The sequence below is a fragment of the Pithys albifrons genome, chromosome 3 (assembly GCF_047495875.1).
Source record: "Pithys albifrons albifrons isolate INPA30051 chromosome 3, PitAlb_v1, whole genome shotgun sequence".
NCBI classification, from domain to species: Eukaryota; Metazoa; Chordata; class Aves; order Passeriformes; family Thamnophilidae; genus Pithys; species Pithys albifrons.
Genome location: NC_092460.1, coordinates 57,904,608 through 58,048,786, shown reverse-complemented (window position 1 = coordinate 58,048,786; position 144,179 = coordinate 57,904,608). Strand labels below are relative to the sequence as shown.

The window sequence follows — 144,179 nt, the reverse complement described above, 5'->3', positions numbered from 1 at the left end:
CAGCTAATCAGGTACTGTAGTCTCAAAAGATGACATTTTACTGTATACTGTAAGCATTTTATTATTTTGGGTAGCTTTTGTAAAGATTGTTGACATAACTGCTACTTTCCATTATAACCAATCTTTCTCAACAGGACATCAGCACATCTGATAGTTGTATTATGTATTGCTCTGGATATGACCTGACAAACTCAAGCTGTCATTATTCATAAGATTATTTGCATATCTGGTCTATTGGAGAATAAAACATTATATGATATTTTAATGACTCAGCTGCTCTATATATTGAAGCAAAGTAGATGATTTTTTCTCTAATACATTTTGGAAAAGAACATACTTTAATGGTGTTTCAGAAGATTAGCCATGTTCATTTGGAGCTAAGCTTATTACTAAGTCAATCTTTTAAATCCTGGCTTCTATTCATCTAATAAAACCATAGACATTGCCCTTCAGTGTAAACAGTGCTATTGTTAAAACTTACTGATGCACTGAAAGACATGAAGGTCTTTCAGCTTCTTTTCACAATGTCTCACCCTATTAAAAGTATATGAACTGACCTAATCTATAACTGATTTACTTAATCATCAAATTAAAACTACACAGTCATCCTTTTTACCTCCCTTGACTTCAACACTTAGACATAAAGCACTGGATTGCATACAGAAACTATATGCAGCTTGTTGTAATGTATTATTCAAGAAGTCTGCCATTTAGCTACAGTATATATTGCAGTACCAGCTGCTGTTGCAATATAAATAGGGAACTGCCACTTCACTCTGTGATCAGGAGTATATGCTGGATCAGTTTATGTAATGAAGGAAGGATCTGACAAGCTTTGTTCAGGTTTCTTCTAGTAGAGCTCTTATAAACTCAGAAATTAATTGTGTGATAGGCTCCTCAGCTGAAGTGCAAGACCTTGATTTCTCCTGTATCACAGACCTTCAGATCAAACTGTCTGGCTCATGTAAATGACAGAGTAGCTGGAAATGAGAGAGAGAGATATGTTCTACCAGACTGAGACTGGTGCCACAGCATAAAGGCTGTCAGATTAATAAGTAGCACAAGTGGGAAGGCAGCAGACTTCTAAACTCTTGATATTAGCAACATATTTATATATTCCATTTTAAAAAACCAGTCAGACACAAGTGGCTTGTGCCATGCTCATTTGTACAGTGGCAGCATGGTCATGCTAAACTCCTTCGAAATTCCCACTTCATAGCTCTTAGAATGCATTCCATAATAGGCTGAGGGCTTAAACTTCACTAAGGGTAAAATATTAGGACCTGTACCTATTGTGCCTTCTACCCTATTTTTAGAAACAGTCTGGGAGATGGATATGCAGTTCTGAATGACCCTTCTTAAATTTAACAGCACTCATCTCAAATGGACACATTGATTGTTCTGAATCTTCAAGAAGGCACATTTGTTCCTTTCCATGGAAGAGGAAGTGCATAAATGGCTGAAAGGCTCTTTACAGCTCTTTATATCTCTGATCAGATGGTGAGCTGTATTACATGAGGGTAGGACATCAGCAGTGAATGAAGGTGAAAGCACTTTTGCAACAAGATCAAAGATAGGGAACAATTGCTTAGAGGTAAGAGAGAGCACAGAGAGAGGAAGAACAGAGAAGAAATTCTTCTATCCTAAACAGGACAAGGTCAAGTAGACCTGTAACAGGAGTCCTAAGGGTTAAAGTATAGAAGGGAGTTTGTGGCAATGCATTTATGCTCCTCAGAAATTTGGGAAGATAAAAGGAAGTCCATTCCAATGCAAAGAAGAAGAGAGGAGACAAGACGAGAACATAGAAGTTCTGATGCTGATGTGGAAAAGAGCAATATTCACAGGCCTCATAATTTTGTGACACCAAAACAACTGGAACATCTACTAGCCTGAGTAGGACCAGGATCTGATAACAGCAAGATGCCTCTTTCTAAAGGCATATAACTTGGCATTTTCCCAGTAGCATTTCTTATGATCAGGTCAAGACAAAAAACATGTCACAGACTTGGTGAAAGAGTGACAATCTTGTCACACATTGTCAAAAGGCACTGAGGCTGGAATTTAGAATGCTTTAGGACTACATAGGTTCCAAATATTTGACAATCCAGCCAGATCAGGGAAGTTTTTCTCCCTACTCATAACAAAGAGGAGGCATTCTTACAGATCCACTAAATGGGTAACTCCTGAGATGCACATGCTCATGTGGTGTCCAGTCACAATAGCAGTCATGCTGCCAGAGGTTTCCTGACTTAAAGAAATGCCTTTTGTGACAGACAGGAAGAGACGAGGCAGTGTTTGGGAACTGCCTGGCAGGGTGCATCCACAGGACAGTAAATGCCCAACAGGTTTTTCTGTCCTCTTCCACGGACAACTTTTCTTGATGTCTGTCATAGACACTCCAATTCCAAAAGAAGAGAAACAACCCTTACTTTTATTAACTGCCCTTTGACCACATCTTACTGCTGTAGTGAGACTTTATTCCTTAACTGTCTTGAAAGGCCAATCAGTAGCATTGCCTCTATGTGTGTTCCACAGCTTCCTCTGGGCAACCTCCCCACACCACAACCCAAAAAGGGCCTCTGGGAACATAAATCTCAAAGGTTTTGAGAGGGTCCAGATGGCCCCAGGAGGAAAGGGTGGTTTTCAGTGATGTATTCTCATTGCATTGTGACTAATGTGTGCTGGACAGTAGGAAGGCCTGGCAAAGATGTGAATATTCTCTCTGTTGTTTCCTATAAGTTTTCCAAGAGGGCAGTCAGTCCTTAAAGTCTAGTATGGACTAGTTTTCAAGGCCAACACAGTTTGTACTTGTCAAAAGAAAAATATTTTGTATTTGACAATAAGAAAATATTTATGCACTTTAAAACAGTATGTCTGTTCTCTTGACTTCAGAGAACTTCTAACTGGCTGCCTTCCACCTCCCTTTCCCCACTCTCGGTGGACTTGCACCTTGATCCAGGCAAGGAGGATCTCTGCTCTGGTTGGGAAGCATTTCATATGATCCTCAAGTCATGTAAGTAGGAGAACAAGGACAGTGCAGAGATACGTGAGTCTAGGCAGTTAGCACCAAGGGACAGAAGGCAAGCCAGACCCCACAAGCCTTCAGTACCATGGCAACCAGATAGTAAAAATTTTAGAGGAAAGTAGGTGGGATGCTATATTTTAGTTAATTACTTACAATCAAGAGATTTTTATTTTAATAGAAGAGAACAGGGAAAACCTATGTGGGCTTAGCACCCTTAAAAAGTTGTGACGGCAACAGAGGGAAAGCCTCCATATGCAAATGCGGCTGAGATGGGAAAGGAAAAGCCATTTCAGATTGACACATCAGAGTTGTTTGAGAGGAGTGTGGAGGATTATGGAGTGTGCATGATGCCTATGCAAGCAGGAGGCTCTGGGATGAGCACCAGATGCTGCCATATTCATGGAAGCCTCAAGAAGAGCATGGTGTGAGCAAATTCATCAAGGGCTGGAGGGTTTGCTGAATTGTAAGGACGGAGCAGCAGTAGGTGGTAGGGGGTCTAACAGAGTAGCTTAATGTGGACATGTTTGGGGAAGGACACACCTAACTGTGTTGTAGGTTAACTGCAAAACCTTATTTCAAATTCCTTTTCCTTGGTATATTTTTAGGTGATCTAGAGAAAGTAACTTAAATGCCTCCCTGACATCCGATCCCATCAGATCTCGGAAGCTAAGCAGGGTCAGCTCCGGATTAGTACTTCGATGGGAGACCTCTTGGGAAATGCTGGGTGCTGTAGGTTCTAGTCCTGAGGACTTCACTGTCACCGTCCAAGCTCGCTCGGCCATGGCAGATGAACCTCAGGACTTAAAAGGTGGGGCCAGTTCTGTGCATGCTGTGCCTCACCTAAAATCCACTGCGCAGGCTGGAAGGGCACACCCACGTGGGGAGAGCTGTTCCCAAATCTTCATTCGTGAAGCCGAGCCACACACACACACACACACAGAGAAAGTAACTAAATATGTCTCATGAACTATGTTATGTCATGATTACAAACACTGTCTCATGTTAGCATTGAAAGCACTTTAAAGTGAAGGAGGGTGAATACTTGCTTCAGAGCTACCTAGTTATCAGTATCTAGCATGTTTTTGCATTGCCTGGGATTAATAGCAAGGATAATATAAAAAATTTAATTTAACTTTTAAACTAAGTTTTAAATTGGAAGATGCTATTTTTACAAATATTTATTTAAATTTAGTTATTCCATTGACTCTAAAAATAAGTATTTCAGGTTTGTGACACTGGTGGCATTTTTCAGGCACAATAGTTTGTAGGTCTTTTTAAAAAACTTATATTTCAGATGAACTTCTTCAAATTGGATATGGAGGTCTTTGGGGTTGGATTATTTCATCTCTGCACAGCTGTTCTGTGCCAGTCTCTGCTTGTCTTTCCTTTTTGATTGAAACCAAATTTAAAAAAAAAAACAAAACCAAACTCCTATAGGCAAGCATCATGTATGTCCTATTTATACAAATTTAAACAAATTTCTAAAGCACTGTATTTAACTCAAAATCAAAGTGCATTATGTTTATTGGGCAACAGGGATGAGAAACTAGGACTGTTGTCATTGAAGAGCATTCCCAGAGTGGTTCAGAAAGCAACTTCCTATATATTATCTTGTCCATATACCTACAAAATGAGAAGTAATATGTTATTTATGATTATGATGATTTCTGTAATACCAACTGGAGCTTTCTTTGGCCATGTATAATGGAAGTAAAATGTATGAATATTTTTATTAATTCTATTTAAGCAATAAAAATATGGGATAGTAAAAGTATGGAATTGCTAAAGGGAAATTGAAATTAAATATAATGTGAGTATCATTAATGGCATCTTTATTACATTACACTGACTAACTTGCATTGGTAGACTAACACTGCACTCAATTATATTTTTGTTCATCACAATAAAGCTGAGATGTAATTCATGCAAGAAATTGTCTTTTGTTAGAAATAAGATTATATTAGCACTTCACCAGAAAAGTCTCTTTTGATCTCAAGTATCTGCATTAACACCCTTAAAATCAGCTTGTTCAGTTTTCGTGGAAGTATGCTCTTACTACTACTCTCCAATCCTTTAATAAAAGGCACTGGGCAACAATGTTGTCAGCCTGGGCCAGGACCTGCTTTTAAGCTCTCTGTTTCAATAAGAATGGAATGTTGTGGGGTCAGGCAACACACTTAAATCAGCTTTTATCTCAAACTGACCTATGTAAGAGCAAACAAAAGAAGTCTTTATTTACCAAATATAAATACATGACACTGTTTCGCAAACTGTATAAAAGGAAGTAGTATATATCTGCACAGCATTGTAGCTTTCAAGGTTCATCCACCCTGCAGGGGTCAGCTAGGAAGCTGAAAGATGCTTTACAGCCTTCCTGTCTGAAGTCTGTTTTGTAAACAATCCAACTTTGTGGCTACATTGATGGAGAAAAATCCTGGATTTGCTGTTCCTTCTTAAAAAATACCATAATTCTCTTGATGAGTTTTAACAGAATTAAAGTTCCCTTTGCAAGACACAGGAATTCTGGGCAAAGTTTTAACATTCCTGTCACCAAATATCTGTCTGCCTTATCTAACCTGGAAAAGTTAATGTCCCTTGGGTATAATCCAGGGCTAACCTTATTTTTTCGTACAGCAAATGACAGATTATTTTCAAGGTGAGCTAAGCAAGTAACAGTCATGCACTGTACTTTCCTGCTTCCTGTCAATGACTGGTATCCCTTCACATCGATACTGCTATTTTGTAGAAATAGCATTTTCACAACATTGTTGCAAATAAACTATGTCGATTACAGCCCTGGATTTTCATAGTAAACAGCATTAACCTAGTTTAGACTTATGCCCACGTGAAAAAGAAAGGATTATATCATGTAAGCAGGTAATATTTGTAAACATTTTGGTTATGCAAAAAAAAGATAACATAATTTGTTTAACTTCAAAGTATCAGCTTGGGTTAGAACCCTTTCTGCCTTCACAAACAATTGATCTCCACATCTCTCACAGTATATCTGAATGCTTGGCTACAACCCTGATTTTAGCAGCTTATGAATAAATATGTTCCAAAGAAATGAGAAGTGGCAACCTGTGTAAAATTTGCATCTACTTTTCCATCTGCTTTTCTTCTATTTTGTGTTTTTTTCCTTCCTTACAAGGCCTAGCAGATTCTGCAGAAATTCAGGCAGAAAGCAATTTGCATATGCAAGTGCAAACAGAATGACACTGGAGAGCAAGATAGCTCAATTCGATTATCTCTCCTAGTTAAAAGCTGAGAAAATCAGTGATCTGAGGGGATTACTCAGAACATCTTAGGAGTCTGTAAAAACCTTACTCTGACAAAAGTGATAAAAGTCACTTTGAATACATCATCTAACCTTACTGTGTGAAAAAAGGTTTTTCTCTCCTGTTGTCCTGCTAAATTCTGGAAAGCTCTTTATAGTATCTAAAGCCACTAGCATTTCTGCAGCTTCAGGAGACAATCCACAGAATCCCAAGGAATCTACATTAGCATCTCTGGGGTTTGGCTGGGTTTTATGTTCCTTGCAGACTGCTCTGTGGATTGTATACACTTACTGCCAGTGTGTTGATGGATGTTTCATGATGCTACATAAATATTTTCTTACTTTTTGTATTATTTTAAACACTACAGGTGGAGAGTAGGTATTTCATGTCTCGGCTAGGTTGACCATGACAGATCTTATCAGAAAGGCCAAGTTAAAATGATTACTTGCATTTTAAAAATTCCCTTCTATTGAAGACACTAAAAAATGCTGAGAATGCCACATCTACTTATTCTTTGTTTATACACTTTGCGGCTGTGGCACTTTCCCTAAATATTCCCATATGAAAGTACATGGATGTACTCAGAGGAATAAATATCAAGCTACAGGACACAGTTTTGTTCTAACTCATTTGGTGTAGAGGGCCTGGTGTAGTAATTATCAAGCTAAAAAAGGCATTACATTCTATTTCTGTAGGGCCACAAGAATGGGATTTTATAGACAGCTATTCCCAAGGGCAGGCCTGTGGGAAAAGTTGTAGTAAACTGCCTCCCACCATTGTATTGTCCAGTACACCCAAAAAAGTAAACAAATACATATCTTCCTTTCTTTTTAAAGAAATATGTATCATTGTAATTCTGTTGTTTGACCTCTGCACAGTATGAGTAATGTACATGAATAAAATACATCTAAATTTTATTCCAGGCAGTTGCAGGACAACACTGTCCCAATTCATTCTGAAGACGTCAACAATCTTAGCCCCTTGTCTTGGGTTGAGCTGGCAAAATGCCAACTGTCCAACACAGAGTCAGAACCTCTCTTCCCACCCCACCAAGAAAAGGGAGAAAGGGAAAAAAAAACCCCTAGAACCTCAGAACAGGCTTACCCCAAACTAATTATATATATTTATACATAAAAGAGAAAATTAAGAGAAACTACAATATAACACACACTTACATAAATTAGAAATAACAAGAAATAACTCCCTACTTCCCATCAAAAACAGATTCTATCACTCTAGATCCATAAGCACTCTAAAAGACACCCAGCAAGAAACAGAAAGTATACCAACAAAATGTTTCTACTTCCCTGAACTCAAACATAATGCAAGTAGCGGCAGCAGCAGCAGGGCCCAAGACAGCAGGGCAGCAGCTGCATGTCTTGCCTCTGCTTTGACCATGATGGAACTGAGTGAATGCTCCTACTCTTGTATTCATATCTCAGGTTTCATCATCTGGTATGAAATATTTCTTTGATTGCTTAAGTCAGGTGATACTTTTCTCTCCTAATCTACGTAGATTCTCTGAGCCTGCTACTTTGAGGCCTAGCTAAAGCTAATAAACCCTTTAAAAATCTTCTTGAATGCCCTTCTAGTACTTCTTTTAGTATCAGCCTTCTTCAGTAAAGCAGTTCTGCTTCAAGATGCCCACTTAATAGCTTTCAAAGCTAATGACATATTGTCCTATTTACTAGAAAATCATGCAGAAGAAATAGATAAAATTCTGCATATTTTTTCCACAGAACACATTCTTTATCTTTTTTATTTATATTTTAAAATTAATGCATACAAATACCACAATGTGCTAGTTTAAAGGTAAACTGGGAGGAGAAATGAACCCAGCTCAAGAGAGACTATAAGTCAGAGTTACAATTTAATAAAAATATTACAATAAATGCAATGACACAAAGGGAAATTGATTTTAACCCACAAAACCCAGAAGTATAACCCAGCATCCTGAGGCACAAACACAAAGCAGTTTGTTAGCCCTTGTGCCGAGACCCACGTGGTTCCTCTGAGTCCAAAGTAAGAGGAAGGGAAAAACCTGTTGGTGCAGATGATGGTCACAGTCTGGTCAGGAGTGGTGGTTGCAGTCCTGTTGAGGTTCTGGTCCTCCTCTGGATCCAACGAGTGGTCCTTGAGGTCTTCAAAGCCCAAGATTATATACTTTCACGTCTAGGTGGGAATGCCCAGTACCTCCTCCAAGGCGGGGAGTTCCACAATGGATGATCTGACTCTGTGAGTCATGGGGTATTTTTGGAATTGTTGCTGGCCCATTAGCAGACACGTCCCCCCTCAGGATGGGTGTAAAGGTGCTAATGTCTTCCTGGGGGGGAGTTATCACAGCTCCTATCTCACAGGCTTCATTAACACTCAGCTTACATCCCGAGAGGTCAGATGTGTCCTGGGCAGCTGCTGCAAATGGTCCATTGTTAACAGTTCATGAGAAATGAATAGAGGGTGTAGAATACACAGCTTTGGTCAACCCCACACAGTGATAAATTGGTCCCACCTGCTGAACTAGGACACACAACCAGAGCCTATATAGGTATGAAACCTAGAATCATTTAAAGCTGGTTTTTGAGAAGGATTGCCTGCCTGAGGAGAAAAGTCAGTTTATCAAAAAGGGATCAAACCCATATTATGTGCTGAACAAGACAACATCAGAAAACATGGCCTAAAGAGAGGAAGAATGATCCCCTGAGCCCAAATGCCATTTCATTCTCTTGGAGAAGGCACTTAACAGGGTATTTAGGAAATTTCAAGGGCCTGGCCACAGTATTACTCCTGCTTTATGCAAGAATTGAAATAAGAAATCTAGGCCAGGAACAAGATGTAAGGATTCAAGTTATAAACATTGCCAATGTTCTGAAAACCATCTGGCTTGGAAGCATTTGACTCACCCACAGAAGCCTTCTAGAGGTACTGAGCCAGGCTGTGGTATCGTGCCCTTTTTGACCAAATTGTCTTGTATATTTTACTTTGTTACTAGGGAATCTAATCATGGCTAAATAAGACAAAACTTAGTTAAAAAGCCCCCACATTTTTCATTAACCAAGTCTGCCCAATAATTATTCATTAAAAAGACTTTTTCTATATAACTCTCTTTCATATTCTCTTTGGGCAATCTCAAAAGACTATTCCTTATTAAAAGTTCCCTCAAGAATAGCAAAGCAGTAGATAGCAGAAGCCTTTCTGCAAAACTTCGGTTTTGGTATATAAATATAATGCTAAAAGTAGAAAGATGAACAGGAATTGTGACAGATGTTGCAGACTGTGTGTTATGGGTTTAGCTAAGCAGGCTTAAAATTTTAAAGTTTTAAAGTTCAGACTAGGCCTGGAATTGTCAGCTGACTTGAGCTGGGCTGGGCTAGCTAACAGCTGACTTCTTCTAGCCAGTAGTGTTGTATTCCATACCATATTACGACCTCATCTCAGAAGAAGTAAGAGCTGATGTGTGGGAGGCGTTAAGGCAGTTCCACCATGGCTGAGGTACAAGCCGGACGTGGTGCAGCTCCTGTCTTGTTGGAGTAGGCCCTGCTGCTCTTGCTGCCACTACTTGCATTTTGTTTGAATTCAGGGAAGTAGAAACATTTTGTTGTTATACTTTGCTTCTTGCTGGGTATCTTTTGGGGTGCTTATAGATCAAGAGTAATAGAATCTGGTTTTTGTGGGAGGTAAAAATTGTTGTTATACATAACTTGTGTAAGTGTGTGTTATACTGTAATTTTCTCTTAATTTTCTCTTTTCTGTATAAATACATATAGTTAGTTTAAGCATAAACTTAGTTTGAAGGGTTTTCCCCCCCTTCTCCCTTTTCTCAGCCAGAGGCTAACTCTGTTCTTTGGGCAGTTGTCATTTTGCCAGCTAAACCCAAGACACTGTGTTACACAATGCCATGTTTTGGTACGTGAGAAATAGGTTCACAAATCCTCTTTGGAATCTGGAAGTATGCCTTCAGCTCAGAGCAAGCAGACAGCTATCAGGGAAGATAAGCAAACAGTGACTTCACTCTGGTTTCTCCTTAGGTCCCATCTTCCTTAGCACATAAGAAACACATTAATTCATTCCCAAGTTCTTGTTTGGAACACACTTGTCAGTTCGCCCTCTGTGACGGAACTCAGGAAGCGCTTTGATTCAGTAATGATTTCCCAAAGTTTCTCTGGACAAGATTTGAGTCTCTCTACTCTGTCCTGCCTTTAGAACTGCCCCAGCAGGTTTAGAGTCCTCAGCTAACTCTTCTAACCTTTACTCTATACCTCAATATATGGAATGTCAACCATGACCATCCTGTTGGGCTCTGCAGCAATCTCAGTGTAGGTGATTTCAAAAGAAAAATTGCAATGAAATTATAAATCTTTCTGTTGGATATCACATAAGATTCAGAGGACAATCAGAGGAGCGCTTTGGCCTGAGTATTACTCAGCATGCATACAACTTGTGTGCCTCAAAGAGCGTTACTATCTGCAGTGAGAATGTGACCCATGCTGGGCAACTTGGCCTGGATGTCAGGGAATACTGGAAGGGGACATTGTCACTGGCATCATAAACAAAGTTACAACTCAGTAATGTGTGCTTTCAGTGAAATCTATTGCTTAAAAAGATAGGTGCTGTTTCCTGGGCGGCATCAGAGTTCCAGCTGCTACAGGTTGGGGTATGTCAACGCTGTAGCACAGCTCACAATGAGAACAAGCCTTATGCCTTGCACAAAAATGCAAACTGTCAAAGACTGAACGTAAAATTACTAGTTTTTATGACCACCTAACCTCCAGTAAGTATAAACCCTGTATTAAGCATTTCTGGATTAACTGACATAAAGCAGAAAATTCTGCAAAAAATCCCATGTTTTTTTCTACAAACTTTATTCATCTCTGGCTCTCACATGAAGGAGAGACAAACATACAGACAGATAGAAAGAAGTTGGTTCTGATTGAAGTAAATAAACACATGAGAGGCAATTTTTTTGCAGTTAAAAAACATCATGTAAACTTAAGGTGAATAGCTGCATTTAATGCTTCCTTCCCCAGGCATTAATGAAATGGATTTGGGCCAGAGTGTTCTCTCTCTTTCTCTTTCATTTTCAGTACCTCTGATGTGACATTTAATCTTATAAAACTTCTATTTCTTAGATTTAGCTCGATGTGTATGTGAATACTTGATGAGAGTTCTGAGTTTTCACAAGATTATGAGGGAATTATTTCCATCTGGTGTCCTCAAAATAATAGCCAACATACTTTAACAGGAAGTACATTTTGCATTTCAAATACAGAATTATTCAAGCATTGACTGAAACACTGCTAACTTCATAGGCCAAGTTCATATCAAATGGTGCTTCTGTACATTTCAAGGCTGTTTCATGTAGTGAAAGATGATGTCTTTTTTTATTAGTGTGATGTGGTGATTTTTTTTTTTTGTAATCAGGTAAGACCCTGAAAAAATTAAGAGCTTCAACACAATCTTATACTCTCTCTGATGAAAATTATCTGATCCAGCTCGTTAGCAAGTAATGTTTGCGTAAAAAAATAGCTACTTCTATTTGAGATCTAGTTATTTTTAGTCTGCCTTCACTAAGTTTATACAGCTTCATTCACTCAAGAGAAGTTCTTTAGGTTTTTCTGAAGGGGGATGGGAGGGTGAGAACAATGTAGTAGTAACTCCGAAGTTATTAGCAGACTTCCTTTCTGACTAAGATATTTATACTCTCTGTCTGTAGTGGTCAGTTGAACACATTATGGATTCACATGAAAATTTTGTTCATTTAAAAAGGATCCAATTATGAAAATGGTAAAATTGTAGTTTTACAAATCAAAATACTTTTATTGTGTTGACATATCCAGTCCTTGAGTTGAGCAAGGGAAAAAAGAATTAACAATCTAAACATAGCTGAAGTGGCTACTGTCAGCTGTTCTTCACAGTATTTCAGAAATGTTCCATATGGAAGGAAGCAGATTTGATAAGTTTCTTCAAGAGAGAACCAAAAAATAAGAGGATGAAAAAAGACAGAATCTTCTATCACAACTGAAAGCATTTGGTCCCTCAGGTTTGACAAGTTTGCCATGGGAAAAGGTAAGTTTCCTAAGAAGGGTTGCTTGGGAGGAAAGATACTGTCAGTCTCACGTATAAGAATCAGAAAAATAAAAAATGTGAAATCAGTCTTCGACATTAAGATTTTTGAAGAATAAATACCATTGTCTGGGTTTGAGGTCTTTTTGCCTTTGCCATGTTTCTGGTTGTACTTTAAAATTACTTTGTATTATTTCTCCAATGAGATGACATAGATTTAACATTTATATATGGAGTTTGTAAATAATAGAATTATTATGTATGTAAACAGCTTCCTACAGACAATTTGCATTACTGTATTAACACCATACCTTAATTAAACTTAAATTCCACTGTAAATCAGTTTGTTTTGATTTGAAACAGAATGCTATGTATCACAGTTTCAGTTAATGCTCTGGGCATTCCCCTTCTACCCAGCCTATCATGATTCTTTATTTTGTTCCACGCTGGCCTGTTTACATCACATACCTCTTGCAGTCTGCAGAAATTCTTGTCAAATCCTACACTCAGACCTTATATTTGCATACCCCTAGGCTGAAGCTGTATGCCTACAAGCAGGTGAGTTGATCTTGCAGCCTGCCAGAGCAGATGGAAGTTGGCTTCTGTCTCACCCAGCCCTCCTCCTCATTCCCACCTCCTCACATCCAGTCTTGTCTGGCAAGGGCCCTTGTGCTGGATCCTCCTTGCACCCTTCCACTTACTGACCCAGCTGCTCCTCCACAAGAGAAGGAAAAGTTTTCTAGTATCTAGAAAGAGTTAAGTGGAAGGAAGGACATAACAGAGATATGCTGTGTTGAACAGTTTGGTAGGAATGAGCAAAGGAGAGGAGGGAAGGGGGAGAAACGGGTGGAATGTGTGCTTAGGGGCAATAGGAGGATAGGGGTGAGAGCTGGGCACACCACTATCGAGGACAGGATAGATGGTCACAGAAAGCCTGTCAGAAACTCTGAGACTCTTTAGGAATTGCTTGTGAAAGGAGCAATTCTGAGAGCCTGGAACACACTGTCATGCTGCACGGTGCCCCCACCAGCCAAAAACTGTGCTGGCTTTCTTCTACCCATCCGTATAACCTGCTTGCTGTGCAAGAGTTTAATTTTCTCCCAGCTTTCAGTGAGATTAATGAGACCCTGCATATAAGCTGAATGGGTATTTCTGTCTGAAGTCTGCTAACTGTTAAGCTGCCCTGAAATGTACTTTCGAGCCTGTAAGCTTAGAAAAGGCAGAAGATAGGACAGGATTATAGAAAGATCACGATTTTCTCTTCATACTTGGGTGTTACCTCACTAAGCAGATTGCCAATTTGTGTATTCCCTGGTCTAAACCTATCTCACACATAAATATACTGCTCTTTCAGGGTTTGCCCTACCTCAGTGATTGTTGTAACTTCCAGCAGTAGGTGATCTGTACACATTTTTTATTTCAATCAAAATACAACTTCTTGCCCAAGAAGTTTCAAAATTTAAACGACAAATTTCTTGCATGCTAATAAATACATTAAAATGTGAACAGAATGAGTTAAGGTACAGAGCTCTGAATCTCTAACCTGGGCATTATGTCAGGGTCTGCTTTTCAAAAGTTACAGAGAATGCTACCTATGGTCTTCAATGGTTGTTTTTGATAGTAGCTAAGTGAGGTTCCAAGAATGAGTCTCGTCATCAAATTTGGCAATTAGGACATGGCAAACACCTTTTAACCCAGACATTATAATTTCTTGTGTATCTGTAGATAAATTGTACCTATACATGTGCTTCTAATTCACTTCCATACAAAATAAAACAGGTCAATTTAATCTTTTGTGAAATAATATTGCACCTGAAAATTTTGCTTAAACTTTGAGACAAGTTATGTTTTTAAAATGTGTTTACATTATTAAAGTCCCAAATAGACTCCTGCTATTTTTTCTTTTTTAAATTAGGAGAAAAAGCTTGTTATATGAAACAGCTATGTTTTTAGTAAAATTTTTATTCACAATATAATCACAGTGTTCTGCCTACATAACTAAAGAAATAAAAATACCAAGCCAGTATTTTCTTGCTCAGAAATACTCAGGTGTGACACCTGCATAACCTTGTTTATTTCCTTCTTCCTAGTATGATGTTTTAACTCCATCTGCCTTTGCTCTCTCAGAAACCCACAGCTGGTGTTGATACTGTCAACCCTATACTGGATCCTAGATTAGATTTGGAAAAGGCTCATGATTAAATGCTTGAACAATAGCACTTTTCATCTAGAGCTTATTTTAATATGGGCTTGTTGTGCAGACATGATGGAATACCAAACTAAATGGAGACTTCTGAAAATCCTCATTGAGTGTTAGTGTCTAAGATCTAAGTACTTTGGAATTTCCTTCCAAATTAGTTGTTTTAATATTCAAAAGACATTAATTGTTCTTTTGTTGAGCCTGATGATGTGTGGCTGGGAAAGTCACTGGCTGTATGAGCTGTTCCCTTTGGTTCAATACTAGTGTCATATTGAAGCTGTTTGCCCCCTTCTGCAAAACAAGATGTTGTAAATAAACATAAACTTAGAAATACTACCCTGAATCTTGTGTAAGGTAGTAAAATTGACCAGAACATAAACTTTGGTAAGAGCTTTTCCATGGTGGTTGTCCTAGAGTATCTTTCTATAGACACCCTCTTTGAATATTGGAAATACCGATAGTTTCCAGTGGAGAGGCAAGGCATACACTTGTGCATGAAATATATGGAATTGCTGGTTCAGAAAAGATAATTTCACAGTGATTGTTCTAGAAAGATTTCACATCTTATATGCTACACATTTTCTCATCTTTATTTCTTTAAGGATTGCTCAGTTCAGATAATTTTAGTGTTTCTTACTACTTGAAATCAGTAAATAATTTCACTTAGCTCTCTCTTTTTCTTCCATATCATCTGTCATAGTGTTTGTTCACAATTGCCATGTGGGTTTATGATTTGTAGCTTTTTTTCACTTTCCAGTAACTAATAAGGAATGAAGATGGAGTTCCACAGAGATTAAATTCGTACATTGAAGGCACAGTATATGAGTAGTTTTGAAGTAAGGCAGAACACATATTTTTGTTGCAAGAATACAGAGTTAAACTTTCTATGTTTTCCGCACTGTGATGGCCAGAAAGGAATACTTTCTCCTTGGGAAAATTGAGGCAATATCTGGAAAATATTCAGAGTTTCCAGGCTCGGGTTTCTGATTCATTGCAAGTCCATTCACTTGTCATACGCACAGCATAACACTTTGTCACAATGCCATGTTAACTCATTCCTTTAAAAGGTTGAAAGCCCTTTCTCTTCTCAGTCTTCCTAGTAAATTACAGAAAATTATTTTATGTCTTGGTGCCTATGCAAAATAAAAGGAACAACTCTCACAGAAAAATTACTTGAGGGTAAAGTAGATTGTGCATTTCGTCTAACAGCTATTCTTCTAAAGGGTGAAGTGAGAGTATTTAAGTAGTGTTTCATATTCCAATAATTTTCCTATTAAACTGGAGGAATGTAATCACTGTATTTTATTACCTGACATTTAATGAATGGGACAGGGACACACAGTATGAAGCAGAGAGAAATAGGTCCTAAAGAAAACACACAGTGTGGGTATAGTACCCTTCTGAAAGTAGGAGTATTGTTTGGCATTTTTTCCTACATCTCATTCCATTTCCAACTTCCTTTCTCCACTCTATTTTTCATTTGTTTTTCTTCACATAATTTAGGTGTCTTCCCCTTGTAGTTATTCTGTACATATAATTCAGATGCTACACTTAAAACTCCCACTTCCCACATGAAAAACTATTCTAACCTTATCTGAAATATTAGAATACCCTCTATTACATTGGTTATAGAGCTATTAAATGTTGGCAAGTGTTGGATACTTGCCTATCCTGAGGTTTTGGTTGGATACTGTGGTTTAAACATGGACAAAAGAGCATGTACCAGTCAAGCCTCTCACTTTGGGAACTGAGCTGCACCTTTCATGGCTTGATTACTGGCTCTGAGGTTTCTTATGTGTGATAACACATGACTTGAAAAGCAGATATTCACTTGCTTCTCTGCTAATCTTTCAGCTTTCCTATGCTATGGGAAAAAAATAGAAAGCAAAACAATCCACATTCCCAAGCACTCTGTGTGTGTCTGCAGACAATGGAGAACTTGTCCTTTCATCCTCCCCTAAAAACTTTCACACAAAACATTAGCTCTTCCTTTGCTCACCTTCAGTGGAGACCAATCTGCTGTGTCCAGCCATTGGAAGCTGGCATCTGCACAAGAATGTTTCATGGGCTGTGCGTGTTCAAATGAAACATGCTCCAGTGTGTTCTGCAGTGCTCAAGAGTCTGTCCTGCTCAGGCAGGAGGAGATGAGGAGCTTCCCAAATAATCTCTGCTGCAACAGGAGAAAGCCCTACTATCTACAGATTTGTATTCCTGGAAAAATAGTGAAAAATAAGGATTCAGAAAAGCATGTTCTAAATCAGACCACAACCCTAAGCAATAGTCTCATTAATGGTGCTTACTGCCAAATGCTGTTCACTTGCTTTCAGTACTGTCTGTGTTAATAACAACTTCCACTTGCAAGTTATTTACATAAAGTATTGTTCTCATGTCACTGTTAGCAGCTAGATAGCAGCTTCTCACTAGGAGAGATGAAAAAGAAACAGGTGGAGTGGGTTGCAAATTAATTCAGAGAAAGGGGTTTAATATGGTGGTAGAAAGGATGAAATACTTCTCCTATAATGTCCCCACCATGCACAAGAACAAATGCCTCACCTCTGGGGATGCCCTTATATGAGACCCTCACAGATAGCTCTCCACAGTGAAGGTGATGATCTGTGCTGAGGTAGTCTGTGCTTCACTAGATCTCTCATCATTTGGTGTCTTTACTTGTTTCCCAACCTTTCCTGGCAAAAGTGAATGGGTCTATGGGGGAAAAAAAAAAAAGAGGACATCAAGATTCTTGAGGATAAGTCATAGAAAGAAGATATTGCTGACTTGTTCAGTGTCTAGGCTGGGTAGCATTTCCCCATAATCTCTGATGGAAAAGGCAGTCTAACCCCTATGACTGGCAGTGAAGATCTTAATACAGCTATAGAGGTCACTATCCTGTCTACCAAGTCCAGTGTTGCCACATTGCTCCCACTTATGTCTTCAATCTGCTTCACGTGCCTGATGGTGGATAAGCAAATACAAATCATGCTGAAATATTATGTCCCTCTCTTGAACTTAAGTGGTTTCCCAGAGAACAGGAGACAACTCAAATACATAAAGATACTTCAGTGTGACTTAAATTCTGCTCCAAAGGAGCCTTTTTTGAGCTTTTGGTCTGTAACAGAGAATTGGCTACAAAGATACAGAGATTTTTTTCTGAAAAGCAAATCTTATCATATGCATGTCCATTGGTAATACAAGTCAGTGTTTTACAGACAGTTCTTATATACCTTGAATAAGTTAGAGCTCCAAAGGGTGCTAGGATGCTATCATGCAATCATTTGACAGTAGAGTGACTCTTCATCTAACAGAGAGAAACTGAGTGTAAAAGTCATTTCTAAAAACATAAGGGTTTCACTACAGTTTGCTGCTGAAACACCAGCACCTACTGATCTCATTCCAAAATGACTTAGGCAGCTCTTTATTTTTTTACTTATTTGCCTGAAAATGTTGATGACATAGGATGGCTGTAATGATAGAGGCCCAAATGTTCATAGCATTTTTACTTAATTGAACAGATATTTAGAAACATAATTACTACATAACTTACATAATGTGCACTTATTAAAGTCAGTGAAATAATATATATTAGTATTTTGAAAAAAAATCCTGTAATAATCAAATATATTAAAAAGTTGGGTGAATAATTATTTTCCAGGTAATGTATGTTTTGCAGCTTCATACAACCCATTGGTCAAAAGGGTTTTGACACTTTTCCATTGCTGGCATGTATAAATCCACCAGAAATGTGGTTGAAATGATAGCATAGCAGCAAAATTAATTTCTATCAAAGTAGAGTTTAAAATAAAGTTTTCCTCTTTATTCGCATTATGCAACTAATTTGTACACGATGTTGGACATCTTGACCAAAAATTAGACTGTTTGTACCAAATAAACTTAATCCCTTTTCAAAATAAGGTTACTTATTTGGAAGCAGACAGCATTAACTCAGTTTCAGAAGTCCCATTCCTGCATTTAATCAGAAATAGCTATTCTGGAATACCTTTCATGTAGGAAAACTTTTATCTTCCTTCAGAGACAGAGCTGAAATTTCATTCTTTAGGGAAATGCTGTGAAAAATGCTTATGTTTTAAAGCCATGTACAATTACCATTTTTCAGAATGTCTGTGGAAAACTTCTGAACATTTCTGTTTAATATGTATGATGGGTTCTTAACAGAAAACTTCTATCAACAGAATCAGCTATTCAATGTTTGGAGAAGTTGCAGTATGGCTGCTGAGGCTCATAGTGACTTCCTTGCTAAAAAAACAAATCTGAAATGGTTATGTCTAGTTTCATCATAAACACTTAAAAAAGAAAGCCTCTCAATACACAGCATTATTTTGTTGATTGAGGCATCATATGGCTGATCTCACTGTTGACTTTGATTTTTTTTTGTATTTTTCCCTTTGCAAAGATCCCAACTTGTTTTTTTCTGGACTACTGCTAGTTTTAAGAAAAAAGAATTCCATTGTCCTGGAAAATAGAACTTTAAATAATAAAAAATTGAAACATTTAATTCTGTGTTTTTCAGAAGGTGATAGAATTCACAGAAAGCACTCTGACAGATAATATACATAAGGAGCAGAAGCTAACTCACATCTATGTTTTAACCGAGAAAATCTTTGCAGACTTCTGTTCTAGTGTTTTAGCATCTAGTAATCAAGTTCAGAGAATAAATATTTTCATCCTATTTCAAACAGCAACCACTTTGAGAATGTACCTCTTATTTATAGACAATACCTTCTGGATGTATTTTAGTAAGTTGGAGAGCACAGCAGCAGGTGGAGCTTGCTGGACACATGGCCTGTGAAGAAGATCTGAAGTCAGCAGGTTTGTTTAATCTAGAAAAAGCTGAAAACACCTAAAGTATAGAAAACTGTATAGAAAAGTTCTAAAGAGAGAATGACAATAGTCTGTTCTTAATTCTTTAGGAAAATAAGTAACATGGTTCAGCAAGAGAACTGTAAGTGAGACACTAGAGGAAACTGTTTTAAGAATAAAGACTGATGTTACTTGAATAAACACAAAGAGACAATGGGCTCCTTAGTACTGGCAGGTAAATACTTACTTCAGAACTGACAAAGATAACGCTGACTTTGTACTGGAAAGAGGATGGATTATTCTTCCAGCCTATTTTCCTAAAATAGCAAGCTAAGAAACTGATCAATTTTAAAGCTTTGCAACATAGTAGGAACTTTTGATAAAACATTTAATTTCACATGTCTAGACACTTGGGAGAGGAGAGTTTCTAGGTCATTACAAGAAGAAGAAAACAGGTATATATCTCAAAACCTGAAATATTCCTTTTATTATTGTGAGACTTATTAATATTTTTTTGCCTTTGCTATGTTACCTATTTAATATAATGAGGTTTATCTAGACCATTTTATCATGCAAAACCTGAGTTACATTCATATAAGATTAAATACTAGGTCTTCCAAAAAATTGGTTTAGATTTTTTAATGAAAAGGCTTTAGGTTGTTTTTTTTTTAATGCTTCCATTTGATGAAATGCTCTAGTTTTTATTCCTAGAAATAGGCAGAAAAGGTCAAAAGAGAATTGAAGATAAAAACAACCAGAAGTGGGTTAAGTTTAAGAGAAAAAGATTGGAAACAATTGTGAAGAAGAGAAAAAATAAAGAAAAAATTGAAGTAAAATACTCCTTGGAATAAATAATGCAGATACTATGCTTGGCTGAATTCTAAATGGACATTTTTTGTAGACATTAATCAGTTTTGTACATGGCAAAGTAAATATACCCAATAGATGGATAAAATGTTACTGGTGTTATTTTCTAGGGCAAAAACTGAGTCTGTCCTCAAGGTTACAGCAGGAAATAAATGCTGCGTGTCTGTGCTTGCAGCAAACAAACTGGGTGACTCAGAAGTTTTTTTTAAACCCAGAGATGTAATCTTTTAGCAAAAGCACTTAAAAAATCATTTCCCTTCTATATATCTTTCCAGCTGCAACAGCCAGTGGATTTGGTTATTTTTCCCCACTGATGCTCTGAGGTCCTGGTTGTCATTGAGAAACTAGAATGAACATATATAATGGGAAATCAGGCAAGAAGGGAGTTGTTAATGTACTTGATTTTTGTAAATCCAGTTTCTAGGGAATAACTTCAAAACTGGAGATTGTGCTTTGATATTTCTGAAGACCTTATAGTATGATCAAGTTATCAGCTTTTGTGCTGCTATACTCAGTTTGATCTCAGGATGGGTGATTTGCCAGCCCACTCTGTCAGCATGTTTGTGTATTTATTTTTAGTAGCAGACTGCAAACAGATGATTGCCACTAGCTGTGATGTGATTTTTCAAAATTTTCTGGTGTCCATTAGCTGCAGTCTTTGCTGGACATTGCCTCTCCCTCCAGAACTGGCAGAAAGTATGATGAGAGAGGTCCTCAACTCTTGTAGTGCTCTATCACCTACTTCACATTTGTTTATTACATAACAGAAGTTTTAAAAAGTGCTTCAAGTTTTCCTGGTTGATTTGGTATTGAAACAGGTGAGGAAATCTTACCTGAGCTGTTCTGCCAGCTTTGCTCTGAAAGCATTAACCTCAGGCAGAGGAGCTGTGATAAATGGTGGGAAACTGTAATACACACAACCTCTAGAGACTTCTCTGCAGATAAGCTTTCACTAGAGCTGTAGCTTTGGTCGATTTCCAGAAGTGTGAAGATCCAAAACATGTTGAAACAGAAAGAATCTTGTAATGAGACTGGAAACAATTAATGAAAAATCCCGTGAATGGAGCTCAGTTCAAAAATATTTTCATTGGCTTTGACAACAAGTTGCTTACCTTACTGACAGACCAGAGACGTATTTAAGGTCACAAAAATGGTTGTGAACAGAAAGGATATCCTTCACTTTTGAAAGAAAAATACAGATGTATTTTCTTGATTTGCTGCTTCTTCCTCAAACAGATTTTTACATTTCCATGAAAAGTTGCATCTTATCAAGTAGATGGCATGTTCTGATATTTCAGATGCTTTATTTAATTGCCAAAATCATATGACGCTTCCCTCTGTGTCCTGCAGTTGAACTTTGCCCTTACTAGAGCACTGTTATCACTTTATAGAACCATAGAGAAAAGTTTGAAGTGGAAATTAAATTATTTTTTTACATAATGACAGTTAATAGTTTTCCGCATACTAACTTCACTTTCATATCTCTTTAAATTTCAGATTAAATGGTTATTTGCAAAGTAAAATGTCCATTATAAACTGACAGATTAAATTCAGGAATCCCTGTGTGAAATTTCATGGTTTATATGCAATAGTTTCATTTAATTATCTGGTTCATGTGAATTAATAATTTGCTATTATCTCTTCTTTTTTTTTAATGTTTATTCTGCTGTCAGAAGACATAGAATTCCAGAATCTGGAAATAAGTTTTTTCTAAAAAGTAAATTACCTGAAAACCTCCCTGATCTCTTGAGTGCAGAGCTGTTGTACATGAGCTTGTTTATCGAATTCTGTTTTCTTGTTTTTGAGTCGCTTGCTGCCACTTTATACAGAGCTGGCAGACTTAATAGAATTTAAAAATTACCTTTTTTGTGAAGGCAATTTATCTTTTTTTGCTAATGTACAGTTTCTTGGAGCTATTACATTTTTCTGATCTGAAATACATAGAAAAGTCTAGGTTTCCAGTTTATTTTTAAGCCACTGTCATGATATTTAGACAGGATATTTGCAAAACCATCAGGGTACTTGACAACAATCTTGGACTGCATGCAGTCATTCTGACTTCCTGCATTGCTGCTTACCTTTAAATTTTCCTTATAGATGATACTTTTATTTTGCTGCTTTTATTTTTAATATTCGGGATCACGCACCTGCCACTCCTACCAATGCACATAAGGAGAACAATATATATTCCTCCTGTTACTCAACAGTTTAATCCTTGAAGTGTTTGCCTGTGAAGGAAGGAAAACAAAATAAAGGGCTTCTCAATACCCTGCTCACCAGGCTGGGTGCAAGGCCATGCTTCGCTCTTCCTTTGAATCTGGGTTGCTGTGCAAAGTATAATGCAGTACTCCTGGGATCAGGACAGATGGAAACTAAAGGCTGGCACTTCATGACTGTCACCGCATGGATTCCCACAGACTGTGAAGCAGCACTGGAGCAGAACGGCTGTTGTGGGGTGAAGAGGCAGTGGACACTGCTTCCAAGGACATATGCCTTGGTGTCTGACTGGTCAGAACATGCCTGGCCTGGATGACCATAAGAAGGTGAAGGAGGTGCTGGGATGGGTGTGTTGCGTGTCTCAGGTCTGGAAACACATGCTGCTCCTCAGCGTTGGTCCATACAGCGAGGTTTGGTAATGGACCCAGCATTAGGGGTGGGACGAGCATGGGCTTGAGTTGGCTCATGGTTGGATAGGCAAGATCCACAAAGATGGTGGGGGTGTAGTGAGATGAAACAGCAAAATGGGCTCAGGCTGCAATCAGTCTGAGCAAGATCAACCAAAGGGAAAGCTTAGACTTCAGGCAATCAGTTCAGGAAGTTTTATGTACAGGAACACTATGAGAGAGGATTGCACAAAGACGCATCTGATTCATTTCACCCATTCTTGCTATCTTAAATCTGATGGGCAAATATTTTTAGGGCAAAACAGGGTTAATGTATTTATGCAGCATAAACTTTGTTTGTTCCTCTGAGGAAAAGCTCTGTGGGAATTTCTGTGCTTGCAGTCGGCATATATACTGCTGTGCACTGCAGTTTGCAGTCAGAATAGCTGTGTCCCTGTTATAGCTGACCCCAGAAGTCTAATCTTTTGCTAAACAATTTAAAGTGTTTTCTTCCTAAATGCTAACTCAGATGTTTACTGTCCACATAAAAACTGCTAATGGTAGGGCTTCTAAGTGCAAGTGGGATACATGAGGCTTTAATTTCAGAGTATGACTCAACAGGAGAGCACAGGGAGTCTGGTTGGGGGTTGAAGGAGGGATTGGATAATGACAGGACACAAAGGTGTGTATATGCAAGAGAAAAAACCTGAGGCTTTGTCGAGTTTCCAGTGATGGTCCAGGTTGAAATGCAGAAGACCTGTTTGAGTCATGCAGTGAAATAACGTTGGTGGCCTATATGGAAATACAGATGGATTCATTATAGGAACCCCCAGGGACATGGTAGGTGCATGTGGTTCCGGCATATAGTCACTGAGCAGGAAGGGCGATGGTGCTGAGCTGCCAGTGGCTGGGGAGCACAGTGCAGTGTGGGATGCCCAGTGAACCTTTTGATCAGTGCATGGGACTTGGCAATCCTGAAGCTCACTCTTGCCAAGGGTTGGATTTTTGAAGAGATTCTGTAACGTGCAGCCATTCCTTAAGGGTATATGACTGAAGTTCACAGTAGTTACCTGTAAAATTTGTTAAATGCAACCACTGCCTCCTTCTCCACCCCCACCCCCACCCTCCATCCCACACACATGCACACACTACATTACATTAGTATGCCCACTTAAAACTTTGCAGTGATTTTATTTGAAATGAGGTGAGCACCCAATTGTAGCATATAAGAGTATCCTTCATTCGCACCACTATTTGATCCAAAGGTTAGAACATGTAAAATAAAGTCAAGGAAACACGGTGCTTACTGACTGAGGTAACTGAATTTCTCTGGAACAATATGAAGCAAGACTTAACAACAAACTGCTGAGTGGTACCACCATGTCAATGGGTTACTTTCTTCTCAGCTTCTGGCAAAGGAGTAATTGTCACAAAGAACTCATTGCTTTATTCTCAGGGATGAGATTCAAAAGATTTAGATGCTATGTCTCTGCCTTCACTGATGCTATTAATTGGTTTTGAGACACATCCTCCTTTTTTTTGTCATTTCTAAAGGTGAAGGCTGTTCTGTGTTTTGTTAATGATGACAGCACTGCTGAGAAAAAGGAAGGTCTAAAATATTTAACTTTAAGAACATGACAGATTAAATAACCTGGGGGGTCCTAATAATCATCATTCACTATGTAGGAGATGACAAGGTGAAATTTCTAAGATGACATTTTGTCACTTGTGGTAGTCACTTAAACTGACAATAGCTATACATTCTGCTCTGCAGTTTCTTTACTCTAATTGGGCCAATTTTACTATCATGCTATTATCCTGCAGAGCAGAACTGGTGACAAACAAAGAAGCTTTTGTGATCTCAGTTGAACATTTTTCCATGAGCTCAAGAAAATATCTTGCTAAAAAAGAATGCAAATTGTCACTGCATTTTGTGACTGGCCAGAAGCCCAAGGCTCATGCCTGCCTGAAAAAAGTCTCATCTGTATTTTTAGTTTCTGCTTGCTTTTCGTGGGATCTTGTAGAAGAGGTCACAAGTCAGAGGAACTATAATCACATTTGGGATTTTTCATTAGGTGTTGCAATAACTTACCTTGGGATATGGAGGAGGAAAAAGAGGGCTAAACTTACATTTCCTCACTCTTTGCACTTTTGGCAGTCTGCTTTAATTTTCTACCTTATTTTCTACTACACATCTGCACACAGGAATTCCCTTTAAGTATGTAATAACATAAGACTAGATTGTGTTGGCACATGCTTTTTTGTAGCTATTGGGAAACTTAATCCATTTTTGAAATGTTTAAACTTTGTGAGAAAATTTATCAACAGCTACATGACGAGTAGTAAGGAAGTGATTCTATAAGCTGTTAACATAGTGTGAAATCCTGAAACAACCCATCTTATTGAGATTAAAAACATCTTATTTATTACCACTCAGAAACTTTGCACAAAAAATATGTTCAGTACCACACATTTGTCAATATGGAATAAAATTACACTAGAGTGTAATAACATGGAGTGTATATAGAGCGGGCATATATCCAGCTCATCTAAAATTCAGTCATTTCATGGAAGTGTTAAGCTGTTAAAATGTATTGCTATAAAGACGTTGTTTATTATACTAAGCATTGTTTTTCTGCATAACAGAAGTAGGAAAATGCCGTTATTAATGCTGTCCATGCCTTGGACAAAGATAACCTTTGTTTTCATCCACTGAATGAGATGTTTATATTCATTGTTTTGGAGAAACTAAAATTGGAAAACTGAAGGTAAAAATTTCTCTCAATCTTTCAGCACATTTAAGTCTGCAGGTTTCAGATTAAATGGTGGTGGTGGTGTGCAGTTAGTCTGCATTATGTAAGGCATCAAAATATTATGGTCGTGTCTCTTTGGCTAAAGAGTTACATGCTTTTCCAGATTTTCCCTCTTGACGTTTACTCCATCTACGTATGTTACAATTCATAGCATCAGTGTCATAGAATCATAGATTAGTTTGGGCTGGAGAAGGCCTTTAAAGCTCGAATGGTTCATGTCCCCTGCAATGAGCAGAGACATCTTCAACTAGATCAGGTTGCTCAGAGCTACATCCAACCTGACCTTGAATGTTTCCAGGGGTGGGGCATCTACCACCTCTCCAGACAACTTGTTCCAGTGTTTGACCTTCCTCACTGTAAAAAATTCCTTCCTTATATCTAGTCTGAATCTGCCCTTTTGGTTTAAAACCTTTAACCCTTGTCCTATTGCAACAGATCCTCGTAAAATGTGTGTTCACATCTTTCTTCTAAGCCACCTCTAAGTACTAGAAGGATGTAATAAGGTCTCCCCAGAGCCTTCTTTTCTCCAAGAGAAACAGACCCAACTCTCTCAGCCTTTCCTGTAGGAACATATTTTTATCCCTCTAATCACTCCTGCTAAATCATCAGGGCTACTTCACAGCCTTCTTCAAGCCTGTTTCCTCTGCATTTCTGGCTGTGTCCAGACTTACAGCCACAGTTCTTATTCTTATCCATACCCTAAATTCTGCCATCCCCAAACCTTGCTCCCCTGTGTCCCAGTTCATTAATCCTGCTCTCTACTCTTCCTCACCGGTCCTGTCTGTATCTCACTCTTATTCTCCTCTCTATCTGCCTACTGTGGCTTCACCTCTCCTTCTTCCAAGGCTCCTCCTTAATGCTCTCTCAGGTAAGCTCAAAGTCTCAGCAGGTTTGTCTCTTCCTCCTAGGCTGGCATCTTTTCTTTCTTTCAGCTCAGTTTTTTCCCTCCCAAACTCATCCTGTCCTGGACTTCTTACAGAAAAGACACAATAAACTGCTGAAACCTGAAAGAAAGGATGCCACTCTCATAGGATAAGCTGCAGTTTCTACTGTAAATCCACAGTAAATGCTACTTACTGCACTAGAAGTGCATCAACGACATTCATGATATGTATTATGAAGGAGTCTGCACCAAGTACCATGCGTTCTGACAGAGAATTCTTGCAGGTGATGACAAGACTTAAAAAAGGGTCTTAAATGTGACTGACACAAAGCAATATACTAATTATTTGACAGTGCATAATATCTTTATTTAGAACAATAAAGTATATCTATATAACGTAAATTCCAAATTTGAACAGGTATAAAAAAGGATCTGGGAAAACATCTATCTTTAAGAGGACACATATGTACACACATCACATTTTATAAACTTTCTTGATTACTTTCAGTCAGAATATAACTATGCAAACCTGTGCTGAAATTTACATTGAAATAAATTAATTTGCCCATAGTGCAACCAGCAAATGTCTGTGTCTCTGTCACCAAAGAGTCTGAAGTTTCCATGTTCCATCAATTTGATAACATAATAGCAACATGCCACCATTACTGTAGATCTGCATTTAAGACAGTTGAATCAGATTCCTGATTTGAAGAATGTTGGATAATTTTTAAATGTAAATCTAACTCAAAATATCAGTATTTTATATATACAGTTAGATTTTCAATTTAATAGTTGTACTGTGTGTACTGAACAGTTTCAGGATATTACAAAGAAAGAGCAACAGAGAAAACAGAGCTGGTGAGGATGAGAATCTAAAAAATGTCCAGGTTGTACACATACTCCATAGTAAAGCACATTTTATAAGTTTGCTTATAAAATGACCTTGTGATGAAATAAGTACCATTAATTCATTTAAGTAAACACACATCTAAAGTAGAACAGAGTTACTCAGCATATCACTATCTGTTTTTTTATGCTCACAAGGCCCCTATTAATTGCATGCAAAGTTCAACTATTTCAAAGGAAAGCTAAAAATGTTGTTTCTTAGTAAACCATATATATTCAAAGTCAAGTTTGGCTGACTTCTGTATAAAAAATAATACAACATCCATTCTTCCTCAATTTCGTTTTAAGAGGAAGGGTGTTAATTTTTCAACTGTGTTAAAGCGTGGGGTCTGTCTACCCAAAATGAACACTGAAAAACTGATCATTCTCAAGAAGTCAAACAGCTTACAACAGAATACAGAAGCAATTAAAGGTCTATTTCTGCCACCCTGACTCCCACTGAACAGTAACTTATTCTACTTCCATTGATTTTAAAGATGTCTCACAAGTCAGTAGTCTCAAAATTTCACTCTGTCCAAAGTAAAGATCTCCTCAGTGGCCACAGAAAGTTTCCAATAAATTCACAATCCCATTTCCAAGTGCCATGGCCAGCTGCTGCATCCATGAATATCTAGAATTGTCCTTCTGCTTTGCAAAAGGATCGAGAATACCTGATGTGTTTAGATCTCTCAAAAAGGGGTGAAGAGAACAGGAAAACCAGGAGGTCCAACAACAGTTCTGCTACTCCATGTGTCATATGACTGTGGCGCATATTCAAAGAACAGTGTTTGTGAAGATGGAAAGTTTACACATGAATTTTCTTTCTGTTCTCATATAGCCTTACATTTCCCTTTCTACACAGAAGAGATTAAAGCATCTGACATTATTTGAAAGTGATTTAGCTACTACTTTTAGATGCTGCTCTTGGAAGGTGAACATTTTGTCACAGCCAATCTGTATTTAATGTATGTTTCAATTCATAACTGATATTTTCTCTAGTATTGAACGGTAGACTAAGAAGCCTAAAATATCACATATTTTGAATATCAAAGTATAATTTGGGCCACATCTATGTGCAATATTATTGTGCATTTGATTTTCTGGAAAGAATGTATTTAGGAAAATGAATATTCTTATGAACAAAGAACATTAATAAATACAAAACTTTTGTTTGACTGAATGTTAAAAAAATATTTTAAAACTTCAAATGCATAAGCTTGCCTTAATAGTATACTGTATGAAGTATTTTAAGTTTTTTGTTCTATGTCTAAGGATACTTGCTTCTATTTACTGTGGATACTTTTCCATTTAGTCAAAACCAATACACAATTATTCTTTGCATTACCAATAAGATGCAAATTTCCATCAATTAGGGCATGCTGACACTTCTTTTTGGGTAACTTCTAAATGGGTTGAAAGTCAAAGTCTGAGGGCCTTGTGAGTAGAACTACACAATGTCAAAGGAGACAGAAATGCAGATGGGGAATTCTGTTGTTTGAGGAATGCACTTGCTTTTTAGAAATGATGAGCAACCTTGATTATTAATTGGTTAGTGATCCAGGAGAATCCTCTGAATAAACATGAAGCTTCTCATACTAAACCTCTTTGGATTTTGTCTAAGAGAAGTTCCTCAGATGATGTAAAGTTCTGATATACCTAATGAAATTATGCTAGTTTATACCAGCTGAGTAGGACTTGAGGACCCTTTTCTGACATCCAGGAAGTGTAAAAAGGGCCTGAAGCAAAAATAAAAATTCCACACGATCAAATCCTTGCATCAGTGAACTAATGAAAAGTTTCAACAGTGATCTCAGAAGAGTCAAAATTCCACGCAGAGTGTCTATATGCACACATCAGCTCTGTCAACCAACAGGCTAAGGTTCTAAGGTTTTTTCTTTTTAGTAAGTATGAAAGACAGTTTTATCAATAATACACACACACGTACACACACACATGTATATATTATATGTATAACATATTATTTTTATGCATGGTTCTCAGAAAATTCAGAAGAAAAAAATTCCACAAGAACTCCAAAAAAATTTAGTAACTATACATTTTAAAGAGAACTCCAACTTTACGCAAAACATTAAAAGGGATTTATTTTGTTTTTAATGTTCTTAAGTGACTTAAACTAAAACTCTTGCTGACCTGGTCAATTTGATGACAGATGACAGTTTGTCATCTGAAGTGAGCCTTTACCCTTTACCTCTCTGAAGTAAAACTCCTCAATACAGATAAATAATTAATATCCATTATATGGAATAAGCCAAAATGAAAAGATGCGCATCTACACTGGTAAGTTTTACCATGGTATTTTTAGGATTTACTTGAAAATACATATCTGTACATCGGTCCTGTACATATCTCATTGATGCTATAATAGCAACAGATGCAGAAGACAAGTGGGAAACAAAGTCTTTCTCTTTTGTTTCAAAAGAATTGACCTTCAAGAGGGGAGAATGCCAAGATATTAAAGCTTACTAATCACTTAAAACACAATGCAAACATTAATTACAGCTGATGTAAGTAAAAGCTAAATACACTCTCAGGATCCTTCAGATTTTCTATGCTATACATTTAAAGACAACGTATCAATGGCATACATCTTCAGAATTTAAAATGCATTTTGTGGGCTTGTCTTTATTGTAATGTTTGAATGTAATTCAGACTCTTTACTTTCCCTTAGTATGGCTGGAAATTTCACCAGTATTCACATTAAAAGTAATAGCAGTTACTCTTAATGCTTCGAAGCCCCATGAGGTACATTCACCTCCTGTTTACTTTGTCTTCATCCAGTATTTGCTTCTCCTGAACCGAGACCACCAGTGCTGATGAATTCTTGAGGCTTTCTGGGATGGGCAACCAGCCACCTGGCACCCAACAGAGACCACATGTTGCTGTACACACAGCCTTTGCCAGGCATAAACACAGCTCCTTATAAGTAAAAGTTTAGAACATGAGTTCATGGCATGACTTTGCTTTCAAGTTTTATATGCAATATTGAAGAGTATGTTATCTGTATCCATTTCTGTGTTTTCTGTCAGTTCAGAGACCTCCATCTGAAGACATCAATGTAAGGTAGAGGACACAGAATTTAAATTAAGGATGCAAAGGTATTTATGACTTGCAATGATTACATATAGTTGGAGGCATTTGAAAGATGCTCTTTGTTGAGGATATACTTTGTTTGCCAGAGTCAGATGAAAGTATTAATGCAATTAAAAATTCTCAAATGTCAGACAAGGTAGATATTTGCCTAAGAGACAGTCCTGCTAAGTGCACACTCCTCTTGTCATTGTTCAATTCAGTGTTGGTTTCACAGTAACAAACACAAATTGTCCTCATTTTTATATCATGTCTATGGAGTCATGGGCAGCAACAACAGATGCAGACTCAGTCTGTCACTCCAGAAGGAATACAAATGTGCTTAAAGCTGCTTCATTTATGAAGCGAACATGGAACTGTTACCTGCCTGAAGAGAAAAACAGAAACTGATTTTGTTGACTGGTTTTCTTCTCTGTATAACTTAACAGTAGAGCTTTTCACAGACATACAACAGAGATATTTTTTCCTTATAATTTTGGAAATAGATAAATTTAATGACACTTGAATGGACATTTCTTTACTCAGAAAGAAAAAATGTTGTAAGATGTACTTTCTGGTCCAAGAATACACTTGCCTGCAAAAGCTCATTGATGTCATCTAAGGTGATGAAACAACTCTCACTGTTTTACAGAACTATTATGTTTGTGCATTTTGGTATTGGCAATCTCTGGCAGCAAAACTCCCTTTGAAGTCACCTGGACAAGTCAATACCAAACTGAGTTTACATGTTTGGAAAAACTGAACAATCTGTCCAATGCAGTGACAATTTTCCTTCACACTGAGCAGATATTAGAACAAAGTAGTTAAGGAGACTGAAAATCTCTCAAGTTGTAGCTAATGCAATCATATCAAACACCAGAGAGTAACCACTACAGAAGGCACTGCAAAACCTGGACAGCCTGTTTACTCCTACACTGCTCTTTCCACTCCTGATCTAAAACGAACTATTCAGTCCTGCCTGAATCTTCCAGACTCTTGCATTGATTTCATGGGTTAAGTACAGCACAGCTCCTGTGGTAAGAAGCCCCTCACCAGAGAAGTGCACAATTCTGTGGAGGACAGCTGGGAACGAGAAACCTCACTTGCCTTTGCTGTTCTCTCTTATATACTAAAGCAAGAATGATGCATCTGATAAGGCTACAGAGACCACAAACTGTGCTGATTAAGCAACAATTAATAGAAACTCAGCTCTACCTGGTCTGTTCTCATACACTCACCTGCTACTTTTAGCAGATTATGTTTTTAGTTCACATTGCTTTCAAGCAGCTGTAAGACAACTGCTGAAGGCTTCTCTGTACCAGCTCTCATGCCAAAAGGAGAAGCAGTAGCTGTCATTCATTTTGGAATTCTTGCACATTTATTTTGAAGCATTCAGGTTAAAAGTAAAATGTCTAAATTAACAATACAGGAATAATTAAATTAGCCGCTAAAGATCTTATCCACAAATGTAGCCTACCAACAGCAAAATGTAATTTTATCCCCAAATGGACTGCTGAATTACAGTAGTTGAAAGTAATTAAGGCTATGGTAAAACTCTCACCATAACAACTTACCAGTACATGAAACAGTAACAGTGTTGAGGGAAAAAAAGGCAACAGCTACACTTGTAGTTGTTCCTTTTCTTTTTGCTGCAACGTGCTTGGGAAAAAAAAAAGGTACTTTATTAGTACAGTACTAGTCTTTTCATTCCAACAGAAGATTCTACAAGATAGTTAAAAGGGAACCCAATATATTGACTTGAGAGATGGGCTGATTCCAATGGGATGAAGTTCAACAAGGCCAAGTGCCGGGTCCTGCACTGTGGCCACAACAACCCCCTGCAGCGCTACAGGCTGGACACAGAGTGGCTGGAGAGCAGCCAGGCAGAAAGGGACCTTGGAGTACTAATTGACAGGAAGCTCAACATGAGCCAAAAGTGTGCCCAGGTGGCCAAGAAGGCCAATGGGATCCTGGCCTGTATCAAAAATAGCATGACCAGCAGGACCAGGGCAGTGATCCTTCCCCTGCACTCTGCATTGGTGAGGCCACACCTTGAGTACTGTGTTCAGTTCTGGGCCCCTCAGTTCAGAAAGGATATTGAGGTGCTGGAGCGGGTCCAGAGAAGAGCAACAAGGCTGGTGAAGGGACTGGAGCACAAGCCCTATGGGGAGAGGCTGAGGGAGCTGGGGTTGTTTAGCCTGGAGAAGAGGAGGCTCAGAGGTCACCTCATCACTGTCTATAACTACCTGAAGGGAAGTTATAGCCAGGTGGGGGCTGGTCTCTTCTCCCAGGCACTCAGCAACAGGACAAGGGGGCACGGGCTTAAGCTCTGCCAGGGGAAATTTAAGTTGGATATCAGAAAAAAATTTTTTACAGAGAGAGTAATCAGGCATTGGAATGGGCTGCCCAGAGAGGTGGTGGATTCACCATCCCTAGAGATTTTTAAACACAGATTGGACGTGGCGCTGGGTGCCATGATCTAGTAAATGGACTAGAGTTGGACCAAGGGTTGGACTCGATGATCTTGGAGGTCTTTTCCAACCCAATCGATTCTATGATTCTATGATTATATGTTTGCTATTAATTCTTCCTAGTTGTAGATGAATATTCCTAATTTCTCAAGGAATATATATGCCATATATGCCAAAACATATTCCATATATGTAAGAAGATATCTGATGGAGAATGCAATCTGTCTAAATTTCCTGCTAAGGCCCTCTCCTGCATTTAACTGGGGTTTTTTCCTCTTTTCTTCGTATAAAACAACATTTTATGTCTTGTGAAGTTAAAAGGAAGATGTATGTTCCATTTCACAGGTTTTAATATCTGTGAGGATCAGGTGCAGAATGAGTTATTCGTAGCAATTAATATACCTGATGAATACACAATCTTTCATTCTATATACTGTACATGAAGTAAATTTAAGAATTTATTATTTGAGCAAGCCTAAACACTGAAAATTTCAGCTCCTATCACCAAACTGCTAGACCAGAACCTTGCCTATTTCTGCCTTCAACAGCAGCCAGCACATTTCACACAGTGTGAGAAGACTACAGGATGTGTCCTTCTGCCATCTGCATCAAATTTTCTCCTAAATCCCTCATAGTTAAAATGTGACCAAACACCATGAAATATGAAATTAAACAACACTCCCAAAATGCTTTAGCATGGACTATTGTAACTTAAAGTATCCTAAGTCCTTTTCTGGATTTCACAACATTTTTTGCCCAAGTCATGTTCAAGGAACTCCAAAGTCCAAAACTGTTATTTTTAAGGTATATTTGATTGGACTGGTTACATAAAACTTTTTCTGTTTAAAAATTAGACAAAGTCATGTTTAAGTACGAGTTTAAATATGAACAGAGCCTTGAATAATTTCAGAATGACCTTAGGAAGTGATTAGGATTTTAACAAGTTCTCATTAACTTTCTCCTAGCATAAAATACCCCCCTGGAAACCATTATACCCTATGGAATATAAAAAAATAAAAGAACACAAAAATGTTAACATAAAAAGTATTTTAAAAGATTTAGGAACGCAGCCAGGAAGAGATTGCTTTCTATTTGTTTCCATAATAACAGCCTAGCTGTACACCATAATACTGACCTAGCTTTACCCCACACAGCAAATAACAAGATTTATTTTATTTTGTTGCTTCCCCTATAGGTCTCAGCAACCCCTTCTCACAGTGGGAGTAAGGACAGACAAAGTAAAGGTAATGTCCTCTTAACAAAATTTTGTATGCAGAAATATTCTCCATATCAATGTCTATATTTAAACCATAAGGTCCCTTAAAGGGTACACGCTAAGCACATGTTTCACCTCTGCAGTAAGACCTTGTGTTTGGGGTTTTTTTGTGTTTGTCATAGAGCGAAAGAGTAACAGGGAGAAGCTCTCAGACATAAAATCACATTTGTAAATGCAATTAGAAAGTGAAATAATATACCTTATCTCATTTTCCTCTTGACAGTCATGACACTGCGTAGTTTCAGCGCTTTCTGGTCTGGATTTGGGATGTATTTTCTAGGAAGAAAATGCATGAAATATAAATATTCTAAGGCTTTCTTCAGTAACTCCCCAAACAATTGTTGTATGTTTCAATTTACTTCAGATTTTCAGTATCAAAGTCATCTTGCAAAATCTAGGTCAAATCTTGTCCTCTAACACACATCTATTACTGATATAATTTTACTATTGAAGTCTTTGTATTGTAGGCAAGGGCACAAGGGGCAAAAGCAAAAAAATTCTAGTCTCAATATACCATAGGAGAAATGGAAAACTGGGTGAATCCCACATTTTTTGTTTCCAATTAGACAGTGATCATGATGATAAGACAGGATTTGCACTTTGATGGTGGAATTCAAGAATCTGACACATCTGCATGTCACAGTTCAGTGAAAATCAAAAGAGGTGTCTCTTGTTTTCAAATGCAGAATGGTTCTGTTCTTCCCATCTCTCCCAGAGCTAAGAAATGTAGTAACACTATGTAAACAATTAAATGTAGTATTTCTTACCTTCCAGTATATTGCTCCCAAAATAAAGCCAATGAGAAGAGACAGCAATGATGTCAGTGCTATGCTGATCCCTTGCAGGCTGGAGCTGCTAACGAAGTCAAGTGCTTCTGTAATTACAGATACTCTCGTTAGTGAAGACACATTTATAGCAGAAAACTATCTTCAGGGCAACACTATTAGCAAGAGCACTTTCATGCACCACCTACATAACAGCATCTTAAAGAGCAGAACAGATACTTCAAAGTGCTATGTACATGAAGTGCACTTCATAGAAAATCTTAGAGGAAGCTTTGGACCACAAGGATGCTTCACCCACTTCTTAAACAACTGTGCTGAAAAGTACCACCACTAATTCTCTTTTAGTCATTTGTAGAGAATTATCTTTTTCCCACACTTGAAAGTTGTGGATTTATTAATTTTTGGAGGTCTTATTTTGAAATGCTAAGTAATTCTTTGGAGAAGAACATATATCAATTTTTGCATATTCCTAAATTGCACTGGACACCTCCCACTGACTGCAGACAGACACTTTGCCACTAATGACCAATATGAGGCCACTTGAGGGTGGCTAATTTAACAATATAAGCCTAACCACTTCTAACATCTTCTGGTAAGGTGCCACTGACTTCAGCAAAATCAAACCCTTATACCTTGAGGTCTAGCTGTGTGTTATTTGGTTATAACCATTTCTTGTTAGCTTTTAACACTTTAAATGGAAGAGCAGCAATCCTAGTTTTTTCATTCCCCTCACAGGGACCTGAAAGCAAGCTGAGACTAAAATTTGAGCCTCCAGTTACTTAATCAAGAGCAGAATGTGAAAAGTCCTACTTGGAGATCCTCCACCTGAAAGGCAAAATGAGCCACAGGAGACTGTTGGTTTAGACACCATCCACCCAATTTTGGTCCGTTTCAAGATTGGGTGTCTGCAGCTTGAATGGTGGTTGTATTGTCAGATAACAGAAAAAAACCCAAACTGTATCCAATCACTGGAAAAGTGATTGGATACATAGAAAGGAAAATTAACTGACAGCCCTCGAAATTTGTGAGACTCATGCAAACACAAATGGCTAAGGACGTACAGTATGATATACTGGGTCAGACAATGTGTGTTTAGTACATTATTATACAGCCTCCAAAATGCTTTAGTTTAGAAAGGAGTATTCTTATAATTAACTGGCAATTCATTTTCAACTCTCTGAGATTTTCTGGTTGACATCTTGCAAGTTTTAGACAAATATCCTTTTAATCTCTGAAATTCAGCTGTGTTTTCTGGACTCAGTGTAGACAGAACTAAAAAGTAAGACAGCAAAAAGTCTGTCTCTTATACATTCATATATTACATATATCTCTATCTCACACACTGTTTACAGAGTATTGGTTCTGGCTGTAGTGGCTTGAATTTTACTTATATCTGGTAGACTTGACATATTAAAAGGAAGCACCAGTCAATCAGAATCAATGGTAGCATAACATGAAAGAAATCTCTCTACAGAGGAGAGGGGAAGAATAGCAGTCAAAGTTCTACAGAGATAAACATTAGCTGGAAAAGAGAGGTTATTGAGTAGTCTGGCCCTGTCTCCTCAGACATTAAAGCCAAGAGCAGAAATTACCTGGGGGTCATTTCTAACTTTCTGTCCCAGATTAGGCACAGAGGACATTTGCTTGCAGAACTGATCTTCAGAAAAACTGAGTAAACTCAAGTCAACTCAAAAAAACCCTTCTTGTCATTACTCTATCTGAATTAAATTCTCAGACAAAAATTCCTGTATTGCTCTTGTGCTCTAGGCAAAAAAAAAGCAACCCTCATTTCCCTAATGCCGTTCTGCCCAGTGAGAGACTGCTGAGTTATACAACTAAATTATGTACATCATATAGGGATGGTAATGTTTTCTAGATTCCACTCTGTAAGCATCAGAAAAAAATAAAATGTGAAATAAAAATGAAAGAAAAGACTCTTCAGGCTGTGTAGAGCATAATGTATTTGCTAACATGTTATGGAAGACTGTATGACCTCAAAATAACTCTGCCTACCTGCAATGCTGGGCACTACGTCATGGCAGGCATGCTGGTTGTTACATGAATTTCTAGAGAAATGCTGTTTATGCAGGGTAATCTGTGATAGTTTAGCACCCTTGTTTTTAACAGTATTTTTCACAAACTTCATGGAAACAGACAACAGAAGAGACCCTTTAAAATGAGGTGTCTAGAACTGAAAAGTAATCTGATTTTCGAGATGATGCAGATGACTCCTTCATTATCTATGGAAACCTGAAAGGAATTCATAATAAGCTTTCCATGTAGGGGCCTGCAACCCAGGGACAGAGCCTAAATACAGTCCCATTGTGACACACTTCCTAGTCTACCTTTTAAACATGACAACAGATTTTTTTTCATAACTTGATATATCACGTATGAATTAATTTGAAAGTTAAGTAAGCCATAACTACCTTAAAAAGCAAATAACAACAGATTATTTAATTTCACATTTAAGTCCCAAAGAAGTCTCTTGAAAGAGCTGGGGGGAATGAAATGAGTCATGGCAGTTTCCTTCATTGCCTTTTATTTATATTAACATCTAAAACAGAAATGGTTGGAGAATTCTCAGTCTGGAGAACCTCATGGAGACTTGGGTCCTAATGAAGAAAAGGGAGATGGGGAAAGTGAGCTGGCTGACAGTAAGTTTTTGTTTCTTCAATAGGGACCTTTTCCTCTGTTAGAAACTTTAGAGCTCTATACACAAAGATTCTGACTCCCATCAGTTGTAAAGATAGAGCAGGAGAAGGAATAGGAGGAAATCAAGTGTACCAGGAACTTTGTGAACTCTTTGGGCAATGCCAGAGGAAGTGCTGGCTTTGCAGTTAGTGTATTATCCACTTTAAAGAGATTCTATCCAGCAAAGTGCAAAAGGGGAGTGGATGCAGGCCAGCACCTCTTGGAGCTCTCACTCTGCATCTTGTGGAAGATTCCCTAGGGAATTGAGCTCATTTGATGCTGATTTATGTGTAGCCTTCACAGACATTGGGATGTTCAAGCTGTGAACAAAATATACTTACATTAAAAGCCACTCAGCTACACAATGAAGTTACTGAGCTGCTTCCTACCTTGAGCCATGTGTGATTATGATTCAAAGCACTGGCTCATTTTTTTTTGCCATATATGTCTCAAAGGAATTTTCAGTTTACCTCTGCTCAGCTCCAACACAATTACCACAAGATCTTATCTGTAAAAATGTAGAGCAGCTCTCACCTGTTCATTAGATTTTTCCATTAACTATGAAGTTGGAACAAAGGCACAGAAGGCAACACCAATTGCATTAAGCCATGAGTGAACATTTTAAAATTGTACTGCAATTACTGAATTAAACAATGGTATTCTTTGCTTAATTAAAAAAGGAGACCTTCCTCAAAAGAGTCATAGAGATCTCTGTGTTTACACATTCTTTGAGCTGCTTGGTACTGAACAATAAAGCTAAATTATTGTGAGGAAATTATAGGCAAAAATGGAAGAAGGAAATACAGAACTTTTCATGGAAGTATAAAAAACATCATGGCATTAAATTGAGGGAGAAGAGTAGTAACAGGTAGTAAGTTCAAGTTTTGCTCAGAGCAATATGAGATTCACCTGATGGGGAGGGGGGGGAAGACTGTTATTTACTATTTGGTTCAACAACCAAAAGAAGAGATCAGGATTTCTTATCCTGACACTTGTTCTTTACACAGGAACCATCTCATCTGAATTCTCTAGACTATGCATGGTATAATGATCTAGAGAAATACCAGCAAGACTGGGACTTAAACAGTTATTGCGAATTTCAATTGGACTACAGTCATGCAGCACAAAGAGGAAAAAAACAAACAAACCTCTCTAAATAAATTGGGGTGGCTGGTGATGGTGTTTTGAGAATTTTATGGGGGAAAAGATGGAGTGGGGACATGTCACAAATCTACATTCAGTATTACAAGAATAAAAAACCAGCACTATTGCAATTCAGAAAAAATTAGAATAGCATGATTACTCTATTTTACACTTAGTTGGGCTAAGACTTTTGGTGTCAATGTAGTTAAGCTTCTACTCTACTATCGTAGTTTAATTTTATTGTTGTGTAAAAAATGGAGTCATGAAACATGACTCAACAAAAGTAGGAAAATTAAAACACATAATTTAGCTTATTTATATACAATTTATATGATAATTATTTCACAAAGTATTTATTAGATGATGCATTTCAGGTTTGTCTAAGTTGAATTTAGAACTAGGAGCAGTCCAAGTCATCTAACTACACTGAGTTTACTAATAGATTCAAAATTTATTATTATTAATCTGGAGGGGTCCTTTTGCAAACACGGAATGCTTGTAAATGCTCTAGAAACTATTAAATGAAACAATAGCTCAATTTAAAATTGTTTAAAATGAAATATGGTTATTAAAAAAAAAATACTGTAGTTTGTGTCTGCTTTTTTTCAGGCCTCCCACCTTCTCCAAATGTTTTCCTTTTTGAAACTTAAATCTAGAGGTGCTGAGAACAGTACTGAATCCAGGGAGACCCTGTGTAGAAGTCTTCACATGGGAAGTAATAAGGTTTATTAATTGTTGTTCCTTACAGAAAGGTAAGAATTAACTAAAAACAAAACTTCCACAGCAATAAAGCAAGACAAAACTAAAATCAGTACTGAAGGCCATTTCAGAGAGTAAAACAGAGATGCCAATAAAGATTCCACAGCTCCCTCCCTGGAAAAAACCTCCAAATAAATATCTATAGTGTAACCACTCACCATCCAAGTTAATGTCATTTAATCTGATTATGAGTTCAAACTGTCCCCAGCCCCAGACATGCAGTCCTCATGTCATTTCTACATAAGGCTGTTAACTGATATCCAATTTTCCAATAAATTGCTTAAGAGAACAATAATCAGTTAAAACACACCTGTACAGCATATGGCAGCCAAGCAATTTCTTTGACTTACTGCATTATTTTAATTAGGCTTTTTCCTACTTGATTATCAGTTCCAATTATAAAACAAGATTAATAATCCTGCTTCTGTACTCTCCTCCACAATACAGACACAGGTGCCACACTCCACTGCACTGTCCGGCATCCCTCCTGTTACTGTACTGGGTCAAAGTCCTTTCAGCTGAAGTGTTCCTGTAATCTGTCTGTCTGTCTTTTGCTTCTTTGATCCATTCCCATTGCTTCAGGCTCTGTTGAATACTTTTCCTCTAGCGACGACATCAAAAATTATCACATGTTTAGACCCGAGAGAGGAACAGGTATGCATTCTTTAACCTTCTCCTGGTGCCTCATAGCTGGCCCTGAGCTCAGCAAGTTATTTGCAGACAGCTCTGTGACCTCTTGGCAGGGAATCTACGACAGTGAGGCTTCTCTTTTCCAGAGAGGCAGGCTAGCAGCCAGGAGTCAAGGGTGTTTTCCAGCCTTCTGTTCTGAGGGTTCTGAGGTATGATGACTTAAGACCTTCTCTTAATTAGAAAACAATCATGAAGGGCTTCAAATCTGATAGCAGCTGTGAGCCAATGAAGAGATAGCATGCATGGTGCTAAAAACCCAAAGAGTAACTAAATTACACTTTCCCAAGAGAAGGAGGACAGAAGAAACTCAGGCTTAGTAGTATCTGTCCCACCATCAGGAGCTACAATTGTGCCAAACAGGCTACATTAGGCTGCCTCCTTGCACATGATTTCTTACGCACAGAGAGTACCAGTCATATACTTCATCATCACACATTCAGATAACACAGATGTTGAAGTGAAAAGGGGAAATTGTAGAGAGATAGATACACATTGTCAGCCTCATGTGTCTGGGAAACAGGAACAAGGAAACAATAACATGGTTGAGCTTTAATCACCATTTCAGGAAGCTCTAAGGAAAATCCCCTTCTTTTGTTCACATGAGCAGCTTCAGGGAGTATTCACCTTGTTGTACATGGTGTCACTAAAAGCCCCTGAAATTTCACTGTTTCCTTCCACCTCAGATTCCTATACCCCTGCTGACCTCATGAGAGGTAATGCTAAGGCTCTTCCAGCAACTGTTCCAGGCACTCTTATCTGTCAGTGACCAGTCATATACACCAGTGACCAAGAGAGAGGAGAAACATGGAGATGACTATGCCAGAGAGGATTACAGCCTGCCAAAAGGGCAGTGATTTGTCATTGACCCCAACCACAAGCACACTGACTGTGGAGGCAGTCCTGGTGTGACTACAGCAAGCAAGCATGGGAACTATCTTCAGGTCTGGTGAAAAGCCTGATTGACGGTACTCCCAAAATGGAACACAGAGGCAAACTCTCTGTCCATGTGAGCACTCTCAGCTAATTTAGGATAGCTATTCTGTTTGCTTTTCTGAGAGTTAAAATGAAGTGCCTGGGACAGCTAAATTTGCTGAGGCCATATGACTAGTGAGACCTCATGACAGCCAAAACGAAGAGGCTGCCCCTCTCCAAGTTGCAGAGAGCTGTCACATCATTGTAACTCGATAGCATCTATACATTTTGATTAGCTAAGTTCACTGCATTTCAGTATGACAGCTGAGAAACACATGGTACACCATCAGGAACATGTAACTTCCCATTAATTTGCACAATTAATGACATTCTTTTCCTCTGAGCTCTCAAAAAAATCAGCTACCAGAACAAAATGGAGACACATATATTCAATCACTTGTACTTACTGTTAGTGCTAGTGCTACTGCCAATGCTGTCATTCCTAAGGGAGCTGGCAGCAACAGGAGGAAACAAAAATGTTTTTGTGACAGCGACTCTGGAATCGGAATCTAAATAGAAAATGAGCGTGTCAGCATTATGAAACTTAAAATACAGTTCCCTCTATATAAGATGATGGGCTATAAGGCTATTCTGATGTGGCTGTAGGGCTGTTTATAAAAATTGGCTGTAGGGCTATTTATAAAATTGATTAAGCAAAAAAGACAGTTTTGTTAAGAGGTAGAAGTGTCTACAAGCTGAGCTATTGCTAAATGGCTAATCTGGAAAAGCAATTGCTGCAAAAAAATTCTCAGGTTATGGTGTTGATCTGTTTCTAGTTACTGCTGGTGTAACTGTGTACCTGGATATGTTGTCCATATTAAAAAGCTAATAGCTGTCACTAGAGAGAGTAAAAGAACAAATACAAAACCTCCATTAACTGGAAGAATGAGAAATAACTGCAGGAGCCTGACTTGAGCTTTTTCAAATTTTTAAATGAAGCAAACATGCCCCTTTTCAGGTGAGGCAAGATGAATATGAAGGTGACTTGAGGCTGTTGCAATTTACAACTTGTCCTATCTTCCTGTCCTTTCAGTAATGCAATCTTAGGCTCTTTTGCTGCCTTATAAAAACCAAATAGAACATGTAAAGAAGAACAAGAAGAATGTAAAAAGACAATCCAGGACATATTTGGAATTAAAAGAAACAGAGCAGTGTACTGTGAGGCTGTTTGGAATATATCAAGGAATGATGTCTCTAGGAATGATGGCACTAGTTTTCGTGTCACATAGAACTTGACTTCAAACAGAAATACAACCTTCAGTGTCAGTAGTAATTTAAAAAGGTGACATTTCTGAAATTCAGGGTAAATCACCCATTTATATCTACTTAGATTCTGTTCCCCAAAAGAAGAGCCATCTTACCATTCTCTGGTGTTTCTACTGTTGAAGGCAGAATGCAATCATTCTTATCCAGTGTGTCTGCAAACTCCTTGTAGACCTCAATGGTACTATTAAAGTGCCTAAAAAAATCCTCAGGAATGAAGCGACCTTCTTCATAAAGGTGACCATTTTCTTTTACAAAATCCTAGGGTAAAATACAGAATTCAACTTGAAAGAAAGTCAAGAGAGATGCTCATTTCAACACCTCAACAGATGATAAAAATATCCAAAGATGACACAAGCTAGTTTAAGTTTTTAACCTGCAGAAGACCAGATTGGCTGTGTACAATCTTCATAAAACAAGGCTTCTGATCTCAGGATTTCAAATTAGGTTTGCAAATAGAAATGAATTATTAATACAGTGTTGTAAAATTGCTAAGGAATGAAAGACAGTCTACCGTCCTACACTGAAAGTGAAGAGATGTCTTTTTAATTTCCCTTATTAAAAAAACCCCTTGGTTTCATATTACTTTGCAATGTATCACATGATCCTGTTAATCTGAACATACAAACACAACACAATCATTGGTATAGTCATTATGAGAACAGGGAACAGAACACAATAGCTGGGATACAACACTGCACAGAAGCAGGCTGAGATCACTGATAATGTACCTAAAAATAAGACAGGACTATAAACAAGGAAGCCAAATTGGTTGGTTGGTTGGGGTTTTTTACCTGATTCTGGCTTTCATAACAGCTGGTTCTTATGTCAACAGGTCAAATTTGGCCTGGGGTTACTCTGTACTCCCAAGAAGGAGGACAGTGATAAGCAAATGGCTTAAATACGTCCTAAGGAAAACTTCTCAGTTTTAGCTCCAAAATTATTTTATGTTTAATGCTGAGAGTACAAGACTTAAGATCATTATTCTCTGAGAAAATCAATAGCTATTTGTTTCTCTGAATTACAGGATATTTGCTTCTCCATTCTACAAAATAAAATTGCTCTTCCCCAACCACATCCTAGCTGAGTGCTTTGAATTGTTAGGACAAAAATAGAAAAGAAAAAAATATATTAAAGATTTGACCGAATACAGTTTGAAATGGAAAGGAGGGAAAGTCTAAATATTCTCAGTAACATAATGCAAATACAGGACAAAGTTACAAGGTTATTCCACTCTAAATGTACCTTAGTGTTTTAGTTCATTTGATTCATTCTGATTGTTGAAAAGGTGCAAATACAACATCTAAGGACTTAGCTGGTAAAAATAAACATATATGGAAGATGAAATCCTTGCTCTAATGAACATGATGGATTTTGCCTGTTTTATTCAGTGTAACAAAAACTTCAACTACAGAACTTAATTTTAATTACTGATAGTCTTGTTAGAGCAGTATAAGGGACTAGAAAATTAATTTCTTTCCCCCACACACCTACTTTCACACAAGAGAATCAGGCATCTCTTGAGTGAGACTCCTGGAATCCTTCCAGCTGCTGTAGGAATCCAGAAACACATGGAAATGGGTTGATATTCTCTTGTCTTTGCTGTGCCTCTGTATAAAAAAGTTTATTAAACTATAGTGAAGCTTTCAGAGCGCCACACACTCTGATATATACTAAGAGTATATTAATATCTTCAACCACATAATCTTTACATTTACATTAAGATCACTAGCAAAATGAATAATTGAAGCTGGATGCACAAGGAAGATTTCTGCTAGTTTCAAGTAAACCTGAATGAATGAAATATGCTAAATATGATGGTTGCATTTTGGACTATTTAAATAACTGTATATAGGTCATTTTATGTACTGGAATTCCTTGTAAGCCATTTTTATTTGAAAAAGGAGATAACATCTAGCTTAAAACAGTGTACTCAGAGCATTTCTAAACAAAGTAGGATTTCAGATGTACAGGAACAGAAATGAGAGCAAAAATCTAATGAAGCCTTAGATATTTTTAAACTACTACTGAATACCACATAACAAAAATTAAAAATATCCAGTATAAAAGCAGAAACTCTGTATAAGATTACCTTGTTTTTATCAAAAGCAAGGCATGCCAGAAGATCATTGATTATCCTTGTGAGATTATTGATGATTAAATAGTTACTTAAAACATCCGACATATCTGAAATATCTGAAAATTTCTGGAGAAGATTATGTAGACTCTTTGAAAATTCAGGCACCATCAAATGCAACCAACAGTGACTAGGCTGTCAGGGGATAAAAAGAGAAACAGAGGTAGATTAAATATCAGACTTTTGTAAAAACTGGTTAAGCAGCTCACTGTGCAAAAGTAGATTAGACTGTTCTTTCCAATTTAAATTATCTTGAAAGTCAAAATTACTTTTCTTTAGTGTGGCCAACTTTTTCTTCAGTCCTTTAGGTAAAATTTCTATTCTCACTGATACTGACATATTTACTGTTGGCTGTTAAATGCCATCCCTTCATTAAAATTCTTAATGAATGCCAAGTATCAGTCTGTTGAGAGTTTGAGCCTTGGAACATGTTACTATGAACCCTGGTCCATGCTTTCATTAACCTATTCATTTTATTTAAACACCTACTGCTTTAACAATTGTTTAAACTAATATCAGTTTTCATTTTATTATTGTCACCTTACATGACTCAGTTAACCCCAAAGAGCCTTTATTTAAATTTCTTCTCAGGAAGGTTTCCATAAACATTTTGCATTAAATCCCTGTGTGCTTTCATCCACCTTTAAACTAGTCAGCTTACTTAATTCCACCTCTTCAGCTTTTCCGCTAATGCCCTTATTGGGAACAGTTTTCCCCCGTGTTTTTGATGACAGAAGTGTTCTGGGCAGTCTATTGCTGTATGTGCCACTGGTACAGAGTTCAAATCCTTCCACTGACACCTATGCAATTAGTTTGCAGACAAAGTTTGTACACCTGTTCACGTGACTGAAACGTGGTAATTCATCTTGCTGTCTTAGAGGGAGTCATTAATTTCTTTTACTCAGATTTACATAACAGTAGTCAAATAGATAAAACAGTCACCCAGCCCAGGAAAAGCCCTAATTCAAAATGATCGGCAAAAATACAGGTAACGCATTAACCACAACTGCACCTTGTACCTGGAAATCCCTTCCCAATAAGTGCTGAATTTTTATTGGTAAATGTTATGGAAATTTATTCTATATGTGAAGTTATTTTTTTCATTGTTGAAAATGTCTCAGGATCAATAAAGACTTCCAGATATGAAAATCTTGGCCCAACAAAACATAAGTCCTCTCAGTATCACTAAACTAGTTTCCAATTGCTGAATCCACTAAATTCACTTTCTGCAATGCACAGCAAATGTCTGGTGATGTGCACACTTCTAGGCTTAATCTCATTTTACTCAATGTCTTTAATAAATCTGCATGCAGATTCTTTATTTTAAAAAAATCCACAGGTGTTGTTCTGCTTTGATGCGTAAATATTTTTGATGAGAAAAAAATACACTTCATGTTTTTGAAGACTAATCAGAATATTAGGCTTTCAGGCTTAGAGAACCAAATGTAAATACATGCTTCAGCTCCACCTGACTTTCCACTTCTGTGTACAACTCTCACACAATGATAACAAATGGCAAATCAGTGATATCACCCTCTGTAATTATCTCAACAATTACTTGCTTTTTAAGAATGAAACAAAAAGTGGAATGGGTGGCATTTGGCTTGATTCAACTTCCCTTTATTCCTTCAAGTGAAACAAGGTAAGGGGAGAGATGGAAGCAAATAAATCAGAGAAAGCTTCTCGAAACAGACTGTTCAAGCAGTATACGTTGTGCCACATCCCACTGCCACCACAAGACAAACAAGGCATTTACTTTCTTCTGCTTTGGTATAGCAACACCGACACAGAACTATAGTGCTGCCCTGTACTGGAAACCTGGAAACACTTTCCCTCTGAGGTTGTGAGGGTGAGCATTCTCCTCTGGCAGGGACTAATGTAAGCTTACTACTTCTCTCAGTGAGCATTTGGCAATTCCAGCAGGGAGTCTATTTTGTTGCTCCCGCAGTTTAGCATGTGCGTGGGAGTCTCCTCTGACTGAACTGTTCTGACCTACAAAGCTGTATTTTGTGAGAGCTCTAGGTTTTCTTTTCACTTATATCAAGCTGTGCAAACACTTGCTATCTTAATACGTACCAAAACAGGAATGAAACTGCTCAAATTGAAAAATATGATGTTGTTTACTAGGAGAAATGGAGGTTTAACTCTGAATTTTTTGTGTAAACTTTGACCAAGATTTACATTTCAGGGTGATTGCAAACCTGATTTCCCTTGTACTTCCAGGTAGCCCTCAGCCAGCTTTTACTTTCTACACCTATGTAACAGTTTGAAGTTTGTATCACCTTCTGAACTAAGCCCCTGCTGCTATAATCTTTACCTTTTAACCTTCAGGTTAGACTACAGAGTTCACTCTATGGAAGACTACTTTTAAAGGCACTCAGTTGCCTTGAGCTCATGCATAATGCAACAACCCTTCTGATTAATGGATGGGTCAGTCTGTTCCTGTTACATGCACTACACTGGCTTCCCATCTGCTTTGCATTCACTCTGCCGTTCTACCTTTAGTCATCTACATTTGAGACTTGCTACCTTGGGTACACTTCCCACAGAAGATTGAAATATAGTGAAAAAAAAATGCAGAGAACCATTTCAATTCCTTCAGAGCCATTTACTTTAGGCAAAGCCATGGGTTTCCCAGCTTGCAGGGACCCTGCAGAACCAAGAGCAAAGCCTAATTATTCAGCCAGCTTTTTCTGTGGTATGCATAACACAACCTGAAATTCCCAGAGAGGAATTTGGCAAAGTGGGATGTGAATACTACAGAATACTTCTTCCTGCTAAGGCATGTGGCCAACAGCTGCACCTCCCATTACTATGACTGAAAAGTGGTGTACCAGTGAAGGGAACATGGAAATCTCAGCCCTGAACTTCTCTTCCTATTTATTTCTTGGCTGCTCATCATAAATGTAAACTGGATCTCAGTATCTGGATATGATACATCAAGATGACATGGCATTTAAACTACAGAAAAAACCCTGCATACTAGCAGTCAAAACTGAACCACAGAGAGAGGCAGGAGTTTGGCAGTGAGAACAACCAGAGCTCATGGCTCAAGCAGGCTTCCTGGCTTTCTTCATCTGCAGGAGTGCAGCTGAGTGAACAGCCTCGATCCAGCCCAGCAGCTACTGTGCTCATCCTGGAAGCTGGAGGAACAGCACTTAGGCTATTGCTGTCCTGCACAGACATGAACCTCACCACATCAGGCACCAAAATGAGTGATGTTCAAAAAGCACAGAAGCCGGGGGATGGTAGCAGCCAATCTGACTTCCTTTTTCTCTGAATTGGCTATAATAAGAATTGAAAATTTTTGCATTAGATTTATTTATATGGGATCTAGTACCTGACTTCCATAGCTTTTGTTCCGCAGAGTTTATCTGTCTAAAGAAACAAGTTTAAACTGGATTTTCTAAAGTATTCTTAAGTTGTACTAAAAGCTTTGAGCTTCTTTAAGAACACTTCTACATCTGACATAACCCTTTATAACTTCACAAGTCAGAGCCCTTCACTATCCCTCAGCCTCCTCTTCCTCCTCCCATATTCTTAGTATTCAGGACTAAATGTTGCTTCTGTCATCATTGTCCAATATCAACAGGGAATATTGCTAATTTGCTACACTGTTGTAGGATAGGATGCATTTTTAGATGTGTATCACACAGAAACTGGATTGTCATAATGAAAACCTCGTACAGATACAAACCCAGCTTCTTATATCTAGCAGATGATTTTCAGTTACTGATGAATATGTGTACAATGATTCATTCTAAAGACAGGGACAATTTTGTTCAGTTTAACTGACAAAATCATCCTTTTCTTACTTTTTCCCTTTCTTTAAAACAATATACTATTCAGTATAATTTGTACTTTCACCTTGTTACCTTTTCTCCTTTTTCTTGCAATGTATGCAACAACCAAGAGAGTCTTTTCAATACATCATTCTAAAATGCTTTTTTTTGTTAAACTGAGGTAAACCCAAAAAATCTAGTAAATTAAGCAATAATAGGATTTTAATAAAAAATGTTATATAGAATTTTAAAGTATATAGATTATGTTTATTTGAAAGTATCACTATGTATTAAATATGGGATTATATAGAAAAAGTAATACAAAGCCTGTTTGAAACCATACTGGTTTCTTTGGTTTTACTGACACTACCATTTACTGAACTTAAGGTTCTCCTTACTGGCTACTCAGTATTTGTTGTGCTTTAATGGCATTTCCACTGGCTGAAACAAGAAGGCCATTCTACAGTGTCTTGCAAAGTACAATTAGAGAGAACCTATGTGAGAAATTATTAGTTAAGAAGGTAGTAATTTTAAACTGACACAATGAAGTAATATGGTAGTTTTACTTTTTCCAGAAAAAATGTTTAAAAATTTAATATGAATAAATATTTTTGTAAAATTCCTGTAATTAACAAGATTTTAAGGGGCTGCAGGAATCTTTCTATATTTCTTTTCAATAAATATTTGAAAACTGTATGAAAAGTGAAATAATCATTATTTAAGTGTAACTTACTAAGACGTAGGAGTAGGTACAAAATATTACAGCCATCACTGGTTCCAGTGTGCTACTTTATTGGGAATAACTTGAAGTGGTTGTACATACCAGATTATCCATCTTCGGGACATATTTAAGGGTTATCATATAATCATTTGGGAGATTTCCAACCTACAACAAAAGGATAATAATGTTACTACTGACTACAAAAAAAGACTTAATTTCCATTACTACATTCAGCAAAATCTACCAAATATTCAACACAAATTTTCAGTAATTTCCCTGGAGCAGGTAAAGCTAAGGTTTGCTTCCAGTAAAGGTGCAGGTAAAAAAAGGTTATTCACATACTTAGTTTCGTGTGGAACTGCTATTGACCCTTATTTGCCCACTGTAATATGTCCAGATCTGATGTGATCCGTTCAATGCTACCGCTTCCCAGCAGAATTAAAGTCAATAATGTGCTGAAGAGAAGTGATCTAAGGTTGTTCGTTACTACAGAAAGTACACTGCATTTTCAGCTTTTAATGGCATGTCTTGAAGTATTTACCTGACAATTTCTATATAACCTCAACCACTGTAGACAGTAGAGGATGCAGAAGTATCCAACCCCTTTTCCTTCAAATAATTTCGAACTTCAACATGCATCTGAACTTAAAAAAATACTTGCCTGCCCTGTGGTTAGTTATGTACCAGGTCAGAACAACACTTGAGTACAACTTTTAACTTTGAAGTTGTTCCTCTTAATAATGATGAGCAAAGTAACTATATTCTAGCAATGTCCTGGGGCAAAGGACAACTTCCACACACATAAGCCGAGTTACAACTTCGCAGATGTGGGTGAGCACGGAGTGTGGTGCAGCAAAGAGAAGGAGTGAAAGAAGGGTTCTCATTGAATTATACAATCTGATCTGCCACAGAAGGGATCCAACACTACTGTGAGCAATGGCTGAATATCTGGGGAATGTGCAGAGTTGGGAGAAGAACAGTACAATAGTTTAACAGTCACTGGACTGCCACAGTCCACAGAAGTATTTTTTCAAAACGTTTACCAATAATGTGAGACTTCATGATACAGTAAATCTATTTTATTTTGTATCAGTGAAAGATCCAATTGATATTTCTCATTCTAGTTTTAAACTCATTTAGTCAAAAACAATATGCACAGACATAGTTCTTTTGGTGCAAAAGCATTTTTACTTCAGGTTAAAGATCATTCTGTTATGGTTGCTTTTGATTCTGCTGCTATAGCAACCAACACAGCAATCTTTTTTCTTCCCTCCTGAGCAGTTTTTAGGTAATATTTTGTTTGATAAAATATAATGTTTTATTTGTGAATTATAATTTAGGTTTAATTAAAAATTAAAAAAGCTATTTCAAAATGTTATGGCTCTAGAAATGATCAAGGACAATACTAATACACAGTCAAACACAAATGAATTCCAAACTTTTTATTTTTTAATTTATGTGGGCTAAGCCACAATCCTTCAGTTCAGTTACATTTATCTTTCTCCTATAACTTTTAAAAAACCAATTATTATACAAATGATCTTGGTCAATTCCTTTCCATAGGTAAGTTTTATTTTTTCTTTTTTTACTTTTACTCCCAGAAGTTCCCAAAGCAGCAGTTCCAGAACTGTCACTAAAATTCTTTATATTTCTATTTACCTAGAATTTTGGGGAATTGATTCAACATGCTATACATACTGAAAAATATTCCAATATATTCATTATCTCTTTAGAGCATCTAATTTATTCTAAATCCTCATCCGGACTTTTGTCTATTTCTCCTTTCTCTAAAAGTATCATGGCATTGATACCGAAGGGGTTTTTGAATTTTTCATTTTTAGAGAGTTTAGAAGTACTTGTAGCTGTAGCAAAGTAGATTTTTAGTGGGTTAATATTTCTAACAGTTTAAGTTTAATGTCTTTCTATTGCTACCCCTGTCCCAGAATTCTTTTAGTTGTTTAGACTCTCTTCAAGGTAAAGAGCTGGAGACTATCAGAAGGCCTGCAGAATGAAACAAACACAGGGTAAAGTGACCCAGAAGTCAGAACTGGAAGAACTCCAGAAACCAGAGGAAGAGGAGAATGATGAAGAGGAGGGTCTCGTCAATCCCAACCTCAATTCCTGGGGGGTGGGAACAGGGGCAGGACCAGGGCTGGATCGAAAGATGTGTAAAGTAATGACTGGGTGAACCATATTATAAAAACCATAGAAACCAGTGTTCGAGAGGGCACGTGCATGTCATCATGTATTCCTGTGGGTCGTAGGCCTGATATTAAAGGACCTTTACTTTTTATCTTATCCCATACTAACGTGGCTCAGAGTCCTGCTTTGTTGGGGGCCTCTCACGGCATCACATTATGACATACTAATACATAATCTAGTACTTTTTCTATCTCTCTTTGCCTGCCTAGAGAGATAGGATTAGCAGCACTTTAAGCAGCATAGGTAGTGAAGGTGCTACTCTGTGCAAAGTTTCCCATGCTGACTGTAGAGGGATTCCATACTTAGCAGTATCAGCAAAACCACTGCTCTTTAAGAAAGGTCACTGGAAGATTAAATTTGTTCCATTTCAGTGAACACTACAAGAACTGATATGCATTATGTATACAATCTACTTTCCTAGCACGAGAGCCTGTGAAGCACTTTTCATGCACAGTTAAAAAAATTTAACTGCCCAAGAGCTCAACTTCTCAATCAAAGCCAAAGCACACAGCTCAACCTCAGATATTTTCCTCCTTGACTGACTGAAACAGAAAAGATATTTTTGAATTTACTACTAAAAATGAAGATTGCTGAAGTGAGCATGTCAAAGACAAAATATATGCCCTGCCTCAACATGAAACTTGTTAAAGTTTTACTGACTAAACTCCACATGTCACATGCTCTACTGGTAAATGATGGACCTCAGTCAAAGTGAGGGAGTTATACTTGTGTCTCTCTTGGACTTCCTAACTCATGCACAGAAAATACGGTAAAGCCTTTGGTGTAAGAGTGAAGAACATGTCTATATTAAATCTGTGCTTTCCATGCTCTCTTGCTTTCCTGAATCTTGACATTTCGTTGAACACTAGCCACCAAGACTGTGATCCAAACCCAATCACTTGATTTTCTGCTGAAATGATCCTGAAAGGAATGAACGGACTCTGCACACTCACTCTATGCAAAGTTCCTGACTGCTGTGACTTCCAGAAGGAGCAGATGTTTAGAGGGCTCTGAGCTGCCTGAGCAAAGGTGGTTGGAAAACAACTGTCCCTTGAAACTCCTTGTAACCTTGAATGGCTTTTTTATTAGTTCCTCTGCTCAACTCATTAAGTACAGTGACAAATCTGCCTGCATCACTTACCTTAGTTTAAGCAGAAATAACAACTCCAATGATTACAGAGAATGTCAACTGATAATCTTGGAAAGGAATGTATAGAACTAAAAGAATTCTGCATTGTAATTAAAATGTCAAAAAAATTTTATCTGATTAAGTGCATGTGTGTGTAGAAATCCTATTAGGCTCTGAGAAAAGATGAAGAGCAGGGAATCTAGACTTATGCCTTTAAATTTATATAAAATCAACATTAAATGCTGTATTCCCAGTTGCAACAAAATCTCAAACTGGGGAATGTAGGATTACTTTTGTCATACAGAGGTCTGAATTTTTAATACAGCACTGTTAACATTGTATAACCCAAATATACTTAAAAATATGCTCACAATCACATACATGGGGAGATGAAAAAGGATGCAAATGTGATTTGGTTTCCATAAACTACTCTTTCATCACACTAGCAGACATAAGAGAGGTGACCTATCTCTGCAGTCATGTGCTTTGAAATGAAGGCTACTCTTCTTGCAAATTCTCTTTATTGTGACTGTTCTGAAAATTATAAGCAGACAAGCATAGATGTAATTATTTTTTTATACACATATCAAAGATAAAGTAAGTAAATAAAGTAAAAATTACCATTTTCCACTGTCAGTGTTCTTTTACTCTGAGGCATAAGAAGGGAAAAACATACTTTCCTTTTGGATATTGTTTCTATCTCTCATTTCTCTCTACCCTGATTCATACAATCAGAGCATGGTTTGGGTTGGAAGGAGACCTTAGAGATCATATTGTTCCAACCCCTCTACCATGGACAGGGAAAATTCCATTAGACCATGCTGCTCAGAGTTCCATCTAGCCTTGACACTTTCAGGGATGGGGCATCCACAACTTCTCCAGGCAATCTGTTTCAGTGCTTTGCCACCCTCATGGTAAAGAATTTCTTCCTTATATCTAAACTAGCCTGTCTCTCTTTCAGTTTAAAGCTACTTCCCCTTGTCCTATCCCTTCATACCCTTGTCAAAAGTCCCCCTCCAGTTCTTTGTACCTCTCTGTCTTCCTTACTGCATCCCCAGCTTTTCTTCTCCTGCAGTATCTTCCACTCTCTGTCCATCATGTCTGCAATCTGCTCTATCTCATCAGCTAATGAAGCAGTTAATAAAATCTTCATCATTTGGCTTAAGACAACATGCTAACGATTTCCGTTCACACTTCTTACAGTCATAGTGGCAGGTTATTTGCAGGATAACAACACTGGATAATTTTTTATAACACCTTCACTCAGGAGATTTAGATCCATTTAAAAATAAATATCAAATGTTGCAGAGAGTGTAAAGTACATATTTACAGCAAAGATGTAATGTGAAAGCAAAGTACTTGAAACAGCATGTCTCAAACAAGCAACCTAGTCAGTAAATGCTGACTATTGTTTGGGCTTCCAACATTCAAAAGAAGAAAATTGCTTTAGAGAAGTAGATCATGGAAGAAGAGGTATCTTAGATTTAGTTGATGGACAAAACCAAAACATGTAGGCATATTCTGTACATCCTGCAGAGCTCAGTGAGAATTCTATTTATATGTAGGTTTGATGTTCATATTTAACAAATATATATACAACAGATTCTTAATTCTTATGCAAAAGCTAAGTCAAAGACAACTACAGTGATACAGCTTTCTGCTGACTTACTATGCTGAAAAGAACAATGGGGACAGGCCTTATTGACAGGTGCTGCAAATACAGTTTCATAATACAGAACATTTGTTCATCAAGTAAAGTGTTTCCCTCCAGACATCTTCATTAAAAAAGAAACAGGAGTTCAAGTGATTAATAGCACAGAATGAATATTCGGTAAATACTTTCATTCTCTGTAGGTATGAAATCATGCTCTTTTAAAGTTCTCATTATTAAAAACCAAAAATAATTTCTCAATTGTTCTTTACTTAGGACATATAAAAATTGTATTACATAGATTTGAATAAATTTAATCTTACAGAAAATATAAGTCACTTTTTAAAGAACAGATAGTAGTCTGGTTTGATCTTAGATTGATTAATGCTCAGAAACCTCATTGTTACTGAATTTGCTCTTCCTTTACGATTCTATCTTCTGGTGCAAGTCCAGCATGGTGCTAGTGAAAATCCAGATTAAGACGCTGAAAACAAGTTACACCAACATCTGTCCTCAATTTATTACTCAACACAAAGTTGATTAGGCAAATGACCCACATTTTCAGGCACTGCACAGCATGCCTGACTTATTCTATTCTGATAGCTTAGGCTTAGTAGACATCCCTGGGCTATATTCACTGAGGGTCTTGACTGGGGCATGTACTTCTCATATCCCTATAATACAAAACAGTTGAGTGGAGCACAACTGCAGCCATGGAGTTTCCTACAAGCAGTGTAAGGGGTTTATCATACTTGGAACAAGCCCAGTACCAAATAAAGGAAGACTAGGTTGTAGGGTATTGTGGCACTCATTTGCAAGCTGTAGTGACACTGCAGTAGAAGTAGGAAAAAACATAGCAGGAAAAAGAAAAATGAGGGACATGGATTCATGCTGCAAAGAATCTTAGCATGAGAGAGGAAGAGGATGAGGATCTGCTTCGAGTTCATCACAGAGCATTTTTCCTGCAGCCACAAACAGTGTAACAGACACCAGGGATGTAATGAGGAGAGTCTGGTACAAGAGGGCAAATTCAGCTGTGTTATGACAACACAGGCAGTGTTAATAGTACCTCTGAAGATAAACCCAAGAAGCTTGCCATTGATAGTGGAAAAAAAGGAAGAGCAGCTTGACGGAAATAATACGATAAAGGGCCAGAGCAGCATGTTAACAGACAGAAGGGCAAAATTACAGAATTCAAAGCCAGAAAACAAGCTTTCATAGACTGGATTTTTATCCACCAAGAATTTGGAAGAAAAACGTACTTGCATGGACAGAGAGCCATAAAAAACCCATTTTTTCCCTATTATAACAGGAAAAACATTAGAGGTTTTAAAAGTGAACTTAAGAGGGTCTATGAAGCATCAAGAGCCAAATCAGGCACCTTTGTCATAGACAGAGATGGCAATATACTTTAATAGTAAGGAGAAAAGACCCAGGGAAGCCTAACATTTTGGGGAGATAGAGATTATAATCTCAGTGGAGGATTCAAGCCAAACTGAATCTAGGCTGATATTTAAGAAGTTCTGATGAGACAGGAGGAAGAGAGGCCAATATCCTAAGCTAAATGATGGGATTTGTGTACTACCACTGAAGAGAGAGTTCACTGCACACGGATAGGGGACTATACTCATGACTGTGGACAAAAAATGACAGTCTGGCTAGAAACAACCACTGGGTCATTGTTGGCAAGTGTGATGGAGCATGTGAGTAACATCACAATGTATGTACGGCCAGACTTCGCAAACGAAGATTTGGGAAGGGCTCTCCCACGTGATGTGCCCTTCCAGCCTGTGCAGTGGATTTTTTAGGTGAGGAACAGCATGCACAGAACTGGCTCCACCGTTTAAGTTCTAAGGTCCATTTGCCATGGCCGAGCGACCTTGGACAGTGACAGTGACATCCTCGGGACTGTCACAGCACCCGGTACTAACCAGGGCTGACCATGCTTAGCATCCAAGATCTGACGGGATCAGATGGCAGGGAGGCATTGAACTGCCAGGGGACAGACCCCACTGAGACTCAAACTCAGGTCCTTGGGATTCAGAGTCCAGAGTGCTCTCCTTTACACCACGGGACCGCCCTATACACCAAAGTAGTCACCACAAAAAGTTCTTTCTGCCCAGCCAGTAGTCCAAGCAAAAGAGGCTATAAATCCAGCAACTGCTGGTAGGCATCACACCCAGGGGGCATGGGAGGGAACTAAGCACCATACTGCATGTGGGGAACTAAGAGGGCATGTGGAGGATGGAAGTATAGAAAAATAATGCTATGGGGATATGTACAAGAACTGCAGCTTGCTGGACTCTGGAAGATCACGTAGGAAGATGATAGAGAAACCCATAGTCAAATTAAAGACAAACCTAATTTTTATGATATTAGGCTTCCTTCAGAATTTATCTCAAAAGCAAAGTGATTCAAAGTGATCGCTCAAGTTGCATGCAAGTTTTTTGTAACTTGTATTTATATATTCTCAAAGTTTAAATTGTACTAAAGGGAAGGTTAAAGCATTTGTTCTGAGGACATGTAAGTGACAAAAAGTTACTGATAACTCTGCACTGCACAAAAATTTCACCAGCTCTCCAGATTTCTTTTGTTCCTGCATACTTTCAACAGGTTTACATCAGAACTCAATACTCTTCCAATGGATGAAATATTATTTGGAATAAATATGTCAATACTTCAAAATTCTGCCTAAAGGGACTAATTTGAAGCACTAAGCATTTGAGTAGGACTATAAAGCACCCCTAAAAATTTACACTATGTATCAATGTATATCAAAATACTCAAAGAAAACTATTTGAGAACATTGCACTGATAACAAATGCTAGAGATTCCAATATAGTGTTTGATAATAATAACACTGGTATTGCAACTCTTTTCCCTTAATGAAGCAAAAATTTTCAGCTAGATTCCATATGTAGATGAAGAAATGCTTGTTATGTGTTCAGCACATGTTATTTCTTAAAAACTTTGATGTCATATGCTGAACTACTCCAAGTTAGCATAATTGCTGACTTCGGTAGAGTTAAATACCAGCTGACATTACAAGGCATTGCAGTTTTTCAGGTTAATACAGCAGTCACTTAAGTAGTTAAAATCTACTTAAATGAATTCAGTTCTTACACGAAGCTGTGAGTCCTTCACACTTAAACTTCTGGGTACAGCAAGTAGAGAAAGAGGTAACGCGTGTAACCCACTCATACCTAAAGACTGCAAAAGTTGTTCAATCATTATTGCCTTGATTGCTACAACTCTGTCTAACATCATACTGTTATTGTATGTGACACTAGTCTCATATACATGAAGTAAAGACTTCTGGTTAAATTCAGCTGCTTTACCACCAGTTTGCTCCATGCAAATCAGTAGGACAAAAGACAATAATCCGTCATCTGCATGGGAAACAATCTGATCTGAGAGAATGTTTGAGGAAATGAAGACTTGACAATTTTTATTGAAGTTTGAAGTGAGGAAACCACCCATGTACATATGCTCCATCTTGGTCAAGAGGGTCATCTTTTCAATGAACACTGAAACTAGCCTCCAATTTGTGCTTAAAAAAGGCTTTATTCAACTGACAGATGTAGATGGATTATTTTTTCGTTTAATATTCCACTGGTTCTAAGACAGATTTAATGACTTCACTTAGAAATATAAATGTCATTAGACACTGATTATTGTTTAACATAAAGAATAATTTAAAATAAAAGCTACTCACCAATTTTGCAATGTCATTCACATCATCTGTGACTGGATTCCCGCAGGAACTCCGGGCTTTGACAAGAGGATTAAGCAGGAGTAGTTGAAGACAAAAGCAAGTGATAATCCAAGTCTAATTAGTAAAAAAACAAAGCAAAACAAAACCCCAAATAAGCAATCACCAAACATGAAGTAACAAGAGACTGCAGTAACCTTTTTCATACATGAAGTCCAGATGCAACAATACTTCTTACCTTTCATGAGGACATACCCTACCATGAAAGTATAATCTTCATGGCAGGAATTCATGGAAATACACTTAATTGTTCTTTTCTGGAAGCAAATATCTTTAGAATCTTTAGAGTAATAATGGAAAACTTGGTATTGAGCCATCAGATTACTTACACAGGATTCTGCTTAGTTGAAGTTTCTACAAAATTTGCAGATACCAAGGAAGAGAAAGATATAAACTTTGCAATATTCTTTATCAACAAACTAAAGTTGACCAAATATTTGTCATTCACCTGATAATGTATTTGGTAAATCTCCATCTCTAATGTGATAATCATTGCTAAGGCACAAAATTATACCAGACAAAATAAAAGGATAAAGTTCATAATCACAACCATTTCACTTGAACTTACTTAAACTGCAAACAAACCTACAACTGGACTCTGCCCAAATACTGAGATCTCAAGCAGCAATACAGTACTTTTTCTCCAAGTGACATGCTGTGGCCTCTCAGAAGTGCCAGCTTGGCTTTGGCACTACATTCCCCTCCTAAATCCTGTTAGAAACAGTAATGCAATTTACTCACACAGGCTTGTGAGACTCAGCCAGAAAAGCACAAGATAACTAGCTGTGATGCACCTGGGTGTCTCCTTGGCTACACTGCCTGAACTTCCTTGCCTTCTGTTGTTCCTTGTGCTTCGCTGGTTTCTCACAGAGTCCTGTGCCAAGTTTAAACTGCAGATCTTTATTTCAGAATGTTAAAGCATTTAAGCTATGGATAATCAGAATTTGCCTCAGGTCGTGAAGCATCTTGTGCCAGCTGACTGAAGCTGTCAGCAAAAGCCAATGATGGTGTGTACATTTACGGCAAGTATGGAATTTGCCTGTGCAGGCTCCTCAGCCTCCATGAGGGAAGGAGTAAAATCAGAATTTGCTTTTGCACAAACCAGGATACATCTCAGTCCCGTCTGTTCGCTGTGACAGGTAAAAAACTCCTGTTTCCAGCCTTGCCTTCATACACTATTCAACCTTTCAATTTAACTTCAAAACAAAATGAAATAACATTAAAAATACTTTCCAGGAAAATCACAGACAAAAATCACAGACAAAAAAAGATTAAGTATCATTATAGTAACCTAGAAGGCCTAAGAAAGTATGATAATAAAGATCGCTCAGTAGCTACATAAACTTCACAGAAAAGTGCCAGGCACTTTATTTAAAAGAGTTGTTAAATGAAAAGAGCAATCTCTCTCCTGTACCTTGTTTCTCTTAAATCTTGTATCTATCCTACAAGTAAATCTGGTCATTTGCTTTCTTAGAATATGGCTTCCTGACTCATTTAGGTAAAACCAGTGTTGGCTGTTGGTGGAAAAGCCAATCCAGCCTCCTCTCCTTACTTCTTTCACTGGCACTGGTGAGATGGTTTAGTCAGTTATACCAGGTAGACAACTTCCATTTTTGTCATCCTGTACTATTTTTCAGACAGACCAGCTTTCTGATCCAGGTAATTGAGACAGCTAAAATGGTTTGCTATAGATGGGACAAGCCAGGACTGCCTATTTCAGTGGAGCCTGCACTCAGCTTTCTCTAAACTGTACCCTCAGGCACTACAGGACATACACAGAAAGAAATCAAAAATGTTCTGAGCAAAATGCACATTCAATATGCAACACGCAATATTCAACATGCAACATTTTGAGAACGTCTCTCGTTTCAACAAAACGAGCATTTAGAAATACTTTTAATATTTGTACAAATAATTACTGAGCATAATTCCCTGTGTGAAGAATTGAGACTCTTACAAAACCTCTATCTTATGCTATACAAAGCTTTGAAGTTATACATATATGAACAAGTTAAACTCTGGTGAGATGCAATGAAGATGCTGCTAGTCTCTGAAAGGATCTTAGAGAGCTCGTTGACATGTATAAGAGCTCAAAGCTGTTTAAGAACTAGTTTGAAGTGGTCAGAGAAACATCTTCCTCTTCTCACATAAGACACAGAATCACAGAGGAAACCAAAGGGGACCTCAAGTTAACAGACTATCTATTCATTCACGATTTTTTGAACAAAAATTGTTGTCAAAAGGGCAAGAAGTTAATGACAACCAGTTCCAAAATGAACCAGCTACATTGCTTCCAGTAGTTCTGTTTTCAGAGTTTAACAGTACAGTAGCAGTTACACTCACAGGAATGTTTCCCTGATGTTTTCCTTGGAGATGGAGTTCACACCAGAAATTGACAATTTCTTTATTAGGTTCCTCAGTATTGATTAGTACATAAAAAAGGGATTTGCTCACTGAATTTCGTCGTGGCAATAGGATGATGTTTAACCTAACAGTCAAATAATCAAAAAAGTAACAAAATTCTTTAACTGGAAATACTTTTTCACCAGATCAACTGAATAATATTAATAAACACAGTAGCACACTCCTAATAAAGCCAGAACTTTGATGCATCTTGACAATTTTCATACTATTGAATCTAAAGACAGTTTATACATGAAGCTTAAATCACTAGACATTTTGTAATTATGCAAATCAGTAAGAATACACTTTTCCCCTATGTAAATAATGGCATTTAGAAGCACAGTAATCTTATAAATGCAATTGAAACCAAATGATTTGTAAATTTTGAGATTATTTGAGGTTTCTCTTGCTTATTTTTCCCTGTGTCATCCAGCAGGAACTGAAAGTCTTCAAAATACTGCTAGTTTCAACATGTCTATTATCCAAAATCCTTTATTTATTTGCACTTACAAAATATTTATATTACACATGCCTTCAGGCACATTGTATGTAAGGACTGTGTAGATCAAAGAGCTAAGCTATTTTTGTGTTATTTACTAATGACCAAACCTGCTGTTTGAGCAAAACTTGAATAGACTGAATTAAATCAAGGACAGAACAAAAGGCAATCTTAAACAATAGCTTTATAAATAGAGATGCCAGTTTTATACTTTACTAAGCATAAATAAAAGTTACACACACAGTATTCATAACAGATTTCCATATATAATTACCTGTAAGTTAATGTAGGATTTTTCAAAGCTGGCCTAAGGATTTAATCACACATCATCTTTTAGCATTAAATTGAAGAACTATGGCAGACAGGAGGCAGATCTGTATACCAAAGGGCCTCTTCCTATTTTTGGCTCAAAAATTATTATTTTTTTAAGATTCTGTAATCACTTCAATATTGAACATTTAAGTTTGTGAAGGGGAACAAAACCAATGATTAGACTCAAGTATACATGTTTGATAATTCTGAAAATTATTTGCACTATTGGTTGTAAGCCACAATCTAGAATTTCAGGAAACAGCATTTTAGAAGCCTAGCTAGCCATCAAATGTGTTGAAGGCCATCCTTTCAGTTGTAAAACATCCTTTTCATTATGTTCATTTCCCATCTGAAGTGTTGACAAAGGCTGCTGAATGAGTGGTTTAGCATCTCTTTCACAGCATGCTATCAAAGATAATCAGCTGATTAATGTTCAGCTAATTCCTTAAGTGGGAAGTAGCAAGGGGAATACTGCATTGCTAAATAAGCCAAACATTGGGAAGTCTAGCCATTGCTAAATATCTAGTTTGTCCTGCTAATCATTCTAATGACAAGTAGGGAGAAATCATAAAAAAAAAAAGGCAAATAATAAACCGCAAAAAAAGCATTAAGCATAGGTAGTAACTACATAGATGAATAGGTTCTCCATTATAAATTTTCTGGCATTCAAATCATATTAGCCACAGAATTTTTCAGCCCAGTTTCCTGAGCAAATCATCCAATTAACCACAACCAAGCCAAGGCTGCAGTAGCGTTAGCCAACAGCGTGGAACAGTATTTACCCTGGGCCAGGCTTCCCAAATTTATTTTTCACTTTTGTTAATTCTGGGGTAGGAACAGCTCTCAGTATCAGCTCATCAGGAAGCGTTCACATGCTGCTCTGCTGAGACACAGCTTGCAAATTTCTGCCACAGACAACATTGGTTGACCACTTATGGAGAGCTAACAATGTTCATACTCATGCCTCAAAAAACCTTTTGTAAGAAGATTCAGAGAAATTGAAAATAGCAAGGAAAGACATTTATCTTTTTTCTTTAAACCTCAAAGCATCGAGATGCATAAACACACAGTAATTCTTTCCTCTGCCTACTAATCTATTTAATTATTTAGCTGTGATAGAGATTAAATAATAAAAGTCATGGAAGAACTGTTTTGAAACAATTAAGAAATTAACTGTCAGCATGGAAAAATCTTAGAATGAAAGAAGAGCATTTATATCAAATGTAATCCTATTCCCACTTTCACAGTATACAGTGATACCTTCACACCTGCAAATGACAGTGGTAACATAATACCGCAAACGGCTGTGCCTAAATACTGCTTAAATGCTAGACATTGCTCAAACCCCCCCAAAAAGGGAGTAAAGGATGGAAAAAAGAAGACACGCACCCACGACCACCTCGTTCTGGAAACAGTGAAATATTTTGGCAAGCACACTTGGAGCTGGCAATGTTCCTATACACTCCCAAGTAGCCAGGAGATTACTTCAGAGTAGCTGAAGGAACTACTGCGTTAACTCTGAACAACACACAGTTGAAGCATTAAGTCTAGTGTACACCCACTGTCCATCAAAAGACTGGCACTAGTCTCACCAAATATAATTGCCTATCAACTAGGGTACTCAATAACAAGCAACAGGCCTGGGTTAAGTTTCCTGTAACCAAGGTAATTCCAACTCACAGGAGCTGAGCTATGTTCCTCCGATATCTACCTTCTTATTACCATAGAATCATCTAGGTCAGAAAGACCTGTAAGATCATCAGATGCAATCATAAATCCAGCACTGCTAAGTTCACCCCTAAACCATGCCCTTAAGTGCCACATCCACACATCTATTACTGGAGATACTTTCCTACCTAGGATGCCTTCCTGGATAAAAGGGGCATACTAGGGGAACACTGGTATTCCTGCCCCTTATTTTTCAAAACATTTATGCGTTTTCCACTAGCAAGCCAACACATAGAAAAAAAAGATACATTCATTGAACAGGTATCATGAGAAGGTTTATGTGTATTCTTGTCTCACACATGCACTCCCATATGGGCACCCTAACTTCCAGGAATCTCCCCAGTCAACAGTGAGTTTTCTTTGACAACCTTTTGGCAGTCCATTGAACAGAACAGAGGCTAACTCCATCTCTATGAGTCACTCTGCTGGGGTGAGACACTTAAAAATCTCTGGGCAACGCCCTATATGCTTTGTTATGATTACAAAATACAGTTGCATACTTTTCTAGTGACTGGTACCACTCTTTTTTAACAATGATATGTAGTAGGAAGCATGATGATAAAAGTAAGCAAGGAAGTATCAGAGTGATTTATTTGGTTTCTGACTTAAACACAGACTATAGAAATGCTGTTCACTCATTTTCAGTGTAAGTTTTGGAGCGTTTCAGACAGGAAATATTTGAACATATATTCAGTTATTTACAAAACACAGAATACTTTTCTACCCAGTTCATCATATAATATCTAAAATACATAATATGAGGATACTTCAGTGGAGTAAAGGGGAAGGAAATTAACAAGTTCTTCTTACAAATATAAGCAGAGAAAGGTGCCATTGCTCCCTACATTCAAATGAGTTCAATAGGCAACCTGCTTTCACAGCTGTTTGATCTTTTTGTGACAATTCTGTATTTGCCTTTCCATGATTTTCCCAACCACAGAACCTCTTTTCCACACCTTTTCACTCACTTGCTAGACCACATGAGACTTCTAGAACACCTAATGATAACTGACAGGAACAGGATTTTTCATCTAATAAGCATTCTGCCACCAAATGAACAAAGTGGAACTTGCTAGACTCCACAAGCCACACATGCAAAAGCAAAGCCAACTGTATTCAGATGCTTATGGACCATGTTTCCTTATAAAATACACTGTTAGTGAGTTGGAAATAATTCTGTTCAGGTCAATGGATAAAAGAGTCCCAAAGCTGTACGATGCTAATGCAGAACTATTTTTTTCTTCTTTTTTTTTTTCCCCACTGCAAGGAGAAACCATTCCCTAGTTCTGCGAAGTTATGCACATCTATTTCCTGAGACAGACAAATTTAAGATACATAGTTTTACTGTGCTGAGAAAATGATGAATCACACAACTCTTTCTCACCATGCAGATCCTGGGAAAACTAGGAAGCTGCTTAGACTATATGCCAACTTTATTTCATGCAACCTCAGGCCAACTGTTACCATCCTCTACCCTTGCAGCTCTTCTTGACAGACACAGAAGCAGCTGGCTGCTCCAGCCAGTGTACTACTGTTGCGATTGATAAGGTGCAACCAAACTCCTGCTGAGTTTGGTTTGTGTGTTTCAGCTGAAGCCAAGATGAACATGATAAGCAAGAAGTGTAAATTGATACGTTTGTCTTGTAAATCAACGCAATCCAGGTGTTTTATAGTTACACTGAGTAAAACACAAAGCAGTCTTTTTAATGTGTAAATTCACATTTATTTTCAATTCCTGCAAGGATACCATTGCAAAATATTTGGCTGCTCTAAAATATTATCTGATCCACAATAAATTCTGTCCACTCTTTAATGTCATTTGACAATCAGGGATTCAAGCGGCTTCCATGCAACATAAATCTGCCCTGGAAGACAGTCAGTTTGTTTAGTTCTCAAATACTGGCAAGTGAAGTTACCAAGAGACAGGTAATTACACATGAATGTTGCCTCTGGAACTCATGTTAATGGTGTCCAAATAAATATTTACTGATAATGATCCATCATGTGGCCTTCTAGTTCTGAAAAAAGAACCAGAAATTTTAAAAGGCAAAAGTGTTTCAGTTGTAAAAGTCCATAACAATCATCCAGGACTAGCACTGAAATTTTTCATTTCTTTATCCAATTTTAGAGTGATAAAGGTCAATACTTACTTATTCTGTTACAAAAAAAAAAAAAACCAAACCACTGAGATCCAAAATACATGCACAATCAAAATAAAAATAATCAGAAGACCAGAATTCAGCTGACTCAACAAAACCTTCCATAAACCCTAAAGAGGAAATTATCTTTTTTTCCCCCCTCCTGGTAACTTACAGAAGAGTTTTCCAACATAGATCCAAAGGTATTTTTAAGGAACTGAAAGGGGAAGGCAATGTATGGTACAAGATTATCTTTGTAGGGAGGACAAGCTACTCGCACTGTGTGGAGGTGGATGATCTGACTTCCTCAAGGAAAGAAAAGACATTCTCTTAAATAAAATAATTAAAGATTGTTTCTAAAGATCTATTTCAGGGGTCTTGCTTGTTTGCCAAGTTCATGCAAAAAAAATCCACTATGCTGAATATCCTTTTGAATTATAACGAAAATATATAGAGAGCAACCTCTTTTAATCTTAGACCTTCAAGCACCAGTAAAAGAAATGGAGTAACACTTGTTACAGAAATTCTGTACTGGTTCCTTTCCATCTGCTACAAACTATATGGAATTCAGGTTGGGAGAACTATTACACTGACAAAATAAATTTAAAAATACAATCATCAGGAAGAATAAAATAACAGGTTTTTTGATACTTGGTATACACTAGAACTCATGTACACGATGAAAATGTCTTCACTAGTATTTAATTCTGTTCTGTTTCTGAACATTGAATTTTTTTGATAACATCCCTGATAGTTGCTGTGTCTTTACAGGGATATAAAGTCAGAACTAATTTCTCTGACCTCGTTGATATGACACCTCACTATGAAAGGATAACTGCTGAATATAGACTAAAACTAGATGCCAGCACAGTTGAGATTGTGTTTCATCCACCTACCTTAATTGTATTACATCCTTACAATTACAAGTTTAGATGTGATTAAAGAACACTTTTTGAATCTCTTGGCTATGCCAACACCAGTATAAGCTTTGAAAATGCTGATGGATGATAATTTTTCACATCAATACTGCACCATATATTGTGAGACTATTCGTTTCCTGACTTTTTACAGCTGCTGTCAACATTGGTGGTCTACCAGGGCACTCAGGGTAAGGTGAGAAACAGAGGTTGCATTAATGATACGGTTACCATCATGATAAAGATCATGGGATTCAGCACTAGCAGCTCTCCTCAGTCTCTCTGCCATTGTGAAGATCTCATGACCAACATCAGGCAAATGTAGTACTCTGCAGTCCATCCAGAAAAGCTCTGGCATCATATGCTACTAAGGTCAATGGCATCAGTAATCTGAATTCCCACATACAGGGATAGGTCTAGGCAGTCCTCCTCAACAGACATTCAGAAGATTGGTATTCTTGGAGCATAAATCTCTTCACTGACTTTATCTGCGCTCCTCCACAGCAGGTATCAGTTTTCAGAGTCATGGTGGGCTTCAGTTAACTCCTGGAACAGGTAGGCTCCAAATAACAGTTCTGTTATATCCCACTCCTTTGATAAGATAGCTTACATTTTAAATAGGACTGGATAAAACCAAATAGAAAGAGTGAAGAAGTAAAGTGTGAGTGGAGGGAATAATCATAGAATCACTTAGTTTAGAAAAGACCCCTAAGATCATCAAGGCCAACTGTTAAATCCAGCACTGCCAAATCCACCACTGAACCATGTCTCTAAGGACCACATCTGCTCATCTTTTACAACATCTCCAGGGCTGGGCGCCTGTTCAAGTGTCTGACCATCCCTTTGGTGAAGAAATTTTTCACAATATGCAATTTAAGCCTCCCATGGCACAACTTGAGGCCAATTCCTCTTGTTCTATTGCTTGTGACTTGGGAGAAGAGATCGACACTCACCTGGCTACAACCTTGTTTCAGGTAGTTGTAGCAAGTGATAAGGTCTCCCCAAACCTCCTTTTCTCCAGATTAAACAACTCCAGCTCCCTTAGCTGCTCCTCATAAGACTCATTCTCCAGACCCTTCACCAGTTCCATTACCCTTCTCTAGACACACTCCAGCACCTCAGTGTCTTCCTTGAGGGAGGGACCCATAACCGAACACAGGATTTGAGGTGAAACTTGGGAAATTGTCCCAGATCTTCACTGTTCTGATGGTTAAAAGTCTTGTGCTGTCCAGTCTAAGTTTATGACAATGGTTTATATCAATGTGTTCTTGTAGCAATGCTGCTCCTTTGCTTATATAATTGTCCTCCCATCTTTCTGGTTTGCTCTCTTCATGTCCTTGTGAAGATCAACCCTACTAACTGAATCTTTGCTATGCATAATTAAAAAGCCCATTTAATTTTCATTGCTTCATGACACAAAAGCAGCATTAAAATAAAACCCCAAAGCTCATGGAAAAAAACCAAAACATTCTCTTTCTCTTATCTCTTCTCAGATTACAAATTGTGCTTATTTATTCCCTACAGTATCTTGGTTTCCTAGGCTCTCCTCTCTCCTCCAGCAAACTAAACAGAGGACAACCCAAACTCTTACTGAGTATTGTTGTTATTGTCACAATGGATAGAGTATCCAGCCAGGTGGTTGCTTTTGAAGTGAAGGCGAGCAAATCAACACTGTCATGCAATGGGATCCCTCCTCATTATTCAGAGCAGTTTCTCCCCTTGAGAAGTAACTACTGACATAAAAGTATTGCAAATTTACTTTCACAAAAGCTGGCTTCTTCGGATATATTCCAGACAGTAGCATCTGCATCAATATAAAAAGGTTCAAAACAGGAAATGAGAAGTTTTCACTTTGATCCCCCAAACCCTCAGCTGGCACCTTCTCAAATTCTGGTGTAGCATGTTGGTAAGGAAGGTGATTTTGTATTTTGAAGACTGTCATGGTTTGACCCCAGATAGCAACTAACCACCACAGAGCTGCTCATTCACTGCTCCAGTGGGATCAGGTAGAGAATTGGACGAGTAAAAGTGAGAAAATTTATAAGTTGAGATAGAATTTGTTTAAGGGACAGAAAAAGAAGAAAGTAATAACGATACCAATAGTAATAAAATAATTAGAATATTCAAAACAAGTAATGGACAATGCAATTGTTCACCATCTACTGACCAGCCAGTTCCCAAGCAGCAGTGGCCCTCAGCCAGCTTGCCCCCCAGTTTATATGGTGATCCATATGGTATGGAATACCCATTTGACTAGTCAGGGTCAGCTGTCCTGGTGACGTATCCCCTCCAGTTTCTTGTGTCCCTCCAGCCTTCTTGGTGGCAGGGCATGAGAAGCTGAAAAGTCCTTGACTTAGAGTAAGTACTACTTTGCAACAACTAAAATCATCAGTGTGTTATCAACATTATTCTCATACTACATCCAAAACACAATGCTATACCAGCTACTGAAAGAAAATTAACCCTATCCCAGCTGAAACTGGACAAAGGTATCTACAAAAAAACAAAACCAAAAAAAACCTCACAAATAACAAACCAGTGAGATAGTCAGGCCTGTGCTCAAAGTTTTCAACACCTACTATAACATCGATGAAAGAAGCGCATTCTGCTTTTTAACTGCTTTAAATCTTGGATCTTTAGGAAAAACTTAAGGGATACTTTAGGTTCCCTTCTATCATCAAGACTGACACCTACAATTCTGAACTTAACTAATAATAGTAGCTGTTAAGTCATTCTTTCAGAATTCAAAAGATACATTTATAAGCACTATTCTAAACATAAATTACTACCTTGGGGCATGTCACAAGGATGAAAAGTATTCTGCACACACTGACCTACTGCAGGAAAAGGGAACACCATTACATAACTCAGCTGCAGAAACAGGGCCAGGTTATGGTCTTCCATATTGAAGCTTGAGTTTCTGCTCCTTCTCACTAATTTTCATTTGATCAAGAAATGTACTATATTCCAGATAATGTCTATTAAGAATGTGCCATTTATGATTTAGAAACATGGCTTTACAGATTTAATGCAAGGTTTTACAAGCATCTTGTAAATGCTAAGTCAATAGAAGACCTAGTATGTGCTCCAAGAGAATGAATGAGGAAAACTCAACAGTGCCTCATTTGCTAGGAACCATTTGAATTTTAAGATAAATACATAACACCCCTTCCACACCACATTCTCTTTCCAACAAAACACGTTGTTAGGCAATGAAGTCAGCTTCTGGCCCCATGAAGAGTCACTGCAGACATTCTAGCAATAATCTATAGACAATTTTTACAAAAAATTGCAAAAAGTTTCAGGAAGACAATTTGTCAGGGGAAAAGATTACATGCACTGACAGGAAAGCCAGCACACTTAAAAGCCAGCACATTTAAAAGCCAGCATACTGAAAATCAACTGAAGTGAAAAATGAAACCTGCATCTCCTGGCTTTGGTGCTGAGTTTTCATCTTCCTTCATCAAGAGATACAGGAAAACCCCTGAGGACTTTCAACACATTGAACTTCTTCGTCATAACAAAAGTTCTGTTCTTCTTTGTATATAGCATATGTTGGTAAAGTAGTTAGCTAACCAATAGCTAGCATGACATCTGTCAGGATATTTCCCTGGGATATGTGCAAATTGAAACCTTACCATTCAAAAACTTGAAGCTCACTATTCCAAATTTGTCAATAATCAAATGAAATTTCAATAAGCCCTTCAGAAACAACATTCCTAGGGTTACATTCTCCCTAAACCTATTTAAAGCTATACATTTTGAGGTTTCACTAGATATTGATTTTTACTTCTTTTCATTGTACCTGGCAAGCTGAGCCATACATACTAGTAGCACTCCAAGAAATGTTTGTGAGAAACATGCAAGTTTATGTCAGCTGTTTCCAAACAACACAGAGTAAAACAAAATCAGATTTAAAATATTTTCTGATTGGGGGAAAAAACCCCAAAACCAAACCCACCACAACTCAGTTCTCATACTTTTTTTTATAAAAGCTACCCAGTAAGTAATTTTACTGCCAAAAATGCTCTAAGTTCTCAGGCAGTATTTTATTTCCTGCACAATTTGAATTACATGTCTTCCGATACTGAAGTGAACAGTTTAGCTTTAAGGTAATGATCTGTAAAAGGACAGCATAAACTTACATTCACACTGTTATTTGAAAATAAGTACATTAAGAATGGATCTATATTTCTTTGTGAAAAGAATATTTATCCAAAGTGATAGATCAATGGATGAGATTAATCTCAAATGCCTTGAAGCTTGTGGTACTGCAGACAAATCAGGTAAGTGACACATCAAATTAGAAACTAATCTCCAAAACATTTAAGTATGCTCGCAAGACAACGTAAGCACTGGGCAGCCAATAAGCCATTTACCTCAGCAAGCTGGAATTACAAACACATTATGCCTCGTCTTAAAGTAATTACATTGTTATATTAATAGGAAAAAAACAACAGTTTTTTTACAGGTTTTGATCAAAAATAAAAATATTTTCATAGGTCAAAAATACCTTAGTTGTTGTTATTATTAAAACCACACATTATTACCATAGAACACAAATATTGATTCCTTTTTCAAGATTTACGAAAACACACCACGCCATTGTTAATTTTAAAATTTTTTTCTGAAATTATTTTCCTGAGACATATGCTTTCTCTTTTTTTTTTTTTTTTGTAAAGAAAGCAAATTGTCAGAATGGCCATTTTAGGAATTTCAATCCACATGTAAGGTTTTTCCATAACAATGCAAGTCGAACATGGCAAAAATGGGATGGGACTGATCAAAATGCTTCCATTAACACAAAAATCCAGCAACTGCATTACTCCATGAGAAACTCAAGTCTGTTTTTAATTCCTATGCACCCCTAAAAGGGGATGACATACTTTTAAGTGCTTTTTCCTGTTGATACGGAAGTGCTGTATAAGAGTATCTTTCAGGGATGGTACATGGAAATTCCACTGGTTTTCAAAGGCTAGGGCTATGACAATTTTGCATTAAATTTTGAGTTCTCACCATTCCGAGTCACATGCTAAAAGAATGATCTTCCAGTATAAACCTCTCAACTGTCATTATTTTCACATGTAATTTGAGTTCAGCTAAAATGTATCTTAAAGTGTTTTCCTTCTCTCAAAGCTAAAGGCTGAATTGTTACAGATGGGAATTTTGGCAGAAGGTTGTATACGAAACTGAGTTTATAATTAGGCAAATCTGACTTGTACTATTAAGGCAATGAAGAATTGGGAAAAAAAAGAAGTGTCAGATCGGTACATGACTGGTATGGTGGCCACCAAAAACTGAAGAAACCTGATAATTGACATTTACAGAATATATTGCCTAAATGAAAATTTCTTCCTAATTGCATGAGTTACGAGACAAACAACCTTTCATGCTCAGAATATAAACTCAAGTAACCATGGCTTTTTACCTACTTAAGTATATAATCCCTTTTTCTTCACTTGAGGTTAATGAGATGGTCTGAAGCAATCTAGCAGCTCCCTGCTGCTGAGAGGGCTCTCAGCCTCCTTCTCAGCAGCTTCCCTCCCTCTGACATTCACCCGACCCCTAAGAACGTCAGTAAATTCAAAGACAGTGACTCGCCAATTCAGTTCAGAGTTAAAATGTAATCCTTGAGGAATGAGTGAGGAGGAGATGAGATGTGCAAGGATGAGAAGACTAGGACTACCTTTTCGCTGGAAGTGACCCTCAGGATCACTTTAACATATGTCAACTTGCATTTCAAGTTGTATTACATCTAGTGTCAAAAACCTTTCCAGAGTTGTAATTGTGTGTGAAGGCAGCATTGCCTGTTTAAGTATCTTCTGATTTTCAACTGTGTTAAATACTTATTTTTTCTTGTACCAAGAAACAATCAGTAATGTCCAGCAATCATTCTACTACTTCTTGCATATCATTCAGTAGTTTTTTGCCATCAACTTTCAGTCCCCCTTCATATGTACATTGTTCCCATAGATGCTTTTGCCTATTTTAGGACCCCTATTTCTGTCATGCTCATTTTTCCAATGGGGAAAACAGAATTTTTATCAGGGTGCCTGATGATCACCACCATAAACATATTCCTCTTTCAAATTTCTCTTTTTGTTCCTACTGCATTCCAATACGTTGGCTGATTTGTTCTACTATGTGTACAATACAGGGATTTTTCATTCCTTTTTCCTGACCAAGCACTGCTACAAGAACATTTAAAAAAGAACTTGTAAGTAGCTTTTATAACTATTTGAAATTGCCATTATTAATGTAGTTACAATTAGTTCAAAACATTCCTTCCAAAATGCATCATCCCCTTTGCTCTTCAACACAACGAACTCCATTTGCCATCATGCCATCTGTTCTTCTATCTTCTCTAAACCTTTACAGAGTTCCTCAGAATCTCTTTTAGTTTCAATTAACCTGAGTAATTTATGTAGCTTGCACATGTTGTCATCAATCTGTGAACCCTCTTACCAGATTGCTATATGAGGTTACTGACAATTAGAGAATATTACCTCTTAGGGTTTTGCCATGTTACAAATTAATGACTTATTTGTACAGTTTGCTTTCTGTCGTAAATAATTTTCTCCTCAAAGTGTTATGATAAGGGAGATACATTATTGGCGTACTTAGGTTTCTTTTCTTAGACCTTTATTAAAAAAAATCTAAACAAATAATTTCAATTCTTTCTCCTTATTCATGCATTTTGAGACACAAAGATTTTTAGTGCATTGCAAGCTTTTTTTTTTTTTTACAGGAACTAGGCTTTTCTATTCCTTTCTTTGAACTCTATTAATGTAAGAGTTTCCATTTTCCTTCTACCAAGTGATTTAAATACAGCAAGATCTGCTGACAACACAACAACAGAGGCAAGCTAGTAAAAAAATTCTTTTTTTAAACTCTGGACATAATCATTAACCCTAAAGACAAGAATTAAGAATTAAAAAACCATCATGACCATCTATTTTTATGAAGTTATAAACACCTTCCCATCCTGAAAAATTAACCTTCTTCATAATCCAGATTTGTAATTGATATCCTGCCTCAAACTTTAGAACTGTTCACACAAACTGTATTTTTTAATATCCTGGTGGTTTCCAAGTGGGTTTAGGGTGGTTTTTTGGTGGTTCTTACTTTGTTTTTGATTAGGATTTGTATAGGCTAACAACTACAAAATCCATCAAAGCATTTCTGGTGTTTTGGTGTTTCAGTGTTTCACCACAATTCTGTGTTTCCAGGAGGAACAGGCACATTCTCATGATATATACCAACACACAAGTGCTCTCAGCTTACAGCAAAGTGACATAGGATGTATCCCAGCTAAATTCATAATCACAAAATTGTGACCACAGAATTAATATGAATGTAATACCAATGCTGTCTCGATGTTTTTACTTGAGTTATGCTAACTAGAGAAAACTGTAAATATCTAATCTTACACCTGAATCTTCACTTGAGGCCTTCCTTAAAAAAACACAGAAATTGTAGGATAAACATTTCAAAAGAAGTTCAGTCACTCAGTTTGCAGCTTGGTATGACTATGGAGATGCAGATATAACTGGACAAAAAGAAAATGGAGGAAAAAATATCTCTAACTCTGCACAATTTTGAAGACATAAATGCCTTCTAGATACAGATGTCTAGAAAATAGACACGCCTACGTGCTGTCTTTACCTTTGGCCATAGCAGAACTGACTAAGCCACTCCCGCACACTGGATTTTACCCCTTTTGCGATGGTGTAATATGGTATGTAATACAATATTATTGGCTAGAAGAAATCGGCTGTTAGCTAGCCCAGTTCAGCTCAAGTCGGCTGACAATCCCAGGCCTGGTCTGAACTTTAAAGCCTAAATTTTTGCCTACTTGGCTAAACCCATAACATTCCATTACACCAGCAACACAGTACTCTGAATTTAGATAAATGATACAAAATATTACATATCCTCACAGCATCTGCAACGATACAATAGAATGGTACAGCTACTTTAATTTTACTGATAATTTTCAGAGGGGTTACTTATTAAAAAGATTGAGTTGTAAATTTTGCGTAGTGTGATTACGCCCTATAGAACTTTACATTTGGCCAAAAGTATTCATATGAATTAGAAAGAACTGCGGTTGTCAGTAGTCAAATTATTCTGGTACATGTTCAACAGCATCCTTGTTACACATGTTGACAGAGAAACTCATACAAATATTGACACGGTATAATACTATTTCTTCAATTATTTTTACATCTCAAACGTTTCCTAGGATCACTCTTATTAAAGAGCACACATTAAGTCACCTGGCCTATTATGATAATTCATTGGGTTCTGTAATTAACATCACCGAAAATAATCAATAAGAGGATTCGTGTAAATCTCCACAGAGCATATTCTCTAAAATTCCAGTAACACTAGCGTCTTCATAAGTGATGCCATTTCTTAGCAAGTTTACTTGAGTGGTACTTGTCAACTCATAGAGAAAAAAAACTCCACTTGTGAATTGTGTAAGAATTGTGCTGTTTATGTTGAGATAAGTAACGGAGAAAGTATATTAAGAAGATGACTCTATTGAATAAAGTCAAAAAGAACATAATTGTTTGGCAATGAGCACTTTAAACAGGTACTATTTCAACAGTAACTGAAATGATGTTCTTGGATGCAAAGGACTTGTTTCAATAGAAGTAAACCAGATTTTAGTAGGCTAAAACAGATTAATTTCACATATATCTCAGACCATTTGTAAGTGTCAACAACATTCCATTACAGTGGGAAATGACCAAGAATACTGTAGACAATCTGACTATTACTGGCAATGTCTAGTTGAGTCCTAAAACCTGTGTATGGAAGGGTTTTTTTTTAATATGCTGAGGAGAAAGAGGACAGAGAGGAAATTCACATCAGTTGATCTGAAAAAGTTTTAGGCCAGAATTTTCTAAAGGTCACATGAAAGCAATGGATCAGGTATTTCTGACTTGATTAGGTAAAGTTAAGAGATACAGGGGAAAGCAGTAACAATTACTTTTAAAAGGATTTCCTCTGGTCTCAGTATGTGACCTTTGAATAAAAAAAAAAATTGTTGATATATTAAGAAAAGTATTGACTTTACAGAGTAAAAGGTATTGTCACTTCTAGAAATGGCAGACCAATACTTCAGAGGTCTCTTCCTAACTGTAACAAAAGCTTGTGAGTGTCATAATACAAAAGACCAACACATTCCACAGAACAGTGGATTCATTCTAACCCTGCTTTTAAAGTTGAGATAAAATACAATAACAACAAGTTGTTCAGAGGACTAATATTTGACATGGGTCTCAAAAAGATATTGGGAATAAAAATGGCCACTGGATAGACTGCTATAGAAAAATGTAGAGAATATTCACTGGAGATGAAGCTTAAACAGTATGGGAGACAACAAGATGCTCATAGATACACCTTCAGTATTTTGAATGCTAGAAGTGCTGTAGTTCTATTGTCAGATGAGAACCACAGTGGAGGCCAGGAAAGGTGCACAAAGAAATGAAGTTAGTGTTCTGTGTTAAGGGGGAGAGGAGAGAAACTTGCAGGATAATCAATCATTTTTAGATGGGAATTTGAGATATGATGATAGCAAAAAAAATCCAGAGGAAAATGAATGGAGGATTTTGAACACCATCCATCTTGAGACTGGAGTCAATTTTTAAAAATAACAAGATTTTCACAGATTTTAGTATTCTGAAACAAGGGCTTTCACTGCCCAATGTTATGCTATTAATAGAACAAATACTGAAGAAATATATCTAAACAGCTTGAAACAACTATAACTGACCAGAATTTTTAGAGACTGCATGGCAAATCTAGGGCACATTCTTTGTCAGGGATTATAATACAGAAGATCAAAGCAGCTTTTATGGTTTATAAAAAGGTTTATATTTCCTTGAAAATAAAACAATACCCACCAGAACCATTTAAACTGGTGTCAACTACAGTGCTGATAGTTTTTGCTATTAGAATGTAAATGCAATCCACACATTGCTGAACTACAGCAACTTGAAAAAGACAGCAATTATGAATACTGGAGATATATTTTTTCCTCCTTTTTTTTTAAAATTAACTACCAAAAATCTCTGTTTATTGAGGAACATATTTTTTAATCCAAATGAAAGATGGTGCCAACCAGTGTTATACAAGCTTCCTAAATTCATTTGGCTGACTAATGTTCCTATTCCTGCGTGCTTCAAAGTAGTAAAACAAAAACAAATCTCAGGAAGAACTGACATTCAGATCTGTATCAGTTTAAAGACATAATGCATAGTATTGTCTGCTTGCCATTTAATGCAAAAGACAAATTTTGCTGAGTTCCCTTAATAAGGAGCAAATGGAGGCTGGAAATTAGAGGGCTGGAACTTAGGACTTATTTCCAATAGACTATTAGCATGTTTAAATGTCAACCTCCCTAAATTTCTAAGCATTTGTGAATTATTTTGCGTATATACAGCATATGATTACTTTCAATGCATCATGCCTGACTCCTAAGTGCCATACTTCAGTTAGACCACAAAACTCAGCACCTTGATATCTTACTACCATTTTATATACAATTATGAAATCTCCATAAAGAGGCAGGAATTTTTTAGAATCAGCATGAAATGTAGGAAGAAATTTTCCTACATACTTTAAAACTTCCACAAGCACTGTACAACATTAAACATTATATTATGTATTTTATATTATTATATAAAGTTTATATATGTTGTACTATTTTCTTAAAATAAATTGTTTATATCAGCGTATTACTCTGCATTTTCAGTATGTGCTGTGTACACATCATTAAGTTCATTATTTTGTCCAGAAGCAACTCTTACAAAAAGAGTTGCTGTATGGTTTGCAGAGTTCATTTTCTGTTTTAAACAGAGATAGACTGTCAGGACATGCACAACTTAGTTTTACAGTCTTATACTGCCAGAACAACTTTTTCCCAAAAGTAATTAGAAGTCATGTGTTCCTAAACAGATGAAAGAATCCATCCAGCAACGATGTATCACGCAGCAGACATAAATGGAAGACATAGTTTGGTCTGCTGCTACCAAGGAAGTACAAGGCAGTGAGAAAAACTACAAAATAGTGTCATTCATTTAGGAGTAAAAATATTGGAACATTACCAGTACAAGTAATCCTGACTACACTGATTACAGAGATTCCAAACATAGCAAGTGCAGAATGTAGGTTCACAACAAATACATTGCATATACTTAATGTATTTCTAAAGCTACACTTGGGGTGCTTCTAAAAACTTAAGTATATCTGAACAAGAGACAATAGAGCTAACTGGACTAAACTTATCCTTGTACTTAACTGTCAGTGAACTGATGTCCGTGGAGCTGATGTCAGCTGAACAAATAGAAGGCAGAAGGCTTGCTAAATTAGACACTGGAGGAGGCTTTGTTGTCACTGAGACATTTAAGGTGATTGCACTGAAGGCAGGTTCAATCATGTAGGACTGGCCAAGCTACACAAACAGATAGGACCAACAAATGGACATTTTCAGACTCTGACTAGAAAATGCTTAAATTTTTCTGAATGGAAGTTCAGAGGGTGGCGTGATTCACAATCTGTGAATCTGGACTTGTGATTTGAAGTACATTCCACTCCACATTACCAGCTCATGTGTAAGCCACCTTCAGGACTAAAAAAAATAACTCGTCAACACGACAGCTTCAAGAAGACAAACTAGATAGAAGAACCTTCCCAGAGACCTAAGATGCTACCCAAGAAAAGATGTGAACCTGTCTCTCTCTCACTCCAGTGACTATGCTCAGGTAAATTCTTCTAGATTAGCTTTTTTTCTGTCTGCATTAAATCAAGGTTGTTCACAAACTCAGAGGTAATCTCTGTAGACCACACACACATCCTGTTGTGACAGCACAGCCTAAACCTGCAGGCTTTGCAAAGCATCAGTCTAAGCTGAAGTGTGTAGTCCTTCCCTGCCCTAACTCCAAGACTACCAGCACTCACACCTCTCTGAGTTCCTAGCTCTTCTGTTCACAATCAGAGAGAAGGAAACAGTACTGAGGTACCCAGCCTGACTTCTAGAAATGCTTTATTGTAACATTAAGAAGTAACATGTGAATTACTCATATAGGTGCCAAATCACAGATGGGAGAAGGGGTAGCTTTTGTGACTTGGGCTAAGTATGATCTTGAGGGTCTTGAATCTGATCTTCTACATCCAGTAGGTTTTGCAGCAAAAATGAAGAAAAAGAAAAGTAACTAAATGCTGCAGTCCTTGCATGCTTACAAGTGCTCTTTAGCAACAGTGAATGTTCAGTGCTAGGAGGTAAGTAAAAGGTGGGTATACAGAAGACCTGCTTGAGAGATCCTTTCAGGAGCATTGACCACAGTGAACTAGTGGTCAGCTATTGGCACTGCAAGGGAGGAGCCTGCACTTGATGCCTCAAACCTGCACCACCTCACAAAACGTGTTCCTTCAAGTGGTGCTGAAATAGGTGGAAGCTCAGGACTCACCCATTTTGCAAAACAGTGTGCTCCAAAGCATGGCTTCAAAGTAGTGACAACCACAAGGTCCTTCTTCAGGTAATACCCGCAGTGACATCTTAGACCTGATGCTAATTTCACCTTGCACCCTAAATTAGGTCTGCTCCACACAGCAACAATAATGGCAAAATAAATATAGAGCAGAAAAATCCTAATCAGATTAAAATCATTATCACATCCATCTACCTTGTATAATTTAAACATGGTTTAAACTGAAACAGCAATGTATCATTCACCCAGTGGTTATTAGATTACAATAGGAAATTAGATGACAATTTATTTCCTATATTAATGTGATCCAAAGTTTTCATTAATTTCAAGTCCTAAACTGGCTTGTACTTGACATACAGTAGAAATAATGTGTTCATTAGCATATATACTGTCATTGATCTCTTGATTTTATGCATGCTACCAGCTTGAATCAAATAAAACACTTAACATTATTTTTGTTTCCTCATATTTTCATTCACACACTCATACATGTCTGATATTATTTACATTTGTCAATAAGTTATACCATCCAGCAAAGAAATCTGTATTTCATGTGCTCTCTGCAGCCAGTTATTTCAGCATCAGTAATATTTACAAGAATCAGTTTTGCAAGTTTACATATGACTGGGTAGGCAATACAAACACAGGCCAGACAACAAAACTGAAGAGAAGTGCTACCCCTCTCCACTCACCTTACATTTGTCCATCTCCTTTTCCCACAAACACATGAATAAAAAACCCCAACCAAACAAAAATCCCCAAAACTAAACAAGTGGATTTACAGTGCTTAAAAGGCTGACTAACCTCAGGTTTGGCATACCAAACATCAGGGCGAGAATAAGCACTTTCGTTTTCATGTCAGCTCCCACAACACTCAAATGGAATTGCATAGGGAGATTTTTCCTGCCTTGCTTCAAATAAATGGGTGTTGTGTTTACATACTGCATACTGAGCATTGCCCATCCAAAGCCAAGGGCTGCATCTTGCCAACTCTTAACTTTTGTACAATATGGTGATTACATGAGCCAGAATACCATTAAATCACATAACAAAACCTGGAGAATGGCACTGTCAGCTTGCAGAAACTGCACCTGAAGGACTAACATGCAGTGCATAAAAGGAAAAACTAGATTTCAGTGCAACAGCAGAACTGGGTCAGTGGCCTCAGTTTAAATTACAAAACCAAGTGCCAGATAGTTCACAAAAAACTTGCAGGTCCACAATACAAGCAGGCAAAGAAAAAAATAAATGAAAAGATCACTAAACATGCCTTACAAAATGCTCCCCCACCACTGAGTCTTCCAGGTCATCTGCTGTTTATTATCCGCACAACTCTTTATTCCAGGATGTTCTTTCCAGCTGCAGTACTCTTTTTCTTTTTTTCTATCTAATGAACAGAAGATCTATGCATAGCATGAGCTCCAAGTACCTTCTAGTGCTTAATGTTCATTTTTTTTGCAGACTAAGCAAAAAAGATTGCTCACTATTTCCCCTGAAAGCAAACTCGCACCAAGGTATCCGGTATCTGCTTTCTGTTTCTGATTTAGCCTGCTCATATAGGACTGGAATGGGAAATTTGTTTACTAATTCTTTTTACAAGTACCAGTCCACAATAATTTCTACACAGGCTTCTACCTCAGTGACACAAACATACTGCAGACAGGATAGCCTAAGAAGGTCATTTACCTACTACTAACAATGTGCAAGTTCAGAGGCAAAAAGCTGAGCTGAAATCTAAGACACTTAATACTGAGGTTTCTAAGAGGATGTGCATCTAACACACTGCAGATCAAGTGCCTGAACCACGTATCTGTGACACCTTAGCATCAGCGGCCTTCCGAGCTACTCCATTGGTGACCCCTCTTTGCAGCATATTTCTTAGTAACTTAATCCTATTTAGATTGTCTTCAAATCAAAGAACAAGCAAATCAGAAAACTACTAGAAGTTTTTGCAAGATCGCATCACATTAGCATTATTCATCCTGTTTTATTCAAAGTGTAAAGGGCTGTTCAGACATCAGTGATAATTTATTCATTTTAATACTAGCATGGAAAAGGATATAAACTCACTTCTGATAATAGTTTTAATTACTAAGTATATAAGCCTGCAAATCCTCTCACCCAAGTAATCCTTCAATAAGATTAATTCATGGAAATAGCCCCATTGAAAAAAGGATTTGTATGACTAGACCCTAAAAGCTTAATCACATTTTTAAAGACATGACATAAAAAAATAAAATCCAGGTGTTGGCATGTTTAAAACAGGGGGGGTTATATATCTATTAAATCACATAGTTTCAAAAACATCACTTCTAGGACTGACACTAGAAGAACATGCTCCTACAGTTCCTGTGGTTAAGACTGATTTAAATAAACGGACCAACCTGTTCACTTTGAGTCTAGCATTCAGCACGACTCTTTTCTTTCAGCACTTTCTTTGCACTGATGTATGACTCAGCTACTCCTTCAGCTGCCCTAGTGATATATTACCCCTGTGCAACATTACCTTAAACATCAAAATTGCTGGTTTATTTTAAGCACTATCCAGGTATTACCAAGCGTTTTCAAGGCTCACTGATGTTGTGGTTCTTGCTTTCTGTACTATGTCTATTGTAGAATATTTTATTATAAGAAATGTTAAGTTTTTTCCTGGCTTCCCAATCCTGTTCTTTTCCCTGTGACAGTTACCAGTCTAGACAATGACCCAAGTAGCCACAGGAGAGCTTACAGATTAAGATTTACTTTAATGTGCTGAGTGCCCCCATGTGCTTAAGTCCACCTTCTTGTACCTGCTTCACTTGCTCTCTCTTTTTGCACAGGGTCTTCATAGTTTTAATGGAAAGTCTTCTTGAAGTATCTCCTGTTCTGACCCCCTAGGAATGGTCTGGTTTCACATTTGCTAATCTTTAAAATATAGACAACAACCCTTTGGAGAACTAGGAGTCTGTCACTCCGTCCAAAAAGCAGAAAACGTAACTGCTTGAAGGCTGACAGATGCTTCACCACCATGACAAGAAGCTGTTCCACAAGCTACAGTTTGCAAGCCTCTGAGTCAAGCCATATGGTCCTGAATGCCAAGACTGCCTCTCTTTCCCAGTTTATTGGGAGAAAGAGATTGTTGGCTCTGAATTTGCAAAAGTACTCAGTTGATTTTTAGAAGTGTAGTTTGAATATAATAAAACGTTTGACCACTTGCACTCATAAATCCTCATTCAGTTGCTGAACATCTTTTCTTCCTGAAAGAAACAGCCCTACTTGTATGCTTCCATCGGCTGGGATAACATCTTGTAACTTTACTGCTATCAATTCCAATACTAAATGAATTCATATAACTAAAGGCACATAAACATGGCTCTCAGAATTTTAAAGTCCCTTCACAACTAATAATCTGTTCAGCATACTTAAATACATTTGTATACAGGGTCTGAAACAACAGCTTGGAGGTACAAGGAATATTCAGTAATCTTGTGGGAATAACAGCAATGGGTATACACTACTAAAATTCAGAGCCAATAAATTGAGACAAAACTCCATTGTACTTCATCATCACAAAAATTAAGTCTTCAAGTTGTAACTCCTTAAACACGGGTACATTGACGAGTGCTTTGGCCAGCTGAGATTTAAGTATTTCAGAAAGTGAGTATTTCTAATTCCTGTCATCTCTTGAAAATTTATTCAACTGCTCAAAATACATCAGCAAGGTTTTTCACTTTCTTTAAAAATACATTTTACGTCTTTTCCAATGACTGCATGCTTAAGGGTCTTCAGGCTACTGGTATGTAGGCGATCCAGCAATTGCCAAGAAACAGAAAAAGGCAAAAAGTATCTTGCTTCTAAACATGAATCGAAGAAGGAGGCAAAACCCTCCAGCGCAGAGGCAGCGGTGTGCGTGTCCATGCATTGTTCTCACCCGGAGTCGGCTTTCGCTGGGGTTTGCCAGGATTGAGAGTTACCGACACCTTGCGAAGTCCAGCCTTAAACTTTCTCCCTTTAGAGTTTCCCTGAGCTACTTGTTACAATTTCCCACTCGTGCCTGTCTCTATCCTTTCTAAAAAACGCACAGCACAGCGACTGCTATCTCTACAGAACCTGGAGAAATAATGGCAGGGGCCCACGCAGCGACCCTGAGCGGCACTTCTCGGTGGGATGCGGGAGGACGAGGAGTGGAATGCCGGGGTTCCCACAGCACCCACCCGGCGCCGCACGCTGGGCACTAGAGATACGGCGCTGCTGCCCCCGATAATTTCGCGTTCTCCCACTCGCCCGGGTAACACAGACAACTGATTTATTACGGCAATTCTTCCCACTGCCTTCCGGATCTCCCAAGGCTCGGCCGCCGGTCCGGCCGCTGGCTGCAACTTTTCCACAAGCTGCGGGCTTCGAGGGCTAGAGCGGGCGGTAATTTTTTTCTCCGCCGCAGCTTGTTCCCCTAAACCGCTCACCGACTGTGGCGGTTCCCATCCCCGGCGCCTCTCACCGCTCGTGCAGCCCAGCTCAGGAGCCGCAGCCCCCGCCGACACCTCTTGGACGCGCAGTGCCCCCCGGGCGGCTGCCCCGACCCGCGCACCCCCTCCGAGCCAGCAGCCCCCGGCCCCTCCGCCAGGGAGCAGCGGGGCAGCCCCGCCCGCGGGGCAGGTGGGTGTCCCCGGTCGCCCCCCGCCGCCGAAGCCCGGCCGCACTCACTTGTGCCTTCTTCATAAGGAATGGCAACGCTGCAGTCCAGCCCAGCCGGCCGTGTGCAAACTCCCTTCAGCGGAACTGTAGCTCCAGCATAATGCAGCAACCGATAGCCCACGCATTGGGGTTGCCCACGGCGAGCCCCACGCTGCCTCCTCCTGTCCCGCCGCCGCTCTGCGCGCCCCGCTGCGCCCCCTCCCCACGCCCTGAGCGTCCCCGCTGACTGAAGCCACCGCCGGCCCCCGGCCAGGTCTTTTATATCTCCGATCAGCCTCCAGCAGCAGCGACGGCGGCAGCCCAGGCAGGACACGCCTTTCCCCTCCCTCTCTCGCTCTCGGAGGACTAGGAGCCCAGGCGGACCCCGCGGGGCGGGGGAAACCCGCGTTAACTTGGGCGAAGTTGGAGGCAGGAACAAGCCGAGCCTGCCCCTCGCCAGCGCCGGAGAGCGGGGCCGCGGGCGGGCCGCCGCGGGGAGGGGCGGGCGGGGATGCGGCGAGAGCGGAGAGTGTGCAGGGCGGGGGCGCCGTGTGCCGGCCCCGGGGGGCTGGGTGCGGAGCTTTCGGCGGTGCCCGGGAGAGGCGACGCAAGCCGACCGCGGCGGAGCGAGGTGGGGGTCTCCGACCTTCCCCGCGGTGGGCTTTGGCAGCTGCAGGGAAACCGCGCGGCACTCGAGGTCAGGCAGGCTGCCGGCGCCGAGCCCTTGGGCTGGGTCTCCACACCCACGCTAGTGAGAAGCGGGGTGCCCCGCGGCGGGACCCACCGCCGGGTGCCGCCTCGGCCCGCGGCGGGAGGGCAGCGGGCTCGGAGGCTGGCGGGGCTCCCAGGCAGGGCCCGGTGTTCTCAGCGCAGCAGCCGCTGCAGCGGCGCGCACAGCCGAGAGGCAGCGCCAGGTTTGCCATGGCCATTCCAATGCTGCCTTCCCAGGATTGATGAATGCAAGTTAGGCACTGGGAAAAGATTTCGGCTGGAGCTCAGAAACTCCTTTTACTTGCTCCAGCCAGGGAAAAATTGTTGAGCAGTGCCTCCTAACGCTTCTGCAAAGGTGATCCGGCAGGTCTTTTCACATGGTATTACAATTTGCATCCTGTGTAAATAATGTATTACTGTTGGGTGTGGAAATGCGACACGCGACTTCTACTGCGTGGGGTCTTCTAGCAAATCCATTACAGCAGTAGTCACAGAATTTGAGTTCTCTTTAGAGAAGACAGCTCCCAGGTTAACACAAACTAAATCGTAAGCATTCATTAAATGGAAATTAGAGAAGTTTATGGAACTAATATTTCCTGAGGTAGCTGAGGGCTGCAAGCAGGACCCTGGCAACTACAGGCCTGTCAGCCTGACCTCCGTGCCTGGCAGGGTTATGGAGCAGTTCATCCTGAGTGCAATCACACAGCACCTTCAGGGTGGACAAGGGATTAGACCCAGCCAGCATGGGTTTAGGAGGGGCAGGTCCTGTCTGACCAACCTGATCTCTTTTTACGATCAAGTGACCCACCTGGTGGATGAGGGGAAGGCTGTGGATGAGGTCTATCTGGACTTCAGCAAGGCTTTTGACACTGTCTCCCATAATATACTCCTGGAAAAGCTGGTAGCCCATGGCCTGGACAAGTGTACCCTTTCCTGGATTAGGAGCTGGCTGGAGGGTCGGGCCCAGAGAGTTCTGGTGAACGGAGCTTCATCCAGCTGGCGGCCAGTCACCAGTGGTCTTCCCCAGAGGTCTGTATTGGGTCCAGTCCTGTTTAACATCTTTATTGATGATTTAGATGAGGGGATTGAGTCCATCATCAGCAAATTTGCTGATGACACCAAGTTGGGAGGGAGTGTCGACCTGCTGGAAGGCAGGAGGGCTCTGCAGAGGGATCTGGATAGGCTTGAGAGATGGGCTGATTCCAATGGGATGAAGTTCAATAAGGCCAAGTGCCGGGTCCTGCACTTTGGCCACAACAATCCCCTGCAGCGCTACAGGCTGGACACAGAGTGGCTGGAGAGCAGCCAGGCAGAAAGGGACCTTGGAGTACTAATTGACAGGAAGCTCAACATGAGCCAACAGTGTGGCCAGGTGGCCAAGAAGGCCAATGGGATCCTGTCCTGTATCAAAAATAGCGTGGCCAGCAGGACCAGGGAAGTGATCCTTCCCCTGCACTCTGCATTGGTGAGGCCACACCTTGAGTACTGTGTTCAGTTCTGAGCTCCTCAGTTCAGAAAAGATATTGAGGTGCTGGAGCGAGTCCAGAGAAGACCAATAAGGCTGGTGAAGGGACAGGAGCACAAGCCCTATGGGGAGAGGCTGAGGGAGCTGGGGTTGTTTAGCCTGGAGAAGAGGAGGCTCAGAGGTGACCTCATCACTGTCTATAACTACCTGAAGGGAAGTTATAGCCATGTGGGGGCTGGTCTCTTCTCCCAGGCACTCAGCAATAGGACAAGGGGGCACGGGCTTAAGCCCTGCCAGGGGAAATTTAAGTTGGATATCAGAAAAAAATTCTTTCCAGAGAGAGTAATCAGGCATTGGAATGGGCTGCCCAGAGAGGTGGTGGATTCACCATCCCTGGAGATTTTTAAACGCAGATTGGACGTGGCGCTGAGTGCCATGATCTAGTAAATGGACTAGAGTTGGACCAAGGGTTGGACTCGATGATCTTGGAGGTCTTTTCCAACCCAATCGATTCTATGATTCGATGACATTTGGTGAAAATTTAAAAGAACAGTAACACAAAGAAAGAATAGTCTGTCCATGTCAATTGTCATTTCCTAAATGAGATTAGGTATGCTTGGAATAAACAGTAAGAGACTTCATTAGATAAGTTTGTCTAGTTTTCACCTAGAATTAATGGTAAATTTTTAAAAGGCTAGATTTCTGCCAAATTAAAGGTGAGCTGTTCAGGTACAGAAAGATTTTGATCCCATCACCAACTCCGCTATATATTTGGATTTAAGCACAGAGCAGGTAAACATCTCCTTTTACTTCTACATCAAATCCAGAAAAATAAGTCAATAACTTTCTTGTACAGCATGACAGTACTGATGAATTCATTCCTTTTTTTTTCATGATTATCACTGTGATGAATTTTCTTGGAGTTCTTGTGTTACCCTCTGAGCTTTCTCACACTGTTTTATATACATATAGTAATAGTTTCTTTCTCTAAAGCAATACAAAAACAGTGCAGAGGAGGAAGCTTGTAACAACAAAAGACATAAAGGACCTCTTGTTGAAAGGACAGTTTGTATATGACCTAGCAGTGATCAACCAAAGCAGCTTCCACAGTCTACACATGTAGGAAATAGGGCCAGGAAATTAAAATGTTATGGCATATTTCCACTGTAGAACAGATGACCAGTTTAGTCTCCTGGGGAGAAGCCCTGGAAAGTGTGAAAAGAGCAGTCTGCCATGGCAGTTACCTACCTTATGGAAAATCCCCCTGGTATTTTCTGCCTTGAAAGAATGGGCCTGATTAAGTTGCTTTACCACCCTGACATCATGCACCTTTTCTCTTCATCCTGATACAACCTATTGAACCTGTCTGTCGGATTCTGAAAAATTAGCTTTCAAAAGCAAGAGCCTGATAAGCTTAAACAGTAAACTTTATTCAAAAGAGGCTGACACAAAATACGATCACTTAGGACAAAGTCTGTTGATGTTCAACTATGCCGATTAGCTGTCTGGTTCCAAGATAAAGATGGAATTTAAGATGAATATTATCAATTCATGTTGAAATCCTTTGTTTCTCTCTTCCTCTCATGTAAATCCCTGAGATAACAGAACAGTGACTGTTTCTGTAACTTAGCAAGGTATTGTGTAACTCTCTAATTAAAATAAGCCCTCCCTGGATTACCATAACTCTTCCTCCCTATTAGCATGTGCTGTTCAGAAACCTTAAATGGCATGTTGCATGTTCAATAAAGTATTCCAGTTTTCATCCCCGTGACTGGGATCGCGTAGTTTTTATTGACCTTCACACCTGTCTTTGTGTTTAACCAAGGCCAGTTATAGTGGAAAACCCTTGTCATATGTCCTTTGTGCTGGCAGTTTGCTAGGGGATTACTGCTGACATTGTCCGCAATTTGGTTTGGGAAGCCTTTTCTATGAAATTCAGAATTTAATAGTTTAAACTCATTAATTAATAACTTATGTCTAACCCTTAAGAAAGCATGGTTTATTAGTCTTTCCCATTTCCAGCATAGTACGAACTTTGACTTACTACATGAGAACTGATTAGCCATAGACCATTTGTGCATTTAGTGGTGGGTTTCTAAAGTACAACTGCAAACTGCGTTCAGCCTTTTATGGCCTATCTCCTTTGTGTTTCTAAATGCTTGAGAGTGAACACAAGCCCTTTACTGTCATAGTTTTCTGAAAACCTGTTCCTTCACAGGAAAGATGTGAACAACAGAAAACAGTGTTGGTCATTCCAGCTCTTCACAGGACATAGTTCCACCCATTCAGCAGGTTTGTCCTCACCAGGAATACTGTTCAGCATAGATGGAAATACCAGCAACTGAAAAATAAGCTTCTCCAATCTAGCATGACTTGAAGAGCCTCACCATTTTCTCCAGCAGAGAAATGGCTGTTAAGTACTGTTTATTCTGGAATTTTGTGGGATATCTGCAGTGCTTTCTGTAGCTCTAGCTGTGAGAAGAATGACCCCACTCAGTCTGTTGATAGCTTGGCTGCTGCCTGGAACAGCTGCAATTTGGGAATATGCAGAATCACATCCAGCCTTAGGTACTTGGATTGCTAGATTGAAAAGTGTTCTGTGTCAGCTTGGAAAATTGAAAAGTTTCTCCTGTGAAACCATTTAAGCTGTGAAGGTGAACACCAGTGTGTGCATTTAGAAAGATAACATACTAATCCAATCTAATCAGTTACAGACTCTGAGTATTTGGGGGCTTTGCTGGGAAAGAGGCCCAACTTGTAGCATTAGCTCAGTTAACTTACCCCTCCCCAGTTTTTTTAAGGACATAAAGTATTAAATACAAGCTTTCTTAACCTACATTAGGCACCCAGAAATAAAAAAAATAAGAGTTAAAATTGAGGGATGTAGAGCCAAGAAACAAAAAGGATGCCCTCAAACTACTTTAGGTTTTATTTACAAAAGTAATTAATTGTAGAGAAAAGACTTCTCTACAGAAATGAAAAACCTTGCAAACTTGCAAGATCTACAGAAAATTATATGAATTACTTTGATATTGAGGAAGTACATTGGGATAACTATCTCCTTAAGAAATCTTCTCTATCTTGGATACTATAAAATGTTCTAGGTGTTATTCTGTGATTGAGAACTTGTGTATTCTAATCTGAGTACAAACATAACTGAGTATTAATAGTTTACAATTGGATCAAAGTACATATTTGGAATTTCTCTTTGAGCCTTCTTATACTTAACAGTTTCCAAAGTGACTGTTAGTTTCTTTCAAGCATCATACATCCTTTGTACTTTATACAAATGACAGGGAGAAATTCTGCAGTTATTCAATATCATTAATCAAGTAAATGACTCAGTCAAGACTTAGTCCACGGGGACGCCTACATCACTGTGGAGCCACTTTTATTTCACTGGTCACCAGAAGAGCACAGGATTCAGGTGCATTGTTTTCATTCACATGACCCGGCTTTAAAGATTGATTTGCGGAAGCAGTTTCCACGTAACAGATTCTTCATAATATATTAGTACAGACTGGGATTTTAGGGATAATGATATTATTTGGTAAAATCACTAACTGATCAGTTTGTTTGGCAGACCTGCTCTAAGGACCTAAAATTGCCTGTCTCAAACGCTGTTAAGGCCACAGAAGGACTTTGCCATGAAATAGGCCCAGAATGGAGCGACAGGATGACACTAACTCCAAGACTGGCACAGGCTCCTTGAAAATCGTAAAATTTTGCAGCCACTAAGTTTCCAAGAAGATCAAAGGACAGCAGCAATTCAAAATTTTTTGGTCTTAACTCACAGGGGCTTTTTCATGTCTGCGATGAGGAATCTGATTCAGCTGGAATTGCACTCAAAACTGCTGTTTTCTTTTGAGCAATTACTTGTGTGATCTTGAAAGATCAGGGAGACCTGCTAGAGTGCACTGTGATTACTCTGATGGCATGCCTCTGTTTCCTTTTATGGTAACGGAGGTTTCAGGGATGAATGGTGCCCATCCATCTCTGGTCTTGCCATTCAGTCAGGAAGAGACTGGAGTGTACATGGGAAAAGACAGATCAGCTGTTTTCCAAGCCTCAAGTTTGTGTATACCAGCTAGTGGTTGTGTACAACAGTGTTCAGCATGGCTCAATTTACCAGAATACAAGCAACTCCTTTGTGCTGTTTCTGAAATGATGGAATACCCAGCCCACAAGGACAATTTACTCTTACTTGCAACGGTTTCTGTAATTGGACTTGGCTGAAGGATTGGAGAGCAGTGCGCAGCTCTCTGATCAGCAGAGGTGGTTATTAGTCCTAATTCTATAGAATACTCTTGCTGAAGTCCACCAGCCATCTGCTGTGGAGTCTCACCCAAGAAGGTGAATGAAGAAAGAGCAGTTATTGTGTTCGATTTCTTCAAGGTGCTGTAGTTAGTATGACTTCTAGGGATGACATTTTATCCTCACATTAATACCAGAGGATATTTCAGTGTTACCAATTTGTCATTACTGCTTAAACAGGAATACCAGAAGCACAGGCACAACTAATCAAAAGTACTGGAGCTCATGATTCCAAAAAGCATATCCAAGGAGAGTGTAAAACACACTGCTTACAGAAATTGGAAGCAATTATACTTACTGTATTAAATAATCATTACTTCCCCACTGTTCATATGATTTTTAACTTTCCTAACATTTTGCCTATTTTCCACTTTGGGAGAAAAAGAGGCAATTCTACATTATGGTCACCAAGCCAGGTAGTGTTGGAGATAGGCAGATCCAAGCTGATAAATCCGCTTGAACAAATACAATGCAACTAGGTATTTATGACAAGACAAGTCAACCACTGCATATTAGGTCCAAAATTCTTTTTTTTTTCCTGTCATGAGATTGTGCCTAATGCATTAATTATAGTTATACAAGCTCAAAAAAAAAAAGAAAAAACAAACAAACCAAAAGTGTTATTTTGCTTGTACAATTCTATTTCCAAAGAACACGTTTTATAATTTGAAGATGATAAATGTATGAGAAATAAATATCTCTGTTCCCAGATTTGTTGCCTATATATCTTGATCTGCATTAGTGTATGTCATTCTAGTCACAGTAATTACAACAATGGGTTCATTTGAAAACAAAAAGCTGTGTAAGTGGTATTGGATATAAAAATTCATTGTTTATCAGGAAAACTGAGACTGTTCCTCTTCGATGAAAAATTTTGAATTTTTTTGTATAATGCATTTATTCTCAAGAAAAGGAGAAGTACAGTATCAGGTACAGTGACTTCATAGCCATATTATTTCATTCCTTTTCTCTTTATTTTATGAAGTCTGATTATGTTAGGAGTGCAGCAAGGACTAAAATGTAGGTAGGAGTAGAAGGACTTCCTAGCTGAGACCCTGGCCATCAAGAGGGACTGTATCATTCAGTTCTTCTTTTGAAGGTTTATCCATTTTCAGCATAAAATGAGCTAAGTTTCTTGCTCCTGCTCTTCTGTGGGAATGTTGTTTTAGAATTCGACTCACCTCATGGTTGGAATCCATCTTTTAATTTGAAGCCTAATATATTAATTGGTAATTTATACATATTTGTTCTTGAGCGGAAGTTATCCTTTAACATAAATAGCTTCTTCCGTTCCCTACTGCTTTTTGATTCTCCTGCCCTACCTCCTGGCAGTACACTAAAAAATGAAAACAGAAGTGAAGCCTGAGCTCAAGTACTGGCATGCCTTGGTCTCTGGATCTTAACTTTTAGCACTTGATTTGGCATGGTTTGGGTCCAGCCAGCTGGTGATCTCCAGGCCTGAACTCAGCCAGAAGAAAAGTACAAGCCAGGACCTGTTTCCAGCATGCAGTTTCCCCCTGTTTTGGGGAAGGAAGAAAGTTTTGCTGCTTGAATGAAAACCATCCTCTGCCACTTACACTGGGGCCAGAGAATTGGTCCAGATCTAAAGCTATGTGGACCGCCTCTTAAAGTGCATGCACCAAAAATAGTATTTGCAAATTATATTGAGGAAAAAAAAAAGAGTTGGTAAAACAGGTGTTCAGGAAATGCCAAACCACAGCACCTGTGCAGTAAAAGTCAACCTTAATTCTGGAATTTCCTCCTTTTTGAGGTTTGGAAATGCAATCAAAGCCTTCTATTAGCATGAACAAAGGGGAGAATGCAGAAGTGACATTATGCAGAGGTATTGTCTCCCTGACTAAGATCCTGTCTCTTTCAGCTCACCAAGGGAGTGAGATCTTGCATTGCCAAAAAGAAGTTACAGTGCACTGAGAAACTGTTATTAGGTATTACTGTTGGGAAATACTCAACTAAAGCTTCTAAACTTCTGAAGAAGGGAGGATGGGGAGACCAGGCAATGAATCTATCTAGACTTTTTCAGGATAAAACAAAGAGGTAGAGAGGTAATGATTTTTTTTTCCATTTACTAGGGCTCAGTTTCACTGGTGTGTTTTTGTACTACTATAGAGAGAGACCCTGTTCTGCATAGGAATCGTGAGAAATGTTTGAACTAGTTCTGGGTGATAGTTTAAATCCCCTAAACCGACAGTTGAGTTTATTTTACTATGTGTTTTTATTTGCATAAGAAAATGCACAACTAAACTATCTTACTTAGATTTTCATTTTCATAAAGTTGGCGGTGCTAATCTTGAAAGATCAGGGAGACCTGCTTGAATGCACGGCGATTACTCTGATGGCATGGCTCTGTTTCCTTTTATGGTGAGGGAGGTTTCAGGGATGAATGGTGCCCATCCAGCTCTGACATCTGCACAAACCCTGAGATCCAACAGAATACATCCTCAAGAAATGGGAAGATGAGATTTTTCCCCCAATTTTCAGTTTTGCAATTAATGCAAAATGGAGAGCTTGATATATGCAGAAGCCTGAATAATTCCTCAGATGAATTTCCTGTGGGGTTAACCACTATATTGCTCTTCTACTAAAAAACTATCACCTGTATGGTGAAAAGATGATGTATTTTCCTGTTCATTTTTCTTACATCATGGAATACTGTGTAACAGTTGTCATCCTCAGCTGTTTTCAGAAGGATAATTTGTCATATTTTCTCACATAGATTCACTAGATCTAGTGAATGGATATTTCGGAAAGCATTAGAAAAGCAAGTGAGAGAGAAAGAGAGGAAATGTAATGAAAATATTTTTGTTATCCACATAATTTTAGTATCACATTTTCAGAATTTATTCCTCAATTATTGTATTGCTATCAATTTCACAAGCTACCTATCTTATAAATAGAAGTACTTTTTTATTTTAAACAAACTGCCTTTCAATATCATTTAGTTACCTAGTGTCCTTTAACTATTGTAGAATTTACAGAAAAGTGCTTAGTATACTTTTGGTGCTTCATTATTTGTTATTACATATCTATTATGGGTTTAGCTAGGCCTAAATTTAGATTTCAGTTTTCAGAGTAGGTGTCAGACTATCAGCTGACTCGAGCTGGGTCTGACTGCTACTGGCCAATGGCATTCCATACCATGATATGACATCACCTCAAGTATAAGTAGAGTAGGAGGAGTTCTCTCAGTTCCTTCATGGCTGTGGTCCTGGTGGGACGCACCATGCTGTCCTGGTAGGGGCAGGAGTACTAGGCCCAGCGCCAGCTGACCACCATGTTATCTTAAGGAAGTAAAGTGTTTATTACTAGTTTTCTCTCTGCTTGGGTCTGTCCCTGGGGAGGTTGAGCTCTCTTGGGAAGTGTGTTTTTGGGGTGTCTAACGGATCCAGAGTGATGGGATCTGGTTTTGGTGGGAGGTAGAGGATTGTTGTTATATCTAACTTGTGTAGGTGTGTATTATATTGTAGTCTACTTTTAATTTTCCCTTTTTTGCGTAAATACCTAACTAGTTAAGTTCCAGTGTCCAGGTTTTTTTCTCTCTTTTCTTGGTGGGGTGGGGAGGGAGCTTTGTCCTTTGGTTTATACTTGGCATTTTGCAATATCTAACATATCTGCTTGTATTTTCTCTAAGTTATTAATTTAACCTTTTTAGTGCCTTTTATAGGAAAATCATACCGTGACTTAGATAAATTCTGTTATCTGCCTTTTATCATAGCTTGCCCTGCTAAAAAGAGGCTGAAAGAGGAAAGAAGATGAGCTTGTTCTGTTGGACAGGAAATGAGGTGACGTAGTGATGCAGACAGCACACTTCAGGTTGGTACCGGAAATTATGTGGTTAAATCTGACACGCTCCAGCTGCTAAAAATTGTCATCAACAAATTCTGCTGCCCCTAATGTCAGCCTTTCCTCAGAAACTTTGGCTCTCAGTGCTCAAATGGCCTTTTCTCCTCCTTCTCAGGGTGAGCCCTTGCCACGCCCCCTTCCCTGCACATCCATTTGTCTGTATAGGAGAAGGAGGAGTGTATCCTTGCCAACTTCTTGCATCCTGGCCCTGGCCCTGAAAGTGGTTGCTGTTCCCTTGGCAGAGTGTGATCCTGGAGCTCTACAGCTATATACTGCAGCTAGTGACAAATAGACAGCTTCAAGCTTCATAATCTCTAAGACATTTATTTTCTCTACACATGCATTTTCTTTGTAAAATGAAATATTAAGTCCAGTCCTAAAAGACAAAAATCACAAATATGGAAAGCAGATGTTTTCTTTAGTGTTTGAAATGAAGTTTTCCAGTGAAAAAAAGCTTCATAAAGGAAAAAAAAGTAAGATCAGTTGTGCTTTTTAATATTTCAGAGACATTTATCACTATAGACAATGTAGATATGGTCGTTGGTCCACCATACACCCTGCACCAACACAGAACTGTCAAGGCACGAGGCTCTCTTAACTTCTCACCTTTGATAATGGATGAAGAATTCTGTTAACACTAAAGAAAAGATTATTAGTTTTGAACACCTGTAAAGAAGGCTTATTTTGCAGGATGGAGTCTGTTTTGTGGAAAAGTATAAAAAGATTTTGGTTTGCTTTGCCTGGCAGATCAAAAGCTAAGACATGCTATTCTATAAAAGTCAAGGAAATAGAGTTAAAGCAGAAACAGTAAGGTAGTAATATTCACAAACCAAGATGTACATATAAATTGTCCAATAGCCAACTTAATCTGGAAACACATAAACCACACAGTACTGATACTTTGGATTGGCCTTCCAAAAGGAGTAAGGGGAAGAAATCATACCCACATGTAGTTTAATTAGTTTATGAAGGTAAGAAGGCTCTACAGAGGGATTAGGACAGGCTGGACCAATGGGCTGAGGCCAGTTTTATGCCTCAACAAGACCATGCATGTACTGGGTCCTGCACTTGGGTCACGACAACCCCAGGCAGCACTTCAGGCTGGTGGAAGAGTGGCTGGAACGTTGCCCACTAGAAAAGGACCTGGGGTTACTGGTCAACAGCTGACTGAACGTGAGATGGCCTGGAATGCCAATGGCATCCTGGCTTGTATCACCAATAGCATGGCCAGCAGGACTAGAAAAGTGATTGCCCATCTGTATTCAGCACTGGTAAGGCCGCACCTTGAGTATTTGAGTCCAGTTCTGGGCCCCTCACAACAAAAAGACATTCTTTTAATGGTGAACATGGTGGTGCTGGAGTAAAGGTTGGACTTGATCTTATAGGTCTTTTCTAACCTAAATTATGCTATGATTCTATGAAGGCGATGATACATTGTGCAGGAAAGAATTGCAGGTGCCAAGAGCTGGAAACCACTACCATCTCTTGCTGTCCTGTCAGAAGGGGGATAGTAGTCATAACTTTGTGGTGACTGTTAGTGCATTAAATTCTTTCATATCTGGTTTTCCAAAAATATCCAAAGCCAAATATGCCCCTATAGACAGGTATGTGATGCCTCTCTGCCATGAGAAACATTTCCATGACAAACATTGCCACCAGTGTCTTTTATGATCTTCTGTTCGTCCTTTCATTAATAGAACCACCTGATGTGATATTATGTGGGATGTAGTGGGTGACACAAAGGAAGTAAGATCTAAGAGAGTTTTTCTTAGCCTGCACAAGGTGGTGGCATATCTCTTGGTTGCCATAAGGATCAGTACGTGTTCTAAGTTCTACATAAGTCGTATGTTGCTATGTTGCAAATCAAGAAAAATGTCTAATTACGTAGTAAAGGTGAGCTAGAAATTATGTTGGAAGGGTGCAAATATCTTAAACTTGTCTTTTACAAGTCTGTAATGCCAACTAGAGGTGATCTTTCAGAACATGTGTGTATGTATTCATAATTTATAGTAAGAGAGACTGATCCTTTGCTGGTGCTGTGACATAAGCTAGATCTTCAGCAGTCTAGACCCCTTCTCTTTGTGCTTTCCATTTGTTTAGGGAAGATGTGATATGTGTCAGCTTTGGGTGTTTCAGACATGTTCAGGTATCCTCAAGCAGTCCTGCCTGTTTCAATGCTCTGAGAAAGTGGAAAGGAACTAGAAACTGAAGAACTAAGGATGGTGTTGGAAAGTGATTCTATCTCTGACTCAGGAAAAAATGTAATCCACAGATTTAATAGTGGGTCTCACGTCTGTTCATTTTGCAAAACCTGCAGTAACCACTGGCCAAAACACAGGATTAAAAACGACCACACTCAATTCAAAAAGATCTTTTTTCACAATTGTCAGTTTTCCTGGGTTAAGTGGAGTAGTGAAGAAAGCCTGAAAAATTAAACTAAATGGGTTACAGCAAAATATATTCATCCTATTGAAAAGTTCCTTTAGCCGAATCAGGTTTTTATGTCAAGCAATTTAGTCTCCATATTGGATTTTCTTGTAGACTAATGGAAAATGCCTTCATATTCTTTATCTTTTCCCATTTGCTTTTTTAGAGAAATCTAATTGTAGAGCAAGATAGTGTTATATATCCTAGTCACTGTATGTGTTTCCATGTATTTATTTCTAATTGCTGCTTCTGTGAGAGCCACAATAATAAATTAGATCTTTGGCCAGCTATTCCAACAAATTCATTTTACTCAGTGGAAATAGTCTTGATTTATTTATGTAGTCACATGATCAGAATTTGACCTTCTGTTTAGTTTTATGTTATGCTGTATGTACAATAACAATATAATGAACTTGAGCCATTTCAATGGCTGCCCTGACATTAACAAATGATCCTGGAACACAGCAAAGATTCCTGAGCAAGATAAGACACTATAAATTTAGCTACTAGAGCACTGCAAGTGATGATGCTGAGGTTTGATTTTTAAACAGAATAGCTGTGTTAATCCAATGTCCATTGAATGCACAAAGGAGGAATTCATGGTAATTAGGAAGAGACAAATAGCAGCATTCAGTTCTGGAATTCTGGGCCCGCATGATCATGCAGTAACGACTTTAGGTCTTTAGGTTTCTTACTTGGCAGAAAAGGAATTATATACAAGGGGAACTTGCGTACTGGAAGGAGGCTCCACTCTGTCTCCAGATATACAGAACTTCTACAGGATGAGTGGAAACAGGTTTATAATAATTATACAGGGTGCTGGAAACAGCTTCGTTGCCTAATATGTTCCATTTTCATTTTACATTTTTCTTGTATCTGTTAAATGTCCTAATACCTCTCCTAATACCTCCACTGCAAATGAAAAATTTAGCCTAGAAAAATGCGTTTTCCTTTGTCTCATGAAACTCTCTTTGTCTTTGTCTAAATTAGAAACTGCAAAAATTGCAGTTTCTTTTCTGGGGCTGGTGTTCTCCAGGAAGACTTTAGCCATCTGCTAAAATGCTAGCTGAACATGAGCAACCTGAGAGTGAACCTGTTCTGCTCTGTAGAGGTACATGCAGAACTGCAATTGCCCTAAAGCTTTTGAGGCCATGATAATGGAAGTGCAAGGTGAAGGAGAAAGATGAGTATGTTGTATCTGCTTTCTAGACTCCATAAAGCACAAGGTTCTAATGATGGGAAAGAAAAGGAAACAGGATGGACTTGGCTTTCTGGAATGGTGCTGGTGGTGACAGCTCATTTTCTGCTGCGGAGCAGAAGCTGGCCTTGGCTGCTAGCTATTCAAATGAGACTGGTGGTGAAAGCTCAGGTCTGTTTGTATGCTGAAGAATTGAGTTTAGGGGTTTTCCCTGGTCACATCACTTAAGTTGCAAATCAGAAAATTCTTCACCCTCTCCCTCTTTTAAATAAAAGATAGGAAATTCGCTACAGAAAATGTGATCATTAGACTGTATTTTATGTATGTTCCAAAATTTAATTTGATAAATGGTACATATACTGTGTCTGTCAAATCCACATTTACATGTCTTTGACAAATTAATTGTACTGAATATCTGATTATATGTCCAGCTACTGCTTCTCCTTTCATCTAATGTGCGGTACAGATGCATAAAGAAATAAAACACCCTGACTGACCAATGCAAAACCAAATACTGATTTGGTATTTCCTCAGATTCTTAGTCCTTCTACATTCTAACAATATTTCAGTAAAAGCAGGATAGCATTGGTTTTAGTATTTCATAGGCTGAAAAATGCATGCCAGAACAGCTGTAATCTCTGCACATGGTTCAAAAGATGATTCAAGCTTTGTGATTCTGGAGGTTCCTTATATAGTGACACTTTATATTAGTGTTTCTTGAGGGAGCAGAAATAACAAAGATGCTTCATGCAGGGCATAGTTTCCTTCCCTGTGTATGCATTTAAAATATTTAATCCAATCTCTAAGTATTTATCACTCATTACAAACAAAAAAATTAAAGTATATAAATTATCACCTATATTAGTGATTTTGAACCAAGTTAAAACTGAGGAGAATAGGAAAATAGTTACCTTAGAATAAGTGTCCCTAGGAAGCACAACTAAATCCCATCATTTTACAAATTTGGCACAAGCAGAATTTTTACCACATTGGGTGTCAAAGAGCAGAATATGCTAACATAAATGCACTGAAAGGAATTAATTGCCTTGTGTATCAAAGGAAGTTTAAAATTACTCCTGAGCATGAATCTTTTGCAAAAGATCATTCAATTGATGCATTTTAAACCTTACTTGTGTGTTGATATTCATATATATGGAATAGATATGGTATATATAACGTATATATATATACATATATGTGTGTGTATATATATATATATATGGGGGGTATACAGACACGTATGTATATATACTATAATCCTGGCATAAAAATTCTTTGAACTTTTAAAATGTAAAATACTAAAACCTGACATTTTAAGGAATTCTGTTGAGTGCTCATATTCAGGTGGCTTAAATCCCAGTACCCAGCCTCATACTTATATTAGGAAAGTATCATTATATGTGGAGTAAAGGCCAGCTTGATGTTTGGCCCTGCTTGCTTTTAAATTTGGCATTAGAAACCTCTCAAACATCCAGGAATGCAGTATGGGTAGTTGTCCCTATACTTTTCAATTTTTATTAATTGGGAATAATCCTTACATGACTATTCTGTTACTATTCAACTTCTGTTACGAGTAATCACCTAAATGTTTATTGTATTACATTCTTGAATTGTGATTATAGGTCAGTTCTCGTATACAAATAAGTTAAAAACTTAGGTAACCTAGTTATTATTTATGTGCACTGAAATGGGAAAGAAAATTTGAAAGAAAACATTTGTTTTGACCTAAGCCTATAATACCATATCTTCTGAGAAGGATTGTATCTTGTCAGAAATTCACTCAGAAAAATAATCACCCGAACATACCAGTTGCCCATATTTAGAAACCAAAGTATTCTCACATGAATATGCTTTTTAAATTCTGCAGTGATTACAGCATGAGAGCAAGAGAAGAAAAGCCAGACTCTAAAACCCTTCTCCTAGAGCTGCAAATGTCTCCTTGTGAAGCACTGGGAGAATGATTAAAAGCCTGATTTTAATAGCAACATTTTTTAGCAAGCTACTCATTTTGTTCATACAGTCTTTCAAGATGCTAGGTCGGATGGGGCTTTGAGCAACCTGGTCTAGTGAAAGGCATCCCTGCCATGAAAGGGTTTGGAACTTGATCTTCAAGGTACCTTCCAATCCAAACCATTCTGTGATTCTATGATTCTATGCTTTATTCATGAGGAATTTTAAATTTAATAGTACTATTTGATTTTGTTGCCACTGAAAATTTACTTCCCTGACTTCCATGAAGGCAGGATGAGGCTGGTAATACTGATTTTGTTTGTTCTATTGATCACTGATTTGATTGGCTTTTGGATCAGGTTCTAAGCATCTTTCAGATCTGCGCTAGTAGCATATTTGGAAGGGGAGCTCTGGGATACCACTGTGCTCTTTTTTTCATCATCACAGCAGGAATCAGGTGAATTATAACGATTTTTTAAAAAACTGACAAAGATCTTCTCCGATATCCCAGAAGAAACACTTTGTACTTGTTTTGATGGAAACAGTGTAGTTAGTGCCATATGCTAAAGTCAGCTATAGGAAACTCCTGATTTAGTTCTTGGGAACTCCACGCTGCTGACTTGTTTCTTCTGTCCAAGGGACACCAACAGAGTTTGCAAAATATTTTAAGAGAACTATGTGTGATTCTTTTCTAATGACTGTTAAGTCAATATGCTTACTGGAATTATTGGAATGGAATCCTCAAGCTGTGTTGCTCTTTGTGCCCAAGTAGAAAGCTCCTGCATACACAACCTGTCTTTCTATGGAAAACCTAAAGAAATTATATACCTGTCGTCACCAGAACTGGACTTTAACTGCCTGTTTTCATGTCTTGTTTTATGTTACTTATGAGTTCATTCCCTCTGTCAGACTCAAACAGGGAAATCTGCTTCTCCTCTTTCAGGTTATATTTCTTTATAAACACTGTAATCTTTTTCTCCTAGAATGTTACAAAACAGCAGCCAGAATCTCAACCAGTGTAAATTGACCTGCTGTATTGACTATAATAAAATCTTGTAATTTATATTTGCTGATGATCTGGCCTATCATTTTTAACTTTCAAAATGCAGAGGGCTTTTTCAGGCACCAAAGAGCTGTGCTGAACCTTTAAAATTACAGACGAGACAAGAGAAATGCATGTGTTTGCTCTTAATCCCTTACGGCTTTAAAATTTAAACAAGTGCTTTAAAAATAGTCAAGGGCAATGGGAAGCACGTTGGTGGGGCTAACAACATTCTCACTTTTTTCCTCTTTTTATTTTCTGACACCTCCAATTTCATTTTAGCCAAGATTAGACCTATAAGTGCAAGTAACTTTGCACTGGGAAATGGAGAAAGTCATACACTAAGAAAGACGTTTTGGTGTTTGTCTCTAAATTAGGCTGTGAGTGAATAACACATTAGAGCAGTTGACCCAAATAAAAATATTCCATGGATAAATTTTAAGTTTTTCTAATCATGGAACTCAACTTGAGGAACAAAACTGCTCAACAAACTTGCTGTCTTTCTCTCGCCTAGCTTTCATTCTGTCAAGTTTTCCAGTTACAATCATTTTATCATACATCTGGCCTTTAGCAGCCACCATTCTTCCTTGACAGTGGCAGTGATATGTGTCCAACAGTTTTTATTGCTCATTAACACAAACTGAGTTGCTTTACTTGGAGGTTTGGTGCTTTCCCTTCATTACCTTGTACAGCACTTAAATCGTTCTCCTGGTTTCCAGGTCAGTCCTGTTTGGCCAGTATCAGTAGCAGCTCAGATGAATTCTGTTTTCACAGCACAGTCATCTCTATGCAGGGTGACCAAAAACCCCAAAAAACAAAATGCACAGACTTATATTACACAGTAAGCTAAGAATAACAGACAACACCCTTAAAATTGTTGTAGGGCTAGGTGCCTGAAGCTAAGAGAAGTATCATGGCTTGCTGCAATGGGGTGATTCTTCAGACTTTGTTCTCAGACAGGACCAAGTGTCTTTTCCTGTTCCAGTGACAGTCAGCCATTGTCCTACTGCTTGCAGGGGTGATTCTGCACTTGACTATCATTTACTTTTACCTTGTCCCCTCTCTGCTGGAGGGAAGCCTGTGCAACCAGTGGGGAGCTCCAGCAGTGGGAAGAGGAACACAAAGCCTGAAAGACTAGGCGTTTCCTGGCCATAAATCATCTCACCTTCTCCTCCCCTGCAGATGGCTGAGTTGCAGCCACATCAGCCCTTTCAGCAGGATTTTGCTTACCCTCTCCACAAGGGTGGTGTCAATGGATTATGTCCATTTCTCAAATGAAGGTAAATTTTTCTGCTCTGAAGATGAAGGTAGAATTTGGTTTCCCTTGCACAGATGAAGTTTTGACCTAGTTTTTTTACCAGTATAAATTTTACTTTATGTGCAGTCAAATGAAAAGACTGTTGACATTCCTGTATTGGATGTAGTCTTCATGTACCTGAATGTGTTGATTCAGTGCAGTAGTGTAGTTTTGAAGTGCTCAATTATGCCAACTTAATGCATATTGACTTGGTTTATAGAGCAGTTTTTGTGCCACATGTACTAGTTATTATCTGTGTGAAATGAAACCAGAAGCTTTTCTCCAGGAACTTGCAGATGTTCTCTAACACTTAGTAGGTGTCCAAACCATTGACCTGTCCTTGCAGCAGGTATGAATCATGTACATGATGGAGATGATGAGTTCAAGGCATCAGACCAGGTCTAGTCTGAAGCATAAGCCCTGAAACATACACAATGTGGATGTAGGGCCATCAGTAACTTTCGTCTGCCAATCTGCTTTTGTTTGCTAAATTACATGTTAATGTAGATGTAGGCTTAGATGCCTGAAGAGAGATTTATGTGCTCTTCAGACTTCCTACAAAACTAGCCCAAAGCTAGAAGGAGAAAAGACTAAATAGTCTGTGGTAGATGATGTCTATGGGAATACCTGGAGGCTTATGTTTTATAGAGCTGTTTGGTGGGAATGCATGCTTTGTGCCTTCATTTTCTGTGAAGAGAAAAGCACTCCAGAAAACAGATGCATTTCTAGGCGCCTTTGTTTCATACTACATTGGGAGCTCTAACTTTGATCAGTTCTTGAACTTGCCAGTGGACATAAAAAGCTCAAAGGCATAGACTCCACCTGCCTTTGGAATCTTGTTTATTGGTTGAGCTCAAAGGGATTAAAGTGAAGAAGCCCATGTCACAGAATATAAAAGACAATAAGTTCTATATTGTTATTGACTGCTGCTTGGTTCCTGAATGATTCTGGTTCTTCACTCCTGAATAGCTATATGAATATTGCAATTTTTCTATCCTTATCTAGGAAATAATTATATTTAGCGCTATAAAAATGTTTAAATATATTGGAAAAAATTAATTTTTGTTTACATTATTTGTGTTATAATTATTTAATAAAATTCTGATTGCATAGCCCATATAAGACCTAATTAAAAAAAAGAAACCCAGATGGGGAAGAACAAGCTTACTCTTATATTTACATGTATGTTCTTCAAAATGTGAGTGCAAATTGTATCATCACCCCTATCCACAGAGTGCCCAACCTATGCTGTTGTCATTCCTGAGTTTTCCAGCTTTCAGCCAGGAAAGGCCCAAAAGGCTCATCAGTCAGTGTTGTAATTTCTGTGACATATTTGAGGCACTCACCAGCCCAAGCTACTTTGAGCAGATAGCTATTCAGGAGAACTTCAACCAGATTATTTAGTTTACTGTGCCTTATAGACATCAAGCCTGACTGGATTTGTTTGCTGTGCAAAATGGTGGGAATCCTGAAATGGTAAAAAAATGGCATATCCTCCATATGACCAAGGTCTGCAGTTTCTACACAGCTCCTCAGTATTTCCCATCCCAGCTCATATTCTGCTTACCCAGTCTTCTGCAGGATCGAGAGTTAAGGAGGTGAACTAGGGCGTTCCTCTGTTGGCCTTCCTTTACCACCATGCTTTTCTTTGTCTTTTAGCACTCCTGCTAACTCCTTTCTGTTCATATCCAGCTCCCTACACCTGCTGTTTCTCAATGCCTTAGCAATAGCACTTGATTTACCCCATGCACTTCTGCTGTTCCTTTATATCAATTCTTTCTGATGTACATTTTGTTGTACTCCACCTCTCATATGATTAGTTTCTGCTTCAGTTGTGCCTAATGAAGTAAAAGCGTTCCTCCTCTTGTCTTTGTGTATCAGATTAATTGTGTGTTTGATAAGGTTTCTTTCAGTAACTACTTGCTTCCATGCTTTGCTTTACCTTCCTGTACCTTCCCAGCAGATCAAGCTGACACACTCCTGAGTTAGATTTTATAACATCTGTTTTATTTTCATTATTTTGTTGCTTTCAGTCCTTGCTCTTTTTAGAGTATTACTGCAGTATTTTCTGTTCAACTGCATGCAAATAGTTGTCCATTTTCAGATTCTCAACCACATCCTTTATCTATTAGTCTTCTCTGAGGGAATAGCCACCTAATAGTTTCCTCTACGTCCAAGATAAAAAAGGGAGCCAGAGTGTTTTTCAATATCTTGCTGGGGAGTCTAGGGAAAAAAACTTGTTCCAAATGAAAGTAGCTGTATTAACCTTATGTCCCGATAATATACATATTATGTACATATTCTTTTTTCTCTTTTACTTTCATTTGTGGACATTCTTTCATTCAGCTTTTCAGCTTTTCCTGTATACCAGGTAATATATTTTATACATTACACATTTTTAATTTTGTATACAACATATAGCAGTGTTAATTTAAAGTAGAGTGCCTTCTCCCACATTTCCTTGCTTGGTCTTCCTGAACATGTCACATTTTTGGCTGCAATTTATCATTTCTGTGACTGGCTTTTAAATTTCCAGTTAAACTGTTGTCTTCGTTATTTACCAAAACATGGCAGATATTCAGTTTATAAGTTTCTCTCTAACACTGATTTTCTCTTAAAGGACTCAGATTGTTTGAATGTACATTATTTGCAAGGACTTCAGTATTATTTCTTCTTAAAAGCATAAAGGTAAAACCCAGAAAGTGAATCTTATTTCTTGAAGCTGCAAATGGAAGTGACACATCCAGCTTGCAGAGATGATGAGTTGCTACTGAACTTGAGTTTAACCATGAGTTTCTAACAGTATGTCTAATGCATGCATGTGTATAAGATGAGTATTGGTATACTGGATTGAACCAAAGCCCAGATAGCCTAGTAGCACATTTTCAGCAGTGCTGAATCTTAATTCATCATAAAAATACAACATCATTCAGATTAGAGGAGGGAATATCAGAAGATCACCAGTACAACCTCTTCTGTCTTCTCACTAGCCTAAGGTTTGTCCTAAGTCTTCTCTTCTCCAGGACAACAAATACAGAAGTAACGAGAGCCTAAAGTATTAATTCCCATGAATAGTCTCTGGACTTTTAGAATTTGTGGCTTGGTGCCTAAATTTCTGTGTCAGGGAGGATATTTTTTTAATTGCCCTTGATAATTTTATCTTTTATCTCTGAAATTTTTTTGGTATAAAACTTCTTAGCTCAGATAAATTATCTTGTTTCTGACCCAGCTAATTCCTAGTTTTATTTGATGACTCCTTTTATTGAAAGAAGGTATGGTCTATTCAGTGGCATGGTGATGTTCTCTGTTTTCTTCTTGATATTTTTAAACATTGTTTGTTTTCCCTGACAGTTACTAAGTACTGAGCACAGAAACATCTACTATCCTTGAACTCTTTCCTGGGGGGTAATGGTTCATTAGCATTTTTTTTTCTCTTGTGCAGCACTTTTTCACTGAATTTTATCTGCCATTTTAACATCCAATCAATATATCTCATGCTTTCCTTTTACACTTCATTGCAAATGCTTATCTTCACTATTCTTCAATAATGTAGTAGTCCCAGGAAACCCTGTACTCTTGCTATTTTCCAAAATTTTAGCAGCACAGTCTCAGCATGCATACATGCAGGCCTTCTTCTTGGGGTCAAATTAATCCTATACCATGTTGTCTATCTTTAACATGTCTTTAATTAATGAGTAAATGTTCTCTCTTATTCCAAGTCCCTATAAAACCTTTTGATGAAACACCTTATTTGATGCTTTTTGGAATTTCAGGTAAACTGCAGCAGGTGTGTTGTGGTTTTAACACAGCTGACAACTAAGCACCATGCATCCACTCACTCACTCCCCACCCCAAGAAGGATGGAGGGGAAGAGAACTGGAAGAGTAAAAGTGAGAAAACTCATGGGTTGAGATAACAACAACAACAACAACAAAATAACAACAACAATAGTAACAGGAAAATAGCAAAGAGAGAGAAATAAACCTAAAGACAGACAAGGGGTGCAAATGACAACAACTGCACACCCCCAAACAATCAATGCCCATTCAGTCCTTGAGCAGCAGATCCTTGGCCAACTTCTCCCCAGTTTTATATGTTGAACATTACACCATACGGTATGGAATATCCCTCTGGTCAGTGTGGCCCTTTGTCTCAGCTGTGAAGCCCCAGCTTCACATACCCCCAGCCTCCTTGCTGGTGGATTCACTGCTGTATTTTACCACCAATTTCATAGAATGGTTTAGGTTGAAAAGAACCTTAAACATCATCTTGTTCCAACTCCCCTGCCGTAGGCAGGGACACCTTTCACTAGACCAGAGTTCTCAAAGCTCCATCTAACCTGGCCTTGAAAACTTCCAGGGATGGGGCATCCACAGCTTCTCTGGGCAACATGTTCCGGTGCCCCACCATGCTTGCAGTAAATAATTTCTTCCTAGTATCTAATCTAAACCTACTCTCAGTCTTAAGCCATTCCCCCTTGTCCTCTCATTACAAGCCCTTGTAAATTGTCTATCTCCATCTTGTAGGCTCCCTTCAGGTGCTGGAAGGCTGCCCTTAGGTCACCCTGAAGCCTTTTCTTTTCCCAGCTGAACAATTGCAACCTTTCCTCTTGGAAGAGATGCTCCGGCCTTCCAGTCATCTTGGTGGCCCTCCTCCAGACTTGCTCCAGCAGGTCGATGGTCTTCTTGTGCTTGGAACCTCAGAACTGGATGTAGCACTTGGGGTGAGATCTCACATGAGAGTGGACTAGAGGAGCAAGATCATCTTCCTTGACCTGCTGGCCACAATGCTTTTGATGAAGCCCAGGACACAATTGGCTTTCTGGTCTGTGAATGCACATTGCTGGATCATGTCCAGTCTCTCATCCACTGGCATCCCCAGTTCCTTCTCAGCAGGGCTGCTCTCAATCTATTCATCCTCCAGCCTGTATTTGATACTGGGGGTTGTCCTGACCCAGGTGCAACACCTTGCGCTTGTTCTTTTAAGCCTCATGAAATTACCATTGTTCTTTTAAGCCTCATGAAATTACTTGAACTTGTCCATAACCCTCTGGATGGCATCCCATCCTTTAGGTGTGTCAAGCACACTAAATTGTCCAGTGCAGGCAATAAGCTTACTAGTCCTTAACTCTTTCCTGGAACTCATTTTAAAAAATGTTGTCTCATCTGGTCTCTTCCAGTCCATGTGCACTCAGACACTTGGATTCAAAAGTTGTACATCACACTTACTGGCTGACCTATTTTATCTTTGAGTTCCTTGGTGAATGACATCTTGTCCTGGCTGTTATCATTCTTTTTATCTATTTTTTTCTGTAACCAACACTTAAATTTGAGTCAGGGCCTGTAATGAGTTCTCAGTAAAGAAGGTTTCTGGCCTGAAAGCCTTTTCATCTGAATTCACAGTGAACAAACAATAGATGTTTGTTTCTTTTTTTAAGTCTGTTCTTTATGTTCTCTGAGTGCTTTTATGCTCTGAATATTGGCTGGGTCTTTGGACTCCCTGAAAGACTTCCTGTGCCTGATATATTTGAAAAAATATTTATTGTTGTTTTTTTGCAAACATTCTTCAAGTGGTCTTCTTCTGGTTTGCCTTTACTCTGTTTTTGTGTTTAACCTGCCAAAGTTTCATCCTCTCTAGTTTCCATATTTGGACACTACTTCAATGTTTTCAAGCTTGCCTTCTTGCATTTGCTAATCTTTTCTTGTACTGCTGTTTAGCCACGCTGACTTCCTTTAGCTTTTCTGAAGTCTTTCATGACAGGAAGTATGCATATCCTTTTTACCTTCAGTGTAGTCTCTAAATTGTGCTCATGCTGCTGTAAGAGATTTGACTCATTTAGTCAATTTTTAAACATCTTTTAGCTACCCTCTTTAGTGTATTTTTATCAGGCTCCATTATTCTTAAATAATTCCTTTCACAGTTGACCACAATATTTTTTTTTACTTTGTTTTGTTTTGTTGCTGCTGCCAATGTTTTAAAGCATATTGTGGTCACACTAGAGTTGTTCTTTGTCAGTATATCATGAGGAATAAACTTGAGTTGAATTGAAATAAAACATATCTCCAGAGGATAAAAACACACCAATATTTGTCCAGTTTCTTAAGTACAATTATTTCTCCTAAAAGCTTTCCTAGAATTCTTCATTTTGGGCTTAAACTTCCCTTTAAGCTCCAGGCTGGAGACAGGCTAAGCAATTACATGGAGTGCAATCTACTGGATCAGCAACTATATTTTAAAAAGCATAAGTGAAGCATACAAGCAATTATTTTTTAAATGGTTTAGTATAGCTGGTTAGACTCTGTTGCAGAAACATCCTGCCTGTGTCTTGGCACAGTCATATACTAATAAATGTCAGAAGAGCAGAATAAAACAGGCTGTTTGGACCCTAGGGATTCACCAAACCTGGAAGAATCTTCATGAGACTCTTAAAAACACAATTATAACCCTTTTCTTTCACTTCATTCAATCTCACTAAAATTATTTTATTATAATTAGCAATATATGTTCAAAGTACATAAAATAGAGTGTACATTTTTCAAATTACTTGGTTATATCTACCTTTACCCTCTCTTTACAAGTCTTCTCTTATCTCCAGTATTTGACTTGGTGAAATAATCAGCTGAATTTACTCTAACAAGCACTGTGAAACCCCACAAAACAGTAATTTTCACCACTGTCTGTAACCAGTTAGCAGTTGTGCTAGTAGTGCTGGCCACCTCCAACTATTTTTATTAATATGGAATGTGATTCACTGGTGATTGAACGTACATCAGCTTATTTTGCTTGCTGTTTCTTACAGAATTAAGAACCTCTATTATTTTTATTTGAAAAGTAAACTGCACATCGTCTTTTCCCCAAATATTTTCCAGGTGCGTAACAAAGCAAAATAAATCCATGTAGGTAATTTAGTACTTTCCTAGTCCTGTTCTCTAAGAAGTTTCTTCTTCTCCTGATCAAACTATGCATATTTTTAGTGAATCTTCAGCCAAGTAGGAGCCCTTGCTTAGGTAACCCTGTATAGCCTGAGGAGGGGACAAATAATAGATAAGTTACACTGTTTTAGGCATTTCATTCTGAGGACTTCAAGCAAGAGTATAAGGTAGCAAGATAATTTTTAAGCTGATCTCCACTGGCATTGCCAGGATACTACTATTGTTTTGTTTTGCTTTGCTTTGTTTTAATTTAGAGGAATTAATTTTATGCTGCTTTGGCTCTCAGATCACCATGGAAATAGGAAATCATGGGAACTGGTGGTAATGTCGGAGGAGAAAACAGTAAAAGCAGAAGTTTCTGAAGCTATATACAAACTTTTGTTTCACTGTTAGCTAGATCTTTATGACAGTGGGCATTTAGTGCAACATTTGAGATTGTTTACTGCCATCTTTCAAAACATCATCTATCCATTCTTAATAGCAGCCACTATAAAGGAAGAGAACCTGAAACAACAAAAATAGCTGATTTGCTGTAGTGACTATGGTAGAAAATTATATTTTGAAGGGTCGAGGAGCATATTTTTTTTACAAAAAGAAGAGAGGACTAAGCAAGAGTTCAAAAGTACCCTGCCTTCAGTTATGGTTATTCCTACCTGCTTAATTTTCACAAATCCCTACATTGTCTCCCAGCCTTGTTAGAACCAATACATATACTGAGACACCGCAGTTATTTTCCCTGTATCTGCAGTTGGCAGAAGATATTTTAGAACAAATCTGGATGAAGGGATTTGCACTACTGTGGTTTACACTGCGTGTTGTATTTTTAGGAAAGAAAAAAAAATAAAAACATTTTCTTTCAATGAAAGGGTAAGCTATGAGAAAATTGCACTCCAGAAGTTGTGCAATTCAGATGATTATGAAATCCTCACATTTTTGTCCAGGATGTGATGTATTTAGCTGCCAAGTCCGGAACTTATGTCTTTTTGCTTTCAATTTACCACAGAAACTATCCTATGATGTACTTCAGAAAATAAAGACTGTTGACTAAGATGGAAAGCTCAGACAGTAAATATCACATCTCTATTTATTTCTCATCATGCATTATTTTTGTAATTGTATATGACAGTTCACCAAGTATCACTTCAACTTATTGACTATTTAATCTGTCCCTTATCTATCTATCTATCTATCTATCTATCTATCTATCTATCTATCTATCTATCTATCTATCTATCTATCTATCTCTATATATATCTGAAAAAGAAGTAAAAATGGTTACTTTTTTTGTGTTACCAATTTCAGTGGCCGAACCACATTGGATCAGAGCTTACTGCAGCTACTTAGCAACAGCAGATCGTTTTTGAGAGACCAGTTTACCAAAAAGTTCCATCTTCCCACTATTCCCTCCCAAGGGACAACACTTAAAGAATAATAGTGCATATTGCCCCTGCTCTTAGTTGATGACTCCTTTGTCTTTCTTGATGAATGGATCTTCAGCTGAAGAGCACTCTAGTGATTGAAAATGGACATGAACTGGCTGCATTTAAAGCACTATTGGCTGTACAGTGCCTCTGGTTGAATTACGGAGCTGTGAAATAATAAACCTATGTACAAAACTATTAACTCCTGGTTTGTAGCATGACTATCTGGATGATTGCTCTGTTTTGACTGCTTCCACTCGCATATGTTTTGGATTGGATCTTCACATGTGGTGAAGAGTGAATATATGCCTTTGACTCTCTGATATCTTCCTTCTTTGTCTTTAAATATCTTGCTTTAACTTCTTGTTTTTAGGACTGGAAATTCAGATTAGAAACTAATTTGCTGTCAAGTTGTCTATGGGAAATGTTTGAAATATGTTAATTTGATTAGCTTGACTGTTTACTCCAAAGATATTGTGAATTTCTACAGTGTTATGTTGCAATGTGATGCTAGAAAAAAAAAGCTTTTTAGTTTTCAGCTAAGCTAATTTCCCGCTATTTCTTTAGTGATTGTAGTTCAAGATGTTGGAAGGTGTTAAATGAAGGAAGCTAATGGGGAGATGCATTAAAATACTTCCAATCTCTTAACATGATTTGATTCATTTTGGAAGCAGGGCAAAATGAACAGTAAAAGGCACAGTATTTTAAAACTTACACAAATGAATTCTAAATTCTAACAAACATTGTTTTCTTGAATTTCAATCAGTTAAAAAAAGGACTAATTTTAAAATTTTTTTTTCTCGTCTTGTTACATTAGTATTGGTAACCTCACAAAGATTTTTTTTGTCTGATGCCTCTGAAAATGCAGAATTTGCTCTGGTATCTCGCAATCCCCTGGCTTGGCCAAGTGTTCTGCAGGAGAGGGCAGGCTCTCTCACAGCAACCATACCCATGAGCCGGTGGTAGAATTGGCTGCTGTCGAATGGGTTCCCAAGAAACCATTGTGTTCTGCTGCTGAGAGCTGCATACGTGATTTCAGAGGCTTCATCAGATTTCTGCTGGATTCAAGGACAAGTGGAGACCTTCACAGGCAAGTGCATAGTGACTGAGCAGATAGGAGTAATTTGGAAAGGTGCGTGGTGATTTTCAGGAAACAGCTTGAGAGGAAGGGGTCTGCATTGCTAGTACATAGAGTTTGTGGCACCCCTGAGAGGTAGGAGTCTGGTAGATTAGAAGTTGAGTCCTGCAATTACAGGGAGAGAAAAAGGGGTGAAGGAGGAGGGCTTGGCTCTTGTGAGAAGCAGTTTTACATTCTGCTAATTGTATGACCAATCTTGCTAGTGAACTGGACTTGGGTTTTAGGTTGATGATGCCCTAGCTGGAGACCTATCTCTGTCTGTGATGTCTGTCAGAGAGAGAGAGATAGAGAGTACCAAAAATTTAATTAACAGTAAATGGTATTGTGAAGGTAACTAATGAGATGTGTCAAATGGTCAATGTGGGTTTTTTTCTGACTAAGCTTCAAAGTTTCTTCTTACATTTCAGTTCTGGATTTCTAATGTTACTGTAGAATTACACTGATAATATATATAATGATGTTTAGGACATTGGTAGTCATATTAGAAGTACAGAGTCCTGGAAACTGGTGTTGGAGAGGTTTGTAATTATAATTAGACTGTAAAAGCAGCACGCTTACTCTACGCATCTGACTTCTACATATTAGAAACTGATGTTTATTTCAATGTCAAAGCCATTTTTATATGTTTTAATAAATGTTCCTGTACAAATTATCTGGCTTGTAAATTCAGTGATGGAAATTTGAAGATAAAATCAAATCCTATATTGCCTTTCACGTTTTGTTTTCCTATAAGCACTTCTATACAGGGGCTGTGGATTGGATTGCACCCCAGGCTGCGGTGCTGCATGAGGCTAGCTAAGACAGCTCTAAGGAATATCAGCAGCAGTCTGGCATGACTGAGGGTGGTTAAATCTCTGACATGCAATGTACAGCAGTTTTACTGGATCTTGTGACTGTGGCTGAGTATGTTCTGATTCTTGTTTACAGCTAGGTCCTGTGTCACATCCATACACTGCCATCTGTTTTGTATGTCAGGCTATTTTTTGTTGTTTTTTTCTGGACATTTGGACAGCTCGTTGAGTTCCAATTTGATCCTAGGCAGATACACACACTCATATTTGATATTTATCTTGTGTATCATGACAAAAAATTAATTGATGTTGCACTGTGCAATTCTGGAATTGTTTAAACCTATATATGCCACTGAAAATGCTGGGATTTCGATTAAAATTTTGTCACTAAAACTCTAGGTCTAGTCTTATGCCTGTTGAATATATTTCAGTGGATATGTTCCTACTAACTTCAAGTTATGTTTGCGCCAGTTCTTTGACATATACATGAGAAAGCCCACAGTGTGACATTTCAGAATGAGTATGAAAGGCTGGCACAATTACAAGAACATTTATTGTTTGTAAACTGAACAGATACAACACAAAAAACCCACTATGAAGCATGATGACAGTCCTACAATTTACTTTTCAAGAACTGAATCATAATTTTAAGATGAAAGATGCACATTTATGAATAGATAGGAACAAAAGCAGTCTTTCTGTGCCGAGGTATGGTGTGATTTTTAACAACTTCTGTCCTTAAGATTCTTTTGGGAAGGGTAGATTAAGATTTCTCATTATGTCAGCATAGTGAATTACTTCATTTCCTTCCTCCTAAGACAGTAATGACAAAAATATTATATATAACCTCCAGATATCAGAGAGAAGGAGGAAGTTGCACCTATTAGTAGTGCGAAGAATAATATAATTATCCTTGACTTTTCCACCCTGGATATGACTTCAGGGGTAGAAAATTGTAATAGTATTTATGACTCCATGGATCTCTCCTTTGGCCATCTGAGAGATTAAAACTGTTTAGTTCTACCTCTGTTACCATGCTGCTCACATAGAACCATGCATTTTGTAGCAAAACTAAAGGAAACCTTTAAGATGCATGCTAGCATTAATTGTGTAGCCTCCAGAGCTCTGTTGCTAGAACTGAATCACTCAATTTATTTAACTCTGGCCAAGAATATAGCAAAACAGATTGTGCAACATTCTGTTTTTATGGTTTCTGTTTAAACATATTAAATAGATTTTTTATAAGTACTTCATGATACTGTAATTTATTAATAACAAACAGAGTTATACATCTGGTTTGTTAGTGACTTTTAGAAATTCTGATTATGGGAAACTTCCAAGATTAAACCTGAGCATTCTAATTCTAAACACTATCAGGATTAAGCTGAGTGAGACTCAGGCCATGCCAGCTCCACTGCAGGCATTTGTCAGAAAGGTTGTCTCTTGTGAATACATATGTTACTGCCCATTCATTCAAAGCCTGTTTTTCTTTCTTTTTTTGTTCTCTAACTTGAAGCCAGGACCATTCATATCTCTCCCACCCTTGATTTCTTCCCAGTCCCATTTTTCTGGCATAGAAAACTCTACTTCTTCCTAGCTTTCTTCTAATCTACATCTGTTTTCTGCTTATAATCTTTCTCTCTGGACACCTCATCAACCCTTTTTCAGCTCTTCAGATTAACGTTCCTAGTCATCACCAGATCATGTCTTCTGCCTGTTATGGGTTTGACCAGGTGGGCCTAAATTTAGGTCTTAAAGATCAGCTAGACCTGGGATTGTCAGCTAACTTGAGCTGGGCTGAGCTAGGTAACAGCTGACCTCTTCTAGCCAATGATATTGTATTCCATACCATACTACATCATCTCAAAGGGTGTAAAATCCACTGTTTTGAGAGTTGTCTCTCTCCTATTTCTAGTCTCTCCATCATTCCCATGTCTCTGTGCCGCACTCCCCCGGTTGCAGCTGTGGAGCTCAACCTGTCCCAGTGCCGAACCATAGAAAAATAGAATCATTAAGGTTGTAAAAGACTTCCAAGATCATCAAGTCCAACCTTTGACTGATAACCACCATACCATTAAACCATATTGTGAAGTTTATGACACCTTTCACTTTCTCAGTAACATTGTTTCAACTATTTTGTGAGTCTGATCTAAAATGTAATGGTTCTTTACAATTTGGATTGGGGTTTTTTGGTTGGTTTTTTTTTGCATTTTACTTAACTAAAATTCTTTTACTGCATCTACATATCAGCTTAAATTTTGCTTCTGTTCTTAGTGCCTTGCCCTCCACTAAATTCAGCATAAGTATTGTGTTCTCAAATAAACTGCACAGATTTATACAAGCTGAGGTTTTGTTTGTAAGCATTTGAACATAAATAACTGTAAATAAATCTTTTTATCTAACCATATCTTACTAAAAAAAAAAAAAAGCAAACACTCCATTAATTTCTTCTTGCAAGTTTTCCTTTTTTAAGAACTTTAAAAATTTGTGGTTCCCTGAACACTTGCCAGTTTGTTCATATTTTTATTTTTCTGACATACATTTTATTTCACATGTAGTGTCACCATGTGTCTCTGCAATTATAGAGGATACTTCTTTGTAGTGTGATAATTTTCTCTGTGTGAAGCTTAAATGGTGTTAATATTTTTGCTGCCAAATCCCTCACATTTAATTTGTTGACCATGGTATCTTTCAGTCATGTAACACATCTCAACAAATATCTTGTCTCTATATTTTCTTGTAGTTATTTGCATTTGGATAAGATTCTGATAGTTCTAATAAAGCTGATAAAATTGGCATTTTATTTCAGCAGATTTGATAGTAATATAAGATGATATTCAATGTCAGAAATTGTAATGGTCTCTTTCTTGATATATTCTGCCCCTGTTTCTATCCTTACATACGTCTTTATGATAATCTATTATTTTCAAATGTGTTGGAATTCAAAAGTGATTATAACCTGTGGTTTTTGCATTTTAGCTGATATTGCAGTAAATAGTATTTGCAGCAAGTTCAAAATACTGAGAAGGATGTAATACACAAAAGTTAGAGATTTCAAATAAAATAATAGATGTATGATTACATAGTTTTATGTGTTGTATTCATGGGCACATGAAAAATATGTCTATGCTTTAATGACTTTGGAGTTATTCGCTTTCTTAGACGTATCGTGATGAGTCTTAAGGAAAACACTGACCGATTCTTATTTTAATGAGTTAAATAAATGTAAAGCAATTCAGTTTTTGTAAGTGGAACTGCAGAAAATGGAAAGACATCTATAATCAAATGTTGCATTTCTGGAAGAGCAGAGGATGTCTTGTGGTATGGCTAAATAACTTTCAGAGCACTAGGTTAGAAGAAAGAATAAAACCCTTGATACTGAGAAGCAGCAGCTTGAGTTTTATTCAATGCAGAATTTGGAGTAGGCCTAGAAAGGTCACAAGGGTAGGGGAAAATATATTTGTGTTTAGAGTGCTTGAGCAAAGTAGGTGTCGAGATACTTTGATTCCTACTTGTTGAAATAAAGTTCAGAGATGAAGATTTGAACAAATCTCTGTGCACTCAAGAAGAAATAAAAACTCTCTCCTTCAATATAACTGAAGCCACTGTGCAGTAAAAGAGCAACAGTTTTCTAATAGAGAGCCGTTGTTTCAGTTGGGCTAATAAATAATTTTAAGAACAGCTAAGGTGACAAACGTAGTACTCAAAAGGTGTCAAATTATAAATTCAAGACTTTCTGTGAAATTTAATTCATCATTTTCTCCCTTAATGACTGTAAGTTATGGCATAATATTCATTTGTAGAACAGCATGCCCTCTTGGCAAGGCAGAAAGCAATCCTATATTGAGGAATGAAAAAGTAGTATTGGCATTCCTAAATTTCATGGAGTACTGTAAGAAATTGTAATTTGTGTTGCAAAAGTAGAATCATAAAATCATAAAATAGTTTGAGTTGGAAGAGACCCTAAAGATTATCTACTTCCAACCCCCTAATGAGGGCAGAAATGCCTTCCACTAGACCAGGTTGTTCAGGGCCCCATCCTGCTTGACCTTGAACACTTCCAGGAATGGGGCATCCACGACTTCTCTGGCCAACCTAATCCAGTGACTCACCACTCTCACAATAAAAAATTTCTTCCATATATCTAATCTAAATCTACCCACTTTTCCCTCTTTTAGAAGTTGAGAACAGTTGAAGAGTGTGTCTGATTGGCCATGTCAGGCCTCCTGCTGGAGTGAGTGTTACAGGGAGGCTGTGTACAAAAAGATGTAACAGGCTGTACTGTCATCCCTGGTTTTGGTTACTGGTGATACCTAGCAGAAGGACAGGGCTTGATGTAAGCAAAAAATAGCTTAATATTTAACAGATTAACAGATAGTAGAAGATAAACCATGAGCAATAAGGGAGCTTTGAGAATGAATGTAAAGAAAAGTCTGCAGAAATTAAAAAAAAAGTCCAAGTTTATGTTTATCATTATGACCAATGATTACAAAGATTTTCATAACATGAATACTCCATCCACACAAAGATCATCAGTACTTCCACCCCCTTTCTCCTCACCCATTCCAATCCTGATCTTTTATCTGCTTTTGGACACTACAACCAAAGACTTTTATCAAAGAAAGCTGGAAATAGGAAACTGTCTGGCATGCCTCCTACTCAAATGTCTCAGGAAGCAGAGGTAAAAATGCCAATAGCACAAGTTATATTGGAAAGAATTCAAGAGTAGTTGGCATAATCAGCCAAGTGAAAATGATGGCAAAGGAGTAACAAGGATAAATTGGCTAAAAGAAGCGTTGCTGCACAATCTCAGAAGGTGGACCAGCTTCTCTACTGAAACTGACTGGGCACTATTCCCCATTTACTAGTCATCATCTGTGGTGACAGATGCAAAAGGCCCAGGAGAAGACAAGGACTACCTAGAAAATGAAGTGAATCAAGAGTGAAAGTCTAAGAAAGGGAACAGAGACAGAGTTCATGCCATGAAGAATAGGAAGAATACCTTTGACCACAGATTAGCTAAATTTGTGAGAATGGCATTAGACTAAGATTAGTGATTTCAAATAACACCACATCATCAGTATTAACAAGGCAAATGAATAAACAGTACTAATAATCAGGAAAGATTTCGATATTCATAATAAGATCATAGAAGACACAAATAGGAAAACACTATGATAATCTGAGATATCCTCAGTGTTAAAGCAGCACAGTCAGTAAATCAGAAGACTTGGAGATCTTGATACATTTTTTTGTTTTCTTTGATTTCCATTATCTCTACTTAAAGACATTTGCTTTGGAACAAGTAGTTCTATCAAATCAGCTGTGAAGGTATTAGTAAAGTAAACAATTGCAGAAGCACTCTGAGACACAGGGACCCAGCCACCTCCTGTTTGAAGTTAACAAGGTCCTTGTTATAGTTTTGGTCCCAGGCATAGCTGTTCTGTCAGTGAGGCAGAACCCCACAGCAGCCTCATGTGGAGTTGGGAGCCCTTGGCACACAACCAGATGAGAAGAGGAAGAAGCCAATAGCAATCAGAGTACTTTTCAAGTGCACCAGGGACCTCCAGCAACCCGGAGCAGGTGAACAGAAGCAGGCAAACAGGGCTACGACATGGCAGCTGAGTCAGCAGTTTGCACAGACATGGTGAGCAGGAAGGGCTCCTCTCTCTGCAACCAGGATCAGCCAAGGGAGGTAGAAAATGGCCTCAGTAGCTGTTAAGGAAGAGCAAAGAGAGTCTTTCAGCCCCGGTCTTACGAGTATATTAGATTAAGCTTACTCTTAATGAGTAATAAAGCTCAATCCCCTGTAGTTGCAGAAGTCAGTGTACCATCTGCATCAGAGGCCTCCAGACAGACAGACCTGCCAATGGCAGACACAGCTCTCCAAGTCACAGGTTGCCAGGAGTTCCTGATGCCTCTTTGTGAGGCTGGGGCTGCCAAACGGTTATTTTACAGAAAGTTGAAGAACTGTATCATCAGGTGAAGGAGCCATGGGAATAAGTGAACAGGTTTCATAGTATTCAGGAGAATGAGCAAGAGAGAGACCAGTTATTTTCAGAGACACCACAGTCTCAAGTTTCTTAGGAGTCTTGAACCTCCATTGCAGTGGAGAAGCAGATGGACTCAGAATCCTACAGAGTAATTAATCAAAGGACTGTTGGTCAAGGATCTGTTAAAGATGAAGGCTGTTATTGGTTGTTCAAACTGGCAGTGATGAAATAACAAAAGAAATCTGAGGGCAATCAAAAGAGACTTCAGGGCCTTGAGACAATTGGTAGAATTATCAGGAGCACAAGTAGTGATTTGCTTGATCCTTTGGGTAACAAGGAATAATATTGATTAGAATGGGCAGCTCCATCAATTCAATGAGTGGCTCAAAGATGAATGTAATCAGAAAAAAAATTTCGCTTTTTTGACAATGGGATGATCTACACAACACCTGGTCTACTGACACCTGACCAGATGCACCAGTCTCAGAGAGGAGAAAGAGTTCTAGCACAGAAGCCAGCAGGGCTTACTGACAGAACTTTCAACTGCCTTGGAAGGGGGAAAGGGACAAAACCAGGCTCGCCAGTGATGAGTGATGGGATGGTGTGCAAAACTTGAGAAAATGAGTACTCATGGAACCCCTCAATCTGCTTCATGAGGTGTTGGCTACAATGTACCACACCTGAAATGTTTCTACACCAATGCACACAGCCTGACGAACAAACAAGAGGAGCTCAAAGCTTTGGCTCAGTCCCAGAGATTTGACATCACTGGCATAACCGAAACCTGGTGGGATGAGACCTGTGACTGGAGTGCCCTGTTGGATGGTTACAGGCTCTTCAGGAGGGATAGGCAAGGCAGAAGAGATGGAGGGGTGACACTGTATGGAATAGAAGGGTTAGAATGTATGCAACTCAAAGTTGACAATGGCACAGTTGAGAGGCTCTGGGTAAAAATCAACAGGCCAAACAAATAATGTGGGTGTCATAGTGGGAGTCTGCTATAGACCTTTGAGACAGGATGATGACACTGATGAATTATTCTTTGAGGAACTAAGAGACAGTTCGAAGTCAACTGCTGTTGTCCTTATGGAGGACTTCAATTTGGCAGAAATTGACTGGGAGTGTCATAAACGTGGAACAATTTGGATCAGGAAATTCCTAAAATCCTGTATGACAACTTCATGGAACAGGTCCTAAGGGAGCCATCTCAGAAAGCCAGCTGAAACTGCTGCTTGTCAAAAGACTGGATCTCGTGAGTGAAGTCAAGATTAATGGTCACAACAACCATGAAGTGATCCAGTTTCAAGTCTGTGTTGACAAGAGGAAAAGTACCAGCAAAACCTCAGCTCTGGACTTGGGGAGAACAAACTTCAAGCTGATCAGGGAATTAGAAAGTAAGGTTATTGTAGTTTGGGATTATTATGTAAATTCTCTCCCCTGCCACTTAACTGCCCAGGCCAGCGGTTAACAAAAGAAGCAGTTAACTGTGATCGCTGGGGTGGGGGCAGGTTTGTCTCTTTTGGTTTTTTTTTTTGGATATTCTCCTCAGTCTTGGCTCGGCGGAACGGGGGAGTGGGGGCTCCAAGGAGGCAGGCTGCCCTGCTGGTTACTGCTAGGGTTTTCCCTGGCTGTCTTGCCGCTGCCTACTTCGGACGGCTGTTTTCCTGCCGTGCTGCTGCCTGCCTTGGATTTGCTGCTGGTTGCTCGTACCTTTCTGCTTCTTGGACGGGGAACACAGGGGGAAGAGACTGAGTCCATCTGAAAGCCCACTGCTCGTCTGTTTCGCTGGAGAGGGACTGAAACTCACTCTGCAGCCAGCCGGGTTGTGACAAGGACACTTAAGTATAACCTTTCCTCCCGGAGGAAAACCTGCTGGGTTTTGTTGTTGTTTTTTTTTTTCTCTCTCTTATGGTGTTGGGGAAGTGGGTTGCACTAGTCTGTTTACATATATATATATATATATATATATAGCAGTTATCCTTCTTGTATTAAAATTCCTTTTCTTAAATTTGATAAAGAGTGGTGTGATTATTGTGGAGGAGGCCCCTCCCCTGCTTGTGGGTAAAACATTTTGGTTTTTCCCCTCAAACCGAGACAAAGGTCCCTTAGGAAAATGTTTTCGCAGGTGCTGGTGTCTGTCAGTGGTGGTCACTTTTCAAACATCACCTCATAAGGGCATGGGAGCAGGCAATTCCCAAATGTCTGGAGTCAAGCAAGCAAGGCAGAAGGTCAGCTTGGCTGAACAGGAATCTTCTCTTGGAGACAAGGCAAGAATAGGTGTATGTCCAGTGGAATCAAGGTCAAGTGACATGGGAAGAATTCAGAGGTGCCTCTTGCTGCTGTAGGAAGTTGAAGCTGGCCAGAATAGTGGAGGACAATAAAAACAGTTTTCAAATATATTGATGACAATAGGCAGTATAGAAATATCATTGTCCCATTAAAAGATGAGGATGGTCACCTCACAAACAGGGACAGAGGCAAGATAGAGATGTTTAACACTTTCTTGGCATCTGTCTTCAACATGGATGATGCAACAAGGTGGTCACAGTGCTCTGAGCTGGAGGACCAAGTCTGCAAGAATGATTAACTTCCAGCTGACCCTTAAATTTGTGTAGCATCTGTTCCTCCAGCTGGATCCCTGCAAATCTACAGGGCCTAATGGGATTCATACAGAATCCTCAAACTGATGACTGATGTCATCCATCACAAAACCCCTCTCAATGATTGTTGAGCAGGCTTGGGAATCAAGACAGGTCCCAGCTGACTGGATGCTGCTGAACGTTATCCCACTTTTCAAGAAGGACAAGAAGCAGGACCCTGGAAACTACCTGTCCATCAGTCTTACTTCAGTGCTTGGTACGGTTATGGAGATTATTTTGGGACGTATTGGAAAACACCTGAAAGACAATGCAGTCATTGGTCACAGGCAGCACGGCTTCATGAGAGGAAAGTCCTGCTTATCCAACCTGATTTCCTTTTATGACAAGGTAACCCACCCAGCTGATCAAGAAAAGCCAGTTGATGTCATCTTCTTGGATTTCAGTAAAGCTTTGGATACTGTCTCTCACAGGGTCCTTCTGGACAAAATGTCCAGCAAAGCTGGGTAAATGCATCACGCAGTGAGTGAGCAATTGGCTCACAGGTTGAGCACAGAGAGTAATAGTGAATGGGTGACATCAGACTGGTGACCTGTCACTAATGAGGTTCCAAAGGGCTCTATCTTGTGCCCTGTGCTCTTCAACATCTTCCTAAATGACTTGAACACAGGACTGGAAGAGATACTAAACAAGTTTGCAGATGACACAAAACTGGGAGGAGCTTTGGCTCCCTTGAAGGCAGAGAGGCCCTGCAGAGAGATCTTAACAAAATGCAAGGACTGGGAAATCACCAACCATATAAAGTTCAACAAGGGAAAGTGCAGATTCTGAACCTGGGATCAGGCATCCCTGGATGTTTGTACAGACTGGGGAATGAGATGCTGGAAAGCAGTGCCATGGAAAGGGACCTGTGGGTCCTGGTCGACAGCAAGTTGAACATGAGTCAGCAGTGCTCTGGCAGCCAGGAGGGCCAACCGTATCCTGGGGGGCATCAGGCAGAGCATTGCCAGCCGGTCAAGGGAGGGGATTGTCCTGCTCTGTTCTGCCCTGTGGTAGCCTCACATTGAATATTGTGTGCCATTTTGGGCACCCCAATGTAAGAAAGACACTAAGCTATTAGAGAGGGCAAAGGAGGGCAACAAAGGTGATGAAGGGCCTTGCGAGGAAACTGTATGAGGAGCAGCTGAGGTCACTTGATGTGTTCAGCCTAGAGAAGAGGAGAATGAGGGGGGACCTCATTGCAGTTAAAACTTCCTTGTGAGGGGAAGAAGAGAGGCAGCCACTGATCTCTTCTCTGCAGTGACCAGTGACAGGACCCGAGGGAATGGCCTGAGACTGAGGAGGTGTAGGTTGGCTATTAGAAAAAGGTTGTTCATGCAGAGTGGTTGGGCACTGAACAGGCTCCCCAGGGAAGTGGTCACAGCACCAAGTCTGCAAGAGTTCAAAAAATCATTTGGATGATACTCTCAGTATGTGGTATGACTCTTGGGGATGGTCCTGTGCAAGGCTAAAGGTTGGACTTGATCATTCTTGTAGGTCCCTTCCAAATCAGCATATTCTTCAATTCTATGAAGGATTTTTGATACCCATTGGAGGGACAGCCAATTCATGCCATAAGTCACCTCAGTTCTGAATCCTGGAACAGAGTGCTGTGGAGTGGGAAAAGCCCCAGAGCAAGGCCAGGACAACAGACAAATGTTTCCTGGTGAAGGAAGGGATGAAAAGGAGGAGATCCGACTCTTCAGTCACCCACTTGCTTTTGTGAGAGGAGAGAGAGACAAAAATGCACAAGGACTGTGCTGAGGGAGGACTGGGGCTGCAATCACTGAAGTATAGCATCACTGTCGTAAATAGCAATTTTGTCAAGGCTGCGTTTTGGAGAACACTCAGTGTGGTTACATGCAGTGCCATCAGGAAACACTATTGGATGCGGGTGGCCGTTGGCAGGATGAATCACTGACAGCTGCCTGGGAACACTTTGATGGTGTCTTTTGTGTGTGGACAGAATGGCTCACAACAATGAGATGTGGCAGGTTTCATTACCAGAGGTCCCTGTGCCCCAGACCCTCTCAAGCCAGGCCTGGATTTCCCCCTTGGAGCCAACAGAGTGAAGAGACTCATGGGGAGAGACAGAGGAGAGGACAGAAATCTGAAACTTTCTCCCTCTAACAGGATGTTGCTGCTTTTCATGTTCTGGCTGCCAGTCCTGTTCAAAGACTTGTTTAGTGGGTGTCCCAGAATGTAAGCTTACACTCCATCAATTTTTCAGCTTCCAATACCTTTTTGCCCCAGTACAAGAGCAAATACTGCCATATGCTGACCACAACTCATTTTTTTCAAGAATGCTCTAGTTCTACACTGTCTTACTTACCCTGAAACCATTCTGAGGAAAATGTAGTAAGGGAAGAGCCACATGCTGGGCTTCCAGGCTTCTCAGTCTGCAGGTGGTGAAAAAGATCCATCCCTGGTGTCCTCTAACTGTCTCATGTATGACCACTGTTCTTAATGTGGAGAGGTTGGATAGGGGGAGGACAAATTAGGTTTTTAGCAAGTTGTCAGTATAAGGGGCAGGTAAGTTGTGGGCTGCCTGATTACAAGTAGGGGCATAAAATCTGTTTGGGGTTTCTATCTTTGGTTTTCTAAAAAACAAGTGAGATTCCTTACTTTATCTGCACTTTCACCACAAATAAATACCTGATCCCAGGGACAGGTACATAAGAATTAAAGAACAGAACATCGGGAAGCAAGTAGATTTTGTTACTATTTTATAAATACCTAAAAAATGGGACTGTTTACTGCCAAAGGAAAAATTTAAGTCATTGTTGATTCCCCAAAACAAGTTAGAAGAATATATGTCACAAATGTTTTCAAGGATGGTTGATTTGGCTTTGAGAGAGTGGACTGAATTAGAAGATACTTCAGGGTTCCTTCCTCTTCTTTCTTTGATATCTGCTCTCCTATTAAAAAAAATGCAAGAGAAACACAGTTTTGGTCTTTATTTTAGCACTACTTTCTTTATATGGTGCAAAAAAGTACTACCAGGGAGCACCTAAGAACACGGACTCCTTCTAGATCGACTTCCAGACCAAATCCTCATGTGACAGCAACACGAAAAGAGGCAAAAAGTAGTAAAATGATTTAGTATTGAAACACATAGAAAAATCAAGGGTAGAAAAATTATTTGAAAAGCTGTTGCTATTTACTATCAATCATAACGAGATGAAAATATTATGAAACAAAGCTCTGAGTTATGTTTGCATAGCCAAAGCTAGCTGACATGTTCAAGATTATTAAAGGAGAAAAAACTTTCAAGTGTATAATACCAACACCCTTTTAAAACAAGTTCTTACAGAACCTTTGATAAAGAAAGAAGTCAATAAACCTGTATAAGCCTCTGAACATCTACAATTAGCTAAACCAAAGATGAAATACCTAATGAGGGACAAAACATTGAAAGTATTTTTATGTGTTTGAAAATCAACTCTGTGTTTATTTAATGTATACTTCTGATGCTAGACTATTACTGTTATCATATATCTAACACTTACCCAAGAAAAAAATATTTAAACATAACAGCATTTATTAGCCTCTGTAAATACACACTGGATGCAGTAAGGAGCACATAAACTAAAAGGCATTTTTATTTGAAAAATCATTTTTCAACTTCTTTGACTTTAATAAAGGAAGAAGTAGAAGACTTGTAACATAAGTTTCATGGAAGTATGAAATTATAGGCACAGCTAAAGTTTCATCTCCCTTGTTTAATACAACACACTCTCTATGCTGACCTGCAGCAACCCTGCTTTCATTTTTAACTAATTCTTGCCTATTTGATAAGAACAAGCCCATCATTAAAATCGGGAATAAGTTATGTGAATTGGATGAAGATGATGTAAAGCAAGATCAGAAATTAATTTGTGGTATTAAGCAAAGACATCTAGCTTTCCACTGGAAAGTTTAGTCATGAACACCGTGAGCCTCAGGTCTACAACCTGCAAGGTTCTCCCTTACATAATTTTGAAAATATGTCTTTATGAACATGAGGGCATTTCTCAGCCTATAGCTAGCAACTAGCATATGGTAAGCCATATTTAATTTTCTTCATAATGATGAAATATGTATTAAAACAAGAAATATCAGAGGTGAAAAAGGCTTTTTATTTATGCAGCTTATGTACATTGTAGAAAGAGTGTTTATATTCTAAGAAAGAACTGTATTTAAATTAAAAATATTTTTTGGAGGCAAGTCTGAACAGCATTCACGAAGATGTACTTTAAATAAGACCCCCAAAGATAAATACTAATGCACTAAAATAATGTGTTATCTACTACTCTGCCAAAGAATATTACCACAGTGGAAAGTAGATGGTTCTTCTTCTGCTAGGAATAAAGTAAATCAAAACACTCCAAATATGAACAATAAGAGAGACTTGGAGACAGAGTGACCTTGGAAGTCTGGTATATGTAGCTGTTTTCTCATGTCACACTGAAAAATGTAGAGCAATGATGCTAGCCTGGGATTCCATTCTCTTCATCTTCCACAGTATATCTGGACTACAGTAATCTCCCCAAAGTGGGCACTGTGACTCAATTAATTTAAGGATGGTAAATTGAATATGAGTCAGCAGAATCCTGGCAGCGAGGAGATCTCATCACAGTCTACAACTTTCTCATAAGGGGAAGAGGCCACTGATCTCTTCTCTGTGGTGACCAAGGACAGAACCCAAGAGAATGGCCTGAAGTTGTGTCAGGGAAGGTTTAGGTTGGATATTAGAAAAAGGTTCTTCGCCCCAAGGGTGGCTGGGCACTGAACAGACTCCCCAGGGAAGTGGTCACAGCACCAAACCTGACAGAGTTCAAGAGCGTTTGAATGACCCTCTCAGGCACATGGTCTGACTCTTTGGATGGTCCTGTGCAAGGCTGATGGTTGGACTCGATGATTCTTGTGGGTTCCTTCCAGCTCAGTATGTTCTGTGATTCTGTGATGTTTAAGCTAGAACTTCCATACATAGTCTTTTGGTTTGCTAGGCATAATAGCTCAGAGAAATCAGTCTCTGATATAAGTTATTAGGGTTACTTATTTACAGGTCAGCAATGTAAATATCTCCAGTTTAAGCTCCTGTGAGAAGAAAGAACGAAGAGGCCTAGGTTTTTTTTCATATTTGTGAATGAGTATAGATAATTTCACTATTTGGTTTAAAATGTATTGAATGAGTTGCTATTTACAATAACTACCAAGTACAGATCACTGACGTAGTCTTTAAGCAAGGAATTTCTGAGATGCCAAGTCCTGGCCAATGCTTTAAAGCTAAATCCAAAAAATATTTGGTACAAATTTGGGTTCAGCAAATAATTTGCTCTGCTATCAAGGATGACAAGGGAAAATGAGGCAACAAGTGCTGCCTATCTTGAAATATACTTTTCTTGAAAAGTCACTCCTGCTGATCAGCATCTGCTCCCCCTGCTTTGTCACACGCAAAATAACTTTCTATATTTAAACAATTTGATCTAAGAGAAGAACAACTGATGCTCAGTGAATTGCATTTTCTGTATATTGATAATTCGATTTTGAAAAGGAAACAGGAAATAATTTATTTTGTTTAAAAATAAAACTAATGGTTCAGCCCACCTCTTCACCTTTTTATTCAAATGCCACAAATTAGAAATCTTCTCCTGCAGAAAAAAATCTAAAAACATCTGATGCATATTTTCATGGATTTTTTTTTATTTTCCTTTTCTATTAGGACAGTTGCATCAAAGTATTTAAAGATCTAAAAAAACCCAAAAAACTAAAACCAAATCAATGCTGTCCAGAAATGAAAAGACTGAGATTAATAATTAAATAATTTATTAAAGTTTTGTTTTAGAATGAAATTAAATTAATTGCAGTAGAAATCTGGAAAGCATCTCATTGTTTTTATAAAATAAGATTTCCCATTCATTTTAATGATTTCCTTTCACTATATGCTTAACCCTGTATCCAATGCTTTTAGATGCAGAGGACAAATGACCCAGACAATTTTTAAATACATTAGTGACTGCCAGACTCTTAAAACAGAAATTATATTTCTCGATAGCTGCAATGGATATTTAAGTACCTTGTCAAGTTTATATCTTAGATCTACCTACTGAATGTCTAGACTGTCCTAAATTCATGAAGAGAGCACAATTAAGTGTAGGCTTAAAAAGTAAATAGGTTAAGGAAATCACTACACAAGTAAATGTAGAACAGTTTTAAGCAATGTACAACGACTTTCAGAAGATTGTTAACATGAGGTTTTTTATAAAATCTACCTGTACTAATAACTAACACATTATAAAAATGCAGTTAACTTGTTTTATATCATGTAAGTATAATACTGAAAATTCTTCTATGGTGGAAATTCATTAAACTAAACCTAGAGACTTCATTGTAGACTTAGCTACATAAAATATACAGTTTGTCTCAACTTGCGTTTATTGTGATTTTAATGCAGCAGATCAAAAGTGTTTTTACAGAAAAATTAAAGTGAAAATATCTCTGGTATTTGAAGAGTATAATTTGCATAGTTGCCTTGTCTATTTGAACTTAATCAAAACTGTAAGTCTTTGAGTACATATCAATCTAAGCAATAAAGGGTCTGCCATCAGTCTTCCTCATGGAAATAATGAGTTAAACACACAAATCCACCTTCTGGGCAATTCTTTGTGAGGTGGGAGGCCAAATGGGAAGGTATTAATTACTTTGCAGGATGCCTAATTTTATGTTTATTATTCAGAATAAAACTTTTCACCTTTGACTGGATATTAAGTGTGTTGGAAAGTTAATCGACCTTGTAGATCAAAGGCTTAATAACTTTGAGGAGGAGATAGAACATAGCATGTAGCTCAAACTTGTTATTTTGTCTAATCCTTTATCCTTGTCAGAAAGTCACAGTCCTTGCTCTGCATCTAACCAGCTGACCTTTTTCTGTGAAACCATAGAAGCGTTGCTGAAAGAAGTTTGAGGTTCTGATATTTTTCAGCTGTGGAACAGGAACTGGAAAAAGGCCAACAACTCGCTTTTGCACAGTCTATTGATGCTACTTGTGTATTCCCCTCCAAAAGTCTTTATATCCTCCCATCTTCTCCCAACTTGATCTTTATGGAATCATTTTTTTTTGTTCTAAGCACATGTAAGGAATATTTTCCTAGCCACTTTTACTGTATTTATATTTTCTGTCTGTACATTTTATAGTTTTCTTCTCTTACGTATTGGTAGATGGTTACAAATATGAGGTAGAAGTAGATCCATTTGCTGGGGAAAGTCCTGAATGAGCTATCCTCCCTTCGCAAGTAATTTTTTACTTAATCCTAAAAAGCTGGTTCTTCACTTTGCTAAGCTTTTGCTCACTGGAAGAGACTGGTTCATTTTATGCCTGACTGAAATGGGAAGTGATGTATTTTTCAAGGAAGAATAAGACTCAAGTTTTTAGAAGACAGTGTAATGAGTGCATAAAATGCTTTTATTGCCAAAACTGAATGCCTTTATCAATTATACTCTGGATAAAACCAGTTATTATCCTTGTAATGGAGTGACTAGCTGTGCAGCTTGTAGGGCTCATTGATACAATAAAATTGTGTCACTTATTTAATTTTTATAACTAAAGTAAACTCTTATGTAGGAAATGTATAATGATCTCAAGTATTTATTGCTGATCACTGCATTCTTTCCATCTAAGTTATTTCTAATATGATACAATAGTCAAGGTATCAGATTACTTTGCCATTGAGTTTTTTTACATTAACTTTTATCTCTGCTATGAGAAGTTATTTGATGCTTTGTTTTCTTTAGTTCTAAGACTATGGGTGGGCTTTTTCTTTTTTTTTTAAAGTGAAGCTATGTTCTAATTTACAACAGGCCCTTTCCACAGGAGCAGTCTGCATATTCTCACTCTGTGGAAACATGAGAAAGCTTATCCTTTGGAGAGAGGAATAACCTCCCTATCATTTACCTACATGTGCCTCAGGGTAAGAACATTGCATACGGGTAGTTCCTGAAGAAAAACCAATGTGGCAAGGATTCAAACATTGGTGTACCTTGGAATAACTTGTTTGTTTGGTCATGTCTTTAATTTTCTAATTTTGGGAATGTTTCCAAGTGCATTTGCTCACAAGCAGTATGATATCTACTACATTTCTGTGAATTTGAAGAGGATATACAGTATGAAAACTATTTTTGATAGAATGAGTGAACAATAAGTTTTCATGAGTCTGTATCAACTAAGCTAAGATGGCTTTTTCTCTTTTTTTTTTTTTTTTGTAAAACAGAAAAGAAAAAGCAAGTTTCTCCTTACCCCCATTTAATCCTCATAAAAATCAATGCAAAAGAGGGTGTGAGAGCAAGATGTACTCTTCAACCTCCTGTTGCTTCTATGGTATTTCTGATAAACAGAAGCATCTTAATTTCTATTTATTAATGTAAAATTTGTGCTGCTATTTTGGAGTCTTTCACTGAGGTGAAACTAATAATTAGCTATTCACCTTGAAATCAGAATAGTGTAAATTTGTGATATATATCCTGTTTGGACATCTGGACTACTCAATTCGTACATTTCATATGTCTGCCTAATTAACTCCATTTGATTTGTGATTTTTTGAGCTAGAGTACCTTACATCCTTCTTTTATGGTAAGCAACTTCCTTCAGGCTTTTTTCCCCTTTAAAAGCCTTATGCGCTATAGATTCAGGATGTTAAATGAATCTTTATTTTAAAAGGGTGATTGATATTTGCTCATGATAATGCTTTTAGGTAACATTAAGATCTTCACTGAGGCTGTTTATGTCATTTATTTCAGTATTTTCATTCATTAGTGTCCAGGAGATATTCTTTCCAGTCTTGTCTCCTGTAGAATTTTATCTCTAAAATTATGATCACTAATATCTTCACTTGAACAAAGTCTTATGGCTTAGGTGCTTTAGGCATTAATAATTTAGAAAATATAACTTTCTAAAACTGATTTTAAAATTCCATATTGATCTCACAGTTTTCAGCATAATACAGTAGTACTGTTGTTATCCCCAGTGCCAAGGGAACTTCAACAGTGTTGAGAAGGAGTAAAGCAAAGGTCTAAATTTGGAAAGCATACTTCTGTGACCTTGCTTCAGATTAATTTTTTGTGTAATAATGGCCTTCCAAATGTAATAAAATTTCTGGAAAAATTCGACAGATGTTGCAAGAGAGCTCATGTGTTTCTTTATAAACTTTCTAGATAGAGGTAGGGGGAAAAATGTTTGTTGTTTTGATGGTTCAAGAGAGGTATAACTCTCAGTCCACAGGTTTTGTGAAAGCTCCACTGAACAGATTTGGAGATGCATTTTATAAAGACACTTTGTTTTAATAATCTGTTTAACTTTATACTGTGCAAGAAATGTCTATCCAATTGTTACTTTTTTACAATTTGGTGTATGATAAAGTGTTTTGTTGACATCTGAATTGCTATTTATAGGCTAGAAATGAAAGTAAACCATGATTTCAGAAATTGTTTCAAATCAGCAGAAGGACTTTAAAAAGCAACTGAGAATATTTTTCTGTGATGGGATAGGAAACCAGCTGGTTAGTCAAGTCAATCTGAACTTCTTTGATTATGAAATTTTTGAAAAAGAACTTGTAATGCTCCTATGGATTATTTTAGAAATATTACTGTTTAAAATAATTTCAAGTCTAAAATTCAAGTTGCCAGTATGTATATTGTCTATTTTTTCTTTACTAATTAAATTACTTTTTTGCATTTAGGTAACAATTCTATTTTCAGAATTTAGCTCTTTAGTTTAATTGTTGGAGTTCTAAAAGGATCTGAGCTTCTTTGATGATGTCACTTTTCAAGTGTTTCAAATGCAAATTGTCTAATACTGTTGGCACCACTGTGTAAGCAGTATTTTTTATATTATAGCAATGGGAAATCAACTGACTTTTAGGTAACTGTAGCAGGGATAGTAATGTCTGAACAGATAAGGTCTCCACTTTAAGAGTCTCACTTGTTAATCTCAACTGCCTGATCTGTCTCCCGTGACTAAAATGAGTCAGTAAACCAACTTTACAATTCGTAAATAAAACCAAATACGACTTGTTTTCCTGTCAGTAGAGAAGAAATATCTGGATTGCAGATACTTTAGGAAAGACTTGAAGAGAAATGACTGCGATATTTGGGGACAGTTCATCACTTTAAAGAAGGCATCCTTGTTCTGGCCTGGATGTGAAGTCTGAAAGGGAGTTTAAAGCTTTTCCAAAAAGATTTTGCTGCTGAGGTCTAATGAGATAGTTGTGAGAAAGACACTGATAGCATAAAATTGTTCATCTTCCTGTCCCATCCAGGAAAACAACTAGCTTTCAGCCCAGTCAGTCTTCAAGGGAACAGCAAGTAGTTCCTCTTATCAGTCCTCATCAACTTACTCATTTTCTGGAGGGGCAGGAAAAGCACCAGCAACTGCCAAAACTTTTGAGGCATCCTGGAGGGAAAATTAGCTCTCCAGGGTATAAATGCAAAATCTCAGACTGTTTAAACCAAATTAAGAGTTCAGACTGGCAAAGTCATGAACAGTTGCTTATGATTATGGATAACAAGGTAATCCATTTTGTAGCACAGAGAATTCTCACCCCACATCTTTGTTATACTTTAGCTTTATTAGTATTTTAAATTTAAAATGTATTTGACTGTTTTTCTTTTTCATTTTGATCAAAGGACATTAAAATATTTCTCTTAGCCAGTAGCCCTGTGTCTGTATTCCCACACATACTAGAAACACTAGCATTACATTCCCATCGAGCAGTGTTATTAGTCTTAGATACCATTAGATCCATGTCTGCCAATGCATTTTGCAAACTGCCTTAGAAAGCATTTTTCAAACTTCTACCTCTAAATTATTTTATGCTGTGCCAGTAACAATTCTTATTCCGTCTACTCCAATAGGTATCCCATCCTTAGTCCTGTTATGGGAGCATCTGCTGCTAACAACTGCCGCCATCAGCCAGTGCAAACGAGTTTACACATCTGTGAAGTGAATACAAACAAAAACCTTAAGATGTAGTGAATACCTTTTAAAATATAATAAAGAAGGAATCTATCTCTCTAGGAACCTATCTAGACTATCTTTAATTGGCTTTTTGAAATGTACTTAGGTAGACAAATAAAATGGATAGAATTTGTGCATAACTTAAAAAAAATCTTTTATAAGTATAGTGTGACATTGACAGAGGTAACTAGGAAGGAAATTCCACTTCCTCAATATTAAGAACTTTATCAAAAAATTTTTGGATGATTGTGGGAGTTATACCAGTTTTAATGTTAGTTAGGTCTAGCTCACCAAAGAGTGTATCATATCTATTTGACCTTTTAACAAGAACTGAATGGCACCTAAATTTAACACATAACAAGAGGAAATACAAATCTGATAAGAAATCTACAGATAGAAGACCTATATAGTTGTGTTAAATAGTGTTTTTCATTTCAAAACTGACCTAATCCAAGAAAGAATCACTTAAAGCATCACTAAAGTGCTTTAAGGATTTGGGAGGAGAAAGAAAAAAAAATCAGATCAACCAGAAACTAAACTTCTGAGTATTTTTCATTTGCCAGATTTCCTCTCCACATTTTCTTTCTACTTCAATATGAGCACACTCTTGAATTCCACTTTATTGTTCTGTGATTTCTGTTCTATGAGTGATAATGTTGACTTCTCTTTTTTAATGTCAACGTTCTCAAATTTAAAGTAAGATAATCAAAGGTAGATGTTCATGTTTCTTTTTCAGCCCTCTTCCACTACTTTTTTCTCTGTACCTGTTGTCAATACTACTGTTCTTGGATTCATATATATATATTTAGTTAAGGTATTTCCTTCTTTACTATACACCTAGGTATACAAACTTCATAGCACATTTAATGTTTTTTTATTCAATTGTTTATTTCAAGTATCTAAATTTACCTGACTGACTGACTCTTATTTTGGTATTATCACTGCAGTTGCCTCCTAGCCTTATATAAATCTGCTAAAAATGCTACCTATATTACTCTCAAAGACTTTGCCTTTTTAAGTCTTCTATGAGTGAGTAGAACTATCAATTCATCATATTGTAAAGCATCAGGAATAAGCTTGCCATTCGTATTTTGAATACTCTTCAAAATTTTTATCCTAATTATTAAATAATAAATATTGCATCTCATCAGATTTCCCAGCTACCCTATTCTGCAAGCATTATAGCTTTGACTATTCATTGCTTATTTTACTTCAGTTTACTTATAATTGCTTCCCAAGGTTTCTCAAAAAGTTATGTTGTTGTGCTTCACACCAAATATTATCCTGTTCCTTAATATTATACGCCTGCTTATATCTTTAAAAATAAGTTCAAAACTCTTTCAAACAAAGTGTATGTAACTAATATTCACATTGCTAGGGCATCTCATTGAAAGTGGGTTTTGATAGAAATACAATTTTGTCTGAAAAAACTGCAACACATAAAAAGTACTTTGCTACTCTTAGAAATTTGCAGCTTTTCATCACAAAGCGAACTTTGCAAAATCACTCAAATTTAAAGTATTTCATAACTCAAATGTATGCCCATGAATGTCTAAACAATCACTTCTATGAACTGAACAAGATACAGAAGGGTTCTAAATTGAAGAAAAAATGAAGTTGTTTTGACTGGGGTCTCTTTGTGTTCTTTTTTCCTCTTCACTGTGGTACAGTGGGCCAATGTCAAAGGCCCCTGCTTGCATAATCCTCCTGGCATTTGGAGCTGATTGTCAGTTTTTAAGATCAAGCTCCAGAGGAAGGTAGCTAAAAAATAGCTACAGTTTTGGAAGTTGATTAAGACAGTGTGAAGTAGTCTTTTACTGACCAAGGTATGCTTAAGAGAAAAGAAGGGGAAAGTACCAGAAGAAGAAAACTGGATACACAAGAGAGACAGGATCAGATCAGGAATCATAAGCTACAGGGGCAGAGATCAAAAACAGCCTGGGGTATTCTAATCTGAGATCAAAGAAGTGCTTCAAACTGCTGAGGAAACTCAGACAAGGGAAAGCATGTAGGTGTTTTATCTAGATTTGTATGCTTGCTCTAATGTTGGAGGTGTAGAGATTTGGTATCCTTAGAGAGCTTGTAAGGCTGTTTGCTGAAGCTATCATTTGCCCTGAAGAAATGAATTATCACTCTTGGGTTTTCTTTTTTTTTTCTTTTTTTTTTCCTCTGGGTAGTCAATCCTATACTAACAGTTGCAGTGCTGTGAGATTGTGTGGTCTTTGCTCTGTGAAGAGTAATGATGAAGTCTGTGTTTCATAATGTTCTGCAGTGGCTAATGGAAACCGGGATTCATCAGATCTAGCACCGTTCAAGAGTCTTTAGTGGGGCAGGTTCTAAACAGAGTTGTCCGATGGATATCCTTTTGGGAAAACAGTATCAAAGCTCATTTGACTGCGTGTGATTGTAGTAGTTCTTTACACACAGGTTCCAGTCTAGGTGGATGCTACCGTGAGTCCCTGGGTATGACTGCTATACTTGTGGGACAATTCCAAGCCTCCAAACATGGGCATTTTTGTTGGACAACTTTATGTCACTGAAAGCAATATCCCAAAAACTTCCAGGGGTAATACAGTGTTTTATTTTCCTCTTTTCAAACAGAATTTAATGAGATTGCTCATTCGACATGTTCCTCATCTTACTTGAAAACACATATTCAAAGAAAATCCCCAAAACAACGGATATAGTTTATATATTATATATTTTTCTATTTGCAGGAAGAACTCCCAGGAATTATCCCCCAGGAATTTTAACACTCATTTTAGCAGCTGGTAGATACAAAGGAGTAAGAAACTTGTCAAAACAGGTGACACGAGGATGAAATTCCCTAAATCTGTTTTAGCCTGTGGAGTCACCTTTTGCTTGATAGTAATTTCTCTGTGATTTAGACAGAGATTATAATGCTTAGAAGTTTGAACCCCTATCCAGCAGCCATGTTCTCTTTAGTTCCACCCAGAATGTATCACTGGGTTTTGACTTGCTGTTAAATGCTGTTTAAGAAATTTGATGTATTTTTCCAGCAATCAAGTCGTATATCTCTGGAACATTACAAGGCACATATAATGTGTCTTTGCAAATTATCCTGAAACTGCAGAGAAGTGTGTATGTAAACTCTATGCCTCATGGTACAGGTCAGCTAGCAGGACCACCTTAAATGAAATTTTCACAAATATTTTGTAAGTTTTGGAACGTGTAGCTGAAAAAATTATAAAAGGTCCTTTTTTCATAGAATAGCAGCATGGCTTTTGGAAAAAGCATTTAAATTTCTTCACTGTTGATCTAATCGAGAAGACATTTCTGCCTTGAAAAAACTATCTAAAAAACTCAGCACCATGCTGTATTGTTTAGCAATAATTCAGATAGCCTTTTGTAAGTGATTTCATTGAGAATTATTTATTGGAATAGAAGAAAATCATACATCTAATAATCCACTGATATCAGTCCACTTACATTAAAGAACTTGCCTGTCACGGTAAAATATTTTATATGGAACCACTACCACTCTGCAGGACTTAATTTTGGTTTGATGTAAGAACATTGCACTTTTATTAGGGAACTCTTTTAGCAATGTCCTAGAAGAGGCTGGAAAGTCTTCAAATATTTAGGAAAGACACATCATGATGCTTTGAAAATATTTTGTTAACTACTAAGTTTGTCACCATCCATATAGAATTGCATATTTTTATAAAAATTTTCTCTTTGTTTTGGATCATTCATGAGCTTGTAATAATATGATAATTTGTATTTTCTATATTTCTGTTATGACTTCTTTCTGTTTCTGTTTCTTTATATCCCATGTTAGACTGTATGGAGCAAAGTTGCTTATTGAAAAATCCAAACCAACAAAAATGTACATTCTTAATATTGAAGTTTATTATATCAACATTAAAAAACCCAGTACTGTTTCCAAAACAGTTCTTTAAGTGCAATAATAAATATACCCAGTATTCAAAAATTACAGCTACATGTCTGAAAGGATGCAAAAAATATTTGGAAGCATACATGAAAGTCTTTCTTATAATTATTGAATGATCATCATTAAATATATTGAGTTCTCTGATTAAATCACTTTTCAAAATTATATTAAATAGATGATGGGATGATGTTTCAAAGACATCCTAGGAGAAATTAATTGCTTCACACATTTATAACAAGTTTTTGGACTAAGATCAGAAATCTAGTAAAGATCAGAGGTTTCCATATTTTAATTCTGCTAAGATAATTATCTTCTAGCAGTAAATTCAGATCTCTCATAGCGTTCTGGGAAGAATTTGCTACAAGTATATTATTCTCATATATAAGTACTGCTGAATGTACTTATATGCGAATTTGACAGTTTTGATATATTGCAGGCAAGTCAAATCATTGAACATGACAATACCTGAATTATTGGTTGCCTAAATAGCTCGAAAGTTTACCCATCATTACTGCTTCTTGTTCATGAGGATGTATTAGTGCAGAGGCATTTTGTAGTTTTGGGCCTTCCTTAAACACCTTTACATCATTCTACAAAAAGATTAAGCAGTAAAAATTCACTCTTTAATGATTGAGCTTTGATTTGACAGACTCTTCTTGCAAAATCTTGTAATGTTTGAATAGATGACTTCTTAGAATGAGACACCATTGATGTTTTACAAGAGAGAGTATATTAGTGCATTAATCTGTTTCTCTTCCTTTTATAGACAGCCTAAAAGGTACTGAGGAACAGTAATGACTACTGAGTTTTCAGTTGGGTGTCTGCAGAAGCATGTCATGTGTTAATAGAGGGAATCTGCATAATTGTTTGGACATCTAAATTCAAGTCAGTAAAAACATACTGAAAAATTACATGTACAGTTGTTCATTAAATGTCTTTCTAATGCTAACTTTTATTATTATTTTTAGATGACAATATTAGAGTTGTATGATATAGATATGCTTAAAACAATATACTAAAATTTCTCTTGTTGTGAAAACATTTTCCACAGAGTGTTGATGATATTATTTTCCTCAGATAGATGTTGAAATAATAAAATATGTAAACACAAAATATAGCATAATTTTACATATACAAGATGTGGTTTCAGTAATTAACTATCAACTCAAATGGAGAACAGTAAAAAGATATACCTTTCTTCTTTATTCATCTGTTGGCACTTTCCTCTCTTTTAACATTTTCTGCTTTAAACTTATTTTCCTTATTCCTTCTGTATTGGACTTGCCTCACATTTTTTCAAGTGTTTTGCCTTGCATGGTGCAGAAGCTCAGCTGCAAGTTTTCTCCCTATTCTACACAGTCTTTTAGAATCTCACTTGTTTTTTGTGATACTGAGAAATTAGAGAACTTCAGATCAGGATAACTAGTACAAATTTAATTTATCCTCTCTTCCTCTTTTATGAACATATATCAGATTATGAAGATTTTAATTAGCTATTTAAGCAGCTTTTTTCCATATTTTCCATCTTCCTTCCTTGTGTAGGATAGCTGATATCCATAAAAGTGTCCACACTATTTTATTCAGGATATGCTTCATCACACTAAAAGGGACTACATCTAGGCTCTTTTCTAGAAAGGAGTTCAAGGTTCGAGAACTTGATTTATGAATGTGTCTAAGCATGACACTCTAGAAATCTCTGCCAAGTGCTAAAAAGTTCTTGGAGCACCAAAAACCTACCTCAGGGAACTCTCTGCAGAGCACTGTAGTTCTCAGGGCTCCTGGAGGAACTAATCCTTTGCTTTTATTCTGTAGGGTTTATTGATTAGCCACTTCACCAGACACAAGCTCACCCTGGTTCTGTTCCAAAGGAAGCAAAGCCAGGGCACTGCATAACTAACTGCAGCATGAAGCCCAATCATCTCTGCTGCAAAGTAGAGAGCCAGTCATAAGGTAAAACTGAAGATTCTTCTTTCAGTGGAGGTTTTCAAGGCTGGACATGGTGATAGATAATCTCATCCAGGCTTCCTTTCCCACAGAGGGTTGGTTGTGTTTGCATTAGCTGAGTAATGTGATTGCTTTTAAATGCCAGCACTATACTATGCAAATATAAACTAGGAGAGCTGACTCTTCTGTGAGGGTCCAGCAATTCAATCTAACCTGGTTTGGTGTCCAAGTTCTGAGTTTCTTCTTATTTGAAAATGTAACTCTTTTTCTCTACCCTGGCTGAAGAGGCAGATGTGACCCCTTCCATCATGAATTATCCTAGGAACCTTTGCCTTCTATTAGTACTTATTCTGGAGAAGAGGAAAGATTTGTAGTACACCCTTTAGTTTCAAGTTTTATGAAGGCTTCTCCTTGCTGAATGCACTGCTTTTACAGACAGCAGTCTAGAACACTTAATTTTCTGTATATGTTATTTGGGGATACTAAACATGAGTTGCATCACAGAAGCTGCAAACAAAGCATCATATCCAGTAAGCAGAAATTTGCCGAGTATCATGTATCCTTCTAAAACTTGCTCCTAGCAATACACAAATAAACTATGTTGCTTGGTCTGTCCTACTCTTTCTGATATATTTCTGATATTTTTCTGATATTTCTATCCAGTAACTTGCTGAAACTGACCCATGTACTGTAAAAAGAAATAATAATTTGTGACCCAGGAGAAGAAACTTGAAAATTTTAATGAGAATATGTCTAACATGGTTTTCATATTTAATTAATGAAACTATTTTAGTCTATCATGCCTTCATACTGTGTTTATGGAAAACACTGGGCAGATGCATTATGAAATCCAAATTCTAACATGGTATCTGGAGAAAAAAAAATCTTTTTATTAATTGAGGGGAAATCAGGAAAGTAAGATAATGTCATTTTACTGGAACAGGTTATGCTCAGCTTTTGCTGGTGAACACTGGATTGTCATTTCAAGAACCACTCAAAAGGTATCTTTTAAAGAATTTTAGAAGAAAAACCTTAGAAATCCTTTCAGAAAACTTCTCTCTGCAAGATGATCTTTCAGGATGCAAAAAAGCTCAAACATCTTAAGTAATGTTGTGAACTTACCTTCTGTTTCCACAGGACATGTTCTCATTCAGGAAGTCTGGTGCTAATTACTTTGAATCTAAAAGCCGGACAAGCATATCCTTCCAGTTTGGAAGATATGCATCTGGTGGTGTTAATAATGGATTTTGCTATTACTTAGGTAAATACTACATGGGAAAATATTACCACTCACTCTTATGTTCAGCAAAAGTAATTACTCGTGTGTGAGTCACAAATAAATGGAGAGTAAATGGAAGAGACAGAATGATCTTTTAACTCTTCATCTTCTTTTCCATATATTTGTATAAAAACAAATTCTGGAGTACTGGGTGCTATAGCATAGGAAGAAGAAAACTATGCAGCATAAAAAGGGAAAAAATACTTTCATTAGGTACATTTGTTAGTGATTTGAATGATATTAAAGTTACTTTGTCAAATCAAAAAAATGTGGTCAGGATATTGCAGCTAGTCATTAGGAATTTCACTGTGAGATGCTGAATAACAGAATGGTTGGGATTGGAAGGGGTATCTGGAGATCATTTAGTCCAACCCCCCCTCCTTGAAACAGGTTCATCTGAAGCACATTGCACAGGATCATATACAGGCTGATTTTGAATATCTCCAGAGAAGGAGACTCCACAGCCTGTCTAAGCAGTCTGTTGCAGTATTTTATCACCCTTAAAGTAAGAAGGTTTTCCTCATATTCTGATGGAAATTCTTGTGTTTCAGTTTGTGTCCTTTGACCCTGAGCCTGTCTCTGGACACCACTGAGAGGCCACATATGGAATGCTGTGTCCAGTTCTGGTGTCCTCAGAACAAGAGAGACATGGAGCTTCTGGATTGGGTCCAGTGAAGGGCCACAAAAGTGATTAGGGGACTGGAGCATCTCTTCCATGGAGAAAGGCTGACAGAGCTGGGCCTGTTCAGCCTCGAGAAGAGATGACTGAGAAGGGACCTCATCAATATCTGTAAGTGTCTGAAGAGAGAATGTCAAGACAATGGAGCCAGGTTCTCCTCAGTGGTGTTGAGCAATAGGACAAGAGGCAAACTGATGTACAGGAAGTTCTACCTGGTTATGAGGAAGAGGTTGTGGAGTCTCCTTCTCTGGAAATATTAAAGAATCATCTGGACACAATCCTGTGCAGTGTACTCCAGGATGACCCCACTTGAGCAGGGACTTTGGACCAGATGACGCACTGTGGTCCTTTCCAACCTTACCCATTCTGTGATTTTGTGAAAAGAGTCTGTCCGCTTTCTCTTGACACCCTGAAGTTATTTGTATTAATTGAAAGGATCCCATCTGAGTTCATTATTCTTCTCAGGTTGTCTCCATGTTCTTATGTTTGTTGATAAGTTTTCAAAGGAACAAATAAACAATTTTTTCTTCCATACTATGAAATACTTGAAGTTTTTCCTTAAGACCTTTTCTACATAGCCACACAGTCAAAAACCATATAATTTCTCATGAGACTTATTGCATCTTTTTTTCTGATATTGACTAATATAAAACTGTGTATTTGTATAAATATTGCTTGCATTTATTGGGTGCTTCTGAAAAAATATGCCCCTGCCTATGTCACACATTGCTTTGTAGCCTGAAACCCATTATACTACTCTCCTTTACTAAAATACCATACTTGGGTTTACTTTCAAAACTACCATTCTTTTTATCCCATTCTTCAGCTTTCATTAATAGAAAACATAATTTTCCACTTTAAATCAGCTGGCACTGAAGCTTTTTTCCACTTTTAGATCATAAAATAATAAAATAACTTGAGTTGGAAGTGACCTATAAGGATCATTGAGTACAACTTCCTCATCCTTGCAGGACTACCTAAAACTAAATCATATGACTAAGACCATCATTTAGATGCTCCTTGAATTCTGGAAGGCTTTGTGCCATGACCACTTCCCTGAAAAGCCTCTTCTTGTGATTGGCTATCCTCTCAGTGAAGAATCATGTCCATTTTGAACTTCCCTTGGTGCATCTTGAGTCCCATAGCTGGTCATCAGATAGAGGAGATTGATATGTCCTCATCTGCTGGCCCCTTTGAGAAAGCTTTAGACTGTGATGAGGGCACCCCTCAACCTTCCCTTCTCCAAGCTGAACAAGCCAAGTGACCTCAGCCACTCCTCAGGAATGTTGCCCTTAAGGCCTTTCACAAACTTGGTTCCCCTCCTCTACACTCACTCTAGTAGTATGATTTCCTTCCTATACTGAGGCACCCAAAAGTGCACACAGTGCTCAAGGTGGGGCCACTCCAGTGCACCTCCTTTGACTGGCCAGCAATGCTGTGCTTGGTAGATCCCTGGTCACAACTGGCTGTTTTTACTTCCAGCTCACACTGTTGGACTCATGTTCAACTTGTCATCAAACCAAATCGCCAGATCTCATTCTGCAGTGCTGCTCCCTAGTCTCTCATGCCCAATTTACATGTATAACCAGGCTTACCCTGTTCCAGGTGCACCATATGGCATTTGTTCTTGCTAAATTTCATATGGTTAGTGATTGCCCACCTCTGTAGTCTACCCAGTCCCTACTGAACTGAAATGTATTCCTATGTCACTGTGGGTCCTAGAAGTTTCCATAGTATAGTAGTAATATCGTATTAGTAGTTGCATAGTGATAGCAACTTGAACTTTTGTGCTTGAGAAAATATGTAACTCATGCAATGTGCAGTTTTGCCAAGAGCAAGGCTTTCATAAGTTACTGACCTTCACTAAAATACAAGGTGTCCACAGAAAAAGAGCACAGTCTATTCTCTGTATAGATGGTGGCTGGAAGAAAAATGAGGGCATAATCACCAGGAAAAGGTCTGGTTTGTATTTGGAGCAAAATTTTTATTGCTGAGGAGTGTGAAATGCTGGAGAAGCATAAAACTAGAACTCTTAAAACCATGTAAGTAGAGGTTAGGCAAAGATCAGTTAGAGGTGACAGGAAATGGGCGCTGGCCTCTCAAGAGTCTCTTCTATTCTTATAGTAGATATGTATATGACATTGTTAGTGTGACATGGTTCCAGAAAAAAACCCACAATTTTTAGAAGGCAAAATAGTGTTGAATCAAGAAAAGTTCAGAGTCAATAAGTGTTATATAAACAATTATTAATTTTTATCATATTTTTGTGGTCTTTATTATATTTTAATTAAGGAATTATGTTGTTTTTAATATTTTTATGTTTAGACATATAGACATGTCTGAAAGATTCTATTTGAACACAGTCATTATTCTTCTTCCTGTACATATATCTATTTTCAAGTCAAATCTCCTGTTTTTTATTACCTATTTGTCTGTCTCAGAGAAGGAACCTGGGCATTCTGCAAGCTTTAACAAAAGGAGAAGCACAGAAAACGTTCACATAGATACCTTCATTTCTGAGACTGTTGTTAAATAGGCTGTAAGCAAAACAAAAGTTAAAGGCATGAATTAATAGACTGATCCGTGTTTGCTCTGAACATCTGAAGCTTGACAGAACAGATAGAAAAATGCCTAAGAGCTTGAAAAGATTGGTTTGATGAGAGGCATGTCAGAAGATGAAGAAACCACTTCCGTTTCTGAAGATCAGTGTAAAAACTGCCATTAAATTCTTGGAACTTTGGCTACATCAGTCATCTGCAATGATCAAAGCAATGTGGATGGAGTTATTCACTTCAATTAAATGTAATTCCTATGTTACTTTACTGTAGGAACTGAGCTGTTGCTCCTTTGGGCAGCAGTGATTCAGTGGAACAGAAATGTCTTATTAACTGACGTTTCTATACATTCTCTTAGTTAAACTGAGGGCAAACGTGGCATAGATGATTTTCTGAATCAAACATTTTCACTCAACTGAATAAAAGTCTCTTCTGCCTTCTGCTAACAAATTTCAGTTAAATGATGCTTTTGTTTTTTAACATAGCCTTTTGCTCATCTTCTGAATGCTCATGATTCCATATTACCTTCATTTTTCTTGTGAAAAGTCAACCTGGAGATAAAATTAGGTTGGCAGCCCTCAGCAGCCAACCAGACAAGAAGGGGTCGGTGCCAAGGAGAACCAGGACACTTTTAAAGGGCTTCAGGTACCTCAAGCAATCCGGAGCATAGAGAATGAGATTGGGCAAACAGGGTTGTGACACAGAAGTTTACACAGCAGTTCTAGCAGGCAGAACAAGCAGGAAGGGCTGCTCTCTGGCCATCCAGCCAATAGAGGCAGTAGCTCAGTAGCTGGTAACAAAGAGTAAAGAGATCCTTTCTGCTCCACTCTTTTTAACAAATCAGTTTAAGCTTCCTCAGTTATGGTGTTGACATGCCATAAAGCTCAGTCCCTTGTAGCTGCAGAAGTCGCTATACCATCTGTATCAGAGGCTTCCAGCCAGACAGACCTGCTGATGGCAGACACAGCAATCCAGGTCACAGGTTGCCAGGAGTACCTGATGCCTCTTTGCAAGGCTGGGGCTGACAAACAGTTATTTTGCATGAGGTGTGCCACAGTCGAAGAGCTGTGTTGGCAGTGATACAGCTGTGGGAGGAAGTGAACAGGCTGTGTAGTATTGTAATGGTTTGACCCATGGCTTCCTCAGTAACTATTGTATCTGAGGAAGTTACAAGTATTCCACACGTGTCTTCCACTAGCAGTGGGGGAGTGATTTGGTTGCTGTCATCCCTTCCTTGGCTGAGGAGCTGGAGGGAGGTGATTGAAGTCTGGTCCCTCTGGTCCCTGGTGGTTCTCCTGTCCTGGGTGAGATTGTTTCATTCTTGTTCCCCTTCCTTGAGGTTTTTTTTAATTGTGTTTGTTTTGATTCATTCGGTTTCTTTGGGTTGGGTTGGTGTCTTCCCTATTTTCCGGCTAATCAGTCCCCTTTTCTCCCTTCCCCTCTCGCCTGGGGGGTGGGATCCTATGTATTGTGTATACAGTGTGTTTTGTAAATGTTAGTAAATATAATTTATTCTTTTTATTCAGTTCAGTTTCTTTAGAGTGTGTTTCTTTTCAGGTTTTTTTTTCCTTTCCTTTGCTGGGAAGGTTCTGGGAGGGGAAAGGGGAGCCAGTCCAGGGTTGGCAACAGCTAGGCCAAAACCTGCGACAAGTATTCAGGTGACAAAGAAGAGTGAGACCAATTATTTTCAGAGATGCTACAGCCTCAAGACTCTCATGAGTCTTGAACCTCCTTTGCAGTAGAGCAGTAGGTTGACTCAGAGTCCTACAGGGTAATTAGTCAAAGGACCCTTGGTCAAGGGTCTGTTAAACATGAAGACTGGAAGCTGGTCATAGCACATACCAGGAGGAAGGTTTCTCCTCGTTCTCAAAATTTGACAGGTAGGACTGGTACCTTCTACAGCAGGTGTGAAGCTCTGGAACTTGAAGGCCAGAAAACTGGTGAGGTGGACAAAGGCCCTGGGATATTGGGTCCTGCTAAAACAACACTAACTGTACCCCACATCAAGGCTTCCTCTGTTAAGAGGATAAGAGGAGTTGTAATAGGATATTCCTTTCACAGGGGAACAGAGGGCCTAAAATGCAGACTGGACCTAGTTCACAGAGAAGTCTGCTGTCTCCCAGGGGCTTGGGTAATGGACATTATTGAAAAACTCTTCAATCCAGTAAGTCCCTCTGATTAGTATCCACTATTTGTTGTTCAAACTGGCAGTGACAAAATAACAAAGAAATCTGAGGATAATCAAAAGAGGCTTCAGGGTTCTTAGACATCTGGTAGAGAGATCAGGAGCACAGGTAGTAATTTATTCAATTCTTTAAGTAATGAGGAATAATATTGATAGGAATAAGCAGATCTATCAGGTAAATGAGGGGCTCTGATGCTGATTAAACCAAGAGAAATGTTGGCTTTTTGGACCATGGGATGATCTACTCAACATCTGGTCTACTGACACCTGAAAGGATGCACCTTCTCAGAAGTTCCAGCACAGGAGCTAACAGGGCTTGCTGATGGAGCTTTAAACTAGCTT

At 38.2% G+C, this 144,179-nt stretch overlaps 1 protein-coding gene across 1 annotated transcript; it reads right to left on the bottom strand.

The window, feature by feature from the left end:
• Positions 1 to 29,383: 29,383 nt before the first annotated feature.
• KITLG (KIT ligand) lies at positions 29,384 to 83,579 on the bottom strand. The gene is made up of 10 exons (XM_071552117.1): positions 83,144 to 83,579; positions 57,907 to 58,020; positions 49,312 to 49,374; positions 44,662 to 44,841; positions 42,668 to 42,830; positions 41,714 to 41,815; positions 35,031 to 35,137; positions 34,463 to 34,539; positions 32,091 to 32,175; positions 29,384 to 30,904 (listed from the first exon to the last, which is right to left on the bottom strand). The coding sequence occupies exons 1-9, from the start codon at positions 83,156 to 83,158 to the stop codon at positions 32,136 to 32,138; spliced, it is 861 nt and encodes a 286-aa protein (XP_071408218.1). The 5' UTR covers positions 83,159 to 83,579; the 3' UTR covers positions 29,384 to 30,904; positions 32,091 to 32,135.
• Positions 83,580 to 144,179: the final 60,600 nt, after the last annotated feature.

Coding starts and splice junctions, on each gene's coding strand:
- KITLG (XM_071552117.1), bottom strand. Junction 49,375..57,906: donor TGAATGACATTGCAAAATTG/GTGAGTAGCTTT, acceptor CTTTTGTTGTAG/GTTGGAAATCTCCCAAATGA. Junction 32,176..34,462: donor CAAGAGGAAAATGAGATAAG/GTATATTATTTC, acceptor TTTTTTCCCAAG/CACGTTGCAGCAAAAAGAAA.